Source organism: Indicator indicator, chromosome Z (genome assembly GCF_027791375.1).
Source record: "Indicator indicator isolate 239-I01 chromosome Z, UM_Iind_1.1, whole genome shotgun sequence".
In the NCBI taxonomy this organism is placed as follows: domain Eukaryota; kingdom Metazoa; phylum Chordata; class Aves; order Piciformes; family Indicatoridae; genus Indicator; species Indicator indicator.
Genome location: NC_072053.1, coordinates 32,998,146 through 33,142,324, shown reverse-complemented (window position 1 = coordinate 33,142,324; position 144,179 = coordinate 32,998,146). Strand labels below are relative to the sequence as shown.

The 144,179-nt window shown below is 43.5% G+C and overlaps 3 protein-coding genes across 3 annotated transcripts; 1 reads left to right on the top strand and 2 right to left on the bottom strand.

The window, feature by feature from the left end:
• Positions 1-41,753: 41,753 nt before the first annotated feature.
• Positions 41,754-54,509, bottom strand: MTX3 (metaxin 3). The gene is made up of 9 exons (XM_054397493.1): positions 54,429-54,509; positions 53,793-53,862; positions 49,389-49,465; positions 47,838-47,930; positions 46,629-46,811; positions 46,405-46,481; positions 45,442-45,599; positions 44,940-45,028; positions 41,754-43,557 (listed from the first exon to the last, which is right to left on the bottom strand). Exons 1-9 carry the CDS (start codon positions 54,507-54,509, stop codon positions 43,447-43,449), a joined length of 939 nt encoding a protein of 312 aa, XP_054253468.1. The 3' UTR covers positions 41,754-43,446.
• Positions 54,510-65,963: 11,454 nt separating this feature from the next.
• On the top strand, positions 65,964-105,175 carry THBS4 (thrombospondin 4). Its single transcript, XM_054398022.1, has 22 exons — positions 65,964-66,051; positions 69,799-70,002; positions 73,821-74,068; positions 75,095-75,200; positions 81,398-81,480; positions 82,071-82,122; positions 83,412-83,584; positions 86,466-86,603; positions 87,179-87,256; positions 90,916-91,068; positions 92,413-92,517; positions 92,748-92,855; positions 94,598-94,757; positions 95,446-95,564; positions 96,043-96,095; positions 96,928-97,121; positions 97,406-97,584; positions 98,444-98,492; positions 98,592-98,788; positions 99,296-99,468; positions 102,163-102,302; positions 105,114-105,175. Exons 1-22 carry the CDS (start codon positions 65,964-65,966, stop codon positions 105,173-105,175), a joined length of 2,862 nt encoding a protein of 953 aa, XP_054253997.1.
• A 10,509-nt stretch (positions 105,176-115,684) lies between these two features.
• Positions 115,685-140,909, bottom strand: SERINC5 (serine incorporator 5). Its single transcript, XM_054397556.1, has 12 exons — positions 140,889-140,909; positions 139,425-139,592; positions 131,203-131,381; positions 130,799-130,881; positions 127,866-127,959; positions 126,582-126,793; positions 125,668-125,763; positions 123,255-123,381; positions 120,816-120,882; positions 116,939-116,978; positions 116,150-116,297; positions 115,685-115,832 (listed from the first exon to the last, which is right to left on the bottom strand). Exons 1-12 carry the CDS (start codon positions 140,907-140,909, stop codon positions 115,685-115,687), a joined length of 1,383 nt encoding a protein of 460 aa, XP_054253531.1.
• Between the last annotated feature and the right edge of the window lie 3,270 nt (positions 140,910-144,179).

The window sequence follows — 144,179 nt, the reverse complement described above, 5'->3', positions numbered from 1 at the left end:
AGCAGACGGAAACTGCTGTCCATAACACACATGACTTTATTCCTATGTCTCCTGCTCTCATGGTCCCGTAACACAATCTCATGGTCCATCCAGGTTTCAGGATTAAGAGGTAATAGCATGAGGACAATCTCACAAGTGCGACTCAGCTCCCCTTCAGCTGCTGAACAATTTCAGCAATGATTCTGTCTAATCAAAGTAAATCTTTCAGGGGCTATGTTATCCAATGTTACCACCTCTTGGGATGTTGAGGGAATGCGTTATCTTGGCCTATCGAACAAATACAAAACTTCTGACTCAAAACACACCCCTCAGACTGGGCTTTGTATTTGCTCCTGAGGAGGAAAAGCAGCCAAGGAAGAGGAAGCCTCCTCAGAGAAATTATTTTATCTAACCTCAAAGGCAAGATCTTAAGAGAGCGAAGGATTCATGACATTAGCAAACAAGTTACATGGTGCTACTGACAATAGCTATATCTGATTTCAGGCAGAGAAACCTTTTGATTCCTCTTATTTGTAGGCCAGAACACAGGAGTTCTCTACTTTGAGGACCAAGTCTTAATTATATGGCTGAAATGCAAGCCTAGTGTATGCAGATGAACTGTAGTTTCAAGTCAAAGCTGAGCTGGGGAAGATACAAGTGTCTCAGTGCTGAAAACCCAGAAGAGATGTTGTGACCACCCAGTCTGAGGTTTGGTAAAACTCAGACCTGAGACGCATCCTGAATTCATTTCACCTTGCACTGGAGCAGATCAGTGGGAAAACTGTCCCTTTCCATTTTACAGTTTCCATGGAGGGGAAACCACCATAACTTTGGAAAGAGGTCCCAAACCCTGAATATTCTCCCTGTTTAGAATACTGTGCTATATTTCTGGTTGAGTTTATCACAACTCAACATCTGGTCATTGAATCAGTATTTACCATTCCCTGCCAGAATACTGGGTTTGTGTCTTTACAAGTTTTCTTAGCTTATCATGAAGAACATGCAAACCCCTCTATTTTTTGTCCACACAGTCACTGTCACTGGAGACAGTGCATGGTCAGAGGCATGGCCAGCTTACATCGCTGCAGCATTCAAGCTTCCTTTGCAGGTGCACAGGAAGACATTTTAGGGTAACCAATTGTTAAGCTGCAGCAGCTAACCGTGTGGGCTCACCACTGCTATGCTCACCCAGGTCCTTCAGTAATCCTTATGTTGCCCTGAATGTCATGCTAATGACATCCAAGCCTGTATCTATAACTGATATAGCCTCACTTGTGTGCTATATACTCAGACAGTATGGATTCAATAATGCTCTATTTTTTAAGGTACTAAACACCTTGTAGATTTAGTGTCTGTAAAGTATAGTTCAATGTCTTTTCTCATTTAACTTTTGTCTACAAAAGGGACTGATTGGTATTGTCAGGAGTGTAAGAACTGTGGAAAGCAGAAAGAGCTAAATGAACCTTCTTGAGTCTGTACAGCTCCCAGAGAGTTCTCATCAGTATTCATCCAAATGTCATCCTTGGTTTAGTTCTTTCGGAAACCTACTATTCTTATGGTTTAAAATGATCTTGTGGATGTGCTGTTCATCTGAGCTAACAAAAGCCTGTAGACTGACGGGCACATTTTCTTCCTTTTTCTGTTGACAAATATTGGTGAGGTTCTATATTCAAAGGGGTTATGCTATGACAATTTTATTTGTAATAGAAGAGGTAAATGTGAGGTGGTACTCTTTATTGCAAAAGTGTTGATTTTTACTTTGATGTTTCAATATTAACCTAATAATTTTAATTCCAGGAAGGGGAAATATATTACCTTCTCATATTTTAAAATACATCAACTCTTCTAAAACAGTTAGTGTTGAATAGATTTATGTTCTAATTTGGTTTATTAATTCTTTCAAATATTTTTTGGACAGCCCTTGATGCAACTTGCTAAATTAAAAACTCTGGAGCTCATTTTTGAAGAATTCTAGTTAGGCATTTAGAATACCCCTGCCTTGTAAACCTCCAGGGATTGGCTAACTAAACCTATGGATTTGAGAAATGTGTAATGGGCTATTAAGTGAATAAAACAATGGAGAAATCTAGTGTTGAATGTGTTACTGTATGCTCTTTTTGTTGTGGTTGTTGTTGACACTACCTTCATAACAGATTAAAGACCGCAAGTAGTTCAAATGGAAATACGTGCAAAGCTGTATAAACAGAATGCTACACAGCCACAGAGACTTGAGAGAGCTGTTCCTAAACTTTTCTTCTGCTTAGGTATTTGTTCACTTGTGATTATCATTATTTACAGTGTGTAATTTTGCCTGCAGTCCCTTTTAAAGTGCCATTCTCTACTTTGAGCATGGATCAGCAAAGGCTCTTCCCATGGTATGTATTAAGGTCATACTGGTATCAAATGCCTGTGCAACTGTCATGGGATGAGCTGAATCTGCCACTGATATTCAATACCATGCCAAAAGCACTGGCTGGAGCAAGGTACTATGGGGCTTGAAGTTCAAATTGTTACATGAGAGGCTTCCTGTTCCAGTTGCTGCTTCCGGTTTCCAGTTTTGGGGTGTTGGTCTTTTGTGTGGGGCAGGCTGTGGGTCAGGAAGGTGAGGGGAGGTTGCTGGCTTCTGCATTTTGCTGCACTTTTCTGCAAATAGGCTAAGGTAGATGTGCATTGGATTATTCCCACTAAAACTCTCTATCTCAGCCCAGAGGTTTTTTTGTGTTGCTTTCCCTCCAGTCTGTGTGGGGAGAGAGGAGGGCTTGTGAGAGCAGGCTGTGTTAACCCAGGACAGTAAAAAAATTAGATTTATAGGCAATGGGTAAGACAGGAAAATGGATGAATTGGGTAGAGATCCAGTCCCAGCTGACATACATTAGGTCAACATTAAAGTAACTGTGTTTAAACCACAAGGCGTTTATGTTACATATGTTGACAGGAATTAATGGGCGAAAAATAAAAGTGAACTTTTTTCAAAGCAAGCTAATGGGACAATTTGTTCAGAGACAGTCTCACTAATCCAGGTACATTAGTATCTCAAAATGGACAACATGGACAACATTTAAGAACATACAGTACAGGTACTGTATGGAGAGGGACCTGCAGGTATTGACTCAACTGAATATGAGTCAGCAGAGTGCCCAGGAGGCCAAGAAAACCAATGGCTTCTGGGCTTGTATTAGAAACTCTGTGGCCAGCAGGAACAGGGAGGGGGCTGTTCCCCTGTACTCAGCACTGGTGAGGCTACATGTTGAGTATCATGTCCACTCCTGGGCCCCTCACTGTGGGAAGGATATTTAAGTGCTGGAGCTTGTCCAGAGAAGGGCAGTGAGACTCATGAACGACCTGGAGCACATGACTTACGAGGAGCATCTAAGAGAGCTGGGGTCGTTCAGTATGAAGAGGAGGAGGCAGAGAGGAGATCTCATCTCTCTCTATGACTACCTGCAGGGAGGTTGGAACAAGGAGGGAGCCAGCCTCTTCCCCTTGGTGTCAAGCAACAGGACTAAAGAAAATGGTTACAGGCTATGCCAGGGGAGGTTTACGCGGGATATTAGGAAATATTTCTTCACAGAGAGGGTTACCAAACATTGGAATGGTCTGCCCACGGCAGTGGTGGAGTCACTGTCCCTAGGGGTGTTCAAGTGCTGTGTCAAGCTGGCATGTAGGATTTAGTGTTGACCCTTCAGTACTTGGTCAAAGGTTGGACTGCTTATTCTTTGAGGTCTTTTCCAACCAGATATATTTTGTGATTCTGTGAATATGCCGGGTCATCCTGCAAATTCAGAGTGAACAATTGTTAAGCACCAGTTGAAGGGAGGTTAATGCAAGGAAAATCTTGTTGCTGCGAATATTGAGACTATCTGCTCTAAAGTAGCACAGGCCTTTCCCTTTCCTTAGCTGGATGGCACAGGAGGGAGGTTATCCTGAGGCGATTTGTGTTGCTTGGCACCAGCTGTTGGCAGGATGTAAATTGCCATGTGATGGTACATTGCCATGTGATGAATGACACCACTATAAGCCCATACCATTTTGGGGATGTGTCTCATTTAATCAGAAATGCCTGCTGCTGCAGTATTATTCATGGAAATACAGCCTTGAGCATCTGCTAGGCTGGGGTCCTTTCACACTAGTCATTACAAAAAGTTGTAGCAAATTATAATCCCTGAGAGCAGTGGCCTTAAGGAGAACTTTATCTCTGGTCCCAGCAGGAACTGTAGCCCACCTTCGCTTATCAACCCATGCACGTCCTTTTTAGTACAACTTCCAGTAATTCATTGCCTGAGACTTGATCTCAGTAAGGTAGGCAAAACCTGTGATGAGAAATAATGGGATTGATGGCTATGCTGTGGTAAATTAACCAGTTAAGAGGTGGGACAAGAAAGCAGTAAGTAACTGAAGATGAATTTGAACCATTAGCAGTACTTCTACATTGACTTACTAAGTCTGGGGGGGATTTTAATCAGCAAAGACTCAGACCCCAAATGTAACATTATTCTAAAAACAAACAAACAAACAAACAAAAAACCAACAAAACAAAACCAAAACCCAAAATCAAACAAAAACCCTCTCCAAACAAATTAAATCCTAAGAATCCATGGGTCTTAAGAACCATTTTTTTGGATTTGAGGGTGCATAAACAAAGTTAATTATCTGTCATCTTAACCACACAAATCTAACACTGGTCAAATCACTCCACATTTTCCTCTTTTCATGAATTTAAACCATATTTAAAACAGATGTACATTGCTGTTTGGGTGCTTTACAAACATCTCATAGTGATCAGAGGCCTCTGTGGCAGTTAATCCATCTAACAGATTAATTCTAAGAAAAATAAATACTTTCAGTGGCTAGTGGACCCCGAGGAACTGTGTAGGAGCAAGGAAGGTTCTTATTAATGTGCCTCCTGGGGTATCAGTTGATTGTACCTTACAAAAGGGGCAGGTGTCACGAGTGCCCACTCCTGGCTGAGTGAGGTGTCTGAAAATGCCTTGGTCTTCGCTTAAGCTGTCAGCAGGTGCCATAGCAGAGGGTATTTGATGGTCTGGAAATCATTCCTGTTGCACACTGTAACATCAGGGCAGTCATGCTATGCCCATGCTTGTGCAGAGACAAGATGTGGTTTTATTCTACTAGGGTAGAACTGGTACAGGGAGGGTTTTGAAAAGCTTTACTTGTTTTTTGATGTCAGCCTTAGCCCTTGTATTGTCTCCAAGCTCAGAGCTGCTACAGGTGATGTAAAACCTGTACCTGACAGCAATTGAAACAAAAAGGCAGCTGAATATTTTGGGGACATGGGAGAAAATGCTGTTGACTTAGCCCACACAGCTTTCTTCATCTAGTCAAGAAGCAATGCCAAGAGGAAATTCCAGCTGGAAAGGCACGCCCTTGTTCAAGGCATTTTGAGCATGTGACAATGCTCCCATACTATTTTTTGACTGGTTTCATACTGGGGAAGCTCATACTGTCAAATGAAGTACAGTACACAGAGATGGTGAGCAATTCAAGTATAACAGAGCAGCATATGTGCCAGTATAGGCGACATTGTATACAGGTGTATGTGCAGCTTCTTATCGTAGCAGTTTCCAAACCACGGGACCACAGAGCATCTGGTTAGCTCAAGAGGTGATAATTCTGAGGTAGATAGAAAAGATTGTCATGTAGCCATGTTGATTAGGGAGACTCTTTATGTCTAGTATAATCTAATATCTCATGTTTCTCACCATCTTTTCTAATTTAGCTTCCTATGCAGGGTTTTAACAATGTGAGAAGTAATTAGAAATAAATATGGAACTTTTCTCCATCTGCTCATGTTTTAAATCCACAGTTGGTCAAGCCCAGCACGTGAAATTTGCAATAAGTTTTACTCTCTGCTATATACAGTGCGATGCTTGTAAGGTTTGCAGGAGGAGGCAGCAAAATGCCATAGCATTGATCCCCAGACCTCACCATGCCCTGCAGGGTGATGAACAGCAGGACCGACCATGCCACTTCCAGAGTGCTTCCTGGCAGTGGAGACAGAGATCTCTACTGTAGGAGGATATGGAAAGCTATGGGTTGGGGATAAAGGAATATACTGGGTGCAAGGGAGGGGCTGCCGTGGGGCACTGCAGTTGCACCCAGGCAGGGCAGAACACCAGCAGGAGATCTGCCACCCTGTCTTCTTTTGCTGCTGAAGGATTCACTATTTCCACAGTTTATAAACTTTCTGCAATGGTGTTCAAAGTGATCCTGACCTGGAAAAAAGGGTTCAGTACACCACCAAGTTAATTAAACTGGAAAGAAAGGCTTGTCCTAATGAATACTGGCCTATATTTCCATCACATAAATGATAAGGGCCTGTAGTGCAAAGGCATATACTTGAGAACACTTTGATTGAGAACACTTTATGAAAACACTTTGCCTTTTCAGTTAGCATTAACTTTCCAAAACCTAAAAACTGCTGATGTTTCAGAAGTTTGATGTTCTTGCCTGCAGCAGGGACACAACTGAGTGGTTTTGTATAGGAGGAAGCAAAGGATAATTTATAAGAAAATTCTTACTGTTTGTGTAACAACCAGCTCTGCTCAGATAACATATCTGCATTTTCAGAGACTAGCAGAACTGCAGTCATAACTGCAGTACTTTGTCTCCAAAACCACGTGAAAAAGGAAAAAAAATGCCAAAAGCAGCTGGAGGTAAAAGGCTGTCTGATGTAAACAACTTGTCCTATAGCATAAGCCCTACTCCTGTCCATAGAACAGGGGAAGCCTGATCAGAATAGGAGGGCATTCAGAGACTTCACAGTATCTGTGGAGATTTCCCCAGCAGTGTGAAGAAGAGATCAAGCAGAAAACAGGGAATTCAAAATATTTTCCAGAACCCACGGAAAACCAGGTGCTGTCAGCTTCAGGTGTGGTGTCAGGTTTTAAGTGTTCTTTTGTCTTGACTAGGTAACATAGAATCATAGAATCATCACAGAATCACAGAATGTTAGGGGTTGTAAGGAATCTCAAAAGATCATCCAGTCCAACCCCCCTGCCAGAGCAGGATCACCTAGAGCAGATCACACAGGAACGCATCCAGGCGTTTTTAATATCTCCGGAGAGGGAGACTCCATAGCTCCCCTGGGCAGCCTGTTCCATTCTGTCACCCTCACAGCGAAAAATATTTTCCTCCTGTTTCCGTGGAACTTCTTATGCCTCAACTTCCACCCATTGCCCCTTGTCCTGTCATTGGGCATCACCAAGAGGAGCCTGACTCCATCCTCTCGGCATTAGCATGGCTCATTCATAGAGCTTTAAACTAGAATCTAAGGGGGATGGGGTTGTTGCTGGGCTTGCACCAGTGGGGCACTGTTCCAGTATTAATGAAACCAGAATGCCTGCCACCCCACCCAGGCCAGAATCGGTGTGCTCAGCTTGCTCCCTGCACACCAATGCAGGCAGCACAGGGAATAAGCAGGAGGAGTTAGAAATTCGTATGTGGTCAAAGGGTTATGATCTGGTGGCAATTACGGAGACGTGGAGGGACAGCCTACAGGACTGGAACATGGTCATGGATGGCTATGTCCGTTTTAGGAAAGACAGTCAACAAAGCGAGGTGGTGGAGTCGCTCTTTACGTGAGAGAGCAACTAGAATGTATTGAGTTCTGTCCAGGTTTGGATGAGGGATGAGTTAAGAGTTTGTGGGTGTGAATTAAGGGGCAGGCTTGCAGGGGTGATACAGATGTGGGTGTTTATTTACGGGCCACCTAATCAGGATGAGGAAGTTGATGAGGCCTTCTACAGGCATCTGACAGCAGCCTCATAATCAAACTGCCTGGTTCTCATGGGAATTTTTAACTGCCCAGATATTTGCTGGAAGGCCTACCCAGCCAGTCAGCCGCAGTCCAGGAGGTTCATCCAGTGCACTGGTGATAATTTCTTGATGCAAATGGTGGAGGAGCCAAGTAGGAGAGTAGCACTACTGGACCTGATACTCACTAACAAGGAGGGTCTGGTTGAAGAGGTGAAGGTTGAGGGCAGCCCCATAGCAATCATGTGATGGTGGAGTTCAGAATCTTGTGTGGTAGGAACGGAATATCAAGCAGGATCACTATCTTGGACTTCAGAAGGGCCATCTTTGTTCTTTTCAAGCAATTGCCAGGGGAAATCTCATGGGACAGGGTACTAGAAGGCAAAGGAGCCTGTGGCAGTTGGTTAATATCCAAGGACCTCTTCTTCCAAGCTCAAGATCAGAGCATTCCAATGAGTAGGAAATCAAGAAAAGGAGCCAGGAAACCTATATGGTTAAATAAGGAACTGCTGAGCAAACTCAAGTAGAAGAAGAGAATCTACAGATCATGGAAGGAGGGCTTGGGACTTGGGAGACTGTTGTCAGAGGATGTAGGACGGCAACTGGGGCAGCTAAGGCTTCCTTGGAATTCAACTTTGCAAGGAAGGTCAAGGACAACAGAAAGGGGTTCTTCAGAATCACAGAATGGTCTGGGTTGGAAGGACATCTGAAGGTCATCTAGATCAACCCCCTTTGCAGTAAGCAGGGGCATCCTCAACTTGATTAGGTTGCCCAGAGCCCTGTTGAGCCTCACTGTGAATATCTCCAGGGATGGTGCCCCAACCACCTCTCTGGACATCCTGTTCCAGTGTTCCACCACCCTCATGGTAAAAAACTTGTTCATGACATTCAAATCTATAGCTGCCCTTTTCTAGTTTGGAGCCATTGCCCATCATCCTGTCACTGCAGGCCTTTGTAAACAGTCTTTGTCTCTCCATCCTTCCTGTAGGCCCCCTTCAGGTACTGGAAGGCTGCTACTGGATCCCTGGAGCCTTCTCTTCTCCAGGCTGAACAACCCCAGCTCCTTCAGCCTATCCTTGTAGCTGGTGTAGAGGTGTTACTGCTTCCCCATCATTTTCATGACCCTCCTCTGGACCTGCTCCATCAGGTCCATGTCCTTCCTATATTGAGGGCTCCAGATCTGGATGCAGTACTCCAGGTGAGGTTTCAGCTGAGCAAAGTGGCAGAATCACCTTTCTGGATCTGCTGGCAATGCATGTTTTGATGCAGCCCAGGATGTGATTTGCCTTCTGGGCAGCAAGCACACACTGCCTGCTCACGTTCAGCTTCTCATCCATCAGCACCCCCAGGGCCTTTTCCACAGGGCTGCTTTCTACCACCTCATCCCCCAGTCTGTATTGATAGTGAGGGTTGTTCCAGCCCAGGTGCAGAACCTTGTACTTGCTCTTGTTGAACCTCATGAGAATCACCTGGGTCCACCTCTCCAGCTTGTCCAGGTCCCTCTGGATGACATTCTGTCCCTCTGGCATATCAACAGCACCACTCAGCTTGGTCTCATCTGCAAACCTGCTGATGGTGCACTCAATTCCAATGTCTATATAATTGATAAGAATATTAAACAGCACAGGTCCCAGTACGTTCCCCTGAGGGACACCACTTGTCGCTGCTCTCCATCTGGACTTCAAGCCATGGAGAACCACCCTCTGGATGTGACCATCTAGCCAATTCCTTATCCACTGAACAGTCCACCCATCAAATCTGTCTCTCTCCAACTTGGCAAGCAGGATGTTGTGGGGGACTGTGTCAAAGGCCTTGCAGAAGTCCAGATAGATCACATCCATAGATCATCCCTTATCTACTGACATAGTCACTTTATCATGGAAAGCCACTAGGTTGGTCAGGAAGGATTCACCCCTAGTAAATCCATGCTGGCTGTTTTGATTCACCTTCCTGTCCTCCATGTGCCTCAGCTTCGCATCTAGGAGGATCTGTTCCATGATCTTCCCTGGCTCGGAGGTGATGCTGACAGGTTGGTAGTTCCCAGGGTTCTCCTTTCTACCCTTTTTAAAAATGGATGCAATGTGTTCCTTCTCCCAGTCCCCAGGAACTTCACCTGACTGCCAGGACTTTTCAAATATCATGGAGAGTGGCTTGGCAACTCTGTCAGCTAATTCCCTCAGGACTCTGGGATACATTGCGTCAGGTCCCATGGACTTGTATATCTTCAGATTCCTCAGATGGCCATGCACGTTGTCTTCACTTACAGTGGGAGGGACTTTGTCTCCCTGGTCTCCATCTTGTGGAGCTCCATCAACATGAGAGCTATGAGGACAGGGGTTGCCAGTGAAGACTGAGGAAAAAAAGTTGTTGAGAATCTTAGCCTTCTCCTCATCTGTTGACACTAGCTCCCTCCTGTTGCTCATTGAGAAGTACAATTTCTTTAACCTTCCTTTTCTGGTTGACGTATCTTTAGAAAATGTTCTTGTTTTTCTTTACATGCCTTGCCAAGTTCAGTTCCAGCTGTGTCTTGGCTTTCCTGACCTCATCCCTACACAGCCAGGCAACATCCCTATACTCTTCCCAGGATACCTGTCCCTTCTTCCATTTCCTGTGCAGTCCTAACTTGTTCTTTAGTTTGACTTAGCCATGGTGGTCTCTTGCCTGATTTCTTACATGTGGGGATTGAGATCTCTTGTGCTCTACAGAGAGCATCCTTAAAGATCTGCCAGCTCTGTTCCACTCCTTTGTTTCTGAGGACCATTTCCCACAGGATCCTATTTACTAATTCCAACAGATGTCAGGGTGGTTAAAATCCCTCATCAGGATGAGTGCCTGCAATTGCAATGTCTCATCAAGCTGGAGTAAGAGGACTTCATCAATAGGCTCTGCTTGATCAGGTAGCTTGTAGTAGACTCCTACCACAAGCCTTCCTTTGTTGTCCTGATCCCTAATTCCTACTCATCAGCTTTCAACCTGCCCATGGGTACTTTTTAGTGACAGCTCTTCACACTCTATGCAATTCTTTACATAGAGGGCAACACCTCTACCCCTTCTTCTCCTGTCCCTTCTGAACAGCTTGTAGCCATTGATAGCCACACTCCCATCACAGGACTCATACCACCGAGTTTCCATAACTGCCACTATGTTGTAGCTTTCCTGTAGCAGGGTAGCTTCCAAATCCTCCTGTTTATTGCTCATGATGTGTAGAGGCTCTTCAGCTGGGCTGCTGGCCATGTCACCTTCTTAGAGGGGCATCTTATTTTTCCCCCAAGGCATTTCATGGGAGCTATACTCTTGTCTCCTATTGCCTGAGAGGCCCTTGGCTCACCTCTGTAAGACGTTGCCTTTACCGAAGTGTTCACAGCATGCTTCAGGGCAACAGGTTGAAGGCCCTCACTATCACCCCATCCTTCCAACACTGATGTGTCTTCCTGCCGCTTGTCACAGATAATTTTGATACTATGGTCACCATCTCCCACCTCAAGCAAAACGGCAGACTGAAGCCTGTTTTTAGGCTCATGTCTAGTGCGTCTGGCTTTAAACACCACCACCCCCACCCCTACCTTCAAGCCTAGTTTAAATCCCTTCAAATGATTCCTGCCAACTCATGTGCCAGGATCTTTTTCCCCCTCTGACCTGGCAGACCTGGTGCTATATAAAGTTCCCCAAGATCACAAAACCCAAAACCACGCTGGTGGCACCAGCCTCTGAGCCACTAATCATGCGTAGTTTCCTCTTCCTTTCAGTATTATTTAATGCCATCAAGGGTATTGATGAAAAACGATTTGTGCCCCTGATCCTTCAACCAGTCTACCCAGTGCCTTGATGTCCCTATTGATTGCTTTTAGACTTCTGGTTTCAATCCCATCGCCTCCCACCTGCATAGCTAGTAAGGTATAGTAATGAGAGGACTGTACCAGACTAGGTAGCCTTCTGGTAACTTCTCTGATCTGGGCCCCAGTGAGGCAGCATACTTCCCTGTGGGAAGGATCTGGCCTACATATGGGTCCCTCTGTTTCCCTCAGAAGGGAATCACCAACAACAATTACTGTCTTCTTTTCTTAAAAGTACAAGTCCTAATGCAAGGGGAAGACTGGTTTGCTTTAGGTAACCCCCCAGATAGTATCTCTTCTGCATTCTCATTTACCTCGCCCTCAAATTCCAGTGCCCCATACTTGTTGTGCAAGAGCAACTGGGAGGTGGAGGGGGGCTGGAAGGGGTTTCCCTTGCCTCTCCTAACAGAGACCTGTATCCATTCCCCCCAGTTTCTTGGGTCACCTCACACTGCTAGGGAGGTCTGCAGAGCCTGGTTTCACAAGTCTAACTCCCTTTCACATTCCATTACATTCCTTAGTCTTGTCACTTCTTCCTTCAGCTAAATCACCAGGCTGAGCAGATCATTCACCTGTTCATGGCTAACACGGGCGTTGTCTCTGCCACCCTCCACTGCAAGTGCCAGGCTCCGGCACTTTCTGCAGCCAGGGGCCAGGACACCTACATGTTTGCATGTGGCCTCTGTCTGGGCACCCACAGTTTTTCTAATAACAGCCTTTGGCCAAGCTGTAACCAGGGCTGGATCTCTATGGGCAACTGACCCTGCAGCCTGCCAGGACACAACTGGACGTCTCACCCTTGATTGGCCTTGCTCCTGGAGCATTTAAACAGCCCACAGTGGCTGGGGCTCAGCCCATGCCTGTCTCCACCTCCCTCACGAGAGAAACCAGAACCCAGCCGGGGGTAGCCTGCTTCTCTGAGCTTCCTGGTCACAGAAAGCCCATGTGGATGCTGAAAAAAAACCCTGCCAATCTCCTGGTCTGCCACTGGGACTGACTGGTTGCAATGGCAGTCATTTGGCTGTTCTGAGCTATTGATGAATATAAGAAAAACACTACTGACATTCTGTAACAAGTGTAACTTAATTTCTCTGAAATACGTCTTATTTCCAAAGGACTGCAGTAGGAATATAGTTTCTGTATTTGTCAGGAAGTTGCCTTTCCACTTGATAATAAATTCTTCCTCTATTTATTTCTGTAATAGTTTATTTATTGCACTTATTCTTTTCTTTTTTTGAGTCTACAGGCTGAAGCACCTCTAAATCACATCAATGGTCTTTATCATTTCTACCAATAGCACAGTCAGCCTCAAATGAGTATGAGCCTAGGGTCCTGCAAGCATGTGCTAAGATTGTGAACTGCTTGGTGTTGTTGTGAAATAGAAGTCCCCACAGAAAGCATAACTAGGCCATGGACCAGTATTAAATGCTTATTTGCCACCATGTTGTATTTTTCAGTCTGTATGAAAACAATAGCTGGGGTCCTGTTCCATGTCTCAGCAGAATTCTGATCTGGAGAGGCTGGAGGTCCCTGCTGAGCTGGTCAGAATGGCAGTTACTGAAGAGAATCAAGCAAATCAACACCTGCCAAAACTCCTAACCTCACAACTCTTGAAAAGCATCCTCCAACAAGTCACAGGGTTACCCAAGCTTCTCTGATACTACAGTGGCTTCCAAATCACAGAACAGAGCTTTGCAGTGAACAATGCACATTCTGGGCACACGCCAGAAAAGTTCTGTATGCAGTTAGGTCAGGGCTTGGCTGAACTGGAGCTTTTCTGGAAACAACTCAAGAATTATTAATCTTTAATCTGATTCACTGAGGACAATTGTGAGGCAGGGTACCAGCTCCATTGCTGTCCCAGGGGCTGTAGGGGATAGTGGATTATGCAACACCAACAATGGTAACAGATACTCCTCTGCGAAGTCTCTGAAGTGTCTGTATACCAACACAAGAAGCACGGGAAATAGGATGAACTAGAGATCTGGGTGCAGTTGCAGGGTTGTGATCTTGTTGCAGTTACGGAGACACGGTGGGACAGCTCCCATGACTGGAATGTGGTTATGGATGACTATGTTCTTTTCAGGAAGGACAGACTGACAAGGCGAGGTGCTGGAGTTGCTCTCTATGTGAATAAGCAACTAGAATGTGTTGAGCTTCACCCAGGGGGAGATGATAAAAGCATTGAAAGCTTATGGGTAACAGTGAAGAGACTTACAAACACGGGTGATATGGTTGTGGGTGTTTACTACAGACCGTGGAATCAGGAAGAAGCTACTGATGAGGCCTTCTAGAGGCAGCTGGAAGTAGCCTAAAGATCAAGTGCCCTGGTGCTCATGGGCGACTTCAACCACTCAGATATTAGTTGGAAAGATCACACAGCCAAGCACAAACAGTCCAAAGGTTCCTGCAGTGCATTGATGACAACCTTCTCCTGCAAGTAGTTGAAGAACCAACAAGGAGAAGTGCAATGCTGGATCTGGTATTAACAAACAAAGGGCTGGTTGTAGATGTCAAGGTTGGGGGTAATCTTGGTTCCAGTGACCATGACACTGTTCAATATCAATAGACAAAGAAGCAGGGTGATAAGTAAAATTTCAACCCTGGACTATAAGAGGGACAACTTTGCCCTCTTCAAGACTCTACTTAGAAATATCCGGTGAACTAGGGCTCTGGAAGGAAGGGGGGCCCAAGACAAATGATTAATATTCAAACATTAGTTCCTCCAAGCTCAAGAGAAATGCATTCTCTCGGGAAAAAAAAAATAAGGCAAGCAGAAGACCTGCATGGGTAAGCAAGGGACTCTTAGTAAAACTCAGAAATGAAAAGGAGGTTTACAATGTGTGGGAACAAAGACTAGTCAATTGGGAGGATTATGAAGATATAGCCAGAGAATGTAGAGATGCAACAAGGAAGGCTAAGGGACTCCTGGAACTGAATCTCACCAGAGGGGAGAAAGAGAACAAGAAGAGTTTTTTCAAATATATCAATGATAAAGGAAGAGCAGGCAAGAGGTGGGCCCACTGCTGAATGAGATGGGAGATATGGTAACTGATGATGCAGAGATGGCAGAGTTGCTGAATGCCTTCTTTGCCTCAGTCTTCACTGCTAAGCCCAGCCCTCAGGAACCTCAGTCTCTAGAAGCAAGGCAGCAGAACTGGAGAGATGTGGACATTCCGCTGGTCAGTCAGGACCAGGCTAGAGATCTTTTATACCATATCAAGACACACAAATCCATGGGCCCCAATGGGATGCATCCATGAGTGCTGAGAAAGCTGGCTGATACTGCTGCTGAACCTCTTTCCATCACCTTTGAAAAGTCATGGAGAACAGGAGAGGTGCCTGATGACTGGAAGAAAGCAAATATCAGTCCAGTCTTCAAAAAAGGCAAGAAGGAGAACCCAGGCAACTACAGACCAGTCACACCTGGAATATTGTGTCCAGTTTTGGGCTCCCAAGCTCAAGAGAGACAGAGAACTGCTGGAGAGAATCCAGCAGAAAGCCATGAGGATGATTAGGGGACTTGAGCATCTCCCTAATGAAGAAAGACTGAGATCCCTGGGGCTATTTAGTCTTCAGAAGAGAAGACCGAGAGGGGATCTGATCAATGTCTATAAATATCTGAGGGGTGGGTGTCAAATGGAGGGGGTCAAGCTCTTTTCAGTGGTTCACAGGGATAAGACAAGGAACAACGGGTTCAAACTTGAACATAGAAAATTTCACCCCCACATGAGGAGAAACTTTACAGTGAGGGTGACAGAGCACTGGAACAGGCTGCCCAGGGAGGTTGATATAATTGCCATTACAGAAACATGGTGGGACAATTCACATAATTGGAGTACCGCACTGGGGGGTTACAAGCTCTTTAGGAGAGACAGGTGAGGGAGAAGAGGAGGAAGGGTGGTCCTGTATACTAGGGAATCTCTTGATGCCTCAGAACTTGAGGTTGCAGAAGAAAGGATTGAGTGCCTGTGGGCTAAAATCAGAGGGAGGCCTAACAAAACTAACATCCTGGTTGGACTCTGTTATAGACCACCCAACCAGGATGAGGAGGCAGATGAAATGTTCTATAAGCAACCGGAAGCTGTCTCAAGATCATCAGATCTTGTCCTTGTTGGTGACTTTAACCTGCCAGACATCTGCTGGGAACTTAATTCAGCAGAGAGGAGGCAGTCCAGAAGGTTCCTAGAGTGTATGGAGGACAGCTTCCTGATGTAGCTGCTAACTGAGCCTACCAGGGGTCAGGCTCTCCTTGATCTGCTGTTCTCGAATAGAGAAGGGCTGGTGGGAGATGTGATGGTCAGAGGCTGTCTAGGGTGCAGCAACCATGAGATAGTGGAGTTTTCAATATGCAGGGAAATAGGGAGGAGCAGTAACAGAACCCTCACTTTGGACTTTCGGAGAGCAAACTTCAGGTTGTTCAGGCAACTTATTCGTAAAGTTCCCTGGGTAACAGCCCTTAAGAAGAAAGGGGTCCAGGATGGTTGGACCTACTTCAAACAGGAGCTCTTAAAGGCACAGGAACTGGCAGTTCCCACATGCCGTAAGACGAGCCGGCAGGGAAGACGACCGGCCTGGATGAGCAAACAGCTCTTGAAGAATTAAGGGGAAAAAAAGAGCATGTATCACCTTTGGAAAGGGGGGGAGGCAACTCAAAATCACAGAATCATAGAATCAGTCAGGCTTGGAAGGGACCACAAGGATCATCTAGTTCCAACCCCCCTGCCATGGGCAGGGACACCTCACACTAGATCAGGCTGGCCAGAGCCTCATCCAGCCTGGCCTTAAACACCTCCAGGGATGGGGCCTCAACCACCTCCCTGGACAACCCATTCCAGGCTCTCACCACTCTCATGGGGAAGAACTTCTTCCTCACTTCCAGCCTGAATCTCCCCACTTCCAGCTTTATTCCATTCCCCCTAGTCCTATCACTACCTGATAGCCCAAAAAGTCCCTCCCCAGCTTTCTTGTAGGCCTCCTTCAGATACTGGAAGGCCACAATAAGGTCACCTGGGAGCCTTCTCTTCTCCAGACTGAACAGCCCCAACTCTTTCAGTCTCTCCTCATAGGAGAGGTGCTCCAGCCCTCTCATCATCCTGGTGGCCCTTCTCTGGACATGCTCTAGCATGTCCATATCCCTCTTGTAAAAGGGGCTCCAAAACTGGATGCAATACTCCAGGTGGGGTCTCACCAGAGCTGAGTAGAGGGGGAGAATCACCTCCCTTGACCTGCTGGCCACACTTCTCTTGATGCAGCCCAGGATCTGGTTGGCTTTCTGGGCTGCAAGCACACACTGGTGGCTCATGTTGAGCTTCTCATCCACCAGCACCCCCAAGTCCCTCTCTTCAGGGCTGCTTTCCAGCCAGTCACTGCCCAGCCTGTATTTGTGCTTGGGATTGCCTTGAACCAGATGCAGGACCCTGCACTTGGTCTTGTTGAACCTCAGACACGTTTAAGGATGTTGTTAGAACATGTCAGAGAAAAATTAGAGAGGCAAAAGCCCAGTTAGAACTTAAACTGGCCACTGCTGTGAAAGATAATAAAAAGCATTTTTATAAATATTTTAATGCTAAAATTGGGGGCAAGAAGAACCTCCACTCCTTATTGGACCTGGAGAGAAACATTGTAACTAAAGATGTGAGAAGGCTGAGATTCTAAATACCTTCTTTTCCTCAATTTTCAACAGTAAGGCAGGAGGACTTCAGGATAACTGGCCTCCTGAACTGGTAGATGGGTCAGGGAGCAGTGTAGTACCACTGACTTCCATGAGGAATTAGTTCGGGACTTGTTAAGCCACTTGGATACTCACAAGTCCATGGGACCGGATGGGATCTATCCTAGGGTACTGAGAGAGCTGGCAGAAAAGCTCACCAAGCCTCTCTCCATCATTTTCCACCAGTCCTGGCTCACTGGAGAGGTCCCAGAAGACTGGAAACTGGCCAATGTGACGCCCATCCACAAGAAGGGACGGACAGAAGAACCTGGGAACTACAGGCCTGTCAGCCTGACCTCAGTGCCAGGGAAATTATGAAGCAGATCACCTTGGGGGCAATCACAGCACACCTGAAGGACAGAAAAGGGATCAGATCCTGTCAACATGGATTTAGGAAGGGCAGGTCCTGCCTCACCAACCTGATCTCCTTCTATGATCAGGTGACCAGCCTGGTGGATGTGGGGCAGGCTGTGGATGTAGTCTACCTGGACTTCAGCAAGGCCTTTGACACTGTCCCCCACAGCAAACTCCTGGCCAAGCTGTCAGCCTGTGGCTTGGACAGCAGCACTCTGCGCTGGGTTAGGAACTGGCTGGAGGGCTGAGCCCAGAGAGTGGTGGTGAATGGTGCCACATCCAGCTGGCAGCCTGTCACTAGTGGTGTCCCCCAGGGATCAGTGCTGTTCCCCATCCTGTTCAATATCTTTATTGATGATCTGGATGAGGGGATTGAGTCCATCATCAGTAAATTTGCAGATGACACCAAGCTGGGAGCAGGTGTTGATCTGTTAGAAGGTAGAAGGGCTCTGCAGAGGGACCTTGACAGGCTGGACAGATGGGCAGAGTCCAACAGGATGGCATTCAACAAGTCCAAGTGCCGGGTGCTGCACTTTGGCCACAACAACCCCATGCAGAGCTACAGGCTGGGGTCAGAGTGGCTGGAGAGCAGCCAGGCAGAAAGGGACCTGGGGGTACTGGTTGACAGCCACCTGAACATGAGCCAGCAGTGTGCCCAGGTGGCCAAGAGAGCCAATGGCATCCTGGCCTGCATCAGGAATAGTGTGGCCAGCAGGAACAGGGAACTCATTCTGTCCTTGTACTCAGCACTGGTTAGGTCACACTTTGAGTACTGTGTCCAGGTCTGGGCTCCTCAATTTAAGAAGGACATTGAGATACTTGAACGTGTCCAGAGAAGGGCAACAAGGCTGGGGAGAGGTCTCAAACACAAACCCTACGAGGAGAGGCTGAAGGAGCTGGGATTGTTTAGCCTGGAGAGGAAGAGGCTCAGGGGTGACCTCATTGCTGTCTACAACTACCTGAAGGGAGGTTGTAGCCAGGAGGGGGTTGGTCTCTTCTCCCAGGCAACCAGCACCAGAACAAGAGGACATAGTCTCAAGATGCACCAGGGGAGGTTTAGGCTGGAGGTGAGGAAAAAGTTCTTCACAGAGAGAGTTGTTAGACGTTGGAATGTGCTTCCCAGGGAGGTGGTGGAGTCACCATCCCTGGAGGTGTTCAAGAGGGGATTGGACGTGGCACTTGGTGGCATGGTTTAGTAGTCATGAGGTCTAGGGTGACAGGTTGGACTTTGATGATCCTTGAGGTCTTTTCCAACTTTATTGATTCTGTGATTCTGTTGTGGAGTCTCCTTCTCTGGAGACTTTCAAAACCCACCTGGATACATTCCTGTGCGGACTACCCTAGAGTGATCCTACTCTGGCAGGGGGGTTGGACCCAATGACCTCTTGAGGTCCCTTCCAGCCTCTAATACACTGTGGTACTGTGATTCTCAGTAAGGAAGATGTGCTGTCCCTAAGGGTATGTGATGTGTTGTAGCCCTTTCTGTATGCCCTCAGAGGCCTTGGGGACCTTGCCAGCAGTCATGGGGACGGCAGTGCTCTGAAGTGGAGCATGAACCTTGCCTTTGGGTTGTTGTTTTTTTTATCCAATGTGCTATCTAGGAGGCAACATCTCTTTTCCATTTGCTTGGAGTGAACATTACTAGAAGCAGGGAGGTCAACTGGAGCAGAGTAGAGACAAGCATTAGAGCTGTTGTTTTTGTCTCCTGGGAGAAATTCTACTGTGCCAAAACGTGTGAAATGAGTGAATTTTAGTCACCAGTTTGTGAGAGCTTGTCATGACGGTTTTGAAATGCTGTGAGGCAAGGAATGCTGGCCACATGTCTGGAGGAACAGTCATGCAAACAGAAGGCTTGGACTCAGAGATGCTCTGGGGTGCAGTGGTTCGGTGGCCTGCTTCCGCAGCAGGAAGGACATCAGTATCTCACAGCCTGGTATGCAGCCACCACTCAGCTTCCCGCTGTATGTGATATGTGTCATGTGGCTCTCAGCCACGTTGAGAGGTTTATCCAGGGTTTCCAGAACTATGAATACTGGCTGCGTGTGCTATCATGGATGTAATTTAGATGTCTCTACTGTCAATGGGAGATGAAAATTGCAACAAATATGAAATTGAGCTGTGATAATATCTAAGGGGCAACAGCATCTAAAAAAGACACATTTAGAAGGATCTCAGCTGTGTAGTCAGCACCTCCCTGCATCATTAGCAGGCTGGACATAAACTTGCTGCCCCAGACGTTTTATTATGTGGGAGTCCTGCTGTCGTCATGAAGCCAGTATGCGAACCTCCATGATCATACTTATGTTCAGCACTACAGCACAAGAAAAACCCAGGTTTATCTTGATTTTTGTTGTTTCCAGGGAGTAATGTCAAAGGATGTACAAGGTTGCCTACTGGTCTGGCCTGCTGAGCATTTGGTGAGAGCCACACTTTGAAATAGTTCTGCAATGGGTTCACTCTCATCTGGCTGCTCCAGGTCTTTAATAAGCAATAGAGCACAGCTGCCAGAGTAGCTCTGCTCCAGTTTTTGCCCAGTGTGTTTCGTGTGAGCCCAGCCATGCCACATACAGGCTTCCTTGGGCAGTTCTGCCCGCAGGGCAGAGCCTCCACCTTGCCGCTCTCCAGACTGGGAGTTGCAAGAGTTTCAAACTGTTTCAGCTGGACTGCATCTGTGCAATGTAGTAATATTTAGTTATGCCAATAGCAATCTCCCCATCATATGTCATGTCTGGCAAATGATGCAGAACAGTGTTTAGATAAGAGTCCTCCATGAATGATGACTTGCATGCTGCAACTTGTGATGGCGCTAGCTGGCTAAGCAAAGTCTGCTTTGAAAGAGCATGATGGGATTGTGTTGCAAATACACAACGTTGTCTTTGGCACAAGGCATGAAAGAGAAGTCCCCACGGCTTATTGCAGTTGCCATTTTATGGATGCCTTTCTCTCTGTAAGAGTGAGTGGTAATAATTTTCCATCAGGATGTTAGCTTGGACTTACTGGCTGAATTGCAATTCAAGCAGTTGCCATCTACCTCTGTAAACTTTCCATGCTGTTTCAGTTGACTACAAAATGATTTTTCATTCCATGTTCAAATCTGATTTAAATACTTACTTCATACACTTGAACAATTTCTTTATTTCACACCCAGTGGTGGATGAAAGGATGTTTTGTAGCATATACTTGGATACACTTACAGAAGCTATTAACATCGTTACTAACGGTGCAATGTCAAGCAAGTCCGTGCTGAAGGGAGCAAGACATAAAAAATGGAAAATACTTCATTGTAAAATGTAGCATAGGGTTTATGGCTTCCTACTGAATACACCAGCAGCTCAAGACAGTAACTCCAGCCTGTGGTTATCAGTAAGTGTTTAGTTCTAGAAAAGGCTACTGGTGTTTATGCTAACCGTTATAGAAAATAACTGTATTCACCAAACCCAAGCCATTTAAACATATGGTTTTGTCTGGGCAACAGTGGCCAAACCCTAGTCTAGATGCCTGCAACTTTTTGACATTCCAAGAGGACAGACTCCTCCTCAGCTCCTCAAGTAAACTCAAGTAAACTTGTTTCTTCTCTTTTTATTCCAGTTGCCACCCTCTGCTCAAAATGCTATTTATCCTTTTCCTCCCACTTTTCAGAACTGTCATGGTTATCAGATCAGCAATGTGCGATGTAGATTCTTGAGATCTGATGTCATCTTGCCTAGCATATGTTACACCCTCAAATAAGCTGTTGTGCTGAATAATGTGCCATATGTACACCTCCTAGGTCCTCCCAGCATTGTGAAGGCTTATCAGTGCTCTGGTTGTGTGCCATTTAAACCAGAATTTTTGTCCTTTTGTGTAGAGCTTCCAAGTCTGGTGTTAACAACTGAAATAAAATCCCCAGCTCACCCTTTCCTCTCTGCAGCATACTGCTCTGCCTATCAAACCCTGAAAAGGTCTGGGAAAAGCCCACTCTGATGATCCTTTGAAGGAAAAAAATACTGCTTGCCTAAATACACCCACTGTTACACTTGAAGTGCTGCTTTGGGTGGGGCTTTTGCTTGCATGCATTTTGTGTGCATGTAGGTTGGGAAGTGGAATGGAAATAAAATGCAGTATTGAATTTCAGCCTTCCACAGGAAACTCAACAAAAAGAGATTAACACCTGAAATTACTATAGGGGTTCAAATGGCATGGTAGGAGAGCCTCCTTTCTTGGGGAGCAGGGCAGAACTAGATTGCCTCATTAGAGACAGTGTGGAGACGCTTTCTTGGAGGGTTTTTGGGATTTGTCTGGGCACAGCCCAGTCTGGCTTCGTAACAGTCCTGCTCCAAGTGGGCAGGGACAAGAAACCTCCAGCATCCCATTTCAGCCAAAATTGTGGTGGTGTTTGTCATGGTTATTAATATGAATTATGAAATATGAAAGATGAAGAATAATACTATTAATATAAAAATTACTAATACCTTTTTAGCAGTTTGTGTGTGTGTGTGTGCAGTTTCTAGTGTACAGTCGTGTGTGTAATCCCATAAGATGGTACAGTTTATCAATTTTGGACCAAATTAGAAAAATACAAAACAATTATTTGAGAACTAGGGTGCAATTTGCCATTTGTCCACCAAGGGACCTCGGCAGGCACCTGGCAGCTGAATACAGTGGTGAGACTAGGTGTCAAGCACATAGAATTAAAGGAACCTTTCCAAGAGGCTTAAACCAATTTTTACTCAGCAGTTGTAACTCCGGGCATTCCCAGGCTGCTGCGTTATAAACCACAGGTTACAATACCACATGGACTAAAGCGTGGGGATTTAAAACAGAACCAAAATGGTGTTAAACATGTGAACACTGGAAAAGATACAGTTCCACTGGTGAAGGCTCATTGCTAAGATGGTTGTGCTGGTTGCTGCTGAGGCTTAGGTGGGGGTTCCAGCGGGGCCATGGTTGGCTCCCAGGGGCAATCCCCTCCAGACATGGTGGAGGCAGCGTGGGCTCCGCAGGGGTGTGCTGGAGGCTGGTTCACCTTGAACGGACTCTTGCGTGACTGCCAGTGCTGGCAGCACTGCAGAGTTTGCAGGGTACTGTGGGGGAGCAGTTCCCCTCCCAAAGCGGCTGGGTAGTGTGAAGGGGGCAGCAGCATGGAGTGGCTTTCCCCCTGGCTCAGCTCAGAAATAAGTGAGCTGTCCAGGACACTCACAGATGGTGCTGGCAGGGCATGGCCAGCGCTCTGGATCAGTCTGGCGCTTGACTCTCAGGCATGGAGTGACGGGCAGCTCCTTCTCCCACAACTTAGCAGCTGGCACAGGAACGGCTGGGCACAGTTCTGGCTTTTGCTAGTGGTGGGCATATGGGCTGGCTTTGGCTCACAGGTCTGCAGCTTCGTGGTTGCAGCAGACATGCTTAGAACTGCCAAAAGGGATTTGGGCAAGGTCTCCCTGGTTGGCAGGGGCATAGATTCTCTCACAACTCAGGTGAGGTCCTGGTTCTCCCCAGGTCTCAGCCAACAGAGCTGGGTCCCTTCAGGGCATGGTTAGGCAGCTTCTTCATACTGGTGGGACTGGGGTACAACTCTAAGCTGGCTGTAATTTCAGTGCAGCTTATGTGAAGGACTCTTTGCTGGTTTCCAGGTAAACTGAGGCACAATAGCGCTTCCAGGTAGCAGGCTTCTCCCCAGACTGCAGACAAAGGCAGAACACTTGCATGAGGGCAGAGCACATGCAGGGAACGAGCGCAATAGTAAAAGAGCACAATACCAAAAGAGGAAGAGCAAGTTGCTTACAATTTGGGTAAAATTTATAATTTGCTCAAGGCTTGGATTTAGCCAGTAGTCAAACTTGGTCAACACCATTACACAATAGCAAAGCATATGTTCAGAATATGCCTATATTTGGAAGAAACACAAGCATCCATAAGGTGGGCATGTGCTCTTGTTTACCCCAACAAGGCAGGTTGGGTTGTTTACCCAGGCTTGTTGGCACCTGGCCGTTTGTTTTCTCAGCTCTGGGCTGAGTACCCAGTCTAGAAGAAGGTGGAAGAGGGAGTTGAGCAAAACATGTAGGGACACGTTTTGACAATATTTGGGGCATAATTCTGGGCACAGGCACTGTTTACCACAGTACTGCGTGCCAGTCTGACCACTCTGGTCTAGGAAGCTGCAGCACACGGTCTCAAGCATGGGCAAAAAAAGCAAAGAGAATGATCTCTACCTACTCTGGTAGCCATATTGGGCAGGACGGCACCACAACACTCCTGCTTTACCTGCAGGTCATGCTCAGGCCCTGGGTTCCCTCGAAACAACCATGAAGGGAATGATCCCTCCCTGGAGAAAACAGAGCAGACAAACACTCCTTACAAAGCCCTTTACTACTTTCACACAGAGGTTTGAGCACCCTGTTACAGACATCTCCTTGAAGCCAGCCCTAAGCAGGACTGCCTTGTCCCCTGCTCAGCACAGTTGCCACCAATCATGGGTATGTGTTGGCACTGAAGCAATAGCCACAGCACTGCTCACACCAAGCCAGACATACAAGTACCAGACACCTTTTCTGCCTCCTGAAAGAGCTGTACATGAGACTACCAGGCTACTTCTACAGTGCAAGGAGCTGCAAGTGATGCCACAGGTACAACAAGTGCCTGCTCAGATGGAGCTTTTCATTTTAACTGATGAGGTCTCGAACACATCTTACTTTCAGAGAAATGTCTGTACTGTGTTTTCTTGGAGGAACACAGTGATAAGTGCATGTAAAGCGAGGCTCTCTGATCGTTAGTCAAAACCAGAAGCATCAGCTCTAATGAGCCACCTTAATTTTTCATCTTTAATGCTTTTTGCACACATTACTGGCATCATGTGTTTAAGTGATTAAAATTTAAAGACCTTGAAGCCATTAAAAGAAATTGGAGTCTGATCACCATTGTGGTGTCTGGTTTACAGTTAGCAAAACATTCTGTTTTTCCTGGATCCCGTTTACACCACAGGAGAACACTAGGAACAGATGGTTTACTATCCAAGTTTTGCAAGTGGTTCGAACAGGAGTAGGCACCCTTTATGCTGCAAATGTTCACCAAGGTTAAGCATAATTAGCTGCTGCTAGTCTCTGTCAACTGCATTAATTAAGTTAGTAGTGAGTAAGGGAGAGAGAGGGAAGCCTAAGGAAATACAATGTTAGGAACATATTACATTATTCTAAGACTACAGCTAAAGACCTGGAATAGATAAAAGAGTGCCATGTCTAGAGCAGAGACTTTAATTTTCATGTTTGGTTATTTGCCAATACCGGTGACTAGCAAAATCAATCTTCAGCTCCATTTCACCCTGCAGATGGGAAAGGGACTTCCATCAGTTGCTGGTGAGAGCTACTCTATTTGGAGTGCTATTTTGTTAACTCTGATCTATTAGCACAGATGGAGAAGTAATGGAAAATTTTTATTTGCATAGTGGAGCATCTGAAAAGATATCTTTAGCCTTCTTGCTGCTGGCCAATAACAGTTAAAATGTATACATATGCTCTTTCTTTCTTTTCCTCCACACTGGGCACCTTTAAGATTGAGCTGGAAAGTATGCTGAAACATATAACTGTATTTTCCCAAGAAAGGTTGAATCAGATGATTCTTGAGGTCCTTGAGAGAGATACTAGTCAAGACTTGCAAAGCTTGAATTGATATGGAAACCTAGCACCCCATCTTCTTTAGTTACATCTCAAGTGCAAGCCAACAAGAAGGTCCTTTTCTACATATATTTGATTTCTAGGTGTATTTTCCAAGTTCAGGAAAATCTGTACATCAGCAGAGATGAACAGTCAGTAGAATGTGCAGTTTATAGTTTTGTTTCTTGCCTCTGAAGTGAAAGGTCCAATGAGCAGCAGACTCTTTTGCTGGTGAAGTATTTTCATAGCTTCCTCTTGATATCCAAGAATGTGAAAGAGCTTCATTATGCTGTTTAAATCAGCATAGTGACTCACTGAATACCACACTCCACTTAGAAATTACTGTGATTCATGAAATATAAGTTATAGGTTCCATTTCATTAGTCTGTAGTAATATTAACCTAAAGGAAAAGTTTTCATGTTAAACAAATGCAACTGGCTACAAGCATCCATGCTCCAAATGGAGTTTTAGATTTGAAATTTGGAGAGAAGTGATGTAGTGGTCTCTAGGTTTCAAACAGGCTTTGCTGCACAGTATTTGCAAGGGAATTTTTAAACTAAGCCACAAATATTAGTAGCTATAAAATGTCCTGTGGATGGTAATCCTGATTGTTTATAGGGTTATTAGTGCAGGAGAAAAGTCTTTTTCTGAGTCAGTACTGAAACAATGGGACATCCTGGTTTACCTTTAGGACACAAAATCTATACTCTGATTAGCTGGCCTCAATTCTATACAAGAGCACTTTATTTAATAAATATTGAGTTTTAAAGTGATTGAGAACTTGGCTTCTGGAAACTGAACATAATCAAAGTGCATTTCCTGCTCATATTGTGACAGACAGCATTTTGTTTCCTGGGAAAATCTGCAGTTGCTCTGCTCAAGGCTTGCCAAGAACTGAGACTAGCTGTAGTGACAAGGCGTTGTCAGGTTTGGCACTTCCACAGCAACTAAAGTTCTGCTCTTCTTTTCAAAGCCTTAAATTCTTTAAAATACCTTCTAGAAAAAAACCCACAGGCCTGCTTTGTATGCTTCACCTCCTCAGGAAGATACTCACAACTATGTTCAGTTGGCAATGAAGGAAAGAGGTGTGGAATGGAAGGAAAACAAAATTCACTCATGCTCTAATACAAATAATGTTATTCAAAGAAATCCAAAGGGTGGGTATTAAGTCATTGTGAAGTAACAAGATAAATGCTTCTATCAGGAAATAATCCTTTTGTTTCTCTGTCTGAATAATTCTGTCAGAAGCCCCAGGTAATTCTTACTGCTAAATGTTATGGGGTAAAAAATTACTGTGTTAGGTCAACAACAAGTAACACATGGTTAAGAATATCTAACTTGATCGTTCTTTTGAGGAATCAACAAAAAATTTCAACTCTCCATTTCAGTACTCTGAGTATCTTTGCCAAAGTATTTGAAAAAAAAATGCACTTTTAGTGTAAGGTGTGATAGCACACCTTGGAAGTCAGGCAGTGGCATTACAGATCCTAGGTGACATGTATGCTATCAGCCGCTCATGCAGGATTCTTTCTTCGAGGACATGCTGCTTGCTGCTCCCACTCTTTCTTTGATGCCAGGCTACAAGTACAGTAGCTTTGTTCAGTTCTGTTGTTTTGTAACTTCTGTGGAGTAATATTTTGAGCAAAGCTTCTTTGCTTTCACCATTGATGAACCAATAAAGTGATCCCATCAGCAGCTAGGCCCTCCAAGGGCACCTGGGAGGTCGGTCTCCAGAGATGACACAGATGCACACTATAGGCTGAGAGACAGAGGCCAATCACTGGAAAATTTTGTCAGGCTGCCCAGCCTACAGCTGTGTGGTTCAAATAAATATACCAAAGTGCTGAAGACTCTTCTTTGTCTTGCTTCAGCATACAAGTGCATTAGTGAGGAGATACTAAACCACAGTAAGAATCAATGTAGTCCATTCTGTAAGTATGATGTTCTAAGCTGCAAGTCCAAGAACAAGACATTGTTCTTTCAAAACAAAATTTCTTCAGGCTTTGTGCCTCATGTCTTCATATTCTGAGGGTTAAACAAAAGAAGTGCTTGAATCAAAAAAGTGAAATCCTTTTGCAAAGAATTTCTTTGCAAAAGTATTTAGTTCACTATATTCTTTTCCATATGGTAATGGAGAGCCTGGGTAAATATCCTATTCTCCTTCTGAAAGGCAGCACCCTACCAAGCACTATGGGGTACCTTCCTGTGATGTACCTCAGCTATCAAGTAGTTGAGAAGGTCTTGGAAAAGGGTGAAGAGCAGAGGAGCACAAGCAGTGCAAACATTTATACCAGGTCAAGCTACTCTGTTCAGTATTAATGTTTATTCTGTGACATCTCTGGAGGCTTCTGCAAAAGTGCATCAGGAAAAATTTGGTTTTGTAAAATCATGGGAGGGAAGAACGTAGGGGCAAGTTAATATATCTGCCATCAGATGCAGTCAGAATAAACTAGCAAGCAAATTAAATGCATATGTATCAACTTCAAATTACTATCTCAGTTCTTTTCAGGGTGTGTCACCTTTATATGCTAATTACATAAATTTTGGCAGGAATTATCCAAAACAAGAGATCCAAGGACATATGTGTTAAACCTACAACAGAAGGAATTGTTAGTGATACTAAAGCTGAAAACACACAAGAAAGCTAATAAAATCAGATCATACTAAACAGGCTGAAATAGAATGCAAAGGTTATCATTATTGTTAAGAAGTAAATTGCTTAACAAAAATCAGATGGCTTGGGTTTTATGGGTAACTTCCTGAAGTGTAGCTTATTTTACTATATTCAAATAGTCTTTGGAAGAAATGTAGTCTGGTTTTGTTCTACAGTGCGTCCCTTGTAGTAATATGCACTTTCAAGAATTCTTAACAGAGCAGAGACACACTGAAACAGTGCAAACTCTAAGGCTGTCTGTGTCGGTGTGAGCTGAAATTCGCTCCCCCCCACCAACAAGTAACCAGGCTAGCCCAGTCTGGAAGCAAATGAAGGCTGTATTTACAAGCAGAATCTAAAATCTACAATGAAATGCAATGAATATGTACAAATATACAAAATTCACAACATTTACAAATATATACAATCAACAGAAAAGCACAACCGATCTCCCTTTGCTTCCCCCAAAGGGGCCTCTCTCTCTCCCAGGAGCTTCCCCCCAGACCCCCCTGGACAGAGAAGCAGAGTTAGTTAAGCAGAAAGTTGTTAGCTGCCAAGGTCAGTACGTGTTATTTTCAGCCAGAAGAGAAGAAGAAACAGCAGCCAGACAGCCCAGCAACTGCCCCCACTGCCGAACGCAGAATGTGCAGAGTGCCCACTTTGTTTTGGGTAATAGTTCTTAAACATTTCTATCTATCCAATGGAAGTGTTTAGAACAATCGTTATTTTGCTTTCTTACACCCAATAGTGACTTATTTACATTCTTTCACTTTCTCTGTTTTGAATTTTGCAAGGAAAAAATTAAAAAGACAGTTTCAAACCCTCACAGTCCACCCCTTCTAAACAATTCCATTGGCTGCTACTATCATTTATCTAATCTAAAATAATATCTACAACAATGAGTGAATAAAGACCATAGTCCATTCCGGCTATCTCAGATGTAGATGATTCAAAAGAGTCAAATCACAGGAAAAACAGCAACCAGCTTGTTTCCTCACAGATGGAGCGAAGGAAGGAACAGGGACTCTCAGGTGACTCAGGGCTCTCAGGGTTCGTGCACCGTAGATCTCATGAACTCTCGGGCACGATGCTGTATCTATGCAACACTCTGAATTTAACCTCTCTCAGCCAAAGTTAGATTTCTTTGTGGAATACACTGAATTTCACCATTTTCTTGCATTACCCAATAGGTGTGACCAGGACCTTCAGCAGAAACCACCCCTTGGACAGGTTTGGCCTCTCCTGAAGGAGAAAATATCCAAAGAGTTTTGCCTAACAGATTCTTTTCTCTGATAACAGGAACTCTATCACCTTCCTCCTTTCGCAACAAATCTGATTGGGCAGGTCCATCTCGATTCACTGAACCTCTACTATTCACTAACCAGGTTGCTTGTGCTAAATGTTTCTCCCAGTTTTTCAAAGATCCACTCCCCATGGCTTTGAGAGTGGTTTTCAGCAAACCGTTGTAGCGTTCGATCTTCCCTGCAGCTGGTGCATAGTAGGGAATGTGGAATATCCACTCGATGCCGTGTTCTTTGGCCCAGTTTTTTACAAGATTGTTCTTGAAATGAGTTCCGTTGTCTGACTCAATCCTCTCTGGAGTTCCGTGTCTCCACAGGATTTGTCTCTCCAGGCCAAGAATGGTGTTACGTGCAGTTGCATGAGGAACTGGATAAGTTTCCAGCCATCCAGTGCTTGCCTCTACCATAGTCAGCACATACTGCTTACCAGATGGAGAACGAGGTAGAGTGATGTAGTCAATCTGCCAGGCTTCACCATACTTGTACTTGGACCATCGGTCACCGTACCACAAGGGCTTGATCCGCTTTGCCTGCTTAATAGCAGCACAAATGTCACAGTCATGGATGACTTGTGTGATAGCATCCAGGGAAATGTCAATGGATCTGTCACAAGCCCACCAGTAGGTTGCATCTCTGCCTTGATGTCCTGACGAGTCATGGGCCCACCCAGCTAAGAACAGCTCACCTCGGTGTTTCCAGTCAAGATCAGGATCAGGATCAGAGCTTGTGTCCACCTGGGAAACTCTTGCAGCTAGATCTGCCTGATGGTTGTGTCGTTGTTCTTCAGTAGCTTTGCTCTTAGGAATGTGAGCATCGATGTGTCTCACTTTCACTGGGATTCTCTCAATGCGAGCAGCAATGTCTTGCCACAGATCTGCAGCCCAGAGAGGCTTTCCTTTCCTCTGCCAGCCATTCTTCTTCCAGTCTTTCAGCCAACCCCACAAGGCATTGGCTACCATCCACGAGTCGGTGTAGAGATAAAGCTTTGGCCATCTCTCACGTTCAGCTACGTTAAGAGCTAGCTGGACAGCTTTTACCTCTGCAAATTGACTGGATTCTCCTTCTCCATCTCTCGCTTCTGCAACTCTGCGCGTTGGACTCCACACTGCAGATTTCCATCTCCGTTTGTTCCCAACCAGACGACAGGAACCGTCTGTGAACAAAGCATATCTCTTGTCATCATCAGACAGATCACTGTAAGGAGGAGCTTCCTCAGCACGAGTTACTCTCTCCTCTGGAGGTTTAGCACAGCTTGTGCTTTCTGCCCAGTTTGTGATCACCTCCACCAAACCAGGCCTTTCGAGATTTCCCATTCGAGCTCTCTGTGTTATCAGAGCCATCCACTTAGACCAGGTAGCATCTGTTGCATGAGGTGGTGAAGAACCTTTGCCTTTGAACATCCAATTCAGAACTGGCAATCTAGGAGCTAGAAGAAGTTGTGACTCAGTTCCAATCACTTCAGAAGCAGCTTTCACTCCTTCATAAGCAGCTAAAATTTCTTTCTTTGTTGGAGTGTAGTTTGCCTCTGAGCCTCTGTAGCCACGACCCCAGAAACCAAGAGGACGTCCTCATGTCTCCCCTGGAGCTCTTTGCCATAAGCACCAGGTTGGACCATTGTCACTCCTGGCCGTGTACAGAATGTTCTTAATGTCTGGACCAGCTCGGACAGGTCCCAGACCCATCGCTTGGACTACCTCTCGCTTTTTCTGGTCAAAGGCTGCTTGTTGCTCAGGACCCCATTGGAAACTGTTTCTCTTTCGAGTCACATCATATAGAGGTTTCACAATCTGACTGTATCCAGGAATGTGCAGTCTCCAAAATCCCACTATGCCTAAGAAACGCAGAGTTTCTTTCTTGTTGATGGGATTTGCCATGGTGGAGACTCTGTTTATCACATCCATTGGGATGTGACGGCGACCATCTTGCCACCGCACTCCCAGAAACTGGATTTCTCTGGCAGGTCCTTTCACCTTGTCTCGCTTGATAGCGAAACCAGCTTGCAAGAGAATGTCAATGATTTTGTTACCTTTCTCGAAGACTTCTTCAGCAGTCTCACCCCAGACGATGATGTCATCGATGAACTGAATGTGTTCTGGAGCTCCACCTTTCTCCAAAGCATCATGGATCACTGCATGGCAGATCGTTGAACTGTGAATCCACCCCTGGGGCAACTATTGAATGTGTACTGAATGCCTCTCCAGGTGAAAGCAAACTGAGGCCTGCATTCCTCTGCTATGGGAATAGAGAAGAAAGCATTAGCAATGTCTATGGTAGCACACCATGTGGCCTGCTTGGATTCCAGCTCATATTGGAGTTCCATCATGTCTGGCACAGCTGCACTCATGGGTGGAGTTACTTCATTCAAGGCATGGAAATCAACTGTCAGACGACACTCTCCATTCTGCTTTCTCACAGGCCAGATTGGACTGTTGAAAGGTGAATGAGTTTTGCTGATGACCTTCTGACTCTCCAGCTGACGAATCAAGTTTTGAATGGGCACCAGAGAGTCACGGTTGGTTCTGTATTGTCTGTGATGCACAGTTTGAGAAGCAACCGGCAGCTTTACATCCTCTATCTCATGTTGTCCCACAACTGCAGATTCATCTGAAAGCTCAGGTCTGATTGACAACTTCAATTTCCCTCCATCAGTTTCTACAGTTGCTATTCCAAAAGCCCATTTGTAACCCTTAGGGTCTTTAAAACGCCCTTCTCTCAGAAAATCAATTCCCAAAATACAAGGTGCATTAGGTCCTGTTACAATAGTATGTTTCTTCCACTGCTTCCCAGTTAAACTTATGTCAACCTCTATCTTAAACAACTCTTGAGATCCACCAGTGACTCCCTGAATAGTTATAGATTCTCCCCCTTGATAATTTGATGGTATTATGGTGCACTGAGCTCCTGTGTCAACCAAGGCCCTGTACTTCTGAAATTTTGAAGTGCCAGGCCACTGGATGTACACATCCCAATAGATTCTGTTATCTCCATTATCCCTTACCTCCCCCTGGCGGAAGGCAGGGCACCCCTAATGGTGGGGATTACCTCCACATGTACAGCTGGCACAACGTCCAGCATCAGAATTAGGATCACTGTTGGAGCTATCAGAGTTGTTCTGGGAAACTAGGAAGTGACAGCTACCCTCCTGGTATTGCTACCTCAGGATCTGCCCCTCTGCAGCTCCCGTAACCTCTTGAAAAGATCAGAAGTTGGTTGACCATCCCATCTGTTCATGTTCTCACCAAACTGATCACGCAGAGTTATCCAGATACTGCCACGTGATTGCCTCTGCTGTCTGTTTTGGTTTGACCTATTCTGGAATGGCCTTCTTGGAACACGTCTGTTCCTAAGAGCTGAAACTTGTATCCATCTGGAGGAAGAGGAATCAGAATCACCCCCCTTCATCAAGTTGGATATGGAGGTTTTAAATTCCTCCTTCAGCTCTTTCATGCAATTCTCAATCTTTCCAGACAAAGTTTCAATGGCTGAAACCAAAGAAGTACGTGCAAGACTATCCTCCAATTGCCTCATCTGGTCAGTGAAATGGCCAACAGTGGGAGGCACTCCACCATAATTTCTTGCCACAATCCTGCTTGCCAGAATAGTAGCATAATTAGGAGGAGCAAGCTTAATGAGCTTTTTGGCAAGGCCTGTTCCAACAGGAATTTCATCAGGATTCAGGGTCTTATGATCTCCATACATTACTTCTCTCACAGCAAACTCTCTCAGACGCTTGATTCCCTCAGCTGTTGTGGTCCAAGGCTTAGGGTTCCATGGTAAATCATCTCTGCTGGGGTACCTCAGCGAGACTGCCAGTAGGAGGCGTGCCCACAGAGAAACTTTACCAATGCACTTGCCTAGGTGCCTGTCTATGCCTGTATCCTTTGAGAGCATCCCCAACTGAGAGGCCGACTTGTCGCCTACCACCAATGCTGGGGCTCCCATATCAAAACACCTGGCTAGCCAAGACAGGACTGGCTCATTATCTCCTCTGATGTAATCCTTTCTCAAATGCCTAATTTCCTGTCTGGGTGCATTAGCTGACTGTATGTCATCCTCATCATCCTCATCATCATCATCATCCTGAGGTCGCTGTCCCCATAATCCTGTTGTAATCCTCCGTTGAATTTCTTTGAGTTCAGAGGGTCTGCCAGCAGTTGTTAATCTACCAGGGTCTACATCCTGACCTACATCTCCATCATCCATGTGGGGTCTCAAGAGGTCTGCCAGAGTTTTAAGGCTAACCCTCTCTTCCTCACCAGAAGGATCTTTCTTAACAGAGGGACCCTGAGTAGAAGGACCCTCATCTCCATCTGCACCATCTCCTGCAGCATCTGCATCTCCTCCTGCAGCTCCTTTACGCTTTCTGCTTACAGTGGCCACCAAATTTACTGGATTGGTTTTCACATTCACAGCAGAGTTGGAAGAGCAAGTAGCCTTATGTCTTTCTTGACACAGTGCTATCAGTAGCCATATGATTATTCCAAGAAGCAACAAAATTAAGATTAGCACAAGATGTCTAGGTACGGTTCCAAAGAACCTCTGTAGCTGTAAGAGGAGTAACAAACTCATATGTGTCTGCTAGCAGATCCATAGTTGAGTTACCATAGCTTCTTAGCCCAATAAGACCACAACAGAATTCACCAACATTCAGTAACTTGTTCTTAACCCAAAGAAATGACTTATATGCCACATATCTCACAATCTTGTCTATCATGCAGGAAACAGCCCATCTGTAGACAATTGCACCGATAATAGATGAAATAGAATGACTCAGAATCCAAAACAGCTTCATTTTGCTTCCTAATCTGAGCAGAAATAAATCATACAAGCAATCGAGCCCCGAGTTGGAGTGCCAAAAATAAAAAGTGTGTCGGTGTGAGCTGAAATTCCCCCCCCCACCAACAAGTAACCAGGCTAGCCCAGTCTGGAAGCAAATGAAGGCTGTATTTACAAGCAGAGTCTAAAATCATGATGAAATGCAACGAATATGTACAAATATACAAAATTCACAACATTTACAAATATATACAATCAACAGAAAAGCACAACCGATCTCCCTTTGCTTCCCCACATGGGGACCCTCCCAAAGGGGCCTCCCTCTCCCAGGAGCTTCCCCCCCAGACCCCCTGGACAGAGAAGCAGAGTTAGTTAAGCAGAAAGTTGTTAACTTAGCTGCCAAGGTCAGTATGTGTTATCTTCAGCCAGAAGAGAAGAAGAAACAGCAGCCAGACAGCCCAGCAACTGCCCCCACTGCAGAACGCAGAATGTGCAGAGTGCCTACTTTGTTTTGGGTAATAGTTCTTAAACATTTCTATCTATCCAATGGAAGTGTTTAGAACAATCGTTATTTTTGCTTTCTTACACCCAATAGTGACTTATTTACACTCTTTCACTTTCTCTGTTTTGAATTTTGCAAGCAAAAAATTAAAAAGACAGTTTCAAACCATCACACTGTCAAAAACAAGGCCTTCACATAGCATGACATTCAGAAAGCAGATGTCATTCTGGCCTTACTGTTTCCTTTTTCCAGGTGCACGTCTTGTGATACAAGAAATGACATCTGCCCCTATGCCAGTGGACAATTTTGTTACTCAAATGGGGCAAAACAAAATGCTCAGAGCTGAGTTTTCTTTTATATCAGACTTTGACAGACACAAGAAACAAACAGACATGCAAGAATTTTGAGAGCCAGAACTGTGAGTTAAGAACTTCGAAGTGCAGTCTTACGCAGATGCAGGCAGGACTTTTCTACAAATGTGTGCCCTTGCTGTGAAGGAGGTAAGGAAATCTTCCTTTACCCTGCCAAATAAAACAGCAAACTTGTATGCTGTAAAGGTTTTCCAGACCACAAATCACTGTGGAAACTTCATGTGAGCTCAGTGGAGCTCTGGAAACCAGTACCTCGTATTTCTCAGGAACATCTACCTCTCCTGCAGTCAGATGATTCAGGCAGAACCCAAGAGCTTCCTTTACAGAATCTGGCCTACTCAAAAACTCAGCAAAGGAGCTCTAGCAACAGTCAGTGCAGAGGACTGTCAACACCTTGAAAAAGAGAAATCAGAGTAAGCAAATACTCTTAACAAAGTCTATATTGACCATTAAACAAAAGGCCCTAAAATTGCTATGGACTCTTCTTCAACTGTATTCCTTTATGAACCGTACAGGTTAGTAAAAGAGACTTCTGCCTCCACTTTTCTGTCACTGATATCCCAGCTTTTCTTATTTAAGCTGTGTATCAGGCTTGGTTCAGATTCAGCACTTATCATGCCTATGGGTGAATTTCTGAAGACAAAGGGCATCCATCCATTTTGTGTCCTGACCTACTACCAACTGGTTATTAATCTCTAGGACAAAGCTGGGATGCTGGGAGCACCCCAGTGTGATGGAATTTCCCAAATCAAACTCAATAAGCAATTACAAGAACAGCTGGCAACTTCAGGTTCGGCCTTCTTCAGGCTGGTGAGCAAAATGGCACAATGCCAGCATCAAGACATGCCCACATACATCAGGGGCCTTCTACACCAAACTGACTTGAGTGTGCCTAAGTGTGACCTAAAGGAAAGCTGAGCTGTTAATATGAGGAGAAATATGGGTAATGTCCTACGCTTCCCACTGTCTTCCACTGGAGGACTGTAATCCTGGCTGATCACTGGACTCTACAGAGGCATTTGATGCATATTGGACAGGGCTACAAACAACACAGTCCTTGGAGATTGTTCTCAAGGTCTGCTCATGCCTGCAGGTGGCATCTAGCAGGTACCGTGCCTCCCACAAAACACACTTCAGGAAAATAGTCCTGCTTCAGTCCTTCTCAGCATGTCACTCTCTTGCTATATTCCCTATGCTAGGTGCTGCCGATTGTCAACAACATTTCAACATTTTTTTCCCTCTGTGAAGACAGCTACCTGGCTTATCTAAAATAAGGAAGCCAGGTAAACTGAATAGTCCTTGTGAGCTGCTAAGAAAGCAGATAGAACAGATGGGAAACTTCTTTCTTCTGCCACGGAAGTCAGGAGCGTTTCTGAGTTTTTCACATTCTGCACGGAGGAAACAGAACCTTTCAAGGATTTTGGTGGAAAATAATATATCTCTGCTCATTGCAGAAAAGCTACTAATCCACTGGTTCAGACACTTGCCTAGAGCTGTAGAGCAGCCAAATGAGTTCTCACATTCCTTAATTCAGAGCAGAGAGATGAAATCCCTCTCCCACGTAATCACAAACTGTTCCAGGCAAACATGAGCCTATTCTGTACCTATTATTTCCCTTTCCCCCTCTCCAATTTCTTATGAGAGTATGAGCAATCTTTCCTGTCCAAAACAGTACATTTTTTGGTAGAATACACAGGTTTAAAAAATTCACATTCTCCAACGGCAAGTTTCATCAGAATATGTGCCACTGGATGTGGAAGTACTGCAGCCCTTCCTCTTCCCCATGGCTGCTGCTGAGAAGTGGAACATGCTACTGAAGGCATTTCTAGAGATGTCTCTCATTGTGGCCACAACTATGAGCAAAATTCAGTGGGAAATCCTTGCCTGAGCACATGCAGCCCCATTTAACCAAATATTGGTCTCTCCTGTTGATACTGAGAAGAAAAGCTCCCTCTCTCATCTTTTTTGGGTGTTGGGGGATTTTTTGGTCCTTCAGAGATACCCTGTAGCTGGATCCTGCATAAAAACCTAAAGATTTCCCCTTCAATATCTGATTATTTAATGCTAGTTAAATATAAGTTGAAATAACTGGCTGTAGGGATGGAGAAATGTTGGGAAAGGAGACTAAGATAGGAAAGAAAACCATCTAAAATGCATAGAGAAAAGAAAATCAGCCATTTTTGTTGGACATAGCTACCTAAATAAGCAGTAATTGCAAGTGCCCTGTTCTTATCCCTGTAAGAACACAGGTAGGAAGTAATAACTGTATCACAGTATATCAGAGGCTGGAAGGGATCTCAAGAGATCATCAGGTTCAACCCCCCTGCCAAAGCAGGATCACTTAGGGTGGTCTGCACAGGAACGCATCCAGGTGGGTTTTGAAAGTTGCCAGAGACAGTCAACAGAGAGTGATGCATCAAAGGGAAGAGGGCAGACACACGGACACTATCCGCAGTACAGTAAGGACAACAGCCTGTTCCTCAAATAGTGAAGGGTGGCTCCCAGTATGACCATCATTGCCATTTAAACAGTTGCTGCCGTACCAGTAGTAAATCAGCTGGCAGCAACTGATAAATGATCATTTGCTGCTGTGTGACCTACTCCCAGTGATCCTGCTTTGGCAGGGCCTTGGACTCTTTTAAGGTCCCTTCCAACCCCGAACATTCCGTGATTCTGCAATTTGTGAAAGTGAAACTGGACTCCCACCTCCATCACTTGAAGGTTGCTTTGGTTAAGTCGTAGCTTTGCAGAAACTCACACTTTCTTTTGTGTGATCTCTCTCTCACGTCTATGGTCTTGGAAACAAAAACTGTGAGGTGTTTGTGTGAACTGGTGGGCTGCCTAGCCACGCTTGTCAAAATAGCTTGGCAAGTTTGAGCCGAACACCGGATGCTTACACAGGAACTGCTTCTACTTAATGAGCCTTCTTGAAACCCGAAGTCATGCAATTTCTCTGTACTCTCAGTTAACCAAAAAAACCCACGTGGTTTTAATAAGGGAATGGGCTAAAGGGAGCTGAACACAGCTGAGGTACATCCTTGTGCCATCGACTGATTTACTGCAAGACCTTACTTGCTATACAACTGAAGTTGTCCCATCATTGCTGGTCTCAGCATTCCTTTTAATGGAACTCCATAAGCCTTCCTCACTTGGTCTTGCACTGAGGCAAACTGGCCTAGCACATTACCAGTAATTTCTTATATTTTTCAAAACCTGCAGCAACTCAATGGATTTCCCTCACCTTTTCCCACAAGAGCAGTGCATGGTAGATAGTGAAGCCGTCTTTCACAGTCCAGGGATGGTGATACTGAAAAATCACTCACACACAGGTCAGTGAGGGTTAAAGCAGATGCTCCTGATGTCTTTCACTGTCTGACCTTTTCTTCCCTTCTCCCTCCCTGGGATCTGTTCCCAGGAGCCTTGCTTCATGCAAAACCAGCAAACCGGTGTGGTACAGGGACCACTGAACTGCCTTGTTCCCTTGTTTGCTTCAACACATCCCTGAGGTCATGCAAAAATTCACCTCCCTTCCTGGTAGCTACCTCTAATATAGAGCTCTACTCCAGAATGAGCTGTCCCTATCCCTCCCTGTAGCTGGAGAGATCACCTAGTGCAGTGGAGCTTGGCTTCTGCCCTGCTGTCCAGACTAGGACACAAGGTACTATCACCCTTGCAACAGCTGGCTCTCACAGAATGTAGAGCAGCAGTGCTGCTGAGAGGCTTGTATGCCAGACATCACATGGGCACGTTTGGCAAGTGGCTGCGTCCACAGAATAGCTTGTCACCCAGTACCTGCCTATGCTCAACCACTTCTCACCTTCCCCAGCAGGGACTAGCACTTCCAAGCTCTGGAGGTAAAGCTATGCCATGAGTTCTCCCTGACCTGCTACAGGGACTAAAGGTTTAATGAGGCAAAGCTGCTTAAAGCTGCTGCTCAACAGGCGTACACCTGGGAGGTCCCAACAGCATAAACCAGAGCATCTATGATGGCTAAAATGCCTGGACCAGCTAGGTGGAGTAAAGTGGCTTTTCCACTGGTACTGTTAGGGTTGAAAGATGGCCAGATGCTGAGTGGAAAGCTCTGGCGTATGTGCTATGAGTCAATGCCAGCCAGCTCCAAGGTGGGCCTCCCACTGTCCAAGGATAAGCCCATCAGTGATGATGATAGCAGCTCTATAACAACATATTCAAGAAAGGGAAAAAAGCCTGTGCAACAGCAGCTGGGGGAAAGGAGTGAGAATTTGTGAGGGAAACAGCTCTGCATACACCAAGGTCAGTGAAGAAGGGTGCTCCAGGCACTAGAGCAGAGATTCCCTTGCAGCCTACAATGGAGACCATGGTGAAGCAGACTGTCCCCCTGCAGCGCATGAAGGATCCCAAGCCACAGGAGAAGGATACCCAAAGGAGGCTGTGACGCTGTGGGAAGGCCACACTGGAGCAGGCACCTGGGAGGCCTGTGGGCCCATGGAAAGAGGAGCCCATGCTGAATCAGGTTTGCTGGCAGGAGTTCTGACATTGTGGAGGATCCATGCTTGCGAAGTCCATCCCTCAAGGACTACACCTCATGGAAAGCACTCACACTGGAGTAGCTCATGAACTGCTGCCTGTGGGAAGGACTCACATTAGAGAATTTAATGGAAGACTGTCTCCCACAGACAGGGTGCCACAGTGGAGCAGGGGAAGAGCGTGAGGAGTCCTTCATTTGAGGAAGGATGAGCAGTAGAGAAAACATGAGACGAACCAACTGCAACCCCTATTCTCCATCCTGCTGAGCTGCTGCTGGTGGAAAGAGTAGAGCAATTGGGAGTAATGCAGAGCCTGGGAAGAGGGGAGGGATGAGGAGGGATGTGTTATAAGATTTCGCTTTACTACTCATTATTCTACTCTGATTTGACTGGTAGTTAACTAAACTAATTTCTCCAAGCTGAGTCTGTTTTTCCTGTGACAATTGCTGAGTGATCACTCCCTTACCTTAATTCATGAGCTGTTCATTCTCTCCTCCCTGACAACCTTAGAAGAGGTGTGATAAAGTAGCTTGGTACGCACCTGCTATGTGGGGGGTCAACCCACCAAGGTTTGTACTGCAAAGACAAGAATGACTGCAATGACAAGCAAGAGAGGAAACCTATTTAAATGAGTCTGGAAACCATTTAAACCAGGAATCAAATACAATTAGGTGCTTTACTTAATGGAGTGCTAAACTACATCAGCAAAAGTAACATAATGGAAAATTACTTTGCCAGTGGTGCAAGTATACAGAAAAGCCTAACACAACAAGAGTTTCAGATCAAGGAAAAGACCTATTTTTTAAGCTATCTTGGGAGGGTTAACTTGATCATATTTGCACAAATTAACATTTTTCAACTATTTTTTTCTGGAATGTACACATTCCTATAACCAGCTGACAGAGAGACACAGAACAGCCCCACAGATACCAACATATAAGCTTTCACTTCAAGATTGCATGGGAGCAAGGGTATTAAATTTGTGTAGTGCTAGAGTGGTTTACCCTGCTTAAAGTGGTAGCCTCCTCCACAAGTGAAAGCATGTCAGGCTGGATGAGTTGCTCTAGAGGTAGTAATGCTACCAGTCCCCACCTTTCAGGAGGAGGATATGGAGGAGGCCCACCAGCTGCCCTGGCTGCAGCAAGACAACAGAAACCCAGGGTCAGGCACATCATGCGCTTTGCATGTGGTAGGTTAGTGTATGAAACGCCCAGCATTTTGAGACTGCAGAGCTGCAGCATGTACAACAGCCACTTGCTCTGCATGGGGTGCACATTTGGATATACCAGTTTCATAGCTCTACCGCTGCTGCCTGGACAGAAGGGCTCACCCCTTATCTGCAAACCACTTGCACTGTCAGGAAGCAGAGGAAACGCCAAATGTTCCAGCAGGCTTCCACTCCGCAGCTGAGGTGGGTAGCTAAGAACTCCCATTACTTTCAGCAGACACACATTCAGGATTCACTTTGCTATGTTACGCATCTACTTTAAGGAGAGGCATCACACTCAGATTCTATCTTTCCCCACTAGCCAGAGAAGGAGCTTTGTCTGCTTCAGATGCAGATAGCTACATTCTATTCACACTGACCTTATGCTAGACATCCTTAAATGCTCAGCTGCAAAACTCAGTTACACAAAGTGTGTCAGGTCTGAGTCACAGGGCCAGAAAAGACACTTTGCACATAAAGGAGTTTGGGTTTGAATTCACCTTTCATTAAAAACCCAAAAAGAAAAAACAACCCAAAGAGAAAAAAAACAACCCAAAGAGAAAAAAACCCAAAAGAAAAAAAAAAAAAAAGGAAAACCCAACCCCCAAAGGAAAAAAGCAACCCCCAAAGAAAAAAAAAAAAAAAAAAAGAAAAAAAAAACCCAAAGAAAAAAAACAACCCCCAAAAAACCCAAAAGAACAACCCCAAAAGAAAAAAACCCCAAAAGAAAAAAACAACCCCAAAAGAATAAAAATACCCAAAAAGAAAAAACAACCCAAAAAGAAACTGCCATGCAGCAAGTTACCTGGCCACTAGTTTGCCAAAATTCTGCTGTCACACAGCCCAACACTCACATTTAAGACTAGCAAACCTGTGCTTCCCTTTTCCCCCTCCCCAAAAGCAGCTGTGCTGAAAGGTTTACAACGGAAGAGCTGTGGTTGAACTTTAAAATCTGATATCATGGATACAGTAAATGATTCCAATTTCTTGTTCTATCAGTCCATAGGCTTGGTTGGTTTTTTTTGTTTTGTTTTGTTGGTTTTTTGCCCCTACAGACAAGATAAACTTTTTCATAAGAAAAATGTTCTAAAAAACTGGCAAGATTTCCACAGAAAAACACTAGTGAAGCTCAACCAAAAATCAAAAATTTTAATCTTGGAACAATGACTTTTTTACAAAGAGATTTTAAAGACTGAGTGTACATATTCACAAACGCAACAAACTAAGGCATCTTCTCCATAGCCATGTTTAAAAAAATGAAGACCTTAGACTTGATTTCATTTAAATCTTATCTTGATAAAGGCAGTAAGAATGTTAAACATTTGACTTAATTTTCTGTGTAGTAGACTGTCATTTTATACAACTATCGTAAGCATGAGCTATATTAATTTCAAATCACTGAAACAAATACTCCAGTGAAAGCATGAAGCTTGAACAGTATTTTAAAGTGCTCATTAGAAACTCAACATTTCAATTAAGAAATGTTAAAGATATTACATTCCTTTCATATGAAATCTGAAAGTACAGTATGTACACAATCTACAGTCTTGTCTTTATAAATAGGAAATAAGTTCTTTATATCCCCCAAACATGACTAGTAGCTGCAGGGAATCTCAAAGACTTTTTCAGTTTGGCCAGAAAAGGAAAAAAAAACGCAACAGTCATCCCATGCATATAGCTACTGGAACTCTGCATCCAAAGTACTCACAGAATCACAGGTGTTGGAAGGAACTTTGTCAATCTCTGACTAATGCTCTTTACAGCCACTCATGAAGCATCTGCCAGTATGCTGCCAACAGAAAACTGCACCATCTCTATTGTAACAGAATTGCTTGTGTCTCTAGAACTGCTAAGGGAAAATGCTGAGACAATGCAATGAGACAGAAGTCCCTTAATAAAACAGAAGAAATATGCACTGCAATGTAATACATTTGCAGAGATAAAAGAACTCTAAACCAGACTGTCAAACAATAAAAATTTAGATGCTTTTTAGTTTTTGAATGAACTGTAGTGCTTATAAAAAAATAAGACAAAACTAAAGGCATCTGTGACAAACTGAAAAGCCTACATTCTCCAAAGTTTTAACCAATAACTTTCAACACAGATCTGAATGTTTGCTAGTCAAGTCTCTTGTCAAGCTTCTCCATCTTACTCTTTGATTTGAACTTAATGGTATTGCAGTGTGGTATTACCCTGTGTGCAGGTTATGCCCATTTCACACAGGACTAATAATACCAAGCACCTGTGAAATGTCAGTAATGCTTTTCAGCAATCTCCTTGAAAGTATAACATGACAAGCTTCTCAAAAATACAGACAACCTTCAAATGCAAGACCCCAAAACATTTATGAAAGTACAATGAAAAATATCCAACTTCTCATTGCTTTTCACTTCTCAAGTGCCACGAAGAGCAACATCTCATTTGCTTTCCCAGTCCTTTCACTGATTTTGCAATTGGACTTCCTAATCTTCAGAGATACAAGAGCATACCCACTCACATCTAGTAACATGATTACAGTAAAATCAAAAGCTGCAAAATAACATTGAACATTCCATACATGGGATTGTAACTTTTGCTCAACATTTCTGCTAGGGTAAATGCAAAAATATGCTGTACAAAATCGCTTTAACATCTGCAGGAATAAGCCTTGAGTTAAATTTTTGCCTTAGTGTGTGATCAGCTTGAACTATGCAATGTCTTAAAAGCACTGGTAGGTAAGAGATCGTAAAGCTGTATTTTCTCTCTACTTATAACCATTAGCAGAGTCTGTTCTTGCAAACCAACATTCATGTGAAAAAATACACTGTGGTGCTCGTAAGAGTTGAAGGCAAACACGTGTATGAGCGAAAGCTGTCAAGGTGACAAACGATTCAGTGGAGTTATTTCTTCTCCACCTGCAGCAAGCTTGAGTGTCGTTAGCTTTCGAGGGGGGTGTTGAGGACTCTTGCGAAGGTTGTCATCCATCTGCAGAGAAATAATGAGAGCCGAATCTGGCAAACAGTAGAATACAGATTACACAATTAGTCTATTTGTCAGGGGTGCCATCACTAATGCTGGTTTGGGGTATTTTTCACTGTGTTATTACGGGCCCAGTCCAAACTAATGGACCAGTTCCTTTCCATTCATAAATATGCGTTTGTGTTAGAGCTAGTATCCATTACACCTGTTGTGTCACACCCAGGGCAAACAGGTGTGCTTCTGGCTCAGTTTCATCAAGATTACTGAAGAAAGCAGCATTGCTACCTTCCTGTAAGGGATCAAAGTTTCAGTTTTGTAAAATAGCCAAATGCTGATAGAAAGCAGATCAAAGGCAAAACTGCTAACATTAGTGGAAGCTTCTGTATATTAAGCACCTTGTAAGAACAAATCTTTTTCAAATTTGAACTGCTCTGGAGATGCTGGGTGAGTTTAGATCAGTTACATATTTCAAGAAGCATTTAAAGAAGTTGTGAAAAGACCTTTTCAAAGACAGATTTAAATTAATCTCTGCATATAAAGATTTTACTTTCTCACAGGGAATCATCTAATTCCCTATGCATAATGCGGTATAGAAAAGAGTCTAGGTGCTGCAGAATAAACATGATCACAGGAAATCTCAAGAGGCTGTCTAGTCCATTCCACTTCCTTGAGGTTGGATCAGCTTCACCTAAATCACATCTGACAAATGTCTCTGTAAACCACTCTAAAACTTGCACAGCTGCACTTCAATACCACAAAGAAGAGATACAATCAACACCTAGTGCTACAGAAGCTTTGTTAGTTAATGATCCATTTCATACACTCAACTTTTTCAGGAAGAAATGCCTTCTACCTCTCTAGTTCAAGTGCTCTGTCTGCATCAGTAGACTAATTCTTCACAAGCATTCTTCATGTAAGTTGTATAGCTTTTGACAGGTGCTGAGTGACAGCCTTAGAAACAAAGAATATAAAGAAGCAAAATCTACATGCAGAACAAGCAGAAGTGACTGTAAGTTAGTGACTGTAGTGTTCAGCTAGGAGCAAGGAAAGCTTGTGATCAGTCTTAACTTGCAGAACTGCTTCTGAGTTTTGATCAACTCATTTGCCTCCTTTGCTGGAATGTACTCTTATGAAAGACATCCTCCTTTTTTTAGTGTGGACACTTGTAAGACAATGTTCTTTTGATTGTAATAATATTTAAGTAAAGAGGCTTCATTCATTACTCCTTTCAAATCACACAGTATTCTTCCTGCCCCTCTATATAAAGTAACTCACTAGAAAATAAGCAATTAAAATGTCCATTGTACAGTTGCAGTTGCCATGCAAGAATATCTGTGAATAACCAACCACAACAAAGCACGGAACTTAGAAACTGAAGCAAAAGTGACCTTTTCAATCAAGTTGGATTCCTTATTTACAAGCTGTGTGAGTTTCTGCAGATTAGCATCTGCTGTATCCTGTCCAGCTGGAGAATGGCCTGGAGAGTGAAGGTAGAAAGATGAAGAGTGAAAAGGTAATTTACAAAAGCTTTTCAATCTGTAAAAAAATAAACCCACACTGGAGAGAAAGTTCATGCAGTACTTTTATCCTAAGAACAATTTAAGTGGAAGAGCCATTCCATGTGGGAATAACAGAAGTACCAAGCATGAGCCATAGCACAGATGCAGGTGCATTTTGCCAATGCTTCACAGAGTCTAAACTGATTGTTAAAGCTTGCACTAAATTTACAATCCTTTCTGCACAATTTCAGAAGTTTCTTTACCTGATTTTCCCCCAAGAAGCAATAGCATAACCTACACAAAATTTAATTTGGCCTCAGTTCACAGATGGAATCCTGGAGTCCTAATCCAAACAAGACTACGCAAGATAAGAAAAAGAAACACATCTTACCTGCAACAGTTAACCTGAAGTAGCAAGTTAAAATATCATCACAGAATCGACACAGATTGGGAAGCTGTTTCAAATGCTCTTGTAACTGTACTCTAGGAAAGCATACTTTATAAATGGGCGCAAGGAAACCAAACACAAAGGCATCCAAGGTGGTAGGCCTGAAAAGAGGGACAAACAAAAATAAAACACCCCAAAGTGTCTGAGGTAAGGCATCACGACATCTACAATGCACCACTTTCTGTGTATGTTAAACATAACTCAGGATGGAACATAGTCAGCTCTTCTCGCACTCCGATCCAGTAAATGGTTTGTACAGACTATCTACTGATTTCAGCACCCCTGAACTAGAGACATGCTGGCAAGCTGGAACAGTAACTCCATCTTTAGAATCCAGTTGTGCTGTCACAAAAGCCAAGTTGTACGCCACAGGGCTAGGATTCTCTCTCATTAAGTGGTCTGAGTTTAGTGGCTAAAGGAAGAAATCACCCTTCTTAGGTCCTGTTGGTGCTACTTTGTGGGCAGTATCTACTTCCTGCTCTCTGCACATAGCATGTTAGGAGGGGTGTTCTCAGACCTACACTTTCCCCATGTAGGCAGCTGTAACATCTGAGGCTTATACATACAAGCACAGGAAGTGACACTCAGTGGCTTGAAAAGCATTCTCTAGTGCTACACTAATTAGGTAAATCACATTTTCTCAGCAGCTCTAGGAAGCAACTGTCCCCACGTAAAAATGCAAGATAAGGCACATATCACGTTGCCTTACTGCAAAGATCTCATCATGTCCTGTTTGCTCATTCAGATTAATCTGAAAAGCAGGCTGTGAGATTAAACTACCATGCAGCACTTTAAACACTCCGTCAAGTTTAAGAAAAAGTTTCAGTGTTCAGAGAGTCATGTGGTACCTATTTTATTAGTCATTAAAAGAAAAAAAAGTCAACAACGAAAATAAATCACACTCACGTATCTCCAAAGAAAAACTGAGATGTTCCCAATCTTTTCGACAGGAGATTTAGGCACTCCTTGGCATCCCTGTATATCTGCTGAGACACAAGACTGTCTAAGAGCCCCAGGCATAGCAAGGCTAGTATGGAGAGCACTGCTCCTTATTTGACACTGTGCTAGACTGTTTCAGCTCCTGTCCTTCACAGCATCAGCTGATACACTCTTTACTATGCAACACACACCTGCGCTTCCACCTCAGTGAGACTGTAGAATGGAGGCCCGCCCCGAGTCAGCAATATCCTGTTCAGTGCTTCTCTGGACATCTTTCCAGGCAGATACAAACTCAGCGGGAAGGCAATCCTTGAAGAAAACCATGGCTTTGTCACAGTACAGTAATTTTCAGCCTCAACCCAGAAAGTGTGCAGCTGCAGCAATACAAAGAAAAATATGACTGGAATTTGAGTAAGAACATAGCTATCTTCTTAAAACTTTAATGTCTGAGATCTATCATAGAAGCAGAAACAGCAGGAAGTATTGTAATTTAAGCAAATCAGGTTCCTATTTGAGCATATGAGTATGTAATTAAGCAAACCTTCCATCTAAAGAAAGACAACAAAGATATTACATTGACCAATATATACATACATAAAATTATTTACACAATCCTGTTTATGTATATACACACACACATATATACACAACTATACACATATACACTGTACATAGAAAACACGTTCCAAAAAAGTTGCAGATGTGCATCAGGCTTGAACTTTCTACGTTTTTTTCCCCTGCAACTTTATATAAATCTTAAATAAAAGATATTACGAAATCACAAATTTGAAACCTTGTGGGTCAGATGAAGAGCCCAGACTATGGTACCAGCTGGTCAGAGTATTATTTTGCTGTACAAACTGAAGCCCAAGTCATTCAAGAGGTACAATGTCTGGGGATTTTTATAGCTCTAATGTATGTACACTAAATTAGTACAGCCATGTGCTATTTAGAATTGAAAAATGAGACTACCAATGGTATTTTAATTTCTCAAAAGTTCTAACTGATCATTCAAAAGGCTCGCATGGCCGTGCAGCCCACATCAGACATACCACATCTTACTCAAAGCTTTTCAAAACTATTAAACAAAAAATGGCCACAATAAGCTGTTTTCAGGATACTGTTTCCTGAATAGCACATAAAATAATAAAGCATTCATAGATACCCTTATAAAATGCATTTCATAAATTCCTTATTGTTATTTCACACCCCACAAACACACACTTCTTTCCTTTTCAGAAGTTGCTAGGCAGCATTTCCAAAATTGGACTAACAAAGCAAATACTTTTCAGACAGAACTATGTCTGAGAGACTTTAATTTTAGTCTCTCATATTGGATACCTCTTCTGGTGTTCACTTCCAAAACTTCTGCCCATTATAAAGAATTTCCCCATACTTACCAAAGCAGGGAAGAGTTTCTCTTCAAGTAGCGCAATATATGCTAGTGTATCAGCTCCTTGTTTTGCAGACAATTCATAATCAGCATTATACTTCTACAAATTAAAAAAAAAAAACAAAACATTGTATTGCAAATAGTGCTACACAGACCTTTCCAAAAGGATGGTCAAAGCAACCCAAAATTGCTTCAAACTTAACTATCAAGTCAGTAAATGTATCATTTTTCAGGACAGAAAGCTCACTATAACTTCTTTACTTCTTTAGGAGACCTATGTCAAACAACCCTGCATCACGCTTTTCCAGTTTCTCATTCTTAGGGTTTGGGGGCCTCCTATGCCTAGAATAACTCTTGTGACTTCTTCCCTTTGCTTTCTAATCAATTGTCCAGTGACACAGAGGCAGTTTTTCTGGATTTAGGGATGCAGCAAACCTCTGGCAAGTCCCTACATTTATTTTTGACAAAATAACTGGTACTTGAGCTGGTGTAAGCATAAAAAAAGGCAAGCATTCCCATCTTTTGCTTTTAATTACCATTCTGAAAGTTTGGAAATTGGATGCTAACAATAGAAGAGGCCAAATGCACAGCTAAATTCATGCAGTTAAAGCTGTCTGAGCTATAACTTAGTTCTGACATGGGATCCTCTTAAGGTACATTAAAAGCATTGGTAAGTTTTTTGGGGAGAGCAGATTCACTGCATTAATACACAAAGAAAGGGTCAGTGCTGACCCCCAGGTATCTGAAAAGCAAGTGTATTGTTGTTTTACTTCAAGGGGCTTTTTTCCCCCACATTAAGGAATCTTTGGCATTCAGATGGTTATGGTACTTTTGAGTTTTAAAACAACTGTCTAAAATCTCATCTCAAATGCACAAAGATTCCATTTTTCTCTTCTTTTAAAAGTCTCATTAACATGGCATTCATCAAATAATCTTCTTGACTAAACAGGAACTGAATCTCTTTCTAAAAGCAGAGTAGTGGAGTGGAGGACCACCTTAGAAATAAGAATATGACACCACGCTTTATTAGACATCTTTATACTTTGCAGAAAGAAGACACCAGATAGCTTTATTCTGTGAATAAAACACTCTACCGCGATGTGTATTAAGAAATGCTCACATCTATTTTTAAGCTACAAGCTAAAGAAAAACAGTGCTGCATGTATTATTCTTAAAGCACAAAAAGGCACTGGGAGACCATTACCCATTTAAGCCATTAAAATCACACTTCCCAAATTGCAGTATCCTAGGTCTGCAAAGCCATAATGACATAAGAAGTATTGTAATTAAGAGCATGGTGCTCAGTGAGAAACTGCTCAGTTAAGGCCACTTTGTTGTCCTTTTAAATAAATGGATTTCTTGTGCCTATTTTTAAATCCTTCACATAATTAACAACCTCTCAAACACCAATCTGTAATGCACCATTTTGCAATTCTCATGCAGGAAAGCACCGGGTCTGAACCGAGTTCCAGGTTTTCAAAAGCCTGTATCAATACATACAGAGGACATGTGGAGTCACTACAAGGCAGAGAAAACAAGTCTTTTGAAAGATACCCACCTGCTTTCTTAAGAAGTTTAGTATTTTTGCTGGCTGAGAAATAACAATATCTTCTGATATCAGAACTGGTACATCTCCTAGAAGGCATAAATAATAGTCAACAATTTATATGGATGACTTCTAACTAGAAAGCAATCAGTCATTTCATCTACTTTCCTCTTCTCTACAGCATACTGTGATCTTCCTAATACATATGCATAAACCAAGCTTTACATAGCAAGAAACTTACACTAAGGTCACAAATATATTTAGGGTATTGTGTCCCTCAATAACAATGCACAAAAAATGGCCCACATCCACTCAGAGTGAAGCCAAAGTCTTATGCCAGGTGTCCGATACTTACAGAACTGGCCTACTTGTCTGGGTTTCAGATGTTAAACTTCAGACAAAAATTTCAGCTGAGCCAAACCACCCTCTCAACTCGTTCACTTCTGGGCCTCTTTCCTTCTTCTCCGATTTTTATATGCCATTCTCCTCCAAATCCCTTTTACCCACTCGTTTCTCTAGCCTTGCTACAATCACTGCCCAAGATACCACAATATAACTATCAAATATTCCACAACCAAGGATTTCCTTTATGCCAGAAGCTTACCGGTCAGCCTTTACCTATCAAACTTCAAAGGCTGTAGAGTGTAAAATCTCCTTAACTGGGGCACAACAAGCCCAGCTGACTGTGCTGATAAACAGTATTAAACTGTCACTTATCAACAATGCTCACTATTAGGAGATTTCTTTTTTAATGGACTTTATGTATTTTGGGTATGAAGAAAGCCAATGAACTTTTGGCAAGCACACCCAGATAGTTTTTGGTCTTTTCTGTTAACATAAAAACTGTACACTGAAAAGCAAGAGTAGAAGGTGCAGCTTCTGCATGGACACCATAATGCCTAAACTCATGATGCTGATGAACTGGATGATGATGAACTGGAACTCTTGGTTCACCAGGAGAACTATGATGTAGTTGCCATCACAGAAACATGGTGGGACGATTCTCACAATTGGAGTACCGCACTGGGGGGTTATAATAAGCTCTTTAGGAGAGACAGGCAAGGGAGAAGAGGAGGAGGGGTGGCCCTGTATATTAGGGAATCCTTTGATGCCTCAGAACTTGAGGTTGCAGAAGAAAGGGTTGAATGCTTGTGGGTTAAAATCAGAGGGAGGCTGCACAAAACTGACATCCTGGTTGGAGTCTGTTATAGACCACCCAACCAGGACGAGGAAACCGATGAGATATTCTATAAGCGGCTGGAAGCTGTCTCAAGATCATCAGACCTTGTCCTTGTGGGGGACTTTAACCTACCAGACATCTGCTGGGAACTTAATTCAGCAGAGAGGAGACAGTCCAGAAGGTTCCTAGAGTGCATGGATGACAACTTCCTGATGCAGCTCTTAGGTGAACCTACCAGGGGTAAGGCTCTGCTTGATCTGCTGTTCTCGAATAGAGAAGGGCTGGTGGGAGATGTGATGGTCAGAGGCTGTCTAGGGTGCAGCGACCATGAGATAGTGGAGTTTTCAATATGCAGGGAAATAGGGAGGAGCAGTAACAGAACCCTCACTTTGGACTTTCGGAGGGCAAACTTCAGGTTGTTCAGGCAACTTATTCGTAAAGTTCCCTGGGTAACAGCCCTTAAGAAGAAAGGGGTCCAGGATGGTTGGACCTACTTCAAACAGGAGCTCTTAAAGGCACAGGAACTGGCAGTTCCCACATGCCGTAAGACGAGCTGGCAGGGAAGACGACCGGCCTGGATGAGCAAGCAGCTCCTGAAGGATTTAAGGGACAAAAAGAGGGTTTATCGCCTTTGGAAAGGGGGGGAGGCAACTAGTGATATGTTTAAGGATGTTGCTAGATCATGTAGAAGAAAAATTAGAGAGGCAAAAGCACAGTTAGAAATTCAACTGGCCGCTTCCGTGAAGGACAACAAAAAGCATTTTTATAAATATATTAATGCTAAAAAGAGGAGCAAGAGGAGCCTCCACTCTTTATTGGACGTGGAGGGTAAAATTGTAACTAAGGATGAGGAGAAGGCTGAGATTCTAAATACCTTCTTTGCCTCCATTTTCAACAGTAAGGCAGGAGGACTTCAGGATAACTGGCCTCCTGAGCTGGTTGATGGGGTCAAGGAGCAGTGTTGTACTCCTAAAATCCATGTGGAATTAGTTTGAGACTTGTTGAGTCACTTGGATATTCACAAGTCCACGGGACCTGATGGGATTCATCCTAGGGTGCTGAAAGAGCTGGCAGATGAGCTGGCCAAGCCTCTCTCCATCATTTTCCACCAGTCCTGGCTCACTGGAGAGGTCCCAGAAGACTGGAAACTGGCCAATGTGACGCCCATCCACAAGAAGGGACGGACAGAAGAACCTGGGAACTACAGGCCTGTCAGCCTGACCTCAGTGCCAGGGAAAATCATGGAGCAGATTGTCTTGGGGGCAATCACTGCATACCTGAAGGATGGCCAAGGAATCAGGCCCAGCCAACATGGATTTAGGAAGGGCAGGTCCTGCCTCACCAACCTGATCTCCTTCTATGATCAGGTGACCAGCCTGGTGGACGTAGGAAAGGCTGTGGATGTAGTCTACCTGGACTTCAGCAAGGCCTTTGACACTGTCCCCCACAGCAAACTCCTGGCCAAGCTGTCAGCCTGTGGCTTGGACAGCAGCACTCTGCGCTGGGTTAGGAACTGGCTGGAGGGCCGAGCCCAGAGAGTGGTGGTGAATGGTGCCACATCCAGCTGGCAGCCTGTCACTAGTGGTGTCCCCCAGGGATCAGTGCTGGGCCCCATCCTGTTCAATATCTTTACTGATGATCTGGATGAGGGGATTGAGTCCATCATCAGTAAATTTGCAGATGACACCAAGCTGGGAGCAGGTGTTGATCTCTTAGAAGGTAGAAGGGCTCTGCAGAGGGACCTTGACAGGCTGGACAGATGGGCAGAGTCCAACAGGATGGCATTCAACAAATCCAAGTGCCGGGTGCTGCACTTCGGCCACAACAACCCCATGCAGAGCTACAGGCTGGGGTCAGAGTGGCTGGAGAGCAGCCAGGTGGAAAGGGACCTGGGGGTACTGGTTGACAGGTACCTGAACATGAGCCAGCAGTGTGCCCAGGTGGCCAAGAGAGCCAATGGCATCCTGGCCTGCATCAGGAATAGTGTGGCCAGCAGGAGCAGGGAGATCCTTGTACCCAGCACTGGTTAGGCCACACCTTGAGTACTGTGTCCAGTTCTGGGCCCCTCAGTTTAGGAAAGGTGTTGAATTGCTGGAGCATGTCCAGAGAAGGGCAACGAGGCTGGGGAGAGGCCTTGAGCACAAGCCCTATGAGGAGAGGCTGAGGGAGCTGGGACTGTTTAGCCTGGAGAAGAGGAGGCTCAGGGGGGACCTCATTGCTGTCTACAACTACCTGAAGGGAGGTTGTAGCCAGGAGGGGTTTGGTCTCTTCTCCCAGGCAACCAGCACCAGAACAAGAGGACACAGTCTCAAGCTGTGCCAGGGGAGGTTTAGGCTGGAGGTGAGGAGACAGTTCTTCACAGAGAGAGTGGTTGGCCACTGGAATGCGCTGCCCAGGGAGGTGGTGGAGTCACCATCCCTGGAGGTGTTCAAGAGGGGATTGGAGGTGGCACTTGGTGCCATGGTTTAGATAGTCATGAGGTTTAGGGTGACAGGTTGGACTCGATGATCTTTGAGGTCTCTTCCAGCCTTCTTGATTCTATGATTCTATGATTCTATGTGGTAAGTGTAAATGACAGAGTACCCTGCAGTGCTTTTAACTCTCTGGAATACACCAAGAGAGTAACTGAAATGCTGAGCAAGTAGACAAGCCATACGCAGAAGTATCCAACACAGTTAAGCCCTCTCCGATACCTAACTTCTCTGGCAACTAGATTATGCCACCTTTTCTGAGACAACCTTTGTAACTCAACACAGTACTAAACTGGTGCAAGTTACACTTTGAGGCTCACATTCCACTTCTAAGTGTACCGTCCTGTTAAATTATGTATAATTAAAGCACACTATTAACATACACAAGTCTAGTTACTAGCATTATAAATAAGTGCAAAAAGCTTAAAATTTTGCTTTCACTATAGCAAAAATTCAAACTGCCTGACAGATACATGCACGCACTTGACCCCACTGCTTTGTTGTCTGCCAACTACTTCACCTAAACACATTCTAATAAAGTATCCTTTGAGGCACTTTGTTTTCTATTATTTTATTTTCACAAATTCATCACACTCAATCGTGTGAAGACATTTACTGTTGTATGATGAAAGCAAACAGCTTCCACTGGAGGAACTTAAGAGTTGTGAACACAAAAGCAAAGCAAACTCAGAAACACTGCAGAAACAGAAACCCACGTTTAAAGCGTGACTATAATTAAAATAATAAAAAATACAAAGATGGTACCTTTTGGAGCTCTCCAAGAGTTATCTATAGTATTCACTGTAAGGGGAGCACCAGAAAATTTGGCGTAAGCCTACAATAAAGATTGTGGGGGAAAACAAAATCCAGTCACTACGTGTAAGGAAGCGTAATCCAGCACTTTAAGAGTTGTAAGCGGCTTCGGGCACAGAGGCCGGTCTGAAAAGAAAATGCGCGTTTGCTTTTAATCGGACTGCAGTGCCCCAATTCGTTTCTAGGATCTGCTACCAGTTAAGGCTGGGACCAGGCGGCGCCGGAGACCGCATGGCGCTTTCAGAACGGGCAGCAGCCCTGCCCGAGCCTCCGCGGGATAAGAACGAAAGGCCCGCATCCAGGCAGCTTCCTGTGGGGAAAAAGCCGGCGGCCGCGCCGACACGCCAGGACCCACTGCGTAACCGCGGCGAAGCGCAGCAGCGGTGGCGGGCCCCTCGCCCGGTACGCACCCAGCCACAGGCTACGAGGGCGAGCGCGCCTCTCGGTGGCGCCGCCGCCGCCGCCTTTCCCAAGGCCAAGAGCCCCGCGGACAGCCATGCCGGTGTCAGGCAAGCCCACAGCGCCGACCGTCCGTCCGTTCATCCCTCCCTCCTCCCCTCCCGCGGGTGGGGGTCCGCCAGCCGTTACCATTACGGTTAGAGACTCCGGGTGCAGGGACGGCAGCCCCCAGTCGCCTCCCCAGCAGCTGAGCTCCATGGGAGCCGCCATCTTGTGCTCCGTCCGCGCCGGCCCGGGAAGCGCGGCGCTGCTGCCCCCGCATGGCGGCACGCGAACGCCCCCGACTGCGTCCAGGGTATGGAGGAGGGGACGGTGGGCGCGCGCGTGAGAAGGCGCTGGCGCCTGCTGAGCGCGTGTGGCCAGGAAGCTGCTGGGGCCCTGCGTGAGGGGGCGCCTGGCCTCTGCACAGCAACCGCTGTCTGCGGCCGAGACTCAGGGGCGAGGCTGCTGGAGGCGTCGAGGGAGGGGGAAGACCGGCGGCAACCAGAAGCCGTTGCCCTTTGAGAAAACGCCAGCCGCCTACACTGAGGGACCGTCATTTTAAATGGGAAACACGGCAGCTTCTGCCACCCTATTGTTGAACCCCACTATTCTAGCTCTGTCATTACACGCGGAGTTTTGACTTTCCACAGGAGAAAAAAAAAGAAAAAAAAAACATACAACGGTTTTTGATCAAATGTGAAAAGCAGTCGTCAGCAATTTAGTTTTAAAAATAAGGAACTCAACATGATATGGTGCCAGTTGTGACCAGGTTATAATGGTAACCCGTTCGGTGTTTGTTTTACTGTGGACTTTTTAGAGCCATCAAGTCAGCTGTTCCATTTCAGTGCTGGTGCAGACATGCCACAGCACATCTAAATACTAAGTCAAGTATGTTTCCATCCTTCCCACACAAGGAAAACATACCACACGCTGACTTTAAAAAAGAAAAAAAGGGAAAAAAAAAAACCAAACCCTGCACTGACCACGTTTAGTTAGGTTATTTATGCATAAAGGGATAAGGAGAGCAAGGGCAAAGCTTCATCTGTCCTCTCTACCGCCTTGAACTACGGGTTCAGATCTGCATGAAATTTGTGACAGAAAGGGTTGTGATAAAAATCTACAAGAGATCAGAGATCATTCTGCAGCAATTAATGCTGAACATGGGAGAAAAAACATGTATCCATTTTTAATCCTCAGAGACACCACTAGCAATGCTAACAGTAGAAAAATATATTTTAATAATGCTTACATTACATTTCTCCCCGTAAAGAAGTCCTTAAGGTGCCTATTGCTAAAAACAAGGTTCTTCTCTTTTCCTCCCTAAAGCAACCAGGTAGCCTTCAGTCAATCTGTCCAGGTACTTCACTTTGGGCTATTCACCCTATGGTCATCTTGAGAAAATGTAGAAGTTTTGGAGGCAAGGACGGCTCCTAACAGCTGTGATCCCACACATCTGTTTTTCTAAGGAGGATAAATGAGCTTATTGCTCTTCTTAAGGCAGGCTGCAAGAAAGCTTAGTAGGTGAATATGAGAGTAAATGTTCCTTGCATGGCCTTAGGGCTCAGTTCATATCTATAGGTTGTGAAGTCCAGAGCAAAGATGGAAAAAAGGCAATCTGCATCTTCTTCCCTCCCCCATCTAAAAGCTCTTCAGAAACGTTTTCCTCTTGATTGCATGAGTGGAATTCCTATCAGTGTAAATGAAAAGTAAATAGGTGCATGGATAATGGATATATGCCTTGACTTGAAAGTGGGCACTTCAATTTATATTTCTGAAAAAGCAAAACTTTTAAAACCTTCTTTTGAAACTTTATGCTCTACACATGAAACTGTATATGAAAATGTGACAGGATCAAGCCCAGAAAAGTCAACATAAACATGAAAGGATGTGGTTTCGAGCTAACATTTCACTTGCATAAGAGTTCTATACCTTAATCGCCCATAAATCCTGATTTTTAATCATATCATTCCATAAAAACAGTGAGTGTCCTGATGCATATTAGGAGCAAAATATGAAAGCTGAATTAAGCAGCAGGGATTCCTTTCTACTTCCCTTACCCCATTACTTGGAATTCAAACAAGTCACAGACACTTCTCCAAAGCAAAATCTGTAATGTTGGCAGCTTCTCTGTATTCCGTATGCATAGAATTTTATTGATTTATAGAAATAAGCAGGAAAAGTATTTCAACAGTTGAGGTTTACCTGCAGATCCTATATAAAAAAACACAATCATATATTTCTGTAAGAAACCTGCTTAGAGAATGATACTGGCTTTATGACAGTTTCTTGAAAACACAATGTCTAAAAATAATGTTTTGATTCTTATCCAAGTTACTAATCTCCAGTAAGTTAAATTGGAGTTTGTACTTCAGAGAATAGACAAGAGTGAAAAGGCAACAGCTACTATTCCATTGCTTTTATTGAAAATGACAATCAGAAGTTTAACTAGGACAGAAGATAATATTATACTTTGTGAAAGTCTCTGAAAGAAGGTTGTGCTTGAGCACAAAATCCTCTTCAATCTGATTGATTGAACATACTCTGATAGTTTAAACTCAGCATAGAAATAAAAACTGGAAAATCTGCGGTCACTTTTATATGTACTGGCTGAGTTTATCTAAACATGGACTTAAGCTGCTGTTTGTATATATGCCCTTCTTTTCATGATAGATATATGGTTCTCTTCTGTCATATTGCACAGCATGCTCTGTTTGCCAAATACTATTTCCATGTGCATTCTTGGTGAATAAGCAAGAAGAATAAGCAGATGCAAATCAAGAACAGAATATAGCCCTAACAAACCTAACACTAACAAGTCTGTAGGGCTATAAACAAGATCCTCCTCCCACAGGGTTGATCAGCATCAGTGCAGGAGACTCAGCTGTAGTTAAATCAGAAGCAGAAAATTTTATGCTATTTAATAAATATTTTTGACAGAGCAGAGAAATTGTCAAGAAAACATTTTGTATGTTTTGATAAACTCAAATAAATTACATAATAAATGACTGAAGATAATTGATGGTGTTACCTTACATGAAAGCAAAACTTTACTATCCTTTTATTCCCTCTTTTTTTTCTTTTCTCACTGAGTTCTTTAATAAGGAACTGTGATGATTTGGCAGACCTACATGATGTTTTTGTGCCTGGCATTTAAACCTATGTTTTCAAAGAATGCTCTTGGGTGATGAAGGGCTTCTCCTTAATAGATAGCAGAGCAACATCTGTGCTGCTTCAGAACCATATATTAGTCTCTGCAGCCTCTGTGGTATCTCCATTGGACTGAGGGCAAGTTCAAACTGAGACTTCTTTGTAGGGAGCTTGTGACACTGTAAATCCTTCTTTTTTCTGTTTTTTGTACTACCTCCTTGCTTCTTGCTCTACCCTTTTTCAGTCTCCCTCTTCCACCCTGCTCCATAGCACTCTGCACCCACTGCTGTGTTTTTCTCACTCCACTGTGCAGCATTGCTAGCCCACTGACATCACCATGTCATCCCATCACTGCCACTGCAGGGGCAAGGATCGTGGGAGTCAAGCCAAAGTGTTTCTTGTTGTGTGGAGACAGAGATGGAAAAACAATAGGGTGTGAAGGAATAGCACTTGTACTGGGACACATTGGATGTGAGGGAACACTCTAGCATGGTGATGGACAGAAGAAATGAACACCTAAAGGAGGGCGTGAGAGCTGTTACACAAAAAAAGATAAGCAGTAGGGTGTATTATAGTGTATATACTATGTCAGGATGGTGACTAAAGGGCATGTGAATACAGGCCAGCTGAAGGCATTTGAAAATCTCCCTGCACGTGCTTTGGAGAGGAGCCCACCCCCGCACTCCCTGCTGTGGCAGAACTGCTCAGGCAGACCCTTTGTGGTGTGCTCTGTGGCCCCAGCCCTGCAGCATGCTGTGTCTTGCCTTGCTCACAATAAGCTCCCCAAGGGCTGTTCTTCACCAAGCTTGTTAGCTGTACACACCAAGCCTGATGTTTCTGAATATTAATGCTACTTTTCTCACTTAACATAACATTACCCTCTTATTGTTCTTATTTTTATGATGTATATAGTATCAGACAGCTCCAATTATTCCAACTGTGTGCTGGATAGGAAGCTGTGAGCGGGGGCCAGCCATGACTAGTTTCTTCTGATGTGATAGAGGCTCATCTGTAGGGCTGAGGCAAACAGAGAGGCACAGATCAAAGAATGCCATGCAGAAGGTTGGGAAACCTACCACATGCTCCTGACTGGGACAAATGCCTTGCAGCTCTCCTCAGGCCATGTGGTCCCATGGGAGACTCCTTTCTTTGGGAGCAGAAAGCAGGAGCAGGAAGGGTAGCTGGCCTGACAGGTGGTTTCATGTGGGCATGAAGAAAACATGGGCTAGACCAAAGAATCTGCTTGGTGGGTGAGGAATTGGCTCATAGGCCACATACACAGAATGGTGGTAAAGAGGTCCTTTTCGAACTGGCAGCCTGTCACAAGTGAAGTCACCCAGGAACTCATACTGGGTCCAACATTGCTCAGTATTTTCATAAGTGACCTGCATGATGAGATCAAGTGTACCCTGAAGTCTGCTGCTTACACCAAACTAAGCAGGGAAGAGACACTTAGGCAAGGAGAGCCAATCTGCAGGAAGACCTTGATAAACTGGAAGATGGAACTATAAAAAAATTATTAAGTTTACCAAGGACAAGTGTGTGATTTTGCACCTGGGAAAACATTATTCAGGAGTGCAGCACAGGCTGGGGTTTACCTGGTTGGAGAGCAGCTCTGTGGAAAGGGACCTGGAAGTCTTGGTGACAGCAAGCTCAGTAAGAGTAAATAGCGTGCTGCTGTGGCAAAGAAAACCAACAGGATGCTGGGTTCTATCAACGGGGGCATCATCAACAGAGACAAAGAAGTCATTATCCCACTTTACTAAGCACTTACCAGGTCACACCTGGAATACTGTGTTCAATTTTGGACCCCACTATACTAAACTGATGTGGACATGCTGCAGAGGGTCCAGAAAAGGGCTGCAAAGATAATCAAAAGGCTGGGAAGCCTGCCATATGAGGAAAGTACCAATACAGGTACTTATGGGTTGTCCTACTGGAAAGCAGCTCTGTAGAGGAGGACCTGAAGTCCTGGTGGACAGCAAGTTAACCACAAACCAGTGTTTCTTGTCAAGAAAGCGAATGGTATTCTCGGGTGTATTAAGAAGAGTGCAGCTAGAGGGAGGTTCTCCTTCCACACCACTCTGTGGTAGTGAGGTCACACCTGTTCAGTACTCCCCAGTTCAAGAGAGATAAGGAACTACTGGAGAGAGTCCAGCAGAGGTCTACAGAGATTATAGGAGACCAGAACATCTCTCTTACAAGGAAAGGCTGGAAGACAGAAGACTGAGAGGAGATCTTATCAGTATCTTATAAATACCTAAAGGGTATCAAGGGGATGATGCCAGGCTCTTTTCAGTAGTGCCCAGCAACAGGAGGGTCAGTGGGCACCAACAATTGGAACACAGGACATTGCACTTAATCATAATGAAAATCTTCTTTATTTTGTGGGTGATGGAACACCGTTAACAGGTTGTGCAGAGAGTCTCCTTCTTTGGAGATATCCAAACACCATCTCAACACAGTCCTGTGCAACCTACTGTAGGTGAACCCACTTTAGCAGAGGGGTTGGACTAGATGATTCTTAGAATCCCTTACAACTCCTACCATTCTGTGACTGTGTGAAAGGCTGAGGGAACTGGGTTTGTTCAGCCTTGAGAAAGGCTAGGGGAGAGTTTATCACCATGTTCCAGTATTTGAAAGGTGGCTACAAAGAAGATGGAGAACTCACTTTGTAAAAAGACTCACACGGAAAAGATGAGGGGTAATGGGTACAAGTTATTCCTGGGGAGATTCTGATTAGGCACAAGAGGAAAATTTTTCACTACAACAATCAGAACAATTGCCATTTGGCAAGAGAGAGGCTCAGGACCGGCATGCTCGAGCAGAGAGCAGCTGTGAGGTGCTTTATTTTGGTTTCTTTTTGGGGCTTTTCGGGGTGGGAGGACCTCAACAGACAGCGAGGACCGGCAGGGTCGTCTTCTCGCGTGCCTGCTCCCGAGGGTGATGTCAGCCGCGGGAAATTTAAACGTGGGGAGAACAAAGCCTTGACTGCCATTTGGCAAGAGAACCGCTCTCTCACTGAATTCCAGCAAGCGGTGTGTGCTGGGTCAGGTGACAGAGTGCAGAAGCCTCTGCGGTAGCCTGGGTAAAACATAGTCAGTAGTCAGGTGGAATGTATATATTAAACAAACAAACAAAAACCCCACAAACAAACAAAAAACACCCCAAAAGTTGATTTCATTTGCCTGAAAAGATCCAGCCATGGTTACAACTCGACTAAAAGCTACTAGAGAAACAGTGGGAACCCAGACAGAGCCCGCACACAAGCGTGCAGGTGTCCAGGCTCCTATCTGCAGAGAGTGCTGGAGCCTGGCACTCAAAATGGAGGATGATGGAGACAACATCTGTGTTAGGTATGACCAGGTGAATTATCTGCTTAACCTGGTGGAGGAATTAAAGGAAGAAGTCATAAGACTCAAGACTATAAGGGAATGTGAAAGAGAGTTTGGCACATGGGAGCAGGCTTTACAGACCTCCGTAGTCGAGGGAGGCAACCCAGGAACCAGGGGGGACTGGATACAGGTCCCTGTTAAGAGAGGCATAGAGAATCTATCCCAGCCCTCTTCACCTCCCCCGTTGCCCTTGCACAACAAGTGTGAGGCACTGCAAGTTGAGGGCAATGTGAATGAGAAGGCAGAAGAGGAACCATCTGATGGGTTGCCTAAAGCAAATCAGTCCCCATCTTGCATCAGGACTAGTACCATAAAGAAAAAGAGGAGGGTGATTGTTATTGGTGACTCTCTCCTGAGGGGAACAGAGGGACCTATATGTTGTCCTGATCCATCCCACAGGGAAGTCTGCTCCCTATCTGGTGCCCAGGTATGGGACATCACAAGGAGATTACCAAAACTAATCCAGCCCTCTGAGTATTACCCATTGTTGGTAACCCAAGCTGGCAGTGATGAGATTGATAAGAAGGGCACCAGACGGAATTCAAGGCTCTTGGTCAATTGATTGATGAGGCAGGGGCACAAGTGGTCTTCTGCTCAGTTCCCTCAGTGGCAGGAGTGTATAATGAAAGGAACCGGAGATCCCATGTTATCAACAAATGGCTCAAGGGCTGGTGCCAGCAGCAGAATTTGGGGTTCTTTGAACAAGGGGCAGTTTTCACTGCACCTGACCTGCTGGACCTAGATGGGCTGAATCTATCCAGAAAGGGCAAAAGGACTCTGGCACAAGAGTTGGCAGGGCTCATTGAGAGGGCTTTAAACTAGGTTTGAAGGGGGTGGGTGATGAAACCAGTCTCTCCAGAGAGGAGACACAGGGAGGTAAGCTAGAGTCAGTGGTGAAATCAGCAACCCAGCTGAAGTGCATGTACACCAACGCATGCAGTATGGGTAACAAGAGGAACTAGAAGCCTTGGTACACCAGGAAAACTACAATGTAGTTGCCATTACAGAAACATGGTGGGATGATTCACATGACTGGAGCACTGCACTGGATAGTTGTAAGCTCTTTAGGTGAGACAGGCGAGGGAGAAGAGGAGGAGGGGTGGCCCTGCCTATTATAGAATCTCTCAGTGCCACACAACTTGAGATTAAGGATGAATGGATTGAGTGCCTGTGGGTTAAAATCAGAGGGAAGGCTAATAAAACTAACATCCTGGTTGGAGTCTGTTGTAGACCACCCAACCAGGATGAAGAGGTAGAGCAGCTGGAGGTCATCTCAAGATTGCAGCCCTTGTTCTTGTGGCTGACTTTAACCTGCCAGATATCTGCTGGGAACTTAACACAGCAGACAGGAGAAAGTCCAGAAGATTCTTAGAGTGTATGGAGGACAGCTTCTTGACACAGCTGTTATGTGAGCCCACCAGGGGTGAATTTCTGCTTGACCTGCTGTTCTCAAATAGAGAAGGGCTGGTGGGGGATGTGATGTTAGGAGGCTGTCTGGGGTGCAGTGATCATGAAATAGTGAAATTTTCAATATGCAGGGAAGCAAGGAGGAGCAACAACAAAACCCTTACTTTGGATTTCTGGAGGGCAGACTTCAGCTTATTTAAGCAACTAACACAGAGAGTACCTTGGGAAGCAGCCCTTAAGAACAAAGGGATACAGGGTGGTTGGACCTACTTCTTGAAGGCACAGGAACAGGCTGTCCCAATGTGCTGAAAGATGAGCCAATGGGGGACGTGACCAGCCTGGATGGGCAAGCATTTTTTGAAGGAATTAAGCCCTTGGAAACGGGGAGAGGTAACTCGAGATATGTTTAAGGATGTTTTTAGATCATGTAGGAGAAAAATTAGAGAGGCAAAAGCCCAGTCAGAACTTAAACTGGCCACTTCTGTGAAGGACAATAAAAAGCATTTTTATAGATACATTAATGATAAAAATAGGGGCAAGAAGAAGCTCCACTCTTTATTGGACATAGAAGGGAATATTGTAACTTCAGCAAGTTGCTGGACTTCAAAGTTGCTTTGTGTGGTATTTGAGTTATTTTTCGCCCATTGTTGTACCAGAATTATGATTTTGTCTTTTATTATGCGTCCAGGATGCACTAGATGAGCTGAAGCTGATAACTGGTGGAACACTTGCCCAAGTGGGGAACCTGCAGGATTGTTTTCTTCAACAAACTGAACCTATTCCTCAGTACACTGGTAAGATCTGCAACCAGGAGTTAAAAATCATTCCTTAGGATACCAGTGCAAAGAAGCTAATGGAATGAATATTTAAAATGTGGAGAAGCTTTATGGACAAGTATTACTGTTTGACTGAGTTACAGCCATGATCATTTCCTGTCAATGTTTTAAAAATTGTTTGGTTTGGAAAAAAAAACAAAACTTCACTGCTGCTGGTGCTGAAGCAATGAATTGTTGCCCTAGTGAGGGAGGAGTCTGTAATAATTAAGAGGCTTTTTAGCCTTTCTGAAGAACAGACTTTTATGATCATGATATGCTTGTATCAGCTTAAAATATTAAGTATTTGCATGCTAGCCAATTGCAGACAGAAAGTAATCCTAAATGTGATACACTGCTCCAGGCTTTATGAATATAGGAAGAATTATAGAGTAGCAATACCTAGTAATGTATTTATGCACGTGGCCAGTATTTATCTTCTGTTGATTACTGGAGTGTTCCAGAGGGAGAAGGAATGAGGCATGGAGAAGGACGCAGTAGACTGCAGAGCAAGTTGGTGCTGCAGCTACAGAGCCTGCAGGTGCACACGGGAAAAGCTATTGCAAGGCAGCCACCAGTCCTTCTGCAAGTTAGCTGAGTGTTTTGTCACCTTCTGGACTGGAAACCTGCTCCAAAACCAATTCCTTTTCTGCCTGTGCTGAGCATTGTGGAAAGCAAGCTGGGAGCAGGGAAGAAAGGAAGGAGCTGGGACAGTGAGAATTCCTGAAGATCTCCAGGGTTTGGGTGGATGTGGGGCAGGCTGTGGATGTAGTCTACCTGGACTTCAGCAAGGCCTTTGAGAGTGTCCCCCATGGCAAACTCCTGGCCAAGCTGTCAGCCTGTGGCTTAGACAGGAGCACTCTGTGCTGGGTTAGGAACTGGCTGGGGGCCGTGCCCAGAGAATGGTGGTGAATTGGTGCCACTGCCAGCTGGCAGCCAGTCACTAGTGGTGTCCCCCAGGGATCAATGTTGGGCCCAATCCTGTTTATTATCTTTACTGATGATCTGGATGAGGGGATTGAGTCCACATCAGGAAGTTTGCAGATGACACCAAGCTGGGAGCAGGTGTTGATCTGTTAGAAGGTAGAAGGGCTCTGCAGAGGGACCTTGGCAGTCTGGATAGATGGGCAGAGACCAATGGAATGAAGTTTAAGACATCTAAGTGCTGGGTTCTACACATTGGCCACAAGAACCCTATGCAGTGCTACAGGATGGAGACAGAGTGGCTGGAAAGCATCCAGGCAGAGAGGGGCCTGTGGGTGCTGGTTGACAGCCGGCTGAACACGAGCCAGTGGTGTGCTCAGGTGGTGAAGGTGGCCAATGACATCCTGGCCTGCATCAGAAATAATGTGGCCAGCAGGATCAGGGAAGTCATTCTGCCCCTGTACTCAGCACTGATTAGACCACAGCTTGAGTACTGTGTCCAGGTCTGGGCTCCTCAATTTAAGAAGGACATTGAGATACTTGAATGTGTCCAGAGCAGGGCAACAAGGCTGGTGAGAGGTTTCAAGAACAAGCCCTGTGAAGAGAGGTTGAGGGAGCTGGGGTTTTTTAGCCTGGAGAAGAGGAGGCTCAGGGGAGACCTCACTGCTGTCTACAACTACCTGAGAGGGGTTTTAGCCAGGTGGGGGTTGGTCTCTTCTCCCAGGCAACCAGCAACAGGACAAGAGGACACAGTCTCAAGCTGTGCCAGGGGAAGTTTAGGCTGGAGGTGAGGAGAAAGTTCTTCACAGAAAGAGTAATTGGCCAGTGGTATGGGGCTGTCCAGTGGGCTGGTGGAATCACCATCCCTGGAGGTGTGCAAAAAAAGATTGGATGTGGCACTTGGAGCCACTGGTTTAGTTGTCAGGAGGTGTTAGGTATTAGGTGTAATAGGTTGGACTTGATGATCTCTGAGGTCTTTTCCAACCTGGTCAATTCTGTGAAATAATCTACCCAGGAAACCGGTAGATTCTCCAACACTGAACACTTTACAGATTGAGCTGGAGAGGGTGCTGGGTCGATGTATCTAGACTGTGCTTTTGCCAGGGAAGATTGGGCCAGATACTCCTTGAGGTCCCTTCCAGCCTGGTGTAGTGCATGATTCTATGCAGCTGGTTGCAAAGCTGTGCAGCCCCAAAGGGGCTTGATTGCTTTCTCCAGTCTGTTTTTTCTTAACATCAGCAACACAGAGGCTAGAATTTTGGGGAGGAGAAACAATGGGATAATGACATCCTGGGGCACACACAATACAGAAAATTGTTGGAGATGAAAGCAGAATTTTTTTAAAACGGTTTTGATTATGTCATCAGGTTTGAGGGTTTGTTAACACAAGTGAAAACATTCAGAATCCTCAGTCTGGTCAGCTTGAGCTCTCCCAATACTCCTGAAATCTCTAAATGAAATAGAGAAGCTCATGATACTATCTGCACTTCACCAGTCAGAGTCTTCTAGAAACCCAGTATGCATGAGTCTGTAATCTGCATGATCCCTTTTGGCCACACTCCTCAGTTAGGAAAAGTGGAGGAATTAAATTCCTACCAAGACCAAGTTAGGCACCAAGTGCACCCTCATCCATTTGGATTCCATTGCTGTTAAACACGCCTCAGCTTTTAAGGCTCCTCAAAGGGCAGACTCCGGCTGGGATCCCAACAGGTGTTGGGCTCTTCCTGGACTCAGACACCCCCACCTATGTCAGTCCTTCCCGACTTGGGCCTCCACGGTTCGCTCGCTTCTGGTCCACCCTGGAGCCATTCCCCGACGCGGCCCCCGACGGCACGACGCGACCCAATCCCGCTGCGGCCCCCGGGGCCGGGGCAGCTCCGGCCAATGGCCTGCCGCCTGCCGCCGTCCCTCCCCGGACCCGGAGCCGCCCTTGTTAAACGGCGGGCAGAGAAGTCCGCTGTCCTCTGCTGGTCTGTTCTGCGTGGCCCACGGTCGCGATGGGGTGCGAGCGCGGCGCCGCCCTGCTCCTCTTGCCGCTCGCCCTGCAGCTGTGCCCGGGGCGCGCCACCCCGCCCGCACCCCGAGGTAAGGGCGCCCGTGCCCCTCTTACCTTGGTTTAGCAAACTTATCTTTCCACTTTTTCATTTAAGGCGCCTTCGGGTTTACAACTCCCCGTCCGTTGCGCCGGGAGCCCGGCGCTTACGGGGACGGGGGCTGGGGCGTCTCCAGCTCCGCAGGTGCGAGGGGAGCCGGAGCGGGGGCTGCAGTAGTCTTGCCGGCGCGGATGCCGCGCTGGGTTGGCAGTGGGAACCGGAGGAGGTCGTGGTGTAACCTCTCAGTCAGCAACCTCCCTAAAATCGGCATAGGTTGGTCTGGCTCTGTAGGGGTGTTGGTCGATGTGCTGAGCGTCTGAAGGGGACTTGTTCAGTTGCAAGTTCTCGTAAATAAGTGAATTGCTGAGTGACAAATACTCGTCAAAAGAATCTACTTCATAAAGTGCATATGAAAATAGCCACTTTCTAAATCCAGCGTTACTTGGGCGACATTATGCACGTATTAAGTCAGGAGCCGCTTTATTTTGGAGCATGCATAAAGCGATACTGCTCTCTGGTAGCAGCCTTGTGACGAACCAGGTCAGCTACTGGGTGCAGCAGTTAGTGTACCTTAGTGCGGCTCCAGGAGCCTTAAAGCTGCTACTAGTTCTCTTTCACTTTTAGCCCCCTCCAGTGAAATGGTCTTTTAATCGGTTACTCCCTCCTTAAGCAGATTTAAAAGACAGCAATTCAGACTAATTTAACTGCATTTCCAAAAACTTCAGTTAAAATCCTTCTTAATGTAAAAGCATTTCAGAAAATTGTCATATTGAGAAATAGGCTATTGTGTTTTAAAAAATGTAAGTAGATTTCCAGCTTGTCGGGGCAGTGGCCAGTGAAAACCATCGCTCTCAACATGAATTTTTCACTTTCTCACAGTCTGTCAGAACACATTGCAGTGAGTCTAGGGCTTCACTCCAGGTATCTAAGCAATTCTTAATTATCTTGAATAGTACTGAACTGAAGTGGAGCAGTTTTTACATGTAGAGTTATTACAGTTAGCAGTAACCAGAGAAGCTCAAAAAAGAAGTCTCAGAAAGTTGGTGTAACATGGCAGCAGAATTAAGGGAAAGAAAGGGTCTTTTATTTTGAGCTCCATTCTCTCCTGTGACTCTAATTTCATTCCTTCATATCCCCTCTTCGTAGAGCTTCCTGTCATGACTTCGAACTCCCCATCTAGAGACCTAGTCTTGATGTTTCTGAGCAAATTAATGAGGAGTTATTTGTTGCACCAGCATAGCTGGTGTCTTGTCAGTGTTTTCAAAGGGCTGTGAGTGCCTCCCTTCTAAAAACCGCAGAAAGCAGGCAGGGGAGAGAATTCCTGGTCCCTCTTACAGATGGACTTAATATAGGCTGTTGGGCTTGCATGCTTATGCTCAGATGCACACATGAATCCTCACTCTCACTGCATAGATTGAAACCAGCTGCTTGTGCCAAACCAGCTGCTTGTGCCTTTCAGTGTCAGCAGGCTTTTACTATCCAGTCATTTTCAAGTCTGCCTTTCATGGGAGATGAGCAAAAAAAAAAAAAGCTAAGATTCCTGCTCTAGATGAACCTGCTCTGGGAAGGGGCTTGGCCTTGATGGTCTGCAGTGGTTCTTTCCAATTCCTATAATTCTGTGATTCTTCTAAAAATGCAATCTGAAATTCTTGAAATTCTCTACTAAAGTTGTAAAGTGAGCTTTTATAACCCCACTGTTCTTCTGCTAGCCATTTTTGCTAGCAAGTGTGTAATTTATAGCAAAGGATGGATCCAGTCACATACTGCATCTACATGCTTGTCAGTGAAGGTATCCCGCAAGACGTTTTTTAATAAGATGGTGCTGAAGGATCCAGTCTAGGCAATGTCTTTTATAGAGTGCAAATATCAAACAAATACAAACATTCATTTCAATATGCAAAAATTTAAAATGTCAACAAATGTTTTGGGAAAGGTCAGCGAGTTTTGCTAGTGTTTAGTCATTACTTTTGTAATATTCCTCCTGTATTTTTAAGTGTGTGACTCTAGCAGAGATTACTCTCACAATAATTGATACAAAACAACTCTGCTAGATATCCTTCTAGATATAGAAGGACTGGATAAAAGCATATCTACATTTTGTGCTCTGGGGGAGAAGACAACTGCATTTTATGAATGATGATGACCTGCAAAATGCTGTTGTAAGGTGTAGTGAGTTGCATTCCAGTCTCTTGCTTGGGCAATTATTTTGCTTTCTGTGCACTAAATGTGATTAAGTACTGAGCCTTTTGCCCCAGATCACTGGTCAGGTTTCAGTAGCTGTCCTGGAATGCTGTAAATTTGAAATGAGTGAAAGAGAAGTCCTTTGATCAGGTCCATCTTGCATGTGTGTTGTCTTTGTTGTTTGACAAACATTACAAGTGCATGCAGATCAAGGGCCTGATTCTTTTTGTATTGTTTCCTGAAAATTCTCGGTAGAATTTGTGGAAGTCTTGGACCCAGTACCAGAGCAGACTTAAGCAATCATCTCTACTTCAGTGTTTCCTGGGATGGAGGGAAAAATACTCTTTTTCGTTTTTTTAGGAGTGACATTAGTGTCTAGGTGAACGAATGCTCCAGAACTAGCAATGAAAGCAGCCTGAATCAAGGCTCTAATACAAGGGGAGAGGTTTCCCAAGTGGTTGTGGGTAAGTCTGCGTGCCTAAGTGGTTGTTCACTGAGCACTTGCAGTCTTCTTTGGCTTGTAGCATATGGAAACATGGGATTGATGGGATGGTTCCAGCAAATGAAAACAGCTTTGAGGTCATGCTGGGTACAAAAGGCTCATCTGCAAAGGTACACCATTTTTTTAGCCTAGGAAACTAAACTTAGCCATACAATCACAGGCTCAAATCAAGGTAAGGTGCAATGTACTGTCATGTGCCTTTGCGTCAGGTGTGAGAGCCTTTACTCAGAGGCAGCTCTATGGTGTTGTGCTGGTATGGGAGAAAAATATGGCCTCGCTCTTTTTAAGTAACGCCTGTATGTTGTAATTTATCAGACTATATTGGAAAGGTATGGCTTTAATACCAGTGGCTTGAAATAAGAGATTGTAAGAAAACCTACCTTACTTGGCTGTTTAGCATTTTAATTGGTGCCCTGCAGACACCATCAAAATAGTTCTTAGTGTAAGTACACTGTAAATCTGCCTGAAGGTTTTGATGCTGGATATTCAAGCTAATTGAAACGTGAACACAAGCATCTGAATTTATGAAAGCAGAACTAAGTTAGAAAGTTTTCTATTGAGATGCATCCTCAGAAAAATTTTTGAGATCTATCTGAAAATATTTGAGTACTTAAATTTTTAAGGCTAGGTATTTCCCTTGTAGTAGCTTACCAATAATTCCTTTGATGATGTGGTTTGGTTGCTTGTTTTTTTCTCTCTCTCTTTTTTTTTTTTAAATGATAAGATCAGTTATCACAACATTTGTGTGGTATTTTGACAGAATCATAAAGGACATTTAGTCCAACCCTGCTGTCAAGGGCACAGGGACATCTTTCACTAGATCAGGTTGATTAATGTGCCCCTGCCAATGCCAGGCGGTTGGACTAGATGATCTTTAAGGATTATATTTATTTTTAATTTTTGTTTTCATACTGTTTATCTTAGATGGGACAACATAGTCTTCAAAGTAGCCATGTGGAAATAGCAAAGAGCATACAGTCGCCAGTGATTGGCTTCAGCCTACATTCTTCTTTGGTCATTATTATATTTAAGTTGCTGCTGAAATTTATTTTTCAGTTTTTGATCTCCTTCCGTATTCTAACAAGAGAGTGGGAACAAACTTCTTGCAAGAAGCACTTGGTGATCCTACGTTGAATGAAGTGTATTTGCTCTCAACGTTCAAACTGCAGACAAAAAGCACAGCCACCATATTTGGCCTGTATTTTTCCTCTGACAACAGCAAGTATTTTGAATTTACAGTAGTGGGACGGATGAGCAAAGGTGAGTTGTTTAGCATATGTAAGAGAAAACTAATGCTGGACTGACCGTTATTATCACAGAAAGATGTTGAATTGCGTGATTGACTTTTGTGCTTGTAAGTCACCACTTAGGCCTGTCCTCACAAGATTAAGTCGTTGATTACCTCCCATCTCATTCCCCTTTTTTCCTTCGTCTCACTGTGTGCTGCTTCTTCCTGGCCAGTGAAGCTGATCTGACAGCCAGATGGTATCTCCACTCTGCCTTGGCACTTGGTCTGAGCAGTGCTGAGAAAAAAGGAAAAAAAAAGTGGAGTATAGAGAAAAGAGGCAGTTTGGGTTGTTTGTGGTTGGGGGGTGGGGGGGTTGTTGTTTTTTTGGGTGTGGGTTTTTTTCCCCCTTGGGACAGTCACTGGTTCTTATTAGTCAGGAATGTGAGGGACACATGGCATTTGCTTCCTCATGCATATAAAAGGCAGGTTCTTGCTCTGAGGTTAGAAGTGACTGTAGAAGACAAACATTTCTAGTACTGACAGGATCTTTTGGCTGAATTCAAGTGTTCTCCATTTATCAAAATGACTTAATCTGGAGTCAGGGTATGAACTTCAGCAGACTTTTAGAAATGGTGAGATTTCATCACTTTCTAGACCATACCTAGGACATATTGCAGATTTAAGGTTCAGCAAAAAAAGTCAAATTGTGTAAATTATCGTTGCTCCATTGACTTCACCACTGCTATAATTTGCTGCTGTAAATATTGTAAATGAGCAGTTGAGCCTAATATTCAAAGAAACTCTACTGAGAAATTTCATTTTATACATAGAAAAATTATTTTATCTGCTGAAGAAAAACACACCTTTTGCATGGGAAGTGTAAGGGAGTGAGTTAAAACATGGGTGGTTGACCTTCGAGATCAGGGAATAAGAACCTTTTGTGTTAAGTATGTTTTAGGGATGGGCAAGAGGTGGTCACGCAGCCTTATCAGTGTTTGTCATACAGTTCCTAACACTGTCTTAACAAATTGCTAAGTAAATGGTTCATCACCCATATCAAGAATACCTGCATGTCTGATTGTTACTGATAAATTTAACTAACAGACTGAAGAGGCTTTCCAGTGAAAGGTTATGTGGCTTCTTTGGATTTTTGTCCTCAGTATGCTTGTATTTGAGAAGTATCTGTGACAGAGTGGTGGCATATAGATAGGCAGAATGAAGAAACTTGTCCTGTTGATGACCAGTGTTGAGTAGATGGGGGTACATCTGTGACCAACCTATTATTAGAGAACTGATCAAATGGGGAGGCTTATTGCAGCAAGGCTCTTCCATGGAGGTCTCTTTGCCTCTTAGTGCGCCCTATTTAAAGCATATAGCAGCATGTGAGTAATAGGCAGTGTTTACAAATGTGATTTCTCTGGAAGTGTCCTGTATGGCTGCTTTATACAGTGAGTTAGACCACATGCAGGACATTGTCACATATCCTGAAAGCATGGAGTGTGAATGCTGTTTATGGTCCTCTCAACACCATCACTTCATTGGTGAGCCAACAAAATGCAGTGTTTAAATTAACCTACGGTTTTGGAGGGGTGCATGTGTGCTTAGTGCTTCCTCTGCATGGTATTTCTACTTACACACCAAATCTGATTTAACTAGCCCTGTGCAGGCCTTAGTGATCCTTTGAAGTGCCACGTTTGACAGCTGTGTTCTGAATGGTTTGCTCACATTTTGGTTTTGTTTTGGTGTACCTGGTAGTTTACAATGGCTAAATGTTTTTAAAGCACAGATTTGAATTACCGGGCAGCTGCCTAACTTTCAGCGGCAAACAGCATCCATGAGTTTCTTGCCTTTTTTTTTAACAATTCCTTTATTAAGCGAAGGAATTAAGTGCATAAGTGATGCAACTTAACAGTTATATAAAGCAATTTGTATTTACTGGCAGGATTAGCACTTCTGTTGAAAATCTGTTTCTTAAACAGTACAAGTTGACCCAGTTAGTCTCATGAATGACAGTGTGGAATGTCCTAGGAACCAACACATAACGCAGGGTCTTGCATGAGTTAAATCTTGCAGAGGCTGTGGTCCAGCAATATTTCCTTTCCAAAGCCTACTCTAGTGTACCAGATGGGTATTTGCCTTTGGCTGAAGGAGGAATACTTGATCCTTCTTTAAAGCAGACTGCTTCTTGTCCTGAAACTATTCTGGCGATGTCTGTTCTAGGCTACAGTCTCCTCTTTCTGTCTGTAGCTTACTGCTCTTTGGTCACTCTGAAAGGGTCCAGATCCAAAGATCTTGTTTTCAGGTGTGTATAATATTCATGAAAGTAAAATGCCTGTGATGTACTGTCTTGTCAGACCTTGGAGCTTGCCAATAAATGCTACCTTTAACAAGTTACTGATGACTTCATGCACCTTTGCAGAAATCTCTGGTCTGGCAGCGTTTTGATATAGACAGTAATGAACACATTCCTGACATTGATCACAGCTGCTGAAGACTTTAGTGCTGGTGTAGACTTTAAAGATGCTCTGTTAGTGCTGGTATAAATCTGGATTCTTTCAATGATTGCATTGACAAGTACAAAAAAAGTAGGGGACATACACCTAGTAATTCAGAAGGTCATGGACAAGCATAGGTATCGCAGCATCAGAGTATGTTAGTAGATCAGAGGTGGGATGATAATTTGTTAAATAAATAGAAGTGGGATGAGTGAGTTTTTCCCTTCCACTATATCCACAGTTTTTAGCTGACCTCATGTTAAGATGTATTATTTGATGAAACAGTAGCAGCCCTCTGTGAACTTCAGAGAGATGTTCACTTGTTTAGGTGGCTGTCTGTGCAGTTTGACTTTTCAATGTGCATAACTTATTGTGAGTGAATGAGGGACCTGCAGGCTGGTGATGAGTGAGATCTTTGAAACAAGGTCTATCTAATATTGTAGAGTAGTTACACACTGTCTAGATGCACTCAGCTCAACGCTTCTGTAAATACGCATTTGGAGAGCCAGGGAGAGATTTTGTGGAAAGAAAAAGCTAGCTTGGTCTAAGAGATTTAGCTTTCAGGTACTAGCTTGCTGATCAAATATCCATTGGAAAGAGGCATTTTTTTCAATATTGCACAGCATGTAACGGTTTTTGTTTGCCGCTGGTTTTGGTGGTGTATTTTACTTCATAAAATGAGAATTTACTGTATGAATTACCAAGTAGGCCATATACTTACGCTTTAAAGAAGAGTTGAGAGGGGACTTAGTCCTCTTTAGGGGTGGAGTATGTCTTTTCTGCATTATATTTTAGTTTTACGTACTGTTTTTTTTTTTTTTTTTTTACAAAGAACTGCCTCAAATCATATTTCCTTTGGATTCTTTTAAGGTGCATTTAGATACGCTGTCAGAGGGTTTCACTAAATGCAATATGCATCACTGAAATTTGATTTTACTGTTTTTTCCTAATTGTATGTTTCTGCTACAGATTATTACTGGGTTTGTCAATATGTACTTCTCAAAATGCTGACTGCAGGCTGTTTGCTACATCTTCTACCTTTACTACCTGTATTATATCATGTTATGCCTTGAAAGGTGACATTGGGTTAAGCCAGTTAGAGAGGCCTGGACAAAGCAGTGGAAAACACTGTGCAGTGTTTTTCAAATGGGAAGTCGTTCAATAGTCATGGTAATCCTGCTCTGAAATTCAATGTCCCATTTATTATTAGCATTTGTATCTGCATGTGGGATGCATTTATAAAAGCTGGTATGTGGAAAAATACCAGAGCAAGTGCAGATTTCCACAGAGCCTTCCTTGATCAGCCTTGGGTTATCTGCTACCCCCTGATAGTCCTTCTGTGTATTTTATACTAGTGGTGCTGCGCTATATGAAGAGTGATGGGAGGCTGAATTCGGTGATCTTAAGCAACATCCAGCTGGCTGATGGCAAACCCCATGCTGTCATCTTGTGGCTGAGTGGCCTGCAGCAGGGATCGAACACAATAGAGTTGTATCTGGACTGCCTGCAAGTAGGTGCTGTTCAGGACCTGCCCAGAGCATTTTCCATGCTGTCTGAGAGGTCAGCAGCAGTGGAGTTGCGCACTTTCCAGGAGAAGACACAGGTAAGCAGGAAAACTGGGAGTAGGCTTAGCACTTACATGGATCCCCAAGGATCTTCTGAATCTGGACCTCAGTCCTTGCAGCAGCGAAGTTCTGTACAACAGTGATTCAGTAATTCTTGAGTTACTAATTTGAGAAATAAATGTAAATAGGAGCTCCCTGTGTAACAGGTGAAATCTTAGCTTCACTGAACCAAATAATAGTTATGTTGTTCAGTTAAACAGTTTTTAGCTTGTAAGAGGAAATACATTGATGCGTCTCTCACCTAAGTCTATCTGTTTCTTTGTGACTGAACTTACTGCATGAACCTAACTGATGTAGTAAGGGCAGCTTTTTGTTAGCATCTTAAGGCGTTCAATATTATCAACTCTTGTCTGTGTAAGTGGCTTTTCTAATCATGATAAGCCAAATGGACTAAAAAAAAGACAAAATAAGGAGGGGGACTCACATAGTGTGATAGCCCAACCTCAATCTGTTTGATTACAATAACTTTCCTTCCTCTATCTGCTAGCCACGGGTTGACAAAAATTCCTGTCATGTCAGCATCAGCAGTCTTGATATAGACAGTATCATCTTCCATCATCAGTAATGCAAAATATGCATTAGAAGGTATAAAGGCATTCTGTTTAACGGCTGCCCTTTGCTTTCATCACAGGCTTGAAAATGAGCCTGTTTATGGGGAGAATCACTAGGCCCACATTCCTAAAATTGTTAATAGAAACCTGTGTGAGGAGAGGGAGGTGGAAAAAGGGAAAAAGTCTGTTTTGTATTCAATTCAACAAAAAAATGTGCAAGATAATATGAATCAGAATAGTGGAAAACAAGTTCAGAATAAAATCACAGCTATCTGAAAATATGAAAGGCAGATATTAGGGATTTTACTATAGTTCAGATAGTGCTGGGTGGCAGTGGAGGAGTCCTGCATGTTTAGGAAATGAACATCCTCTCTAAAAAGTTTGTTTGTGTGATATTTCATTTCCCCCCTTGTTGTACCAGAATTATGATTTTGTCTTTTATTATGAGTCCAGGATGCACTAGATGAGCTGAAGCTGGTAACTGGTGGAACACTTGCCCAAGTGGGGAACCTGCAGGATTGTTTTCTTCAACAAACTGAACCTATTCCTCAGTACACTGGTAAGATCTGCAACCAGGAGTTAAAAATCATTCCTTAGGATACCAGTGCAAAGAAGCTAATGGAATGAATATTTAAAATGTGGAGAAGCTTTATGGACAAGTATTACTGTTTGACTGAGTTACAGCCATGATCGTTTCCTGTCAATGTTTTAAAAATTGTTTGGTTTGGAAAAAAAAACAAAACTTCACTGCTGCTGGTGCTGAAGCAATGAATTGTTGCCCTAGTGAGGGAGGAGTCTGTAATAATTAAGAGGCTTTTTAGCCTTTCTGAAGAACAGACTTTTATGATCATGATATGCTTGTATCAGCTTAAAATATTAAGTATTTGCATGCTAGCCAATTGCAGACAGAAAGTAATCCTAAATGTGATACACTGCTCCAGGCTTTATGAATATAGGAAGAATTATAGAGTAGCAATACCTAGTAATGTATTTATGCACGTGGCCAGTATTTATCTTCTGTTGATTACTGGAGTGTTCCAGAGGGAGAAGGAATGAGGCATGAAGAAGGACGCAGTAGACTGCAGAGCAAGTTGGTGCTGCAGCTACAGAGCCTGCAGGTGCACACGGGAAAAGCTATTGCAAGGCAGCCACCAGTCCTGCTGCAAGTTAGCTGAGTGTTTTGTCACCTTCTGGACTGGAAACCTGCTCCAAAACCAATTCCTTTTCTGCCTGTGCTGAGCATTGTGGAAAGCAAGCTGGGAGCAGGGAAGAAAGGAAGGAGCTGGGACAGTGAGAATTCCTGAAGATCTCCAGGGTTTGGGTGGATGTGGGGCAGGCTGTGGATGTAGTCTACCTGGACTTCAGCAAGGCCTTTGAGAGTGTCCCCCATGGCAAACTCCTGGCCAAGCTGTCAGCCTGTGGCTTAGACAGGAGCACTCTGTGCTGGGTTAGGAACTGGCTGGGGGCCGTGCCCAGAGAATGGTGGTGAATTGGTGCCACTGCCAGCTGGCAGCCAGTCACTAGTGGTGTCCCCCAGGGATCAATGTTGGGCCCAATCCTGTTTATTATCTTTACTGATGATCTGGATGAGGGGATTGAGTCCACATCAGGAAGTTTGCAGATGACACCAAGCTGGGAGCAGGTGTTGATCTGTTAGAAGGTAGAAGGGCTCTGCAGAGGAACCTTGGCAGTCTGGATAGATGGGCAGAGACCAATGGAATGAAGTTTAAGACATCTAAGTGCTGGGTTCTACACATTGGCCACAACAATCCTATGCAGTGCTACAGGATGGAGACAGAGTGGCTGGAAAGCATCCAGGCAGAGAGGGGCCTGTGGGTGCTGGTTGACAGCCGGCTGAACACGAGCCAGTGGTGTGCTCAGGTGGTGAAGGTGGCCAATGACATCCTGGCCTGCATCAGAAATAATGTGGCCAGCAGGATCAGGGAAGTCATTCTGCCCCTGTACTCAGCACTGATTAGACCACAGCTTGAGTACTGTGTCCAGGTCTGGGCTCCTCAATTTAAGAAGGACATTGAGATACTTGAACGTGTCCAGAGCAGGGCAACAAGGCTGGTGAGAGGTTTCAAGAACAAGCCCTGTGAAGAGAGGTTGAGGGAGCTGGGGTTGTTTAGCCTGGAGAAGAGGAGGCTCAGGGGAGACCTCATTGCTGTCTACAACTACCTGAGAGGGGTTTTAGCCAGGTGGGTGTTGGTCTCTTCTCCCAGGCAACCAGCAACAGGACAAGAGGACACAGTCTCAAGCTGCACCAGGGGAAACTTTAGGCTTGATCTTAGAAAAAAGTTCCTCACAGAAAGCCCACTGAAATGGGCTGCCCAGGGAGGTGGTGGGGTCAACGTCCCTGGAGGTCTTTAAGGAAAGACTGCATGGAGCACTTAGTGCCATGGTCTAGTTGATTAGATAGGGCTAGGTGATTGGTTAGACTTGACGATCTTGGAGGTCTCTTCCAACCTGGTTGATTCCGTGATTCTGTGAATAAATCCCAGGTCATCCAGTAAACAGAAGACATGGCATCAATGAATCACATAAAGGGTACAATTCTTCGTGGTGGGCAAGAGTGGTCTCAAACATCTTGACATGGCAAACCTGGGCTAGACTACCCCATATGTACTCATTTCTAGTGCTGATCTGCCTTTCTGCTTTGCATGTGAGGGGAAAGAATGGGTTCACAGTGTGCATACAGTATGTTAATGTGTGGTAACCATGGGGAAAACTCAGGGCTCTGTGAGCAACATTTCCAGATTGCAGACTTGCAATTTTCTCATCTGTAGCTTTTTGCTCCTTAATCAATAATACAGGTAGTAGTGAAACAGAGATATTGTCTCTGGCTGCAGCTCTCAATATTCAATTGCTTATTACCTTGAAGTAAAATCAGTATCATACTATTATAATAATATTAATACAACTCACGTGAGTATGTTCAAAGTCTAAGAGTCAGATCCACCAAAGGAAAACATGCAAATGTTCCAACAACAATATTAACTCAGGTGCCTTGCACTTTGTATATGCTTCACAATGCCCTTTTACAGGAGCAATATATCAGGTAACTGCAGCTTAGTGTTCAGCCATAAAAAGCTAGAATGCACATGCTTAGTTGTCTAGGGGTGTGACATCTATATACGAGATCTACATATCTTGGTAAAAGCATGTGTTTGCATATTAATTGGAGAATTCTTGGGAGAACATTGGATCTGAATAACTGCATAGCTTTGACTGTGTGCCTGGCCATTGCTTGCTCTGTGGCAGCTGCATTCCCTTTGTATTCAGTCCATGTAACGGACACCTAAGCAATGTGGATGACAACACAGTGGTCAGACAGAGGTTGAACATGTATATTTGGGTCTTTCCTTGTTCCCATGTGGGTACCACAGATGTACTGGGTTTGGTAGATGAGATTGGTTTGCTGCATGTAATCATAAGATCTTTGGAGATCATCTAGTTCATGCAGGGTACCTGAAGCTGACATAGTGGTTTGCAAGGGGGGAACTCAATGTTGTACCAGACCAAAGATTCTTTTAACTTAGCTATTGGTAGGGACAGTATGCCAATGTAGACCCACCGGTAAGAGTGTAAGACTGGTGTTACAGTGTGTTTACACTGTAGTTTTGCCTGAAGACTTTCCTGTTCTCCAGCAGTTCATGGTAATTCAGAGCTCTCCACCAGAAATTGGAGTCTTTCTGTTTTGTACTGAACTGTGGTAGTTTTAGGCTGTACCTTTAAAAGTACCTTTCCACAGATCTTGAACAGAAAGTAAATAAATCACCATTGAGTGTAAAAAGGAAAATAATGATAGTTCTAAACAATTCCATTGGAGCGATATCTACCATAAGAATTAGTTTGGTAAACTTTCTCTCTCTCTTTTGGCTTCCTTGCTCTGGGAGGTACTAGCTTTGTGCTATGCTGGCTTCTGCTGACCTTGGCTGCACTGTTTTGGCTAAGTTCAAATAATGCTCTGTTCTTTTCTCTTGTCCCTTTGTGACTGGGGAGTAAGGAAATGTATGTTTCCTTCCATGAATCTATCCAGTTTTAAATGCATGATTAAGAAGGTCTTCTGGCAATAAATTAATTGCAAGTCTGGGGAGATACCTCCCTCTGTTTACTTTGAACCTGCCTCTTTGTAATTCCCCATGCAGCATACGTACACAATTTCCGTAAGAGGATTATAGGCTGCAAGGTTACTGTTCTCAGCCATCATCCATACTTTTTTATCTCTGACCAAGTAACCACAATCTCTTTGAATGATTCTTCAGGATTCCTAACTTTGCTGAATGGAGTCAAGTGGGGTGCTTGAGCAAGTATTGCTCCCAAGAGAACTAGAAGTGTCTGTGAGGTGTTTTGCTGTGGCCTGCAATTACATATGCTGTTGTTTGTGCATTTACCCTGCCTGGGCCAGTTAGCTGTGCAACAGAGTTGTTCACCTGCTCTAAATTCAAAGCCCTGTAGAGGAGCATGTTGCCCAGAGAAGTTGTGGATGCCCCATTCATTGGAAGTATTCATAGTCAGGTTGGATGGGGCTTTGAGCAACCTGACCTAGTGAAACGTGTTCCTACCATTGCAAACTAGTTAGACTAGATGATCTTTAAAGATCTCTTCCAACCCAAACCATTCTATATGGCCAAGTCCTGGGAAGAGAAAGACAGGGTAGCTCCCTAGTGTGACTTCAGGCTTACAGATAATAAGCATGTCAAGAGAATTCCGTCCCCTGCTAGGCAGTAATTCTTCAGATCTGTCTCTGAATTTAATTATTGCTGTGAAAGCCATTCTGTTACTCAGGTTGTTGATGACTTGGAGTATAGAGCTAGGGGTGAGCTGAACCTGGGGTGTTGCTGCAGTAGGTAGGGTATGGATGAGAAAGACTACATGATGAGACCAGATAACTGTGTGGCTTCAAACTGTACCTTCTGCATATCCTGCTCACTTCTGGGGAAAGCCTCTCTACAATATATTGTGAAACAATAGCTCCCTGAAAGGCCTCTCTAAACCACTGATCACTGGTCATTCTGCTGCAGGTGGTACCCACTGTATGGCTTGGCTTTCAATGGATGAGAAAAAGAAGTAATCTGTTGCTACTCTGCTGTCGAATTTTCAAACAAGACATAATAGTTTGTGGCAGAATAACCTTTTTAGTCCATCTTAAAGTTTTAAGTCTGCAAAATTTAACTGTACAGAATAGATCTGGTTTTGATTTGGATGTTAGCCAACAAAGAGCATCTGAAATCTTAAGAATTTTTTGCCAATCTCAATCAATAGTGTCTAAACCATTTTTTGTTGAAAAACAAAAAAAATCAAGCCAAACAAGGATACCAGCATGTGTCCTGAGAGCCTGTGTTTCAAGTTCCACTGTGGGATTCTGAAATACACATGATACTAAGTTTTGATGCCTTCTTTCCCAATAAGAGGAAGACAAGATTGAGACTAGAATAGAGGCAGGTTCTGGAAGGGGTGGTTCCCAAGTCTTTAAACTTACTCAATGTTTTGAAGAGAAGATCTGAAAGGAAGAACCACACTATGTGAAAAATTGGGCAATTCCCACTAGAATGTTTGGAAACAGACATTCTTTGAAGCACAAAATAGTGAGGTAAACATTAGGAAAGCTTTTTTTTTTTTTTTGTATATTCACAAAAATAACACTTGAATAAACCTCCGTGAAACCACTGGGCATAATATCAAACTGTCCTGCCTGGTTAGAATGCAAAAGAGCATGTGTTCATGACATTTTTTTGACGCACAGTCTTTTCAGCTTACAAATAGCTGGTGAAAAAAGCTACAAACTCCAAAGTCAGCTACAAATAAACTGCTATGAGCTACTGTGCTAAACCTGCTCCCTGCTTCTCTTCTGTCACTGTGTCAAAACTAATATTTCATTTAACAGATAAGAGTCTCATGTCTTGCTTTGTTTCTGGTCCTTCACTATGGCTCATTACAGATGTAACTTCTGGTCTTGTCATAGAGGTCTTTAATTCATTGTCTGGTATTGAGAACTCGCTTTGATGTTCATTCGTAGCACACTGAGTGGATGTTTTGTGAGTCCATACAAAATCTACCCTCCCCAGAAGCAAATGCAGCTGTGAAACTTGTGCTGCCTTTTAGAAGAAAAGCCAAATGACTGTCACAAATATTAAAAGTGCTGTTTTCATTAGAGCAGGCACTCCTGATGCATGGTTGGGGCTGCATGGTGAGCTTGCTCAGAAAGCAGGGTAACTTCACTTTGAAGAGTGTGCAGCAATTAGTTGTGGTAACATGGAATACACTAATGAGAGGTGACTTCCCATTGTGTGCTCAGACATTTCATGCCTGTGCCTTGCCTTCCTGTTCCAAATGGATTATCACAAAAACTCAGTCATAAAATGCTGAAGTTTCACTTAGGGCTGCTGGTTCCAGGCTTGGGGGAACCAGTAACACTAGTAGCATTAAGTTATCAGCATTGTTAGGCCTTCCTGGAGAGACTTGCCACTGAAATGGTAGAAAAATCACAGACTGCTTTTTCTCTCTGTGGAGAGGTTTCTTCTTTGACTGCTTCTGTAGCATAGAGTAGAGCTTAGTCCAGAAAAGTTCCTGCAAATCCCTTTATAAAAATCAGAGCTAGATGTGGTATTTAGTCTAAGAATTCTTACAGGGCTTAAATAACAGTAATGTCTTCACTCCTTGGCTCTTTCCATCTTGTATCTCAGCAATTTTCATGGCACGTGAAGGAGCGTTACATGCATTGTGCACTCTTTCATCGCTGTTTCTGTGCAGGTGATTTTAATAGGCAGCTGATGGGTCAGATGATGCAGATGAACCAGATACTGGGAGACGTGAAAGACCTTCTCAGACAACAGGTACTGTGTAATGGCTTCGATGTCAAATATCCTGAGCTTGCCACTTTTGATAGAGTCAGGGGAGAATTCCCATAAGCAAGAAGCTCCTGTGTAGAATTTCTTGCCTCAAAGGCAGCACAGTGGATAAAAAATAACCATAAAGGTCCTAGTACACTGTGCTCACTATGGAGTGTCACTGAATGTGGGAGTGTAGGAGACTTGCTTATTCAGATCCAGAAAATCTAGTGTCTTTAAGCGTAGAGGAATTAGAGTAGCCATTCTACTGCTGTTAGAGGCAGGCCTCTTGAACAGAATGGAAATAGTATTCATTCCACATGCTGTTGAGTATCAGAACTGGAATTGGTGGTGGTGCATGCATTAAGTTTTGCATGTAATTTGTAAAGATCCTATTGAGGAAAGCTGAACTGAAGTACCACCAGGATGGCTGTCCTTAATTTTATGGAGTACAAAGAGCATCTCATTTCAGGATAGAGTTCCTATGTTGCATGGTTTAAGTGACATCCTCTGGAAAAAAAGATAATGGTTCTTCTGGCAGCCAGATGCAAACTGGAGATGCCTGTATCTAAATGTTTATCTTCTATATCCTCAAGGTCAAGGAAACAACTTTCCTGAGAAATACCATAGCTGAGTGCCAAGCATGTGGTAAGTATTCCTGTTACTGATTTTAAAAGGCAACCAGATGGGATGTGCAGTCATTTTGAAATCAGTATTGATTGCATCAGCTTTGTTTCTAAGAAATTCTTTTAGAAAGTACTGTGCCCAACATTCTAAATGTATTGGTCAAAAATTTAAAATAGGTTTTCATTAGCTGGGGGGGACCTAACAGTCCACAGACCTAACAATCACCTATTGTGGGATAAAACCCCACTAACCCAAGAAGTAGCACTCACTCTGTACTGTCAGTTCTTGCTGTGCCGCTTGTTCATGGAGAGGGTGAAATTGCTTGCCAGGTAGTTCATGAAAAATATCAGAAGGACAAGGGAGGAATAATGTTCTGTTCTAGATGATACTGTCAGTCTAAAGAAGATCCCTTCAGTCCACCTTAAAGTCATCTGAAAGTAGGCAGTCACTGGATAACAGCAGTAAGACCCAAAAGGTTGTCTCCATCTTTTTCGTAAGTGGAAAAAATTAATGCTTTCCCAAATGCCATTTCATAGCCCTCCTACACAACTGACAGTCAGGACACATGTGCTCAGTGTGAAAAACAAAGTACTCCCTCATTGGATAAGGCAAAAAAGCCTTAAACTCATGAGGCCTTTTAGCTGATTTCATTGCCCAGCCTCATCAAAACTCAAGCTTTGAGTAAGTGCCAAAGAAAAAGTCGTTAAATCCTACATGCATCAGTACCAAGGCTCAGCACCTGCCAGAGCCTCAGATAGCTTTCCTTTTTTTCAGGGCTGGCCTCTGTGCACCTAAGCCAGTGTACTTGCATACCCTGCTTTGTTTATGGTCTGACAAATGCTTTTTCTTTATTCGTCTTATTTCTAGACTATCAGGTATGCTTTTGTGAAGCCATGGCACTGTTTTACTTTTAAAGTGGTAGTGTTGGAAATTTAGCCAGAGAAATGCCTGGTACTGTCACCCTTGAGACCTTTGGGCAGTCTGAGGTCACTGTTTCAGAGATTTCCTCCCCGGTCCAGCAGCAGGTGTGTGCTGGAACTAATCTAGGAGGAAGGCTTCCCTTTATAGCCCAAAAAAGCATGTGGATCTCACAAAACAGCCTTAATTTCCCCTGTCTGGGGATACAGCCAGTTGCTCGGCCATTCCAGCATGAAGTCTCTTCAGCCACAGCACAGCTGGTAGAGGTGCATGTAGAGGCCCCTGCTCTGCAGCATCTCAGGGATCTCTTCAGAGGGCTTGCCAGCTGAAAGCCACGATGGATTTTTTTTTTTTTTTCAATCGCTGAAACTGTTGTTTTTTCTACATTAAAGGTTTGGGGATTGTGAGTTTTCCAACTCAGCTTCCTAGGCGCAGTAAACCCAAATGTGAAGTGAATTCCTGCTTCAGGGGAGTAAGGTGCATGGAAACAGCAGAGGGATTTCAGTGTGGCCCCTGCCCCGAAGGGCTTACAGGAAACGGAGTTACCTGCTCAGATATCGATGAGGTAAATTAGTGACTTTCATTGAACTTGAAAAAAAAAAAAAGCTCAAAAGTGACTGTTTCTTACGTACCAATAGGTTGCTGATACTTGGTATCTTCAATTTACTGATTGCTTGGACAGTGAATGCTAGTTTACTCTGATTTAAGTCTCTCTCTCTATTTTGGTGTTGCTGCAACTTTTTGAAGGTTATATGTGTGAGCTGAGAAAACACTTAAAAGTTTAAAATTTGTTTGGTGGTGGTTGATTGTGTTTAAAAAAACAAACAAACAAAAACCCAAACAAACAAAACAAAAAAAAAACCCAAACAAGCAACCAACCACACAGAGAAATCCTCAGCAAAACCAAGCTTTTGACATAGTTGTTTCTGTTCCACAAGAAATACTGTAGCTTCTGTTACAGGCTGCAGAAGCACTTCTTATTGATGTGGGCTTTGTTTCTTTAAATTGTAGTGGTCCTGAACCAAACTTGGTATTGTTTTTTGGACTAAACTGGAGCCATGGTTTTGTTTTGCCTCTTTGCGGTTGTGTTTAAAGTTGACAGTGTTGACTTTTTTTTTCCCCTCTTTCGCTATGTTAGAAATTACACGTATGCTGAGGACTATGCTGTTTTTTTCTTCTGAAAGCACCTGGATGTAGTAGAACAGGGAACCAGGAGAATTAGGTCATTAGCCATGCTGTGAATGCTACAGTAGTAGCGGCATACCTGCCTAATGGTGTAAAACAACAAAAGGAATTCGGTTTTTTGTTGTTGTTTTTTCTGTCTCTTCTTCCAAGATGTGCCTCGACTGCTCTTGTGATTTAATTCTTTGCTGTAGTTCATCATCAGAGAGGACGTGATGTGCCCAACTTGTGTATCTGTCTTTGCAAAACTCGAGGGAGAGAAAGTGGGTCGAGTATCGCAGTTTTCTGAGATGTAGGCAATGTCTTATTTTGCCTTTTGTGGCATGGACTGTCTGCTGCAACAGAAGGCACAAACAAAGGAGGTGATGAGAATGCAAGAGGTGAAGCTGTGACAGCTGTGATGTGAGTTTCATGCTACAAACAACCGTGGTGAGAGACTCAAGCCAGCCTAGGTGGAGCCCACCAGTACAAATGGGTTCCATCTTTTAAGCAAGATCCATAGTGAGGCACAGCCCAGTGATAATCTCCTCTGTTGGGATCAACTCTAACTGTGACAGCAGTGTTGGGGAAGATAAGCTTAGACTGTTCTTTAGAGTCCTGACATTGACATGGTTTTCTGTGAATGGTCAGGCTCTTTGAAGATTGACATGCCTTCATGTTCCTGCCATCACCCCACATAGTAGACCTGATCTCACAGTAGAAACAGCAAGGAAATTTTGCCAAAATGGTATCATACAGTCTTCCTTATATGTGAAGTCTTTCTGTGGACACTATTACTGAAATGTCCATGTAGTCTGGTGAGGCTTTATTCATCAGTAAATACCTCATTTAACAGCTGGATTTTCATGAATGGGTGCACAGGTGTAAAAAAAAGAGTGTCAAGAGCTTTTAATTATCTAATGAAAGGGATGTGTCATTTCTTTTCCTGAGTTAGCTGAGACAACAAAAGTAGTTTTGTTTTGTTTTTAAACTCCTCAGGAACCACCTCTGGGAGAGCACCTTTCTATTGAATAAGCTATTTGTGTGCTTCCTAGTAACTGGCATTGGAAATGAAAAGTTTGTATAGAAATTCAGGAAAAGCCAAATCTAGAAGCTTTCTCAATAAGACCTGCCAATCATATTTTCTGAGGCTGTTACCATTTCTGCAATAAGCTCCCTTGTTCATTAACAGTTTGAAGACACTACTTGTACATGCTGACGCTCTGTATCTTGGGGGTTGCAGCTCTGCTCTGTATACAGTGTAATTTGAGTGCCCTCTGCTGCTTGCAATAAAAATCCACAGCAATGAGCATAAAATGTCCTAAGTTTTGCATTTTCCGTAAGCTAAATGGGGACTTATTTCTAACAAATCTTTCTGTCAAACACACTTTGATAGTAAAGATATTTTTTTTCTTGCTCCCTTGTTACTTGTTTGATTCAAAGTTGTATGTTTGTAGGTGGGTATCATCTGCTCTCCCTCTATTTTATGGATGGTTACTGTTGAAGGGGCTGAAACAGTTTTAAAAACTCTTGTTTCTTTTTCACATTTCTTATTTATTATTGTGCTTATTATATGCAGCATGATAACGTGTTGATGGTTTTTGGTACTCTTACAAACATAACCTACCAACTAATGATGTTGTAGAGGCAGCAGTGCAGGTTGTGGTTCTCAAACTGGTACCCACAAGGCCACTGAAACTGCTTACTGTGGTTCTGTAAAACTTCATGAGGCAGTGAAGCTGTTAGTGCCTTCAGGGCAACAGTGATGCTGTGAGCATGTGCTATTTTGGGAGAAGTGTTGAAGGTTGTCTGTGGGCTTCTGGTCAAGAACTGTGTGGGTGCAACTGAGGCATCCATGATCATCTGAGTTATGTTTGGGTTACTTCTGGTTATGAGATTTGCCCAAATATAAGTAAGGAAAATACTATTTGGTGGGTTGGAGTTGTGTGGCTTTCATGATAGTGTGGTCTGGACCCTTCCAGAGGGCTCTCAGCCTCTGAGGGAGCTGAGCTTGCCCAGAAAAGGTAAGGGTTGGAGATCAGAGCTTAGGACCATCAATTGCAAGCTATATTGAAAGACTGCAGATCTGTTACAGATATAGCTGAAGAGCTGCTGGGGTCAGAAATAACATGCAGAGGCAACAGATACTCCTCTGTAAGCAAGCTCTGAACAGAAGACATACAGACATTGCTTGTAGCATTGCCACTGAGTGAGAGGTCTGTGTAGGCAGAGCCTGGATGCTGCTGTGGCATGAGCATGTGCTGGGTTCGTCTTTCCCTTTGCAGTGCCGCTACAACCCTTGCTTCCCCGGAGTGCGATGTGTGAACACTGCACCAGGTTTCCGATGTGAGACCTGTCCCCCAGGATATACAGGACAAACCCTGCAAGGGATAGGACTCAGCTATGCTAAGAACAATAAGCAGGTGAGTGGCAGCATCCCTGCAGCAGCCACCATTGCAAGGTGCTGGTTTATAACAATGTATTTGTATTGCATTTTACTTGTACTTCAGTAGTTCCATAGCTGCCATGTGCAGTTTGGAAGAGTGTTTCAGTTAGAACATCTGAGTTGTGTTTGCTTGGCTTTAAAGGGAGAAAAAAGTGTCATCCTCTTCGTGGGTATCCCTGATAAATTTGTGTTGATTTCTGTGATATGACTTTGAAATAGACTGTGGTAGAAAAGAGAGTTTCTTTTGTTTTGTTTACTTTTTTGCATGTCTGTGTAGTGCCCAACAAGGGGAACATAGTTTGTTGTTTTTTTTTTTTTCTAAAGTCTTGTGAGTTTGCCAGGAACCTATCCTAAGATTTCAGTTTTCTTTATCATAGTGTCCCTTCAGAGTTCTTGTCAGGAGAGACATTGAAAAGTTAGCCTATGGATGTGTCTGTGCCATTCTCAGAGTAGTTTCAGGAGAGCACTTTACTAGACTTAAACTTTAGGTACTCTTCTTCAGACTCGGATCTCAAGTTGACATTATATTGTATTGTTTTGCTGTATTGATAGGTCTGCTTAGATATTGATGAATGTCAGAATAATGGACTTGGACTCTGTGTTCCAAATTCCCATTGCATAAACACTTTGGTAAGTACCTTTTCATTTGTGGCTTTGAAAGTCGATTGTTTTAAAATTCCATGAGGCTAGATTGGATTTATGGCTCTGATTTGAAGAGCTGAATAATTCAATTTGTTAGCATCATCTAAACCAAACAAACCTTCTCTCTTTTCCTAACTGCTAATGAAAAAACCCAATACTTTATTTGCCATTAACATATCCATCTGAGCTGCATCCTTATCACTTGCCCTGATGAACAGCAGGAACTCTTCTCTCCACACTATCCAGTTATGTGTGTTTATAACTATGCAGATTGCAAAAAGACCATTAAGATCTTTGAGTCCAACCATTATCCTAGTACTGCCAAGTCCACCATTAAACCATGTCCCTAGGTGCTATGTCTACACATCTTTTAAGTACCTTCAGGAATGGTGACTCAAACTCTTCCAGGAGCAGCCTGTTCCAATGCTTGACAGCTTCTTCAGTAAAGAAATTTTTCCTGATGTCTGATCTGTACCTGCCCTGGTGCAGCTTGAAGGCATTTCCTGTTTGTTACAGTGTGGTAGGCTGAAATTCCCCTCCCACACTGACAGTAACCAGGCTAACTGAGTTTGGAAGCAAATGAGGCTGTATTTACAGGCAGATCTACAATCTGTGATGAGATGCAATGAATATGTACAAATATACACTATTCACAACATTTTTAAATATGTAGAATTAACAGAAAAACACAACAAAGCCCCCTGGCCCCCAGAGGGTCTGTGCTTCTTTCCCCTGCCTTCCCAGAGCAAGCATGCAAAGGGGAGGAAAGACAAGAAGCTGAGAGGTTTGTTAAGCTTAGCTTGTCAAGGTCAGTATGCAAGTGTGTGTGGTATCTCCCAAAACCAGTAGACTGCTCAGCAGAGAAACACCAGAGAGAAAGAGAGAGACTGCCCATACTTTGTTTTGAGTACTGACTCTTAAACATTTCAGTTTCTCCAATGGAAGTGTTTAGAATAATCATTATTTTGCTTTCTTACACCCAATAGTGATTTATTTACATTCTTTCACCTTTCTGCTCAAACTCTGTGAGAAGAAATTAAATATATAGCCTTAAAACTATCACACTGTTGTCCTATTGATTGTTGCTAGGCAAAAGAAACTGACTCCCGCCTCTCTACAAGCTCATTTCAGGTAGTTGTAGAAAGCAATAAGGTCTCCCTTCAGCCTTCTTTTCTACAGACTAAACAACCCAAATTCCCTCAGCTGCTCCTTCACTGGCTTCATAGCCCTTCGGGTGCACTCCAGCACCTCAGTGTCCTTCGTATAGTGAGGGGCCCAGATCTAAATCCAGTACTCAAGGTGTGGTCTCACCAGTATTGAGTACAGGGGGACAATAACTTCCCTAGTCCTACGCTTTCTGATACAGGCCAGGATGCAGTCGGCCTTCTTGGCCACCTGAGCACATTGCTGGCTCTTGTTAGGCTGGCTCTCAAACAGCACCCTGAGGTCCTTTTCTACGTCCTCTTTCCAGACAGTCTTCCTCAAGCCTGTAGCATTGCATGAGGTGGTTGTGACCCAGGTGCAAGACCTGGCACTTGGCCTCATTGAACCTTATCTATTGTCTCAGCCCACCCAGATTTCTCTGTAGAGCTTCCCTACCCTCAAGCAGATCTGCATTCCCACCCAATTTGGTGCCATCTGCAAGCTTACTGAGGATGCACTCAATCACCTCATCCAGATAATTGATAAAGATATTAATTAGAACTGGCCCAAATACTGAGCCCTGGGGAACAGCACTTGTAGGCTGCCAGTAGGATTTAACTCCATTCACCACCATTCTTTAGGCTTGATAGTTAGATAGATTTTTACCCAGCAAAGCATATGCACATCCCGAGCCATGAGCAGCCAGTTTGTCCAGGAGGATGCTGTGGGAGTGTGTCAAACTTCTTTGTGCCTCTGTCAAACACTGTTCTGCTAGAGTTGGCTGCATGGAGCAAGCTTTCTCTATGAAAAGAAAAGGGTTAACATTATTCTGCAGGTATAAATTTGTCTTTTTTAGCAGCTAGGTGTCATTTGGTCATATTTCCATGTGAATAACCCTGTTCTAGTGCTGCTTTCACTGGTAAATATGTTTGTGGCTTGTTGGGGGGATTTGTTGTTTTTTTTGGGGGAGGGGTTGTTTGTTGTTTTTTTGGTGGGTGTTTTTGTTTTAGTTTTTTCTTTTTTGGTCTTTTAGTATCTAGAACATTTCTTTCATGTTGTATGTTACTGCATGACTAGACATGACTGGTCCTCTTCAGGAGGCCATCAAGCCCTGTTTGCAGGGAGCAGCAAGTGGCCTGCCATCTGTCAAAACAGAGCATTGTGAGGGGTTTTGTCACTCCTTTCTCTCTTTAGAAACAGTTTGCTCTGGAAGTGCTCCCTTAAAGGCTATTTTAATGCATACCAAGGTTTGATGTAGGACAGAATACACTGAGCAAATTCAGCAGGCTCCAGAAGGTACTACCCTGACGTCCACCAGGACAAAGCGCACAGGCCGATATGTTTTATATGTGACATACCATTTGCATGGCCCAGTGATTGTTTTACTCCCTAGTCATCTGTAGGTCTTCATCCTGGAAGTATGCAGACAGCACAGACTGAAAATTTTGAAAGGAGCTAGGAACAGAGGACAAAAATAAAGCTTGGTTGGGTAGTAAATCCCTCTTCATCAACATGGACTGGGACACTTCTGACAGTTCCTCCAACAGGCTTTGTACTTCCTGTATGAAGTTCCTAATTGAACTTGTGTGACATGCCTCAGATTCATAAAGGGATGGAAGCAACAACTTTTTTAGAAATCTGCCCATTCCTGTTCTTTGACATGTCAAAAATAATTCTTCTTTATAAGGAAAAACAAAGATAGTTTTCAATTGACATCTATGTCATAGATAATAAATCTGTAAGTACGTGAAATAAAGACAAAAGCTACATTAGGTGCCTAAAGAAGACCCCTTCTTGTCAGCATCTGTCATTTTTTTATCTCATATGCTGACTGTCCCAGCACACACTGAGATTCTTTAGCTTAGCTTCTTTGTATTTGCACAAGACAGTGTAAAGAAGGTGAGATATATGTGCATGTGTCTAGGTAAACCTCTGCAGAAGGTTACATGCAGTGTAAATGAGGATGACTGTGTCTGCAGCTCCAGAATTCTTTTCTGAAGAATAAAATTTGGCTCAAATTGGCTTAAAAACCTTTAAGCTAAAAAAAAATAAAGTGGGGCAAAGACAAGATGAACTTTCTTGTCTGTCTTTGATTAAGAGCTCTGCCCAGTTGAGTTGAGATAAAGTGATGGGCCTGCTTTGTGCTGAAATAAGAGCATCCCATCTGATGAGGCAAATGCTGCCTAGTTTTGGCCACTTGGAAGCGGCTCAGGGTGATGCTGGCAAGGGGCAAGGCATCATAAAGAAGCTGTTGCTGACTTTTCCTAACGTTTTTCTGGTCTGAAAGAGTGAGAGTTGAGATATTTCCAGCAGGTACTATGGGAACCAAACCTGAGTTTTACAGAGAAAAAGTTTGTTCACAGTGCAAGGGGCCTCAGTGGATGAATAACTATGTACTTGTACAGCATAAGCAGTGTGACATGAATCTGACTCCTAATACGCTTGCTTTAAAGGAAACAGGAGTCCTGTTAAAGGGCTGGCTAGTAACTTTTTTGTTCTTACAGGGGTCTTACCACTGTGGCCAGTGCAAACCAGGGTATACAGGAGACCAAGCCAGGGGGTGCCAGGCTGAGAGGAGCTGCAGAAATCGTGCCCTCAATCCATGCAGTGCCCACGCTCGTTGTATTGAGGAGAGGAGAGGAGAGGTGACATGTATCGTGAGTTCATAAATTAATGTATTTGTACAATGAAAAATACCGTTTTTTTAGTCTATAACTGAGAAAGTCTTTGTGTCATTTTACGTAGTTGAGTGTTTTAACAAGATTGTGGCACACTGGCCCAGACCAACTATGAAAATAAGTGGTCTGAGTCTGTCTTGGAGTTGGTTTCTTCTTGGAGCTTGTCTGTAAGGCAGCCATACTCATGTACCATATTAACCGTGTCTATGTAGTTAGATCTTTTGGGACTGACTTTTATAGACTTCTGTAGCATTCTCAGAAAGAACAGTCAAGTGTCAGTCTACAAAAGACATCACAAGGACGAGTTCCTTTCCTGCTGTTCAGCCACAGAGCTGTGAACAGGGATCCTCTCTGAATAGGTCAATATGCCTGTATTTGCCTCCTGATTGCAATGGTATTTTTCTAAATAAGGTCACAGATTCTAAACACAGGTAGGCTATACTGTGCCTCCCAGCTGTGGGAGCAGAGGAGCACCAAGTGGGATATGAACTTCCATTGTAAGAGTCTAACTGAAATACTTTACTTATATTTAGCAGCTTGCAAAGGGAAGCAAGAGACTAGTCCTGTGTTCTTAATTTGGATATAGTGTGTGCTTTTGCTGGCACTTGCTTTAGTCTCATTCTTAAGTACATCTGTTTCAGAGAAGAAGAATTTAGGATATTCTAAGTCCATGTTGTAATGGGATGATGCTTAGATATTTGTTAGACGAAGCCCTGGTTTTAAGGGAAAGCCAGAGCTGACATGCAGTTCTGCACGTGTGTGTTCAGTTACAACACAAATTAGGCGTTGTTTTGAAACAGTACCAGTTGAATGAACTGAGGAGAAACTTGTGTGCAGATGTGCTGGCTTTGATGCTGCAAACTGACTGTCAGCACAGTTTTCTCTTAAAACTTCCTCTAATTGCAAATTTATTTTTGAGCTAGTGAACAAAACAGTCATCCCATGTAGCTGTGAGCCCCTTGATGAGATGCTAGGTGCACATTTTGCCTAGGTCCCCTCTTTTCATTTTCTGAGCGAGGAACCAAAACTGATTGCTGAGCAGGGCCTAATGAAATCTACACAGTTCCCACTGACATCCTTAGGTATTGCAGGTACACATTCTATTTAACAGCAAGTCTTAGCTCTTTATAGCTGTGCCTGTATACAAAGAGCTTTAAACCAAGAGTTTCTTTCCACACTGAGAGATACTGAAGTGAACCTCATTGTACTTCACTGTCAGTTCATGCCTTCTGTGTTTTCAACAGTGGTGTGGGGTTTCCTTCTCAAATATTGCTAGTGACTCATTAACCTGTAAGTAGTACTACCACAGTGTTTTCTTGATAGTGTGGCATTGGCTGGGCTGGTGATGGTTATATTTGTGGAAAAGATGTTGACATCGATGGCTACCCTAATGAAGAACTCTTATGCTCTGCTGAAAACTGCAGAAAGGTAAGAAATTCTTTCTTAATTCTGTACTAATTCAGAGCATGAGGAGGTGAAGAGGAGGAATGGAAGAAGCGTGACTAGTTGTGTTAATCTGTTTTTTTCAGGTTGTTGAATTCTTCTGCATAAGTTGCATTTAATTTGATTGATTAAAGCAGTCATATAAAAAGTAATTCAGTTTATGAAGGCACACAGTTTACCCCTAGAACTCCATATGTGTCTCATTTTTTGTTTAGGACAATTGCAGATTTGTCCCAAATTCTGGACAAGAAGATGCCGATGGTGATGGGATTGGAGATGCCTGTGACGAAGATGCAGATGGAGATGGCATTCCCAATGAGCAGGTGCTGTGCATACATCAGGGTGCAGAGGTCTGTGCAGACAGAAGGATTTCACGTTACTGCAGCAGGCAATGATTTTGAAATCTGACTCACTGCTATTTGCCTAACATTATTGTGTACCCATCACTGTCAACCGCTCTCTAAATCCTGCCTTTTTCTATTACATAATGTTCACTATTGTAAGACCTAAAAAACTCAGGCTCTTACCCAGCCTTAAATCCCAGCAGTATGAGCTTTATTATTTTATTTTATCATTGAATTCTGGAGCTTTCTGTATATAGAACTTGAGTCTTCTGTCACTCTCTTCCATACCATGGCTTTCAGCAACATTACTGCATTAGTGTTGCTCTAAGAGCAGGTTGACCTGACGTCACTTTCCATGAGGGCTATACAACCCACATGAATTTTGTTCTCAAAGCAAAGGAGGTTTCCATGTGGGAACGCTACTGCAGAACACATCGGAGAGAAATTCAGACATTAAAAGCTCTTTTGTGTTCACCCTGTATCCTCACCATAGTTCCACATTAAGATCCTTCTGTGGTATTGCTTAATGTTCTTCCAAGGAAGGTAACAAGTCCCACTAAATCCAGGAGGAAAGAAAAAAAATATATATATAGTCCATGTGGTGCTATGGCAGATTAACAATCACAGAAGGTCTGTTTAGATTCTGGTAGCTGAAGAAACTGGTTTTATTAATGTTTTGTAAGGAAAGATGTTAAATTCTCCTTCAGCTGTAAATCTGTATGCAGTTTCAGGACCCTTGGAATCAAGTAACTTCTGTCTTGTTGCTAAGTTGTTCTTCCTCTGGGCACTGGGTCATGGGAGTGCAAGAGGGAAGACGAAGGTGTATACCACTTTGCCATAACATTTTCTTAGAGTCACCAGCTGGAAAAAAAAAATACAGACTCGGTATGTTTTTGCATCCAAAAGTCCCTTTTGTTTCAGCTTTGATTTGAGTCTCTCTCCAGAAGGGGGCAGTGGCCTTTCACCAGCAGCATCTACAAACCCTGTTAGAGTCTGAATGGAGGCTTTTGAGAAGGACCATGTAGGGAAGCCAGGGCACCAAAAATGGGTTATGTGTTCCCAAAGTGTAGTTCAAAAGCAGAGCTTTGAGGATGCCAGTGACGTTGGATCCAGAGCTAATATTACAATCATAGAATCAGTCAGGGTTGGAAGGGACCACAAGGATCATCTAGTTCTAACCCCCCTGCCATGGGCAGGGACACCTCACACTACATCAGGCTGGCCAGAGCCTCATCCAGCCTGGCCTTAAACACCTCCAGGGATGGGGCCTCAACCACCTCCCTGGACAACCCATTCCAGGCTCTCATCACTCTCATGGTGAAGAATTTCTTCTTCCTCACGTCCAGCCTGAATCTCCCCACTTCCAGCTTTATTCCATTCCCCCTGGTCCTGTCACTACCTGATAGTCTAAAAAGTCCCTCCCCAGCTTTCTTGTAGGCCCCCTTCAGATACTGGAAGGCCACAATAAGGTCAGCTTGGAGCCTTCTCTTTTCCAGACTGAACAGCCCCAACTCTTTCAGTCTGTCATCATAGGAGAAGTGCTCCAGCCCTCTGATCATCCTGGTGGCCCTAATATTCACATAAAATGTCAAACTGTTCACACTAATAAATTTGGTTTTGTGAAAGTAGAAAAAAAAATACAAGTTACCTAAATCCACTAAAGTTGAAACTGAAGATTCAGGACCTGGTTTGTGTGTGATTTGGATCCATGTCTCTTGCAGGATAACTGTGTCTTGGTTCCCAATGTTAACCAGAGAAATGGTGACCAAGATATTTTTGGAGATGCTTGTGACAACTGCCGCAACATCCTGAACAATGACCAGAGGGACACAGATGGTGATGGGAAAGGAGATGCTTGTGATGATGACATGGACGGAGATGGTTAGTAATCCTTCACTTCCGGCTTCGAAGATATTTGTGAAACTTACCCAGAAAGTTCCATGTGTCAGGAGATTCCCTGTCACCAGCTGCTAAGTGTCATGCATACTTTGTCTGCCTTCATGAAGCCTGTGTTTGGGATCCTTTTTATTGAGGTTAATATGTAATTTTTACCCTCCATTGGAATCATCAAACACTGTAACAGATAAACTAAGCCAGGTTTCATGTATAAGTTAAGGTTGTTGGTCATTCAGTAATTCCTTAAAGGTGCAAACATGTCAAAGAGTACTCGGCTACTGCCTGTCCAGATGGCCAAGAGCTAAATAATGTATTATATTCATTGCTGTGGGAGGCCTCAAGTTAGAAAAATTACAGTCCTTCAAATGTAATGAAGATGAATTTTCTCATCCTGTAAGCTGTGATATAGGAGTAAGATAGAAGTAATTTGGTGTAATTAATGAAGTTTGTGCAACTGTGTTGAAAGCAATTCTTTAGCAAGATGTTTCTGACTTCTCTGAAATGAATGGCTGCACACATAAATAAAAGGTTGCTGTTAAGGCTTACAATGTCACTGCAAGGTTAAGCAGTTGCTGAAAGGGAATAGCATCTTTGCTGTTCTTGCTGTTTATGCTATCCAATAACAAAAATGTGGGAGTTGTTTTTAACTAACAGCCAATCCACTTTTTGATAGGTATTAAGAACCTTTTGGATAATTGTCAGAGGATCCCCAACCAAGACCAGGCGGACACGGACAGTGATGGTGTTGGTGATGCCTGTGACAGCTGTCCTACAATAAGCAACCCAAATCAGGTTAGCAGGCAGAGGCTTAGGGAGAGGGTCTGCTGAGGTCCAAAAAATGCAAGAGGAAGTGGCAGCCCAGGCAGCTGTAGTATTTATTTTTAACAGTAGCTATTCAGGAAAGTTTTACAGAGCTTCAGACTCTCCTGGCATGGGAAAGGGGAGAAACCAGGTTTATTTCTCATAGCTTGGGATGTTGTTAGCATCTCTGATCTGCCAGTCTCTTGTACTGCCATGCTCTGAAATGTGGGTTTGCTCTAGTCTCACAGAGCCCAATGGCAGACATCAGTGGTGTAATTTAGTTAAACTTGGGATTTGTATAATTAGGACAAAATCCTGGTGTCCTTATTTAGCAAAACTTTCACTGCTTCTAGGTGAGAGGTCAGTGAGACTTCATGTACTTGATTTGGTTGTGTTTTGGTTTAATACCGCCATTTTAATAGATGCTGTCAGCAGCTCATACTGGAACTTTCTCTGTTTCCGTTTGCAGTCAGATGTTGACAATGATCTGGTTGGAGATTCCTGTGATACCAATCAGGACAGGTATGCCATGTTGTGGCTTGTAACACCAGCAGGGAAGGGGAAGAGGCTAGCTTTGCTAATGATGCTAAAGCATGCTAATGATTCCTGCAGAGCTGTAATTCTTCAAAGCAGACTGGATTTAATTCCAGAACCTCCTCAAAGAGGTGTTACTTCAAAAACAACGTTCCAACTTACCAGCCTTGTGGGCTCCCTTACCTGTAGCAATGTAATTACAGAGCCCTTCACCTTTAGTCCACTGTTCACACAAGCTTCCTGTGAGTTCCTGTGAGAGCTGCATTCAGAGCAGTTCTCTGGCTGTAAAACCCAGAATACTGCTCAGAAATTTTTAGTGAGGTAACAACTTCTTTTATTCTTATTTTTTTGAATGTAACAAAATTCCATAAGTTGTCATTCACACTCACACCTGCTGCACAATCATGAGCACCAAGACAATATGTGGGACAAGGGAAACCAGCTGTTTCCTGGGTGCCTTTTGATTGTTTATACTGAACTTGCTGGATGTGCTTTGCATGCCTTTCAGGAGTGGATGTCATCTGGGATCTTGGGCTCTTGTATCTTTTCCCCTTCATGTAAGGCTTCTTTTTGTTTTCTGTATCTGAGTGTTTCATAGCTCCAGTTTTCATCTTCCTGTCACCTTATCATACAGTCTCTGTTCCTTGTCTCATTGCTCTTCAGCCACCAGAGCAATACTGTGTTGTGGTGCATCACTGGTCCATTTCCAGCTCCTGGGGGTGTCTCCTGTGTGTTTCCTGTTCAGGTACCCATGCTGTCTCTTAAGCAGAGGCAGCAGCTGATGCTGATGCACCATTTCCTTTTGTCTCTCTGATCCTAGTGATGGTGATGGGCACCAGGACAGCACAGACAATTGCCCCACCATCATTAACAGCTCACAGCTGGACACAGATAAAGATGGTTTGGGTGATGAGTGTGATGAAGATGATGACAATGATGGCATTCCTGACCTCTTGCCCCCAGGCCCTGATAACTGCCGGCTGGTCCCCAACCCAGGGCAGGAAGATGATAATGGTAAGATGGGCCTTCAAGAGCTGTTCTGGTGTTTCAGCACCGATTCCTTCCCCAGGTGTTGCACGTGTGCAGTTCAACACAGTCACTGTGCATGCATACATTGATCTCAGGAGGGACCCCAACACACCGGAGCCCTTTGGCTTAGGCAGGGGTCTTTCAAGTCCCCTCCCTGGGAAATGTGGCCATTGGGCCACCTGTTTCTTGGGCATTCTGATCCAATGGCTTGGCCAGATGTGGCTACTTGCTGCACCATAAATCTGCTTTCATGTCTCTGATGCATTCAGGTGATGGAGTCGGGGATATCTGTGAGTCTGATTTTGACCAGGATACAGTGATTGATCGGATCGATGTGTGCCCTGAGAATGCAGAGATCACTTTGACAGATTTCAGAGCCTATCAGACAGTGGTGCTGGACCCAGAGGGGGATGCACAGATTGATCCCAACTGGGTGGTGCTAAACCAGGTAAAAATACATCTGGTCGTCTTTACGTGTCTGAAAAGGATAATTTGAAGCCTACGCTAGAACTGTCCCTGTAATTGCTGAACCTTTGGCAAATAAGTGAAAGTTAGAAGCTGTTGTTTCATTGATTGCTTTATAGGAGTTGTAATGAAGAAACTTTCTTTTGATACATGTTAGCTTGATGCTTCTAATAATCAAATAACTACAGGATGATCAGCTTTGTGTCACCTTACTGAAATATTCTGTAGCAAAAGTTCCCAAAGTTCTTCTCAGAAGTTGAAACTCCAACCTCCTGATGGAGTCCTACTTTTGGATGGAGTCAAATAACTGATGTTTGCACTAACAAAATTCAGGAGGCTAACGTGTGCTGAGGCACAAGGGATGTGCAATTTATTCCTATTGCTAAAGTCTCTGCCAGGCCAACTGAGATGCATACACCTTCCCTAACCCAGTGCTAGCAGTGAGTTAAATCCTGAACTCCATGATAAAGCTGTATGAGCTAAGCCTAGGAAAATCTTTCTGCTCTGCCGCAGCCCTTTTCCCTTCCCCACCTTGTCCCATCTCCAATGCTGGCCAGGTTCAAGGATTTCCAGAAGGCTAGGGTAAGGGAAAGAAAATATCAGAGTGCCAGTGTGGCCAATTCTGTAGCAGGAAAATTCTTTCCTGCCTCAGGGCATACAAGCAGCTGAAACATTAGTATTTGATCGTAGTTCACATTTTAATTCAGAGCATGATGTGCTCAGCATTACAGACATGTTATGAGTGCACAGAGGTGATACTAGAGGGAGGTCAGAAGAGGATTGCCAGGGTTATCCAATGCAGCTTGCCACACATGCTGACCACCCTGAACTTACTCTTACAGGGCATGGAAATTGTGCAGACTATGAACAGTGATCCTGGCCTTGCTGTTGGTACGTACCCTCTTCTGAGATTCAGGTTTTACAGCAGAAGACTTACGGCATGTGAATAAATTTTCTGCAGACTTGTCTTTAACCTGCATGTGTCCTCAGGCTACACAGCCTTTAATGGCGTTGACTTCGAGGGCACTTTCCATGTGAACACAGTGACAGACGACGACTACGCTGGCTTCATTTTTGGTTACCAAGACAGCTCCAGCTTTTACGTGGTCATGTGGAAGCAGACTGAACAGACGTACTGGCAAGCAACTCCCTTCAGAGCTGTTGCAGAGCCTGGCATTCAGCTAAAGGTACTGGTCATGGTTCTGAGCTGAGGGCACAAGTGGTCAGCACAGTCTGCCTGTGCCATCCTGCCATGTGTTGGCCATGCCACCCCAGCATCTGACTGCTATGGGCTAAGTTGTCATGTTGTGCGTTAGCCAAACCATCACACAGCCTGACAGCTGCTGCTGTGCTCTCCCTTCAACAGGTGTCAAAACAGCTAAGTCAGGCAGCTGCCACAGAGACCTTTTAATAGCACCATTTTCTTAGGGCACTTAATGTCCAGTCTTGCCCTAGTCATCAGCTGGAGTGCTTTTAGTCTTTGCTCTCATTATCCTCTAACTGTAATTAATCAGATTGCCTTCTCAGATACTCATCTGCTTTTCTATGCAAGCTGTGGCTATGTAAGAGAAGTTAAGGGCTTAGCAGCAGGAGTGAGGGAGATTCTACAGACCAGGTCCCCACATCAAAAAGCCTTGGAGTGCATGAAAGTGAAATTTCTCTGTGGTAAGCATTGGAAAATTGTATTTCTGCAGGCTGTGAAATCCAAGACAGGCCCTGGCGAGCACCTCCGTAACTCTCTCTGGCACACAGGGGATACCAGTGATCAGGTCAGGCTGCTGTGGAAGGACCCCCGAAATGTAGGGTGGAAAGACAAAGTCTCCTACCGCTGGTTCTTGCAGCACAGACCACAAATTGGGTATATCAGGTAAGAGTAGACAAGGTGAGTACAGACACGTGTCTGGCTATAGTGTTGTTTCTCAACACCTAATTCATCTGATAGTCTGAGAATTCATAGTATGTCTGGGCCTTGCACTGATGAAGGTTAGAGTTTGGAAATTCAGCCTGCAAATCACTCCCTAAGCCTGTTTTTAACTTAAGTTTCCTACCATCTGGCTGTTGTAGCTGTGCCCTACCCAAATAAGCCCTTTTCTGGCTTTATTATCTTGTTTTCCAAGCTATTGCTGGCCATTGATGGGAAAAGCAATGCCTTTCAAAACATCTTCATTTTCATCTTTTAGAATATTTTTGCTGCAACTGTAAGAGTTCAGTTCCATATCCTGGGATAACATAATCATAGAAGCTGTCCACTTAAAGGTTGTGATCCTAAGATTGCTGATTATCCTGACATTACAGATTTGATAGCACATATTCAGAATGTTTGGCAAACAAATCTAATTTTGTTATTTTGAAGGAAAGAAAAAAAAAAAAAAAGCTTATTGAAGAAAACACTGTTCAGGAAACTTCTCTCTGAAGCATCCAGATCAGCAGGAATTATACTTGTAGATCAAGGTTCATGGTCAAATGCAAACAATAAAACTGCTCTGGCATCATCAGCTCAGGTTTTACAGCCCTATAATAAGAACAGAAATACAGGTAAATCAGTTGCTCTTCAAAAAATCACCACCCTGCAGTTGAGATACAGTACCTGGGTCATGTAATTACTCCACTTTTCTGGTGCAGAGTATCATCTTCAGTAGTAACTGGAGTGTGTTAGACTTTATGCAGAAATGGATTGTGAACATTTATACTGAAAAGTTTTCTGGCCCAGCCACAGGGCAATAGGAAATAGGTCTTCGATGGCAACTTCAGTTTTAGACCAAGCTGTTTGTGAAGCTGCTTCATGAGCAAACATCTGCCTGTGGTTGCAGTCTCTCTAGCCAGCCTAATTAATGCCCCTTGCAACTTGGGAAAGGTAGCAAAGTCAGTGTCACAAAATCCTTCAAAAGCTAAATGCATTCAGGCCTAAAGCAAACCTCCTTAGCTCTTTGTCCACGTCACTGTAGTCTGTTTAGGCCAGATGCCACAGACCGTAATGTGTCTAGCAGAGGTCCTTTGAGGCTTCAAGGAAGCCTAGGAAAAAGTCACTTGAGTCAGCCTCTCCCACAGAAATTTGAAAGACAAGAAGTTCTATTCATTGTACAGATACTTTTGGACTGCCTCAGCAAATGGGGGAAGTTAAACTCGGACACATAACAGGAATTGTGGTTTGTGGGTAGTGTAGGGCTTTTTGTTGGGTTTTTTGTTTGTTTTGGTGTGGGTTTTTTTGTTTGTTGTGGGTTTTGTTTGTTTGTTTATGAAAAGACACAGGAACTTTATTTCCTGTCACCATTCACTGTTCTCTTGCATGTCAGACCAATGTCCTTGTCCAAAACAGGGCCCTCCAGGCTCATCACAGAACTACTAAGGTTGGAAAAGACCTTTGAGATCACTGAGTCCAACTGTAACCCCACTACCATCACCACTAAACTCTACCCTGAACTACCACATCTACATACTTCAACACCTCTAGGGATGGCAACTCCACCTCCCTGGGCAGCCTGTGCCAGTTCTTCACCACTCTGTCAGTGGAGAAAATCTAATCTCAACCTCCCCTGCCACACTTTAAACCCATTTCCTCTTGTCATCCCACTAGTTACTTCAGAGAAGAGACCAACATCAGCCTCACTACAATGTCCTTTCAGGTAGAGAGGAATAAGATCTCCCCATAGCCTTCTCTTCTCCAAACTAAACAACCCCAGTTCCCTCAGACAATTCTTGTACAACAGGCCCTGCAAACCCCTCACCAACCTTTTTGCTCTTCTCTGGACACTCTCCTGGATCCTCGTGTATTTCCTATACTGTGGTGCCCAGAATTGAACACAGTACCCAAGCTGTGGCCTCAGCAGGGCTGAGTACAGGGCACATCATCCTCTAAGTCATTTATCCAGTACCCCAGAGTAAATGGGTGAGGCTGAGACTTGGTGTAGAGAGAGCTGCAACAACTCAATAGGCTCCAGCAGGGTCCTGTTGAAAGAGCTCAGCACAGGGCACACTGGGGAATCGTCAAGGCGCAGCTGTCCTCAGAGCTATCTGGGAATTTGCCGATGGGTTTCCAGACAAGAAGATGCCAGATCATCAAAACTGGTACTGGAATTAATCATACTCTCACATTATTAAATTGCACAGTCAAGCTTAAAATTCTGAGTGCTTTGCTTGAGATTTTGCCTATTAAAAAGACAAACCAAACCAAACGCCAACCAAAACCAAAAAAAGCCAATAACCACCAAAAATCAAAGTTTAGCTTCAAACTGTGTGAGGCAATATCAATCTAGCTGCCTTCAGCTTTCTCTGATAGTTACTGACTGGAAATTTTCATGAGTTACAGCTCTCAGCTTGATTGACTAGAGGGGAAAAAAAACATTCCAAGGCTTTTGAGGGATAAGTGAAAATCCAGCAACCTCCAGCACACCCTCTGCCCATTAAGAGATGGCTCTAGTTCCGAGTCTGCAGAACTTTTTCTCCCCTGGGTTAGACAGGAGGATAGCATGTCCAAGGCTAGAGTCACCATGGCTAAAGAGAGAACTTCCGTGACTGTTGCAGCCTTTGAAAAGACCTAACAGCTTCTGTTTGCTTCATTAAGAGCAAGATTTTATGAAGGCTCTGACCTAGTGGCAGACTCTGGTGTAACTATAGACACCACGATGCGTGGAGGACGGCTTGGAGTTTTCTGCTTCTCTCAGGAAAACATCATTTGGTCCAACCTGAAGTATCGCTGCAATGGTAATGCTGCATTTATGGGTAGCTTTTTAGGGGTAGTGTGGCTGTTGGATTTAGCATATTTGCATGCTTCCTTTTGCTTTTCATTTACAAGTTATTCACAGCTGTGAAATGCCTCCCCTGACACCAGCAGCAAGTTACAGCCCAGCTGGATGGGAACTTGCATCTCACAACTGCTCCTCCCAGAGCAGTCACTTTGCTGCAGAGATTGTGCCAAATAAGTAGCATAGCTCTCATCAGTTAGAAATGTTCTTTAAAACCAACCAACCATGTACCAAGGCAACCGTGTATGCGTAGGATGCCTTGAGCAGTGACTACAAGGTGAAATAAATCTGGAGTGCCAGCAGTATCTAGTCACCAGGTGTCATTGCCGCTCATTGTACTTGGTGGTTGCTCCCATCTGTGGGAGGACAAGATCGTAAGATGCCCTTTGTCCCACAGAGGAGTCCTTCATGGACTCCGTAGGAGTGTGCTGGCTTACTCCTCTTAGGGTAAGAGCGTCACAGCTTAGCCCTGATCTCCCACTCTATGGAATGATGCAGACAGTGGTTGACTCAGAGAGGCTGATGATGTTAGGGTATTTCTGCCCTGGCAGCAGTTCACCTAGCTTGAAGTGATTGGAGGACATGCTCCCCTTCTCCTCTCAGCATCAGCCCCTACCTGACCAAGGCAGCCCGAGGAAAGTAAGTTACCAGTCAAGTTGGAATAGTTTCCTTGTCTGCTTTCTATGGATCCATGTGTCATGAAAGGGGAAATTACTAATTAATTACCCTTACAACAGTAATAAATAATACAGCAAATGGGTATTAATAAAAAATAGTAACCCTTTATTAATTAAAATTGCCAAAATTCGTTAAAGAGGATCGTTGTACAGTTGGAATATATATTTACAATGGGAATATGCGGTCTTAGGACAAATATAAACAATTTTATGCAAACTAGGAGGAAATAACGTGGAAAGAGAAGGTCCCTGGGAGCAGGTAGATCTCGATTACAGTGGGGGGAGGCTCGATAAGAACCTTTAAACATAAAGGGCAATGAATTAATTACTCACACATGGGGGATGCTGCTGTGTTATCTTTGGGGCGCTCTCGTACAGCGCAGGCACAACAGATTGCCAGCAAGGAGAGTTTACCAGGTGGTCCCAGGCTGATCTGGCTTCAGCGGACGACAGGCGCTTGCTTGGTTTCTGAGTAAACTGAAGCGTGGCACAATTCTAGTGGCAAGGGGAAGCAAGCTTGTGGCTTCTCCGGCTTGCTGGCTATATCCCAGGCTCTGGACCAGGCAGTCGAGGCAGGGCAGGGCAACTAGAGGCAGCCTCTATGAGACCGAGATGGGTCCAAGTAGGCTTGAAGCAAGGTTTGAGCAAGGCTTAACGCAAGGCAAGGGTGACTACCTAGTCACTTGTATATATACAAATTGCCAGAGATTGATTGGTCCAATGGGGCACTGAAGCTAACGTGTAGCTGCCCGATGGGAAGGTGTTCTGCCAGGCTATAGCTATAAAAGGCATAAACAAGGACCTTGCATCCACGGGAGCAGTGGTCAGCAGCTGGTCTCACCCCAGACAAACAGCTTGTTTACCAGACAGGCAGGAGTCCTGTCCCCTTTGTTCTTTTCCCCATGTTGCCCTGTCTTTCTGATGGAAGGAGGAGAAAGGGACCCTGTCTAGACATCTTAAGGCCTGTCTGGATTTGTGCTGGGCCATGTCAGGGCCCTACCATGACACCATGAAACCCAGACCAGGTCTTCAGTGGACAGAGTGGCTGCACAGCCAAACACTGGCTCTGTGACTTGTTGCAATGATGGACTCTGTTTCTTGGGCACATGGTATGTCTGGGGTGGCACTTGGAGGTCATGTTTAAAGAGGGGAACTTCTAGACAGGGGTGCATACAATTAAAAATTACTTTATAATTGTCTCAAACCAGTACATGACTTCTCAGCACATTTCAAAGCTGTAACTAAAGTCATAAATCCCTCCCTGGCAGTGATAAGGCAATGGCTTTATAGGTGCTACAGTAAGCCAAGGAAATCCACTTCAAGAAGTCTCTTAAGTCCCTGAGCATTCCCACTTTCATTTCAGACAAGTTCCTACATTTGCAGAAAAAGCTTTAAAAGAATTTTCAAGCCTCATAAAAAAGAAGGGCTCAACAAAACACAAAGGACTTACCCCTTTTCTTCTGTGTGCTGTCTGCACTTACCTTGTGACAGCCTTTTTTGAGGTTAGAGTTACCTGTCCTGCATCAGGGTGGCAATAACCAAAGTTTGAGTTATGCAACCAAGCTGCATGGCTGTGGCTCCGTCTTTGGCTGCAGCTTTAGCTCTATGGTTGGTTAGCTGTGTGGCTCTCCAGACAAAATGTTGTGAAGTTTTTCTATCAGCTGCTATTGGTCCTTGGGTTAATGGTGCTGTCCCTTCCTGCGGCATGGGCAACGGTCACGGGGAAGCGGAGTTAGGATGCAGAAACTGATGCTCAAACTGTGCCTGGGGTGCAAAAGCAAGACAACCAACTTTTCTGCTTTTTTGGTCAGTGTTTATTAATAGAAGAGTAAAAGTCACAAAGTTTTTGTGTGAATGCATAATTTGAAGACTGACAGTGCTCTGTTAGGAGCTGACACTGTAGCACCCACTGTCTGGTTGGCCTCTGTGCTTTTCAGCTGAAACAGAAAAGATTGCCTGTGCAGTCTTAACATGTGAACAAAAGAGAAGGCACTGTTACCTAAAACAGAAGCGTGGGTGGGTAGCGCAGTAAGTTAAGTGGTCCTTGATGTTGTCAGAAGTGACTAAACTTCTGCTCATTTTCCTGTTTTCAGATACCATCCCAGAAGACTTTCAAGAATTTCAAGCTCAGCAATTTGGAGTTGGTGATATTTAGGAGGGGAAAGCAAACTGACATTGCTATTGCAAACAATAAGCCAATATATTTTAAATCCTTATACGATTGTTGTGTAAGAGCGCACACTGCAGCTTGTTCTCATTGATGTGACTACATCAGCCTTTTTTTTTTTTTTGGTATAAAATAAAAAGGAGACAAAATAGACTGAGGCTTCTTTTTCTTTCTTTTTTTTTTTCTTAATGCTCTCTACAACCTGGAGAGCAGCATGGAAGGGAGGAACACTTGTTAAAAACATTCCCAGGAAAACGGTTCTGTTGCCATTTTGGATTCAGTATTGAACAGGGTGGGGAAGAAAGTGCAATTTTGGCATCTGGAATGCATCATAAACAACAGGCTCCATCTAGGCATGAAGTGGATGGGAGTTGTCTGGCCAAGGCAAAGACTTCTTAGTAACTTTCCAGTTCTACTAGGGAAAATGTTTTACCTCCATTAGAGCAACTCCTTTGGAGACTTAAGTTACCTCTGGCAGACCTCGTCTGAGAAAGACCTCTACTAGACCTCTAACCCCCTCCCCCCCCTGATTCCCAGAAAGCTGTGAGTAACACTCACATCCTGTAAAAGCTAAAAAGCTGACTCCAGGCATTGTGGTCACATTGTGTGACTTGCATGTACCTAATACAACCCAAAAGATACACAGAGATATGACCTACGGGGAGAAAGGAATTCTAACTAATTTCCATGTGCAGAAAGCCAGGCTTTGAGCTGCTGTCCCCATTCCAAGCCATGCTCTCTCAGCAGGTACTGCAAATCTTATGGAAAGGAATCACCAAGTTAAAAACCCAAAACACGGCAATAAGCAGAAGTTACCATTACAGGAGGACTGAAAAATAAAAGTTTAAATAAATAAAACTGTACCACAATGCACTGTGTAATTTGAAATACAGAGGTAACGTGCAGGTGCATTTCTACTAATTTTTCAGAATTGAGCTAGGAAAGGATGGAAGGACAAGCTCCAAGGACAACTGAAGCCTATAGAATACTGCAGCCTATAGAATAATTTTCAAAGGACAGTGAGAAATGGTACTTCACCCTGGGGGAGCAGGGGAGGGAGGAAATACAAAGACAGTTTTAAAAATCAGAAGTAGCCCTGAGAAAAATCAACAGCTCTTTCCCAGCACAGGAGTAGAAGGGAAATGCTGAGTTAAATTAGCAGGTGAGAGTATCAAAACCAAACAGAAAAAGAGAAAGAAAAAAAAGTAAGTTTCCTGTTCTCAGTACCATAAAAATACTCCTGAGCTTTATGGTGCTATCAAAGGCTTGCGCTACAGGAAGAGTTTTCACCATGGGCTTGTCCACCACTGCTGAGGCTTGTGAGAGCAGTATGACCTTGTGACCTGTCCCATATGGGATCCCAGAGTCCCACAACAAAACTCAGGAGTGTTCCTCTGACATGGTGCTGCTGCTTCAAAGGCCCTCCAGTTCAGTCCTCCTTTCCCCTTGGCTTCACCAATCACAGCTTCACTCACCAGACTTTCAAGAGAGGATTGACAGGCTGTTTACTTTGGAACAACAAATCATGCTTAAAACATGAGAAAAAACATTGTCTTCTAGCTGAACATAGTCTGTAACTGCAGTATTGTTCATTTAGGAAGGAGAACACAGACCATAAAGCAAATCTGCATCATTCTTGCAATGCATTTGTGTTTCAGTGGATGGAGTCCCTTCTCCAGGCATTAACCCTTTCTGAATGTGATGGGCACAGTCCAGGCAGAAAGCAGTTACCTGTGCTATGTTCACACACACCACAGTTGCACCACAGCCAGGGCCTGCAGTGTGTGATGTGTTTGCAGAAGCGGTCTCCTCACTGCGGACACAGCGCACCCGGCCTACCTTGACCTGCCTGTAGCATGTGCTGTCCAGACCATGACAGCACACATTAGCTCCATCAGAAAGCATGATCATAGCCACCTTCTGAACCCCTGCCAGCCTCTGAACGTCTGCCAAACCCTGAATCTGCAGCCAGCAGCTCTCCTTCTGCTAGTTCAGGAGCACCCTGGCTGTTTGCCACACCAGCTTGTCATCTTTGAGCTTGCACTTTTCCAGATTCTCTTCCAGTCTATACTAACCTCGTTGGCCACTGGAGGCTGGAAGATGAGATACATGCTATGGTTCTTATGGTGTCAAAGGTAATTGCATGAAGCTGTGAGCTTCTAACCTCCCCTGCCTTGCTCAACTGGAAGCCACAGGAAAGAGTCATAGTTCAGAAAGCCAAAATGTGTTTTATTTCAGAAGGTGCTGTTTGAACCTTACCATGAGATGCTGAAGCTATGTCTGCTGTATTAACATACCAACTGCTGAATAGCCTGCAAGTTCAGGAATAGAAAAGTTCAGATGTTGCAAACAAAAATTTATCCCAAGGTCATAGTCCAAGCTTGGGAAACCTCCACATTCCCATCAAACACACTGCAGTTCCTGCATGTAAGCATTTAAACACACTGCTCTTGCAGCACCACCTCTTTTGGGACTATCGTGCAATGGAAACATAGTTCCATGTGTGGTGGCCTCTGGCAAGCAAAGATGCTGCAATCCCACATCTTTAAAGTGTGGTTCTTGTCCTCACCACCTGAGGAGCAGGTCTGCACTCAGCTGGACCAGCAGCTGCAACTACTGAAAATGCAGTGTCCTGTGGCTCCTGCACCAGGGTCTAACATCACACCAAAGGTTAACTCTTTCCTGTGTGCTACAACCACCATGACAAATACTTCAAATGCTTCTGTTCTTTGAAGACTTAACTCCTAGTTTGAAACATCAGTGAAGCTGCAGGGTGGGGTGAAGGCAGAGGTGGGCAGACTAGTGGTCACAGTATCACAGTGTATCAGAGGTTGGAAGGGACCTCAAGAGATCATCAGGTCCAACCCCTCTGCCTGAGCAGCATCACTGAGGGTAGTCTGCACAGGAATGCATCCAGGTGGCTTTTAAAGTCTCCAGAGAAGGAGACTCCACAACTCAGCTGGGGAGCTGAGGGACCAAATCCCTCAGATGTTTACAGACATTGATCAGATCCCCTCTCAGTCTTCTCAAGACTAAACAGCCCCAGGGCTCTCAGTCTCTCTTCATACGAGAGATGCTCAAGTCCCCTAATCATCCTTGTGGCTCTCCATTGGATTCTCTCCAGCAGGTCTCTGTCTCTCTTGAACTGGGGAGCCCAAAACTGGACACAGTATTCCAGATGTGGTCTCACCAGGGCAGAGTACAGAGGTAGAAGAACTTCCTTAGACCTGCTGGACACACCTTTCGTGATACATCCCAGGATCCCACTGGCTTTCTTGGCCACAAGAGCACATTGTTGTCCCATGGAGAACTTGCTGTCCACCAGCACTCCAACGTCTTTCTCTGTGGAGCTGCTTTCCAGCAGGGCAGCCCCTAACCTGTACTGGTGCCTGGTGTTATTCCTCCCCAGATGTAGGACCTGAACTTGTCCTTATTAAACTTCATGAGGTTTGCCTGCACCCAGCTCTCCAGGCTGTCCAGGTCACGTTGGATGGCTGCACAGCCTGACAGGTGTCAGCCAACCCCCCCAGTTTTGTATCATCAGCGAACTTGCTGAGGGTACCCTGTATACAGCAGACACCATGGACAAACCTGTTTAACCTGCCATCTCCCAAGATCATGCTCCAGAGGAATAAAAAAAGAATATAGACAGCAAAGCCATGAAATAATATTCCATAGACAACCTTTTTGTGTTGCTAAAAATGCTGAAATGTAGCGAACAAAAAAAAATAAGAGCAACCAGTTTACATTTACAGGCTCAGTAAATGCTTAGCTCATGTATTCATAAAATTTCTCCTAGAATGAGCTGATTTCCCATATTCTGTGTACCACACAGTTAGTTTCAAATGTAAGAAAAACTTTATTGGTCCATTAAACATTGAGTCTATAACAATACATTCACTCAGTATACAAAAGGAAGTGTCCATAAAAACCATTACCATGCTTTAAAAAGGCAAAGCTGTTGGCTATTTTACAATTAAGATCTGACAATTCTGAAATTTTTAACAGTCCTTAAAAGTTAAGGTGTTAGTTACTACAGATCACAACACTTGCAAAAAATGTTAAACTAGCAAACCCTCCACTTCACTAGACTACAGCTTAATAAAATAAAGCCACACATACACACCAAAAAGTTCCCTTGAGATATTAAGAACCTTGAAAAAGATTTAAATCCCCATCATCATTACATTTCGACTACTTTGCATCAGTTTTCTAACATGGCATATAGGAGGAGACTGAACACCACTCGTCGCCGGTAAACAAAAAGGAGACATTGAACCCACATGTTCCTAGTAAATATTTTCTCAGCTCGTGTAAGATGAGCTGAACAATTTTCTCTGAAAGTTAATTCTCACTTTACATCTGCATGGATCTCCAACAACACCTAAGCACCTGGAGATGTATCAGTAAGAGGAAAAATAAAGCTACAGGATGAGTAACAAGACATTATTTCCCCATAGCTTTCCACAATCCTTCTTGGCATCACACTGAGCTGCTTTGGCAAAAGCACAGCTGCAGTGCTGCACCCCACAGCTCTGGGTGAGGAAAAGCCCTGGGAGCCTGAAGCTGCTGGAGTGGTTCCAAAGCTGATGACTGTGGGTCTGAGCAAATCTGTGTAGATGGCTGCACGCTATGGCACTGGGAGCTGTCAGAGACTGGCTAATGGGGGAAACCAACGTGGCTTTTATCTGAAATAAATTCCAACACTTAAAACCCAACTGTATTATTGAACAGGTATGGAATTCGTTGGAACCAGGTTTCAGAAAAAGAAAACAAACAAAACCAGACTTGAGGCCTTCTTGAAACCTAGGAGAGTTTCTTTGGCCATTAGAAAGCAGCTGTCATATCAGTCTCCCCCAGTTTCTGCTTCAAATCCTGTGTACTGTGACTGCATCCCCACCCCCAGGGGACTGGGGCACTTGGAAATTTTGCAACTATGATGTTGAAAACACAGAAACATACCAGTTCCCATGTTATGTAACCTGTTATGAGTACAAAAAGGTCAAAGCTTTCTCTGCACTTGACTCTGGGCATTCCTTTGTACAGTCACATGAAACACTCAGTTCAAACTACTATTTACCAAATCGAAAACACAAAGTAAAATGTCATGGTGCTGATTATGGGGTTTCCTCCCACAAGAACTTATAGGCCACTTCGGAAACAGAAGCAGCAGTTTTCACAGATGAAAAATGATCCCCATAATAAACATAATAAAGCTTTTGCTATAACACAGCAGGTTGTCCTGCTGTCAAAATGGTCAACAAGAGCTGGCAAAGAAGTCTTTGCCAGTTTCTAGCACCAAAGACATCCCACTTAACAGGAAGCAGAATGGGAGTGAACCAGATTTACAATGCCTTTAAAAAACAAATCCATGCAGGAAAAGGCAAACAAAATTAGTAGATACAGCCTGCAAGAAAAAGACACTGCTTCTAAAGCCTGGAAGAAAAGAGGAAAGCAAAATTTTAGCTGCAGATTATCTCATGCCACAAAGGAATAATCTTGTGGTATTTTGCTACATCAGCTTATTTAGGAGAAAAGTCTAACAGTTTATAGCATAACATTTTTATAGCATAAAATCTTTATAGCATATTTTAAAAGCATTCAGCGGATTATTTTGTTACTAGTCTGTTCAGAGATGCTCATGATACTGTGGGCTGCTAGCCAGAGTTTGAGCAGTGCTGACTTGAGTGCCTAAACTCTCTAGATGCATTGATCAGCACCAGAGATCTGTTAAAAAACAGCATTTCCCATGCCCACCCACCCCCACCCAAGTGCAACATTTGCTTCATTATAGTAGCAATATTGTAGCCCAGCAATGGCTGCACCAGTGGCTGACAGAAGCAGTTACATGTTCGTAAGTTATAATCTCAAAGCGCTTCTGGATGTGCAAGGAGGTGCGATAGCACAAAATAAATGAACAGAATGCGGTGTTTATGATCCCGTGCAGGGCTAAGCCCTCTCTCTGGACTACCCATACAACAGCAACACTGAATTACCCGTTTCATTCACATGGAAGTGTTCCAGCCCAGCCAAGGCTTACCAGATAGCTGGGAAGCATGAGCTTTTTGAACCTCATGGAAGTTCTTGAAGTACAAAGCTAAGAGTATCAGAAACGCATGAAAAATACGATGTGTGATCACAGTGGAGTTCCTTACTTGGCATCCAGCCGCAAGGGCTTGCCCACATGCTTTGAGGAACTAGGTGATAAACAGCCAACAAGCATATTCATCTGCTTTCCACACATCCTTCAGGTTTTGACCAGGTTTTATGGTCTCATTTGTTAGTCCAGCTATATGAATTCAGAGACTTGCTCTCTGAGTCTGTCCCATTGATTTATTCCAAAGAACCAGTCGTGACTACAGCTCTGTTGCCCTGATGACAAAAACTAAAATTGTTCCAGTCTCAGCTGTCAGTGCAGCAGCAAGGTTCCAAATAACCCCTCTCACAATAGCTAATTTGAAAATGTAGGAAAATGACAATAAATTGTTTCACCTTCCCAGCAGAAGTTAAGTTCTGCCAATGTGGTCTGTTCCTCCCAGAGTCCTTCAAAGGATAGGATAAGCTCAGGTCTAACTAGAGGAAACTCATTACAGGACATGTTCTCTAGTTTCTCCTGTCTTTGTAATGAGAGCTTCCTCAGTTCACACAGCTCCAGAACACAAGAATCCAAAATGCTGCACTGCTCACTTATATTCAAGAACAAATTCAATGAACAACCATGGCATGAGGCATGATAGACACTGCACAGGTAACTGCCTCAAAGAAAGTGGTTACCTGCACTCCAGGTATGGGGAAAGAAAGTTACCTGTTCAGTTTAACTATAAATGTAAGCAGCAAGTGTGTGTTTGTTTACAAAAGCACCAGGCTGTTTGTGAGCTTTCCCAGCTCTTCTTCCACTGCACAGTACTATTTGGATTAGTCTCATCCCCAGAGGTTTGTCAGACACAAACTATTTGATCTTCCACATGCACCACAGATACAGCTATGTCTGGTACACACCAGTGTAACATACAAGGAAGCACCACCTAGTCACAAGCTCAGTTCAGGTTTTTCAGCTCCAGTGCCACTTGAATTATCACAGCCCGAGGTATGAAGGCACTTCTTCAAAAGGTTTTAAAAGAGCATTTGCATGAACGATTTGGAATTTATGAACTGGGCATTTCAATCCTTGACCCTAGATGAGGATTTTATGAAGTAGTTGCACATGCAAGTTCACAGTACAGATTTTACAGCAAATTCTAAGGCTGTAACATTTGGAAGGGAGGGATGAAGGGTTGGAACACCTCTCCTATGAAGAAAGGCTGCAAGAGTTGGGGTTGTGCAGCCAGAAGAAAAGGAGACCTTACTGCAGTCTTTCTGTACTTAAAAGGAGCCTATTAGAAAGATGGGAACAATCTTTTTAGTGGGACCTGTTGTGACAGAACAAGGGGTAATCATTTTAAACGAGTGCAGATTCAGACTAGACATAAGGATTTTTACAATGAGGATGATAAAACACTGGAACAGGTTGCCCAAAGAGGTGGTGGATGCCTGGAAACACTCCTGGTCAGGTTGGATGGTGCTCTAAGCAACCTGATCTAGTTGAAGATGTCCCTGCTCACTGCAGAGGAACTGGACGAGATGACTTTTAAAAGTCCCTTCCAACCCAAAGCATTCTATAAAGAGCAACTCAATGAGTCAAGTGCTGTGTTAGAAGAACAGACTCATGCCTGGCTGTGGATTTTGCTCTTACAACCCTGTTTCTTCTGTGCAAAACCTTAAGCACAAACTATTAAAAACAAAACAAAACAAACAAAACCCCCCCAAAGAAACAAAAAAACCCCCGCAAAAACCAAAAGAACAAACGCAAAAGAGAACAGAGAGGCATGGAAAGCCCCTGTGCAGGCAGATAATGCCTATATAAACCACAAGTTTTTGTAAACAAGTAAGAACGTCCATTGTCCAAGATATGTATTGAGATCATCTACATTTCTGAGTGGGATGTCTGCTGTCAGAACCAGAGAACAGTTACCATTCTGTGCCCTACAGCCTGAAATCATGCAAGCCTTCTTCTGTAGAGCTTCTTGCCCAGATTGTTCTCTTACTCAGAAAGACATTGATAATTTAAAAAGCAAGATGCTTGGTTTCTCAAGTACAATGCACATGGCACTAGAAGGCAAATCCTGCAAGCCTCGATACTCTAGGGAACAGCAGTCATAAAGGGAGGTGCAGGAGCCTGGACTACCTCAGATGCAGCTCAGAGCTCCAGCACTGGATCAAGACTGTTCGTGAGAATAGCTGCTATGAGTTAGGTGGGACAACTGTTAGTCATCACTGCACAGCCCATAAGCTCTTATCTTAGAGATGGGACAGATAAAGGCTTCTAGATTGCAAATGCACTAACAAAGGCCTTTTTCTGGTGCAGAAGAATCTGTGTGGATGGACTCCAAATGCAGGCAGAGACATACCGACAGTCCCCCACTCTAGCAGAGCTCTTGGCAAGATCAGAACCTTCCAGCAGAAGCAAAAGGAAAGAAAAAACCTGCTTCTTTCTTCAGAGCTGTTTGTTATTTTTCTAACTCAATGTCAAAGTTAAGCTTTGACTGCCTTTTTCACCTAAGTACAAACAAGAAGAGCAGCAGGAGTCACCTCTGGGCAGACCCCTCCTTCCCTCACATCTCATAACATGTACTTTGAGGTTTCCAGTCACTGGGGTAGGTGGTGTAAGTACACGGAACTGCAGAGCTGTAGATTTCACTTGAGGTAACAGTGCATGGGCTTGTGAGGAGCATACTCCTAGTAAGAAGCCCTAGGATACCACAGCAACAAGGCAGCTAAAAATGGTAATGAAAGCAAGCAGAACAGAGATCTGTTATATTAAGATTACTCACCAGGTGTACATTAGCCAGCAATTATTGCAGCAGAAAGAATAAGGCATGCAAATACTCTGGCCACCTCACTGGCCTCTCTGTTGTGCTTTTCTTCGTTTTGCAGAAAGCATGGGGTGAAGATTTAAGGCTCAATCTTTTTTCAGATAGAAGAACTACTAAATCGGTTGATTTTGTTTAGAAAAAGAGAAAGAGAGAAGGGATGAGTGCAAGTCATAAATTCATCCCATTGGAATGTAGATAACTATAGTGGGTTCAACCTTACTCATCTGAGCTGTTGTTCCACCACCAAATCATCTGCTTAAAGCAAATAAAAACAACACAGTAGGGTTTAGTATTGTCAAGTCAGTAATTTGTACTATGGCAGCTGCTGTTACAGTTGTGTCTTCTGGCTTTGTTTTTCTGACTGCTTACCCCACTGCTTGGAACAGGCATGCACCAAAAGAAGTTTATTCTCCATTAATGGTTTGGTTGGCTCAACTCCATCCCAACAGCAAACAGAGGAGCGTAAAAACGTAGCAGTTAGTAAGAATACTTTCCAACCAACACATAGGCAGAAAAGGAAGATGATACATTACGGTCCTTTTTGGACCATCAAAGCATTTAAAATATTATAGAATTAGTAATGGAAACAGAACTGGAGATCCTGGAAGATCTTTAGACACAAGCTGAAATAGTAGGGTAGAAAAGTAAATGAGCACTCTACTTTTAAATTTAACAGCAACTGGCAGCAGTCCTGTATTCAGCGTTTTCTCAACAGCAAACATTATGAACAAAGAATGCATTTAATCTCAAATTCCTGTGCAATATACACAACTTGCAGTGAGCCAGCAAAGTTGGACAAAACTCAGTTTAAGAACTTGTGTGTAGAAATCCCCATCTGTTAACAACTGGACTAAATCTGAATTGCATAAAATATTCAGGTGCTTCTCAAAGTTGTAATAGAATAAATACTCTATTATCATTGGTATATTCCTTTCTCAATTTCAGTATACAATAACTTAATATAGTTAGCATTTAGATAAACAACTTTTCTAGGTGCTTTGGCAGTCAAATTCTTACATATTCTCTTTCTCTATAGAAGTATTTAATCATATTTTTGGGAAAAAAATTATGTGGATACTACTGATAAGAATTACATGCTGTACAAAACAGCAGTCCAAATCATCACTGCAAACTGTAGAAGACAAAGTTAATAACAGTATAAAAAGGAATCCGTATCTGCTATAAAACACTCTAGCATTCATAGCAAGGAAGAAGGTACTACATCAAGGTAAACCTGCATCATGATTTTTTTTTTCCTTGCCAATGAAGTCAGAGAAAGATTGTCAGTGATTTGAAAAGCATTTAACTTATTTCAGCTTTTGCAACAACTGTTTGCTACACTCCACACATCAGTGTTACAAAAGCTTCAGAACCAACTTCTTCCTTTGGGCAATGCTTGTTCAGAACAATTAAAAAGGTAAAAAAGTCTTCAATCATTTGTTTAGTCTGACTGAGAAGTTACTAACTGGTACATTACTATAAGGAGGAAATAGGTGTTTCCTCGTTACAAAATGACTCTTGTATTTTATTTGTAACAGAGGGGGGGAAAAAAAGAAAAGAAAAACACAGAAGGATGTGGAAGTGTTCACACTGAGAACTCTCTGGTTGGGCAACAGAGTGGTGCAGTAAGAGTCCATAAGTACAGACAGACGCAAACCCAACAGGACACCATCTTAATCCAGAAGATGGACCACGTTCCAGTGAAGAATTTTTCAATCTGAGCACTTTCATAACTGTTAAGGGAAAAAAGAAACAAAAACAAAAAAACAGAAGCAGTGAATTCAATATTCATGTCCAGGACTGCAGTGTCCTCTGTTTTTCTAGGTGGGTCACAGACTTCCACTAGGATAACCCAGGCACAAGGCAGAGGAGAGCAGCCCTTTTTAGAATGAGATTTTGCCCAAGCATCACCCAGGAGAGAATTCCAACCTCTCTTCCAGCTTCATACTTAAGGAGAGGAGACACACTAATGGAAGAAGTTTCCATTCCCATCTCTTACCCTCTCAACACAGAGAGACATGAATTTCTCAGCTTTAAAAAATACACTTACTGAAACCAGTGAGTTACTGTCATCATCACGTAGAGTGAAGCCAAGAAGAAAACGAAGTGGAAGTAGGCATAACTGTACACCGTGCCTTTCTTCTCATCATAAATCACAGTCTGGCCACCCCTGCTTGCAACATGCTCTTCAGCATCAGCTGTAAGAGACAGGATCAAAAAAGCTTTTGTAAATTTAACAAGAACTGAAAACAGCAGCTGGTTTCATAAAGGACACAGCAAAACATCCAAGGCGTGGTTTAGGAAAGCAACCCTTCAACTTTTCCTCGCCCTCATGGCATGGGCCCTAGCTTGGCTGTCACTAAAATCCTGCCCTGTATCAGCTTCCTGGCCTGCTGTCTAGTTTTGAAGCATTTGGGCCATTTAAATTGCTCTACATGTAGAATATTCTTCTGGTAAGGACAATCCCTTCCTAATTCACTTCTAAACTGTAGTCTCTGCAGAGCTGATGAGCCAAAAACCCAGCAGTCAGTTACAGCCACAAGCAGCAAAGAGCAGAGATTACTCTTTGTGTGTTGCAGCAATGCAATGTCTTTTAAGGCATTATTAACCAGCCTGTTTTTAGACAAGAAGCCAAATTAACATAGCCAAATTCTAAAATGACATTGCTACACCTCTTGCTTCCTTCCATAACCTAACTTTAAGCACTTCTGTTGCTTCAATTTGATATGCTACAGAATGAGGATACAAGCAGCTCTTCATATGCAGCTACATCCTTACTCCCTTGGCTTCAGTCTGACAGCCACAAGAGAGGTAGATTGTGCAGTGAAAATTTAATTACCATCTCCGTCGGGCACACAGCAAAAGCAGCAACGAGCTACCTGTGGAACAGAAACCAGGAAGAGTAAGAGCCTGTGCTACAGCAGAGAAGCAAAACAGTTGGTGAAGGAAGATCTGTTATGTCTGCATTACAAACACTGACTCAGAAAAGCCTGCTTTGTATTTCCAACTGGCAAAATAAATAAAATTAGGATTTGCCAGGTAGCTCATCACAAGAGTTTCTAAGCTTGAGAAAAACCTGCTCAGTAAGATTTGGAGCAAATTAACCATTCTTTGAGAAGTACTGTACCAAATTTACATAACTCACTGTAAAACACTGGTGCAAGTAATTATGACAAAATGGTGGAAAAGCCACAGTGAAGCATTCACACACTAGTTCGGAAGGGATTTACCTCTTCGGATTGGCAATTAGGTGCTTTTTAAGTAAAAGAAAATCTCTACTGAAATGAAAGTACAAAGAACTTAAAACCCTGATGCACAGGTTGGAAACCACAATTGCACAAGTGTAAGTCAAAAATGCTTATTTTGCAAGATTTTTCTGAAAATGGAGCCAGAATGAGTAAAAGCAGAAAGCCGGATTTACTGCTTTATTTAAATGAAGATATTATTATTATTATTAATATTATTATTGTTGTTGTTATTGTTATTATTTTAACTGATGGAATAAGGAAAGCTGAAATTGACTCTTCTTGTGTTGTTTAGCAAAGTAAATGAAAAAAGGATGCTGTTCACCCAATAAATAAGTCAGTACACTTTCTGCACCAGGAAAGAGTGCAACTCAGCACTTTCTGTAACATCATCAACATTCTTTGTTCTGACAAAATCCTACTCTGGGATTAAATTTCGTTGTGGTTTGATGAAGACAATTAACCCTGTTAGGAAAATTCCCTTCATGAATTATATCAATCAGTCTTTAGAGTACAAAAGTGCGTTAACTTTGTTAACATATATTGGTGCACAGTATACAGTGCACTGTAATGAGGCAGAGACTTTCACTGGAGACTTTGGTATTATTCATGCTTATGTAAAACAAACCATAAGTCAACCTGGCCCTGGCAATAAGGATTAGCATCTTGGAAACTTAGAGCTGTCCACGAATGATAAAGGATAGTCCTGGCCAACCAAGATAACACCAGGATCCTAGCCCTGTAACATGTCTTTGAAACCTTCCATGATAGGTAAGTAACTATCACAAGACTGACTCCAGGGATGTCTGGATCAACAAAGAAGCAGCAAGGGTGATGCAGAAATACAGCTGCTTTGCAAAGTTTTATTATGACTAGTAACCAGTGGAGTGGGTTTAAGTGATTAGTCAAACCACTTATGTTTGAATAACCTGAATGCTCAAAGGGTACAAGGACCCCACATAAAACCACAGTCTGGGTGCCTCAGTCTGTCTGGGACACTTCACATGTATGAATAAATACTTACACTTCTAATTTTACACTTTGTATTCTAGACTCTCTCCTCAGCTGGCACAGGATGGATGTAAGTTTTCCGGACCCCTCCAAAAATCAGAGAGTAAGGCTTCAAGGTACAGTGACCAACAGAAACATCAAAGGGCAGCTTTTACCCTGTGTATCCATGATGGCACCTACTCACTGAGTTCATAAACTCATGAAAAGCCCGTAAGTTCATTCTTTAAGACTCTGGATAAGCATTTAAACAAACCCCTTATTCTGCATCACTTTCTCCTGCTGTGCCAAGACTCATCTATAGAATCAAAGAATCAACTAGGTTGGAAAAGCCCTCAGAGATCATCAAGTCCAACCTATTACCTAATACCTAACACCTCCTGACAACTAAACCAGTGGCTCCAAGTGCCACATCCAATCTTTTTTTGCACACCTCCAGGGATGGTGATTCCACCAGCCCACTGGACAGCTCCATACCACTGGCCAATTACTCTTTCTGTGAAGAACTTTCTCCTCACCTCCAGCCTAAACTTCCCCTGGCACAGCTTGAGACTGTGTCCTCTTGTCCTGTTGCTGGTTGCCTGGGAGAAGAGACCAACCACCACCTGGCTACAACCCCCTCTCAGGTAGTTGTAGACAGCAATGAGGTCTCCCCTGAGCCTCCTCTTCTCCAGGCTAAACAACCCCAGCTCCCTCAGCCTCTCTTCACAGGGCTTGTTCTTGAGACCTCTCACCAGCCTTGTTGCCCTTCTCTGTCCTTCTTAAATTGAGGAGCCCAGACCTGGACACAGTACTCAAGCTGTGGTCTAATCAGTGCTGAGTACAGGGGCAGAATGACTTCCCTGATCCTGCTGCCCACACTATTTCTCTGATGCCATTGGCCTTCTTGGCCACCTGGGCACACTGCTGGCTCGTGTTCAGCCGGCTGTAAACCAGTACCCCCAGGTCCCTTCCAGCCTGGCTGCTCTCCAGCCACTCCAACCCCAGCCTGAGCTTCCCTTGGGTTGCACTTGCATTCTGAAGTGCTGGCTTCCCTCAAACCACTGCAGTGAAGTCCTTGCACAGACAGTGTGATGAAATCAGTGATGCTGGCACACATACTGCCAGCCCCTCCTAACACTCAGCTCTGTGCAGCACAGACACCAGCAGACCCTCCATACACCACAAGCAACTGCAGAACAATGTTCATGCTCTTGGCCAGGAGACAGTTGCTGTTTGCCACAGGGAAGGTAATCAGAATGCAATTAGTTGCTCTTCACTAGTCATTTCTTTGTATTTACATTCTGTTGCTCTTCTACTGTTCTTTAAAACCAAACCATATGGAAATAATCCTGTCAGCAAGCACTGCAGCAGACAAGCAGGGTCTTCCCAGTAAGGGGGCCACATCCACTGTCCTTGCTGTGCCAGTTTTCTCCCCAGCACTCCCCTCATCAGCAGGGGGAAGGAAGGTGCAGGTCTTGCCCTGTCTGCTCAAGGTAGGCTGGGCATGTCCCAGTGCTTGAGGATAAGCCTGCTGGCAGGCTGCCTATCTGAGGAGGCTGGGGACAGTGTAAAGAGCCACCAGACACTTAGCTCCTCAGCGCTGGCAGCAGTACCCCCACCCAGTTCTACCATCCTGCCAGAGTGAAGCTCCTCCAGCTCCTCCAGCACTATCATGCTTCCAGCATGAAACACAGTTTGTTTCTCCACACCCAGCAAACACTGATAGGCAGATACTCCTTCATTTTTGGATTCTCACAAACACTTTGATTAAAGACTTGGAAAAACAGTAGTTAAAACTGCAGATTCAAGTAGCACCAATTTGGAGTGCTAGGGATGGAGATTGATCCTCCAAACACAAGCATACATATTTTTAAGAGTGACACTAACAAGCCTAAGTAAGGGTTAACCGTAGCAAAAATCTACTCATTTCCCAGTGTTTCTGGGTGTTCCCAGGATGAGGCAGACAAAGAAACAGGCAGGTGGAATGAAGAAAACATTACTGTTGAAACAGGGACAAGAAATACAACCCAAGATGAAACTCTAGGCAAGATGAAAGGAAGTACTTTCATGTGGGAGTAAGAGAGAGGAACTTGGGATCACTGTCAATTGCTATGAGAACAAAGGCAACCAGAACTGAAAAAGTTCAAGAACACCTCCACTTCCCAGCAGACTCTTGCTTTAAGTGAGAGGACATGAGCTTGTGTGGTACATATACCAATATTTACAAGAAGTCTGCAGGATGTTATCAACTGCAAGAGCGGCAAATTATTTCAGTATATAAAGGCATCTCCATGAGACCAGTAAAAGACACAGAAGGGTCAATGTGGACAACTGTTCTCAGTCCATACCCAGAGGCACATAGCTAGGAACAAACTTTTGTCTTCACCTAATTACTGATAACTTTACCATGAAAACAACTGCAAGAAAAGCACATGAGGAAGTCTGCACAGAAATCTTGTGGGAAGAAGCCAGAGAACTCACTTCAGTTTCAGGTGCTGCATATATTCCCCTCAGCGCCTCTGAGCTTGCACGTGTTGTTGAGGTTAAACTAGAAATACAAAAAAGGTAAGTGTCAAAACCCTCAGTATATGTATAAGCCAAACAGGCTGATTTTTCTACACCACAGCAAACATTAATTAGGCTACTCCCATGTCTAGGCTAAGCATTTGCCTGGATATAGCATCAAACACTAAGCATGTGAAAAGATTTTTCTGCACAAATATACATCAGCCTGACAGCCAGCTACTGGCCAACTCAGGCTGAATCACAAGCTTAAAAAATAGGCCACTTGTAAAAGGTGGTGAATTCATCTGCCCCAGACAGCAGCAAACAGCTAAGTGCTCCAATCTGCAAATCAGAATAGATGTTTCCTGCTGTGCACAACCAATACTTTTATATTAACCTCACAGCCACCACTTTGAATCAGCATTTGTGTAAAGGCTTTGCCAGTGAGTTAACAGGTCACTGGTCAGTCAGTTTCCAAAAGTAAATGACCAGTCACTGTTGCGGGTGTACCAGCTGCTGGAAATAACTTCCTTGCATGGCTGTAGTTGTCTGGGGGGAATCCTTTGTGGTTTCTTGTGATTAGAAACATTTCTTTACCAGCCTTCCCCTTTCAGGACATGTGAAAAACTTCCCATTACTCACAGGGTGTTAATGTTCTGCTGTTCACACCAAGGTAAGCAATATTCCAAAGCACTGCCCTTGAAGGCCTTTTTATCTCCCTAGCTACGTGGTGCACTTCCCCTGCAAGCTAAGTGAAGGTTGTCTGCCTTCCAAAACACCCTCCCGAGGCACTAGAAAACTGTTCTAAAGTGAACTGGATCAATGATACGTGACATACATATATTTGATATCAGAATTAAGTGGAACACATGCATGTCTTATAGCAGAACAGTAGCTGTGCTACCTCTTCAGAAAGTCTCCCACTTTCAGTTCAAAATTATGAAGGAATTTCAGTATGTGAATTCAGAAGCAGAACCCGATCAAAAACCTGCAGCAGACAGGTAGTGCTGTCTCACGGAAACCTGAACAGCCAAACCAAGAGACACATCACCTTCCAAATCACAGCAGCTCCCTCCCTCTCTCCACATCCTGGCACACAACTTAATTTATTGATGAGAGCTGCAATAATACAAGGTGAGCATCAGAACTACATGGCCCTAAAAAAGACTTTCTTAGAGCAGATCATCACTGGCAAATCCTGATGGCAGTATTGTGCTCATCCATTGTTTAAAAGAAACCCTAAATCCTCCCAGGTTTATTTGCTTTAAAGTCTCTCAAGAAACAGTTATAGCCTCTGTCAGCGGGCTACATAAATTTTGAGTTTTAGATGGACATATCTACACAGATATTTTCTTATAGAAAAAAACACAGAATCAAAGCATCCTGAAACAGGGATCATGGTCAGCTGAAACAAGGACAAGTGTAGAGCCTTGCTACTGGGAAAGAACAATCCCATGTCCCACTATAGGTTGGTGACTGATTTGCTGGAGAGAAGCTCAGGTAAAAAAGGGCCTGGGAGTCCTGATGGACAACAGGTTGACCATGAGCCAGCAGTGTGCCCTTGTGGCCAAGAAGGCCAATAGCATCCATCCTGGGGTGTATTAGAAGGGGTGTAGTTAGTAGGTTGAGATTGAGAGAGGTTCTCCTCCTCCTCTAATCTGCCCTGGCGGAGCCACATCTGGAATATTGTGTCCAGTTCTGGGCCCCTCAGTTCAAGAAGAACCTCAAGGAACTGCTGAAAGAGCTCAGCACAGAGCCACATAGATCTCCCTTACAGGAAAGATTGAGAGTGCTGGGTCTCATTAGTTTGGAGAAGAGGAGACTGAGGGGTGACCACATTCATGTTTATAAATATGGGATGGGTGAGTGTGGGGATGACAGAGCCAGGCTCTTCTCAATGATGTCCAGTGACAGGACAAAGGGCATGGGTACAAGCTGGAGCACAGGAGGTTCCATCTGAACATAAGTAAAAAAATTTCATTGTGTGGGTGACAGAGCACTGCAACAGGCTGCCCAGAGAGGCTGTGGAGTCTTCTTCTCCACAGACATTCAAAACCTGCCTGGATGCATTCCTTTATGACCTACTCTAGGTGATCTTGCTCTGGCAGAGGGGGTTGGACTAGATGATCCTTCAAGGTCTCTTCCAGGCACTCACAATCTGTGTGATTCTGTGCGAAATTTTTTCTCCTCCACTTCTAGATGTAAATTGCTCTATTTGTCTTTAACGAAATAGATTTGTCTCAAACACTGTATTAATTGGCTCAAATACCTAACCACTGTGAAAATGAGGAGAATATGACCCTTATAGCTCAGTTCTATTCTACTTCTCCCCATTACTTTGTCTGCATGAGGCCTTGACTAGTTGGACCACAACATTGCTTTTATAGTGAAGCAAGTGCAAACCCCCAGACTTACCAAGAATATAAAATGCAGCCAAACAAAATGGTAGTACCCAGGCCAGTAACCAGGTTTTCATCTCTGTGCAGACCTTGACTAAATTCAGGTACACAGATTGTGATGTTCTGATTGTTTTCATCCAGGACTTCACAAAACAAAATAAACAAAAAGAACAGTCAAAGCCCATTTCACTCACTGCATTTCAAAATATATTGTCTTCAGACTGAAGGCTTTCAGTGAAATATTTTTATTACTTCAGACACTGGGTAAGTACATTTCAGATGCCTCTATCCATCTTTTTAAAGGATCATAAAGAAAAAAAACCTCTTCACATCTGACCTGGCAGATTCAGTGTTTCAGGCAAAACAAGAATGCAGTTTAGGAGGGTACTGAAATAACTTGTTTAATGGAAGCACACCAACAAGGAAAAAGACTGTTGGGTGCATTAAGAAACAAGAAGTTGGAAGTTTGCCAACACTTCATTCAAGATTGCAGAGCAACATTAGACCAAGATGGTACCAGACCTCAGACCATGATTTTTTGACAGCAGGGGTGTCTTTGAGACAGCTATGACATTCATACAAAGTGAAAAAGAAGTCGTGTGTCGTTCTCCTGTTCTCAGAATGACCAAAGACAGAAGACCAAGGAAAATGAGTTGCACCTGTTGCAGGCAAGACTTCATCTTATCATCTAAGCAAATACTACTTCTGGGTCCTAGGCAAGATTATTTTTCTAACATATAAGCAAACCCTATCTCTAAGCCCCTGAAATGCAACCAATTCAGTCCTTGATGTTCCAAGATGCATCTGGCTTTTTGCTGTCTGCTTGGAATCAAGGCAAGAGTAGCAGCCTGCAGCATCACCCTGAAGCAAGAGATTACAGCTGCACCTTATCTGAAGTCGAAACGAGTGCTTGCTCCAAAAACTCAAGGGAAACTGTGTCCCCATGTCCTCTTTCCTTCCAGCAGCCACACTGCATCCCATTGGGACTGTTTTTAAGGGCGGGGGAAAAATGCAGCAAAGACTGCACCAGGTTAAAAATAAACTCTATCAGTGCCCTGACTCAGTGGAGGACGTTGCATAGCCTTACAGGGCTGTACAAACAGCTTCATCAGCACAGAGCTGAGACAGCATGGAAGTAGGAGCAAAAGAAGGGATGACAAGCCTTCACGGAACACCCTGGCCAGAGATGTGCAGAATTCCCTACCTGTGTCCATCAGGAAAGCCTCTGCAGCAAGGCCAGGCCACTGTTTGGCATCAAAAAGCTAAGGCACAGGTTCGAGAATTAACTTTTGTTTGTCCATTCCTTCGAAAGACATCTGTAACTCTGCTTTTTGGTGTTTGGTTGTTCTTTTTTTTTTCTTTCCCCCAAATAAGTATCTGTAACTTGCATTTTCTTCAGGCATGGTTTGCAAGGTGGCCAATATGCAAGACATCCAGTTTCAAAATCCCTCCTTGAAGAACGACTCACTATGAGGTAAATTTGTGACAAATCTGAGTGACAGAATGTGGGATACCTTAGTAAGTGCCAGCACCCCCTACATTCTCCAGCACATGCCAGTGTAAAAGCTGCACAGGCCATTATGACAGTCTTTGTAACACAGGGGAGAAGGTAGCATCTCTGAGAACAGATGACAACCACAAGACCAGGGAGGTCTGAGAGAGTATGTTTCATGCACACTCTGACAAATACAATAACCACACTTGCAATATATACAAGAAGAAATAGCATGTTCACTTGACTGCTGATGGGTTTGACTGTCACAAGCATGAAATGACACAGGACCAATGATTTAATATCATACATCACTTTCTTCCTCTTTTTTCTTCCGTTTACACTGTATCATCTTATGAATAATTCAGATGCTTTCCAAATTAACTTCTATGTTCATGTGAAAACACTTCTTAAGCTCCGTAAGTAAATCTTCCACCTAAATACTGTCCAGTTTTCCTCCTTACATTTAGAATACCTTTGAGTATGTGTGCCTATGTAAGTGTCTCTCTCCTTTCTTCTTGGGAGCTGTCTGTATAAACTTCTCCTTCCTGCCAAAGCACTTATTTTCCTCTAGTTATTGTTGTTTCAGCTATTCAACACTAAAAGTTGAGCAATGATGAAGAAGGGAATTTTAACATTACTAATTTGAAACAGAAAGGCCTTTTTTTAGTTAAAAAGAATGCTCACTGTCCAAAAAGGTGAAGCTGATGCTTACCTGGGAAAAGGAAATAGTTTTCAGTTTTAGTGATTTTGGAGAATGTCAGCTGCACAGTCTCTCTGCTGCACAGATATATTTTTAGTACTTACAGCTTCTTATGCATAGACCAGAACAGACTAAATCCTGCACTCCTGTATCCCTAAGTTCCTTAATTCAAGTTTGCTAAACTCTCACTTTTAATACATGGCATACCTAAAACAATTTATATAAAGCACTTACTAGTTTCTGGTGGCTTGCTGGATAGTGCTGAGAAAGTGAGATACATAACGTAGCAGCTGATAATTCCAGATTGCAGCAAACCAGAATGGGGCTGGCCTTTACAAGAAAGAGGGTAAAATAACTGATTCTTGCAGACATTTTAACAAACAGAAGAATAAATTCATATCCTTTAAATAACAGTACACTCGTATCTCTCAGAAGAGAAGAGTATCTTTTATCTTCCACTTAAAGCAGTTCATCAGTCTTTAAAGGCAGTTTAGATGCATTTCCACTGGCGCATAAAGAGTCTGTCCTTTAGTTCTGCTGGAGGTTTTAGAAAGGCATTACAAATTCCCATGTGAGTAAAGAATCACCCCACTGCTCTAGCCAAAAGCACCAGCTTTCCAAAACCTATTGACAAGCTGCCATCTTAGTTTTATTTGCCCATAAAATCTGTGTTAACATCACTGAAATTACTATTTCAAGGTACAATGTGTGCAAGATACTAACAGCACACACAAAATATACCAAACCGCAAAATACCGCTGTCAACTGCTTCAGGCCCAAAACTTTACAGATGCTGAATCACACGCAGGCAAATGTAAATGGTAAACCAAGGAGTCTGATAGCTACCACTCCATCTGCTACCACTGGAAGAGCAGTATAAACTCCACAGCACATTACTGGCCACCAGCATGTGACTCTTCTGTACAGCGTGACTGCCTGACGGCACACCGAAACATCTCACACCTTTGTAGTTTTGGCAGATGAGCTGATGACCAGCAGCAGCACTTCATAGAGTAGATGAAGGGACAGGGGCAGAGCACCGGCTATGAGCTATCATGAGATCTTCTACCTGAACAGCGTTCATGCCTCCAGTAACATGATTGTGGCAGCACCAGAAACCCAAGAGAAGGAAAGGTCAACGGACTCACGATTCTGGACACAGGGTGATATGGCCACCAGTGACACAAAGAGGCACAGGCCACCGTTAACACCAATCAAAACCTTGTTGTACATGCAGCCCTCTGAGCGTGTGTAGAAAAGAGCCATGAGGACCAGGGCTGCCACAGCAATGGAGTACAAGATGAGAGTGACCAGGGCAAGCAAACCATTCCACACCTGCTTGTGGTTTGCACCTGCAGTCCTGGAGAGAGAAAGACAGGCAGCTTACCTTTGTATTTCCTTCCCAAAAGACCCAAAATCCTAACAGCTGAACAGTACATCTCCTCAAACACAAAAGACAGACTGTAATTTCCTGAAGCATGTGTATGTCCTACACCAACACAAGTCCTTGCAAGGTTAGTGGGTTTTTTTTTTATCATGCCCAGTTCCTGTAATGATGTGTGACTCTTGGAACTTCTGGTCTTTGGGACATGCCCATAAGCCCATCTCAGCTCAATACTTCAGGGATTTCTTCAGTGGGAACTCATTATGCCCCAGGCTCAGGTAGCTATGGGACCCTCCAGAGATGGACAGCAAAGGTATATTGCTTGGCATGCTAACACTTTTTCTTATCAGTCAGCATGCTAACAAGAAGACTGTAAAGGTTTATAGAGCGAGAAAGGAGAGACAGAAACAGTCGAGGTGGTGGCAGAAGTTCCTGTGTATATGTGGGAGGACAATTTAAATATTTTAAATTGATGAAAGGCTAAGGGTTAGGAAGGTAATAGCAATTGTGTTTAAACTATAAATTAAGTCAGTGTCCAAATGTGTTATATGCAGGTTGGTAAGAGACTCTTGCATATTTAGATGAAAGCAAAGAAGGTGAAGAGAAAGTAGCAGTTCCTGTGTGAACGACAAAAATATTATTGTGCACTAAGCTGAAATAAGAAGTAGGATTTACCAGTTTACATCACTGCACACCGTTTCACTGTTACATCCTGCAAATCCAGTTTTATTCTCTTGCACCACTCTGTTTCCTAGCAAGTCTGTTTTCATATAACATCTAAACCAACTCAAAGTAACAAGTTTTTGCACTCCCATAGACTGCTACTTATTTGAAGCCATGTAATTCAGGTTAAGAATAGATCAGCAGCTTAAAAGTGATTAAGGAGGAAACCGATCTGCTGGGGAAGGAGAAAGTGGATGAAGCAAAGACGAGCAACTCTAAATACTGTCATTAAAATGTCTTCTTCCAGAAATTACATCCATGCTGGTTTTAATTTTTTTCTTTTTTACGAGAACTTTATTCAAATAACTACTTGTCCAACACATACCAATTTTTATTCCATTTGTGTGCAAACTCAACAAGCAGGATGAGCTGAATGGCAATGAAAAGGAACCCTCCTGTTGCTCCTATGTAGCGCCAGGCTGAAAGGCAAAGGCAAAAAACAGATCAGGTTGCACTTGTCTTTTTAATTACTAGCTAGGCAGTCTGAATATCTCAAGCATACAGATGTACCAGGAGGTAAGAGATTTCAGCTGAAAGGCCATCTCAGCTAACTCAAGGCTAGCTCCCTGATGAATTCAACTTGCAACCTGCTACACTTTCAAAACAAGCAGGTTAGAACATTTACTGAGTTTCCCTAACACAGAAAATGTTTGTGGAGACTATGAGTTACTATATTCAGACAGAAAATACTGAAACCTTTATTTGTGACTGGTAAAAGGGAGGTGGTGTGAAGGCATTTCATAGGAACCTAAACCCTGAAATTGCAAGGTACTGGAAAAACCAGCACTAAAAAAGGCAGTTTCTTCCCTTGCAGGTTCCAGTACCACAGGAAAACAAAGGTGAAGCTTATCTATTTACACATGCTGTCAAGAGCCACTCCCCAAGGGACAGGAACACTTGGCATTCACTGACTAGTTATAAGACAGGTCAACTACTTAATCATTGACCTATATATACTGCATTTGGGTAGCTGTTTGTGTACTTCAGAAAACAGATCTCTTATGTGCAACACCAGAAGCCTCTGAGGAAATACAGATACCTATTCAAATTTTTAGTTTCACCTGCAGCGTCTGCTGCTGTGCAGTGCATAGCCGATAAATGACTCCATGTGTGCAGCTGGTTTCAGTGAAGACAGCCAAGGGAGTGGGAGTGCATTAGCAAAGTTCAGCCATATCCTATCATTGTGTTTTCCTTTCATAAAAAGCTTGTGTAAGTGAAGTGCTAGAACAGAATCGTTAGGGTGCATTACTCATAGCAGATGATGTAGTGACTATTTTTTTGCTTCATCCTGAGCACGCTACTTGACAGCAAGCAAAAGATCCAGTTTATGGAGTTTGGTTAAAAATATCATAGGCACTTGATAAGCCTCCTGTTCTTAAACAAAACCAAAACTGGAAGAAGCTAGCATGTTTAAAAAGTACATTAAAAATTGGTGTGCATATGTATTTGGGAGAGGCAGAGTAGGAAAAAGCAGACCGCCAGTGGAGTAATTAAATAACCAGATCCTCAGGTTCTCCCACTGCAACGGGCAAGACACTGCAGGATGTTTTATGGACCCATTAAACATAAGGTTAGGATGGCCATTGTGGATTTAACACTACAGCCCCCCCAAACCTAGTGCTTGCATTTTATATTCTTCCTCCATGATTACTAAACTGCTAATGATGGGGAGCATGACAAGAGCTTTGTTTTTAATTTTAAGAAAAAATAAGCAAACTGAGTGCACTCAAGACAAAACAACCAAAAAACCTGAACCCCACAACAGCGTCCTGGTTTGGGGCCAGACAGATGCCACAAACAGTCTAAATTTCTTGATAGGAGGGGAAAAAATGGTAAACAAACCCACACAATACATAAATTACCTGTAAATCTCAAATTCAGGGGCTGACTGGAGCAGGAAGTGCAGAATACAGCTTTAGAGAGAAAGTCAAGAGCTAGTCTGGGAAAGAATGTTATACTGTATCACCACACTAGCTTAGGTTGCTGTTCAGAAATGGCCCTCTAATCAGCCCAAAAAAATCCTGTTTCACCTTGTCCTGACACAATTATATTCTTCTCAATTTTTCATTATGAAAAGGGTAACCTGCAAAGATGACAGGCAGTCCTGCATGCTCAAGAATACAACGCACTGCAACACCACATCTTTGTAATCCAGGTTTTAGATACTAAGGACGAGCACAAACAGCCATGCCATGACTTCTCAAAGGAGAGGAAGAGGTATATGGAGTCTTCCACATCTGAAGCATCAAACCGAACCAGAACCAAACAGGTAGTAAAAACAAGAAACTGAATCATATGTATCAGTGGTTTATTTGGAATGGTTCTTACTTTAGTTTCCCATAGCACGGTTCTCATAGTATGTCTGTCCACTCTATTCTCTTCCCTTATGTTACTCCTTCCCCTTCTAAACACCTGGCTAGCCGAGATGGATGCTGAAAACACAGGTAACCAAGCAAGCCTTAATAGAAGCAGGCAGCACACAACCACTCCTCTGCATTACTGATTCCACATCCTTCCACCTGCCAGACTCAACATTTTAAGGTCTTACAAGCACCTGGTAAACTGAAGAGCACAAACTCATCTTGGTGTCACCGGGATTTTTGCTCCTAGCCTATAAAGGCCTACACAAAGCCCCTCCTAGAGACATCCTTTAGGCACTGGGCCAGTATCCATGTGTCTGTGTGGTGGTAGTGCATCTTCCAAACCTGGAAATGTTTGGCATGTCAGCAGGGAACTTGAAACACACCTGAAAAAGTTTAATTTTACCTTACTGCATTTACACTACCAGCCTGAAAGCTAACAACATTCTGTATTCTTGTGCACCACTGCAGGTTTCCAGGGAGCAAACAAGAGTACCCAACAGGTCACCAAGTCCTCTTGAGCGATGGCACCTCTCCACCACACAGCACAGACCTTGGCTGCTGTACTACAGCAGAGCTACCTGCACAAGACAAACTAACATGTCTCTGTTATCTTGAATTATGTGTCAGTGTAGGTTATTTTGTGCTCTATTACATCCCCTTGCTTCTTAATGAATTTGCAAGACAGCGATGTTTTAACCTACCCATTCAGCCTGCTCTTGCTCTGTGCACAGAGAGTCCCCTTCAAACAGCTCCAAATATTCCTTTCACAGCTGGACTATAGGGGCTTTACTTCAAGAAATATGGCAATATTCACATTGATCAGACCTTTAGGAGCTAACAAGCACTCACAAAGTAGTACAGAACTAAACAGCACAACAAAAAAAGAAGGACATACCATTAAGGAAAGTGTCCTGATCAGGAATGAAGAAGGCTCCAGAACACATTGCTGCCAGAAGTATAAGTTTAATAAGCCAGAATCTGGACGAGGTGGGGGAAGAAAAAAAAAAAATCATCTGATCATAATAGGAAATTAAAGGTCTTCAACTGAAGTACCATGATAAATCTCTGTTAAAGCCTAACAACAGAAAAAAAACAGCCTTTGATGACTGATTGCCACTTTTCACTTCACCCCATTATTTCTGACATAAGTTTTGGTTTGTTTGTTTGTGGGTTTGTTTTTTTTTTTTTTTTTTTTTGCCTGGTACTACACCCAACTGGAAAGCAAGCAGCACAAACCTGTGGAAGATGGGCAGTGCAAACCTGCAAAAAGAAGTGGAAATTCAGCAGTCAAGTACTCACCCATTATGAATGTATGCTCGGCAGCTTTTGCTGCTGTCAACTTTGATAGTGAACAAGAAGAATAAGAAGAAGAAACAGGCCATTCCAAAACAGACTTTGTACACTGCAGAGTATCCCACCAACTTCTCACACATCTCTCCTGCCTGAATACCCTTGCACATCTCCTTGTAGAAGGGAATCTGAAAAGCAAAAGATGTTACAAGCCTTTAGATAGGACACAGGGCTCCTTGTAACCAGCATGTCTCCGTCTGCACCACTGGTTTTTCACTAGCCTCACTTAATACCTTGCAATCCTGATTAACCTGGATTTATAAGATCAAATGACATAAAGAAATGCAAACCACAAAGGACCAGAGTTTTCCAGAAACTGCACTTTCAGTGCCTTCTGGATGTTTTGTACAATTCCTCTTGCTTTTCCCTCAGCTACATCGGCTTAAGCTGTCCCTGCTCCTTTTTGCTTACCCATTCACCCCCAAGGACACTCTCCCTTCTTTCCATGCTTTACAGCAAAATACTTGGATTGCTTTAGTAATCCATCTTACAAGAGCCAGACCAGTGGTTTTATCAGAAGGGGCATGAATCAGGCTACAGGGCAGGAAGCTCTGGCTTATGCTCCCCTTGGTGGAAATGTAGACTGAAGCACATCTGAGTGGCACAGGGGCAGCAAGCTCTCACCTGCTATCACAGCCTCTGAAAGGGAGTTGTGCCATTTGCCCTGATTTTATTTTAAATTAACAGGGGCAGGAAAATTCCACCTTTCCCTCGACTTGTTAAATATTTGCCTTTAGGGCCTTGCTCTGGTTATGAGGGGAAAGCAAACAGCTGCACATTTTGGCTTCAGTTTCATCTGGTAGATATGATGCTGAGAGCTCAAAAAAAGCAGGTCTGTGTGTCCAGGACCCATTCCTGTGGGGTGCTTGTGTGCAGACACTCTGAGTCACTGGCAGCCAGGGAGTTATTCAGCTGTGCAGAAATGCAGGCATTTAATTGCAAAAAACCACTGTTCATTTCAAAGAAAGAAGGGCCTCTCTGTATGCTCACAACCCTCACCTGAGGCTTGTGAGACCAGCTGAGCAACACATTAAACCCTCCAGAGCTGATCACTGCTACCTGCACAGGTAACTGGAGGAGAGAGGAGACATTTGGCCAGGCCAGATTTTGGTTAGGAAAAACATACAAACTTTGTACACAACACCATTCTTGAACATTTCCAAGAAATTATCAAAGAGTGAGTCTCTCCCTTCTTCAGCAAGCAGGCCAGTACAGAAAATCAGGACAGAGAATGAATAAACAGGACCCAAGAGCAGGTGATCAGGTAAATGTTCCCACTTGGATAAAAAGTCATTTGAGTTGCAGTAAACAAGGGATAAAAACATAAACTGCCATCTTCCAGCCACCAGGCTCTAGAATTCTGCTTTACCTTGCAGAACGTTCAGCTTTCCATCTCTTGTCAGCAACCCAAGCCAGCCAGGTGATCACCAACAACCCTCCCAGCAACTTCCCAAGAAGAGCAAATATTTCAGCAGCTCACAGCAATATTGAGTTGCTGCGCTAAGGGTAGCAAACCTAACTATGGCACCAGGCTGACTCTGGGTGGGCTAGAACCAGCTGAGGAGATGAAAAGCAGATATCAGTGCAGCTATCGATGCAGCTGTGTAGTGTTCTAAGAACACACTCAAACTGGACCACTCCAAGATGCTCTCTCAGAAGTAACTCCGAGATGAGTAGCTACTGTGTAAGAAGCTGGACAGTAAACAAGTAGATGTGCCTAACTTACATTCAAGAGTTTCTAGAGAGCTCCTGAGAAACTGTCTGGAGCATCAGTAATGTCTTTGCCAGGTGTTAGAAGGGAATGAAATATCAGACTGGGCAAACATGCCAGCATTCAAAATGAGCAAATAGGTTGACTGGAATAATTAAGAGACCTATAAATGCCACAGTGACGTCAGGGCAAGCCAAGGGGCCACAGCAATGCCAGGGAAAGCAAATGGGCTTTCCAGTCTTTGATTTCAACAATGATCAGTCAGAAGAGATTTAAAATATGCATAATATTAACTTAACAATATTTGTGAGAAAACAAAGTATTTGTTTGATATAGATGACAGTACTGACCAGGGAGACAGACTTCAGTAATATCTGTGCTTGGTACCCAGCATCATTTTGCTTATAAAACTTATAGAACAAAACAAAGCAACATTATGAAATTTGATTAATCTACTAGCTTATTAAAAACAGATGTCTGAGTAAAGGTAAACAGGCATTTTCTTTAATTGCATAGGCTTCTACAGAGATCTTGATGGGATTTTTGATCTTACATGTTCTTTTCTCCATTTAGTCATAATTTCTTTATAGATCTGTCTGAAAGAAAACGTACGGATTCACAAGAACAACAGCTCAGTTTGTGTCTACACAAGCAACAAAGAGCTCAGTCATCATGCAGTATACACACTATGCAGCAGCAAGTGATGACCACAGGAATAGTCCAGTGGTATTGAACACTCTTTCTGGAGACCTGTGATCCTGAAGGAACAAAACAAGAATAAAACCAAACTCTTTGGGACCCCACCAGATAATAAACACAAGCACAACGCTGGAGACAAAAGAGCTGATGCAATGAAAAAGGCATGTTTTCGTGAGATGATTTTCTACTGCTGGGAACAATTTATCAAGTGACTTCTTCACTGCAAGTTTAATTTTTTTTTTTATTATTCTGTACTTCTGAAATGTATTCAGTTGCTCAGCAACCTGCCCGGCCCACTTGATTCACCATGCTTTCCATTTGCCAGCTGTTAGTCAGGGATTAGTTATTTGCTAAGTGTGATACAATGAAATACCTACTTTTGGATCTTTAAAAGCAACATAAATTACATTCTTTGGCCTCTGAATAGCAGACAAAGCATTCTTTCTCCAGAAACTCAGTATCCACTCAGATAAGGCAAAAGCCTGCATTACTGAGCAAGCAACTATGTTATCATAGCAAAACTGGCACTTTTTTGAATGCAGTGAAACCCTTATGAGATGACAGCAATACTACAGAAACAGGGACAGATTGCCCTCAACTTAATCTCCCCTCACTGCAAGCTGCTGACATGCAAAATAAATACAGTGCAAGAAGCCAGCCAACATGGCCACATCACGTCCAGCCTCCAGCTGCCTGGGGCTTGGCCACCTCTGAGGTTGGGTCTTTCTGTATCCAAACATGAATGCAACGTTGTGGGAAATATCATCAGAGGGGTAAATAGGAAGGAAGAAGTGTACTAAAATAGCCTAAAGAGCCCAAAGGAGACTGCTTTCATCTGGATTTCCTCATCTTAAAAAGGGAGAATGTGGCAGACAAACTCGTTACGGAAACAGAGGAAGCAGGAAAGAAAATCTGTACAGGTGGGGAAACAAGGCCAAAGCAACCCCCCTGCACCCCCAAAAACCAGGTAAACCTACCTGTCCTGAGCAGCTGAGAAATGGAATAGAAAGCCAAAAAAACCCAGACTGAACACATGCCATCCTGCACCTATGGCTAAATTCTTACCAGAAACTGGCAATGGACATCTGCACTCAAAAACCTCATTTTGGTAGCGAATGTCAGGTTTAACACACTACGATATGGTTAAGAGTCTGACATAAACCTAGCTGGGGAAACAAGCATGAAAGCATGCTCTTGCCAGAACATGTAACCATCTGGAACTGAAATGCTTTTGACATGACTGATCTGGTTTTCGCTGGTGTTTACCTGAAACTAGCTTTCTTCTGTTTTCCTTTTATTATTTAAGTAGGACATGGATATTTTCAGGGTGAAACCACTAGTTTTGAAACAGCTTTAACATTAAACTGTTAATGAAAAAAACCCCAACAAAAACCCCAGAACACAATGCTATTTTGGTAGACCAAAACAATTATATCCCTCTTCTTCTCTCACTTATCCTTTCAAAGCCTGTGAAAAGCAAGGTTTTGCTTCAAAAGAAAATTTGTACTGTACAGGAGCTGTACCTGTTTTTCACAGAACTAGAATAACTGGGGAAAGGAAATAACATTTGGATCAAGGCAGAGAAGCACTTCTTCCAGTCGGGTCCTGCTTTGCTTCATTTTGGAAGAAAGTGAATTCTCTAAACTATTTTGTGTCACTGGATATCGGTCTTTCCTGTCTTTCTGCTTCCACCCCTGAGGCTCTCACGTCTTGACTGATGCTCTAGCCAATGTCATGCCTTGACATACAACCTTGCTCCTCTGAAACCTATTCTATGTGCTATCATTCAGATATTTTCCTAGCCAAATCCATTCATTCCTTCCCCACCCTCCACTGCTTCTTGCTTCTTTCCCAGAGACCAAACACAAATGCCTTGGTTTCTTTGCACGTTTTTCAAAATGTAACCCTCTGGGCCTCTCTTCCTTGGTGTCCTGTGAACACAGTTAACAGCTCAGAAGACAGGGAAGAAGACTGAAAACAACAGAGAAAAAACTCACCCCTGAGAAAGACAGTGTTCACAAAACACAATGTCACAGAATCACAAAACAATACAGGTTGGAAGGGATCTCTGGAGATCACCTAATCCAACACCCCCACCCGAGCAGGCTCACCTAGAGCAGGCTGCACAGGACAGCATCTAGGCAGACTTTGAATGACTCCAGCGACGAAGATTCCACTGCCTCCCTGGGCAGCCTGTTCCAGCGCACCATCACCTTTAACGTAAAGGAGCTCCTCCTCATATTTAAATGGAACTTTGTATGTTCAAGTCTGTGCCCATTACCTCTTGTCCTGTTGCTGGGCACCACTGAAAAAAGATTGCCCCCATCCTCCTAATGCCCACTCTAACTATTGATAAGCATTGACAAGATCTCCTGTCAGTCTTTTCTCCAGGCTAAAAAGCCCTGAGTCCCTCAGCCTTTCTTCCTAAGACAGATGTTCCAGTCCCTTAATGATCCTTGTAGCCCTCTACTGTACCCTCTCAAGGCGTTCTCTGTCCCCAGGGACATAGGACTCCAGATGAGGCCACATCAGGGCAGAGTAGAGGAGGAAGATATCCCTCAGCCTGCTTGCCACACTCTTCTTAATGCATCCCAGGATACCACCAACCTTCTTGGCCACAAGGGCACCCTGTTGGCTCATGGGCACCCTGTTGTCCACCACGACTCCCAGGACTTTTACCATAGAGCTGCTTTTCAGCAGGTCAGCCCCCAGTTTCTTCTGATCCATGGGGTTATTCCTCCCTAGGTGCAGTACCCTGCATTTTCTCTTGTTTCTCTTTCTCTTGTTGAACTTCCTAAGGTTACACCATGCCCAAATCTCCAGCCTGTCCAGGACTCCCTGAATGGCAGCACAGCCTTCTGGTGCGTCAGCCACCCCTCTCAGTTTTGTGTCATTGGCAAACTTGCTGAGGGTACACTTCATGCCTTCATTCAGGTCATCAATGAATATATTGAACAGGACACCACTTGTTACAGACAACAGACTGTGCCACTAAACGCAATCCTTGAGCTCTTTCAGCCAATCCTCAAAATACTGCTGGTCAGATTAGGAATCAAGGTTTTGAAACCATAACCAAATACTCCACAGGTACCATGCCCTCCCACTGACATATGCTTTCATCTAAACTGCCAGCTTTGGTGAGGATGTGGAAGTTGAGGTCTCTGGGAAAATGCATCGTTTTTCCAGCCATGCTGCAGGGTGCAGAGCAGATCCCCAGCTTTGGGCTAGCACCTGCAAAGTCTAGCACCTGGGGACCTGAAAAACTGTCCTAAACACATTTTAACAGACACAAGGGTAGATAACAGAATATAGGAGTAGATAAATGCTGCAAATCAAATACAAGCACTTTTTTTTAATTCTCTGTTTAAGGTCTACAATAAGAGATGTACATTTGCTTTTTCCTCCTCTCAAAATAATGAAAGAAGATCAAGTGCTACAATAAATACTTTTACAACTACTTTAGACTTGGGGAAATACAGCACATCAATAAAACAAAACCAAACAAAATGAAAAACCCTCTCAATGGCAATGGCACAGGAGAGAATCCTTTCACATAACAGCATGAGTATTTGAATTCTAAACTGGTAAAGCAGACACACAGTTCCCTGTCAAGATTATGGCTCCATAAAAATTTTATGGAGCAATAAAATTTCAATTATTTTCTTTTTAATATAAAAATTAAAACATTCTTATTAAAATTAATTAACATTATTTCTCCTCTCCAGAAAGAGGGAGTGAGACCCGCAAAGAATCACACAAAGTGTTTGCTTACAGTATGGCTTGAAGAGCTAGGAGTGCCCCACAATCCAGCCAAAAGTGAAGGAATCAGTAAGTGCCCAGCATTGCTGAAACACAGTTCACAACAGGGAAGCTGAGACTGGTCAGTTTGAAAAAATACTTTCAAGGTACACTCTGTTAGAACTGGGATGAATTAGCTTCAGGAGTCTTTGAACTTTTAACAGCCCCAAACATAATTATTAAACTATAGAACAGACAAAGAAAGTCTACTTTCAGATGGTCCATTTCCCATTCAAAGACATCAAATGCTCTCATTTTATAGGGTGATTATCTTTCCACTTCACACTAACAGCTACTCTTTGTGCCATTTCTTCCCACACTGAGTTTCCAAGACTATGAAGTGGAAGAGAAATTTGGCAATACTGAAAAGCATGTTGTTGAAGGCTTCGTGAATCACTCGTCTGTTGGATAAATAGTGAGTACTTTTGTTAGGGATACAAGCTGCGTTAAAACCACACTACTGATGGAAAATGACTTTATGAAATTTGGATATGAACACACAATTTGTTTCCTACACACTTGAGTTCCTTGAGTTATTCACTTTATTGCCAAGCTAAGCTTCTACTAAGTCGAAGTAAATTCTGGCAAGCAATTCCAGCACACGCATATTTTTAAGTTACAGTTAACAGGCAAGCATCATATCTATACTTGGTGCTTTTACAGGGTTGTCAGCAACTTCTGGTGACCAGGGCTAAGAAGGTGTCATTAGGGTAACTCAAGCAAAGTGCTCTTCAATGAAAGAAAGTTAGGATAGAACATGTAAAGAGGGTACAGTGGGAAGAAAGGTCAGGCAGCAGAGCACAGAACCCCATCACAAGCCTACTGGTTCGCCTGTGCTACAGGCACAGGGTGCTACCATCAGCTTCCAGATCTGCGCTGCTATGGAGGAAAGTATATCATGAACAACTGGAAGTAAGTGCAGAAGGCAAGCAGGCCATCAGCTTGACCAGCAACTGATTAAATGAGGAAACATCTTTAACTGTGCACCAAATGGCACTTCTTCTGGGTGGGTTGCACAAAACAACTAGATTCCTGCAGAGATGGAAGCCTTCTGAACCCCCAGGGCAAACACAGTCACAGCCTCAAACTAGGCCTGATGATGAGTTTGGTACATAAACTTAATTTCTAAGAATTAAGCAATCGAGCCATTATTCCCTCTTCATAAAAACAGACTACTTTTCTTGCAATTTTTACAGTAAAGAGAGGATTTGTGTTTCTCAGTGCAACCGGGTGGCTTAAGAAACCAAACGAAAGATGTGATACAGCAGGGCTAGTGTGTGATTACAAACATGTTGGTGAGCATTTAGCATAGGAAAGCTATATTCAGATTCTGAAAGTCATTTGAGTTTTAAAATCTAGTTCTAGCCACAGCCCCTCTCATACTTTTAATTGAAAAGACAATTAGAGATGAACAGTATCTGCTGTGGTTAGAAGACATGTGAACATGATGACTCAGCTGAAGAAAACCCCCTACAAAGGGCCTGTGGCATTGTGCCTTGCAGTAGTCTGTCACACAGCCCCAAGAACACAGAATTTATAAATGCAACACCTCAACCTGCTGCTTCTGCTACTGAAAAAGTTGCCAGAGAAAAAAAAAAATCAGCATTAGACTGAACCACTTTGCTCTTCTTACAATAGACCAAATAACCGAGCAGCCTCTAGTGACGCTACCTGCACAGCAAATCTGTGATGGGTTCACACCGGTGGGTTTCCGCACAAGGGAAGAGGAGGAAGGCTGCAAGTCCCGTGATCTTTGACTCTTCCTGTTGTGAAACACACTCCATGGGTGAGCAACTGACAGGAAGGGTAAGCGCGGAAAATTATCCTGTTTGGATTTTGAAGTGGAGAGGTAGAGGGACCCAATCACCCCTTCTGAGGGAACAGCGACCCCTATACATGACAAGCTATGGAAAAAGCTCCGTTTCCTTCCAGGAGTATCAGTGGGTTCATCTCTCTTACTTACATGTGTTTTCATTTCGTTAGCTACTGTTGTTGACATCATCACACAACAGATGATAGTCACCAGGATGAAGTACAGCGCATACATGAAGCGGGTGCTGGTTGACTGTTTTATCTTGGGGCAGCATTTGCAGCACAAGGCACAAGCAGCAGTACCACAGCAGCAGGCCAGCTGAAAAGTAAGACAAAAAACACAAGTCATCACTGCCTTTAGGTTTCTATTGCAAAATCAGACAGGGAGGCTGAGAGACTTCCTGTAGAACCCCAGAATGTCTTAATTCCTCTCCTCCCATCTTAGCAGTATTTAAGTGGAAGCAGACTGTCTTGTTTATCAAAAGTCATTATGTTTAAGCACATTATTTTCTAGCTTTCCCACACACAAAGGATGTGAGTGAAAAGGATGAAGAGGAGCTGCTCCAAATTTCTTAATACTGCTCCTTGATATCTCTGTGCAGCTTGTGGTTCTGTCGTGCTTCACCCAGCAGAACAGGCATTGCAATCATTGCATTCAATTTCCTGCAACACACTCCTTACCCCTCTATAAGTTAAAAAAAAAATATATCTGCACAATAAGGGCACAGACTGCTGATTTGTTTGCTATTTTGTTTCTAAGACAGGCTGGAGGTTTTGTTTCAAACAATGTGTACAGATCCATTTCAATTCATCAGAACCATACCGTCCTTTTTATGGTGTCCTTTTTGGTACACAAACTTTTTATGCTACTAAAGACTGAGCAAATTAAACGGAGAAGGGAAAATTGTTTAAGCCACATTTTGGGATAGTTGTGCTAAAGGCCTTACAAACAGACAAGAGCTACAAAAAAAAAAAACCAACAAACGCCACACAACAAAAAAAAATACATTAACAGTTTTAAATATTTTTTTAAATTTTTTAATTTTTAAATATTTTGGTCAGTATATAAAGATTGTAAATATTTGGCTTACTGCAAACAAAGCAGCTGAGCTCAAAAGACCTAAAATACCATGGCATCATCTCATACTGAAGAAAGGGAGAGAAGAAATGCATCCTCCCAGCTATCTAGACATAATCTTGCAAAGGTGCCAGTGGCAATTCCACACACAAGACAAAAGAAAAAAACTCACAGCTGCAACGAAAATAATGCCAAATCATGCTGTAATCGATACTGTGACCAATGTTGAAACATTATTAAAGACAGAATTCCTTGTGTATTTTAGTGCTTTTCTACCTCAGCAATTCTATTTCCAAAGAGATCCCTGTGGCTAGTGTGCAGCACAGGGGCAGGGCACACTGACGGCACCAGATCCTTTAGCACATTAAGGCCACTTTTGCTTAGCTGTTGCAGGGGCTGTGGGGATGTTCAAAGGAACCCCTTGCTTTCTAGCAACCAGCTGCACAAGATGGATGGCTCTTCTCAGCCCATGCCACAGGATTCAAAATGGACAGGTACCACATCTGAGTTGGCCAAACTTCACTGCTCTGCACATACCTTCTGGCACAAACCCACCATGCACTACTTTCCTCCCTGGACACTTCCTCTTCCAGCATCAATGACTGTCCAACCCAAGAGATGGGAGTTTCACATGTGTGTCTGAAGACATGCATATCTGATACAACTCCTGAGTCTCACAATCAGATTGGTTGACCAAGGAGGCCCAAATAATTTTGAAGAAGTGTCTTGAAAAGACTCCCAGTTGATCATTTATTTGCCATGACTATCTGCTGCAACACCCAAGCTCAGGCTTCCTGCCTTCAGCCCTCAGAGAGGGGGTAGCAGATGGCCCTTGCCTTGCTCAACAATGGCTCTTCGTTTTGCAAAAGATATAAAACTGAGACTTCCAACCTCATTCCCACACAGCCCTACTCTCAGTTCACTGCTAAATCTCACACCAGAGAAGATAGGCGTGTCAAAGCACAAACTGCTAAAACTGCTGTTGCTGCAAAACAGAAACCATCCACAAAATACACAAAGCTCCAAGTGTGGGGAATAAGCAGAACGGGCTCATCTTGGCAGCAAAGCTGGAAATTCAAAATACTACATGCATAAGCATATTGTGCAAGTGTGCTTTCAAAATACAAGGCAGTGCAGCTGAATAGCAATTTTTTTATATATGTAGTGAAATTAAGTTGACTTTTACAGTATTAATACCAGCCCAAGAAATAAGGAAGCTGTGGCAAATTACCAAGTCAGCAAACGGAATAATAGCATTTAAAAACAAAAATATACCAGAAGAGTATAATCCATCCACTTCAGAATTATTGCAGACAAAAAAATAAATTAAAAGCTTAAGACTAAAGGTCCTCTCAATCTATCAGTCAGATCCAAAGAATTCAACTCCTAACCATACTCATCATAATACTGAAAACTATAGTAGGAAAGTAAAAAAATTATGCTGCTTTGGCATTTGTAAAGGGAACATTTTCCTTAGCCAGGTCCTAGGGAGCTCTGCCAGTGAAACCTCATCCGCATTCAATAACTTGTCTGCTATTCCAGTACTGGGTCTCTGTAGCTGCTATTTAAAGCAACAAATACTTAAACAGAAAATATAGCTCATATATGCAATGTTCCACATTACCCAGAGAGTCTTTAATGATAGTTTCTAATACTGAACACATATTCCATAAATTGGCAATATCTATGAAAAACACCAGTGTCTCCATCTTTTGCAGATGCACACCTTAAATAAGCACTCTGAATAGGCATGGAAAGCACAGTAGGTTAGGTTATTCATCCGTGGTCACAAATTTGGTGGTTTGAGTTCTGTTACTTTTTTTTTTTCTCTTCTCTTTTAAACTCTGGTTATGACTAACTGCATTCCAGTGGGCCACAATGAAATAGGTGCTATCCAAAAATAAATGAAAGCAGTCTTTGTCCTAAAGAGTAAGATGCTGTTCACAACCTGCGGACCACAGAGTTTTCGAAGATGTTATCTTAGTGACAGACTTCAAAGCTGTCATGTAAAACAAGTTCTCTGTTAAAAAGCTGAGGACAAGGTGCAGCTACACTACTCAGTGCTTCTGATGTTGTGTGCTTTACCATGGCCACAGCCCATGCAGCCTTGCCTCTGCCTTTCAACTGCAGCAAGGGTCTATGCAGGGGCTCAAGATCCACAGTGCACAAGTGTGAGCCAGTACAAATTCCCCTCATTAAAAACACGGGCTGTGGCAAAAAAGCAAGTAATACTGTAACTCTTTTACAGATTATGTTTATCACTAAGCAAAAGTTCCTCCAAAGGACAGGTTCTGCAGAAAGAAGGTGCCATGTGATTCTCAGGACAAACACAACCCTGATAAGCCAAAATGCAACTGCTGCCAGCAGGTGGGCCTTGAAAATCCTGAACTCTGTAGACAATTGCTGTAGCTGTGTAGACAGCTCCTTCAAAGTCCTGTGATCACTCCAAGCCCAGGATCCCCAGAACCCAGTGCAATGGCATCTGAAAGCCAAGCTGTTCTAGCAGGAGTTCGTCACAACGCAGCAGGTTGTGGCTCAAAGTCTTTCTTATCCAACGGCAGCAAGTACAACCACCCTGGCTCCCTCTCTAGCTTTACATCTCCTCACCAGGCGAACAACACTGTCTGAAAATAACTACAAGAACTGTGCAAGTATTTATGCTTTCCACTAACACCTGTAACGAGCCATTCCCCTCACACTAACACATCACAGCACCAGGCCTCCACAATGCAGTCTGGCCACCTGCTTTACTCAGTGCTACTCCTTGGGAGCCCAAGGAAGGTGCAGAGCCAGCTTGCCTGAGATCACAAAACTTGAAAACATATTGCACTTGAAAATAGACTGCCTCATGATTCGAACTGCCTGGATGACTGCTGGCTTCACTGTTTTCACAACACCAGCTATGGAAAGCTGCATGGGAAACTCTTATGCTAAAATTACTGAAAGCACAGTTTCACAGACATTGCTTCTAGGAGCCAAGCTAGCTTAATAGGTTGAGGGGACCCAGTGGCTTTCTCCTCTGCTGGCCACTCACTCACTCTTATCCTGGCATCAGCACCGTAGCACACCTGCCAGTTGTTTCCTCTGCTTGTAACGACCCAACAAAACATCCTACTGGTGAAAAAAAGGGAAAAAAAGAAAGAGAATTGACGTATCAGTTCTTCTCAACTGCTGATTTACTATGCAACAGCAAAGACAGTTTAACCATTTCTAGTGAGGGCACACTGTACAAGCAGGCAGGAAGAGCAGTTCTGTGTATTTTCACCCTTCTCTGAACAAGTATTTCACTAGCATTTTCCTGTCACCTCATCTGATTTGAGTGCACTAGGTTTCTGCCAATACAAAGGAACAGTAATTTTTACATCCATACAGTAAGGAGCAGAAGAAGACTATATAACAGCCCAAATCCATACAAACCACTTTTTCCAAGTACAGGCAGGCCTAGGCTATTTACATACTCTACACCATAAGCCAGCCTGGAGAATACCTGTGGTTAACAAGGGTTAGATACATTAACAAAACAGGGTAAAAGCAGGTTTACTGACATGTGCACAAACTGTTGGGACCTACAATGAATAACTCCACCAACACACACTCAACATTTGCTATACACCCAAGTCCTGATTTTTGCAAGCTGTGATCCAACCTGATACATGAGCAGAATTAGGTATGACAGTAATGTTAAGCATATATGTAACTGTTTACATACAAGACTGAGAAGTAAACATGTCCTGTCTACTGCTTTTGTAGAGACACTGACATTTTTAGAGGGTTTTTTCCACAGATGTATCCAAAAAAATCTCAAAGGTCTTAGAAAATATCTTGCAT

Coding starts and splice junctions, on each gene's coding strand:
- THBS4 (XM_054398022.1), top strand. CDS start 65,964: ATGGGGTGCGAGCGCGGCGCCGCCCTGCTCCTCTTGCCGCTCGCCCTG. Junction 87,257..90,915: donor CCCATTGCATAAACACTTTG/GTAAGTACCTTT, acceptor TTGTTCTTACAG/GGGTCTTACCACTGTGGCCA. Junction 95,565..96,042: donor CAATAAGCAACCCAAATCAG/GTTAGCAGGCAG, acceptor TTCCGTTTGCAG/TCAGATGTTGACAATGATCT.
- MTX3 (XM_054397493.1), bottom strand. CDS start 54,509: ATGGCGGCTCCCATGGAGCTCAGCTGCTGGGGAGGCGACTGGGGGCTG. Junction 47,931..49,388: donor TAAACTTCTTAAGAAAGCAG/GTGGGTATCTTT, acceptor TTTAATTTGTAG/AAGTATAATGCTGATTATGA. Junction 45,029..45,441: donor CTTCAGGTTAACTGTTGCAG/GTAAGATGTGTT, acceptor TTCACTCTCCAG/GCCATTCTCCAGCTGGACAG.
- SERINC5 (XM_054397556.1), bottom strand. CDS start 140,909: ATGGTGGGTTTGTGCCAGAAG. Junction 139,593..140,888: donor TGGTGGGTTTGTGCCAGAAG/GTATGTGCAGAG, acceptor CTTACTTTTCAG/CTGGCCTGCTGCTGTGGTAC. Junction 116,298..116,938: donor CTGTGTGCCCGACGGAGATG/GTAATTAAATTT, acceptor TGTCTCTTACAG/CTGATGCTGAAGAGCATGTT.